This window comes from Odocoileus virginianus, chromosome 29, assembly GCF_023699985.2.
Source record: "Odocoileus virginianus isolate 20LAN1187 ecotype Illinois chromosome 29, Ovbor_1.2, whole genome shotgun sequence".
NCBI classification, from domain to species: Eukaryota; Metazoa; Chordata; class Mammalia; order Artiodactyla; family Cervidae; genus Odocoileus; species Odocoileus virginianus.
In genome coordinates, this window is record NC_069702.1 from 31,324,122 (window position 1) to 31,451,216 (window position 127,095).

Consider the following 127,095-nt stretch of genomic DNA (forward strand, 5'->3'; position numbering starts at 1 on the left):
GAGTTTCTGGGGACTGTTGGATATTGTAGACTGTGGATCATGGGGTTTGCAGAGAAGGCTCGGCCGTTATATGAAGGGAGCAGAGAGACTCCAAACTGGACCTGGACTGAGCCCATGAAACAGGCTTTCCAAACACTCAGACGAGCCCTACTAGAAGCCCCAGCTCTTGCCCTGCCTAACCCAGACAAGCCATTCCAACTGTTTATAGACGAGAAGCAAGGAATAGGAAAGGGGGTCTTGACGCAGCAATGGGGACCATGGAAACGGCCAGTAGCATACCTGTCGAAGCGATTAGATCCAGTGGCCGCTGGGTGGCCCCCTTGCCTTCGTATCATTGCAGCCACTGCCCTCCTCGTCCGCGACGCCGACAAGTTGACGTATGGGCAGCAACTCTCGGTCTTCACCCCCCACGCCATCGAAGGGGTTTTGAAGCAGCCGCCGGAAGGATGAGAAAGATGGATGGTACCGGGACCAAGACAGCAACCTGATATTGCCTGCCACCCTGGGTCGTCATTTGTGTGAACACCTACACGCAACCACACATTTGGGAGAGAAAAAGACTTTGACACTTCTCCAGACGGCCCGCCTGAGGTTCCCCCGACAAAAGGCAACTGTACGAGAGATAATTCAAGCCTGTAAAGCGTGCCAGTTAATGAGAACAGAGAAGAAGCAACACTCAGGAGTGAGGTACCGGGGGGAGGGGCCCGGGCAACACTGGGAGATAGACTTTACTGAGGTAAGGCCAGGGAAGTATGGGTATCGCTATCTGTTGGTTCTGGTAGATACCTTCTCGGGGTGGGTGGAAGCTTTCCCCACTAAGGGAGAGACAGCCATAGTGGTTGCTAAGAAGATCTTAGAGGAAATAGTGCCTAGGTACGGGCTGCCAGTGACTATGGGCTCTGATAACGGACCTGCCTTTGTGAGCCAGATTGTACAAGGGCTGGCCCGAGCTCTGGGGACGAAATGGAAGTTACATTGCGAATATAATCCCCAGAGCTCAGGACAAGTTGAGAGAATGAATCGGACCCTAAAAGAAACACTGACAAAATTGGCAATAGAGACTGGCGGGGACTGGGTGACCCTCCTTCCCTTCGCACTCTTCCGGGCGCGTAACACCCCATATAAGCTGAACCTTACCCCCTTTGAAATTTTGTATGGAAGACCCCCTCCTGTGTATCCTATTTTTGAAGGAAAGTGCCTGCCACCCCCTGCTCTGGGACAATTCCGGCAAACAATAATGGCATTAAGCAAGGTGCATAACCGTGTTTGGAAGTTGATCCGGGAGGTATACGAGGACCAAAATAAGAAGGCCCTCCCCACACATAATATTAGCCCGGGTGATTGGGTTTGGGTAAAACGACACCAATCTAGAGTATTAGAACCTAGATGGAAAGGTCCTTATGTTGTTCTCCTAACCACCCCTACCGCTGTTAAGGTTGACGGGATTGGACCCTGGGTTCACTGCAACCACGTGCGGCAAGCCACGCCAGAGGAACGAAATAAGGCACAGACAGAATGGAAGGCGAATGTTCATCCGTCGGATCCTTTGAAATTGAAGCTCACCCGCCGGGAAGCCTCCTAGTCCTCTTGCTGATGGCAGCCATCGTCAATCCAGGGATGACTTCTCATGGCCACATGGACGATCCCCATCATCCTGTCAATATGACTTGGGTGGTCTACAATCCAGAAACCGGAAAACTGATCAACTCAAGCTCGAATGTGGCCCCTCGGGGAACGTGGTGGCCCGTTTTGACTTTCGACTTATGCGTCCTGGCAGCTGACAGCAATGGCTTTGGTCCCCACCAGCTAAGTGACTTCTTTGCCCATGGCACTTTTGGCTTGTTCACTCATGGATGGAATAAGGTACCTGTGTATGTTTGCCCGGGGGATGGTAGAGATCGGAGCCAAATTAATAAATGTGGGGGAGTTGATTCTTTTTATTGCGCCGCCTGGGGATGTGAAACCACCGGGACCGTAGACTGGCTCCGAGGGGATTCTAATAGGGACCTTATTAGCGTAAAGTCAGATCCCAACCACCGTAACTGGCAGACAATGCCCAAACCAGGACAATGTTTCCCATTACAGATTGAGTTCACAGATGAAGGAAAAAGATTTACCAGATGGGATTTTGGCCGTGGCTGGGGCCTCCGTCTTTACAAGAACGGATATGACACTGGAGTTCGGTTTGAGCTTAAATTAAAACTAGGACCACTCTATTTGGCCCCCAAAGTAGCTCTGGGACCAAACCAGGTGATAGCTCCAAAACCTCCGTCCTCGCGCAGGCCCAGCCCAGAGGCCAGAAGGACCTCAGAGCCTGGCCCCTCTAAACCTGGTTCGCAGGGAACACCCACAACTGTTAGTCCGCCCCCCCCAGATCCTCTATGGGCTTTAGTAAATGCAGCCTTTGCAACTTTAAATAATACTGACCCTAATGCAACCCAATCCTGCTGGCTGTGTTATGATCCTCGCCCCCCTTACTATGAGGCCATAGGCCTCAACGTCTCCTATGACTTATCTTCAGGCCAGAACCCACCCCAATGTCGATGGGAGGAACGTAATGTTGGTCTCACGATGAAGGAGGTATGGGGACAAGGACTTTGCCTAGGCACAGTACCACGGGACAAGACTTCCCTTTGTGCTCAGACTGAAGGTAATCTAAGCCTTCAAGGAAAGGACTGGATTGTGCCAGGGGTCGGGGGATGGTGGATTTGTTCACATACGGGGTTGACCCCATGTTTGAATGTGAAGGTTTTTAACCAGAGTCAAGAATTTTGTGTCCTGGTTGCTATAATGCCAAAGATTCTATACCATTCTGAAGAGGTTATGTACTCACATTGGGACCGAGGAGTACGTAGAAAAAAGAGAGAGCCACTTAGTGTAATCACCATGGCTGCTTTATTCAGCCTCGGGTTGACAGGAGCAGGAACAGGAATAGCTTCACTGTCTCTACAAACCAAGGAGCTGTCCTCTCTCCGAACAGCCATAGATGAGGACCTGACTCGCATAGAAGAATCAATCAGCCACCTAGAAAAGTCTCTAACCTCCTTGTCTGAAGTAGTATTGCAAAATAGGAGGGGATTAGACTTAGTCTTTCTCCAGCAAGGTGGGGTCTGCGCAGCTCTTGGAGAAGAATGCTGTTTCTATGCAGACCATACAGGTGTGGTGAGGGATTCAATGGCGAAAGTGAGAGAGGGACTAGCGCAACGCAAAAGGGAACGGGAAGCCCAACGGGGATGGTGGGAATGGTTTGGATCCTGGTCACCCTGGCTAACCACTCTGGTCTCAACCCTCCTGGGCCCACTTTTACTGTTAATACTAATACTTACAATTGGGCCTTGCATTTTAAATAGACTAATCACCTTTATCAGGACACAGCTAAATACTATCCAGATTATGGTGCTAAGACAACAATACCGGCCGATAGGTCGAAATAAAGAAGAGGAAGATTCCTCCCCATAATCAAAAGACAGGGGGGAATGTAGGGAGAACAAACGGAATGTAGAAAGAGTAAACATAACGCCATGATAGGAGGCAGAAGCAGGAAGACCAGGCCCTCACCCTGGCAACTAAGGCGACTATCAGGTCACCAAGACACAACCAGTCAGAGACTATCAGGCCACCCAGATACAGCCAATCGGAACTTGTTACGGAAAGATCCCGCGCGCGCGAATGTCTGACCAATGAAAAGACCCCCGCGAACATGTAACCAATCCGCTTCGCTAAATGACCCCTGCTTATGTTTGAAATTGGATGTTCTATAAATATGGGTAGAAAACCGGGCTCGGGGCTCTCAGCCTGTGCTCCACTGCGTTGGACACAGCGGGGGCCCTAGCTCGAGCTAGCAATAAACTTCCTTCTTGCGTTTTGCATTGTCTCTTGGTAGCTTTCTCTCTTCCCGCTCGGGGATTCGGACATCGGGCATAACAGGAATATATCAGGAAAGAAACAGACACAGATATAGAGAAAAAACTAGTGGTTACCAGTGAGGAGAAGGGAGAGGCGAGGGGCAGGATAGGAGTTTGAGAGGTACATGTCACTATGTAGAAAATAAATGAACTACAAAGACATATTGTAAACCACAGGGAATATAGCTAACATTTTATAAAAACTATAAATCGAGCATAACCTTTAAAAGCTGTTAAAAATAAATAAATAAAAGTTGTGAATCACTATGTTGTACACCTGAAACTTAAAGAACATTGTAAATCAACTGTATCTCAAGAAAAATAAAAGGGAGAAAATAGCAACTACACCGTGGGAAATGTGAGGCCTTTTGGGGTAATGAAAAGTACACTGAAATAAGAAAAGCCTGATTCCAGTCCCAATTCTATTACTCATATTGTGGATTAAGCAGCTTCCTCAGCTTCCCAGATCTCAGCTTGGTTTCCTGCTTTGTTCTTACACTTCACAGCAATGTGACGGTTAAAGAAAACAAAAGAAAAAAAAAAACGCTCATTACAGCAACAGGAAATCCTCAAATCTTGTTTAAATCGGAAACTCTTCCTGAACTTTATTTCATCACATTTTTTCCTCTCCAATATTTCATTTTACATGCAAATATACTTACCAGTATCTCTCACCATCTGTGTAACACCAATTTGTTGGATCTAAAAGTGATTTTGCATTGAATTAGTTAAAATCCAACTGAGGTGTTGCAAACATTGTCTGAAGAATGATTGTTCTCGTGTATTAACATCTGGGCACTGAAGACAACTCCTCAATAACTATACTTAACTGTTTATCGAGCACTTCTTATGTAGCAGGTGGTACCTAAGTGCTTAACATAAATAATCTCATTTAACTTCCTAGTAGTCCTGTGATATAGAAATTATGTAAATCAGCTATATAATCTGTAGGGCCTAGTGAAATGCAATGGAGAAGGAACTGGCAACCCACTTCAGTGTTCTTGCCTGGAGAATCCCAGGGAGGGCAGAGCCTGGTGGGCTGCCGTCTATGGGTCGCACAGACTCGGACACGACTGAAGCGACTTAGCAGCAGCAGCAGCAACAGTGAAATGCGAAAATTTGAGGCACTTTAAGCTTTTCCCTCTAAAAAGATTTTATTATTTATTGATGGTGCATGAGTAACATTAAAAACTAATAAATTATAAAAATACAATTATTGCTGTCACAATAAATAGCAACACTATATATCATATCTTAGTTTATCATAAAACTTTGGGGCTTTTATGGAAATTTATTTGTTAACTTAAGAAAATTTATACTTTTATCAACCTTGCTTTCAATTGGCATTTTAAAATTTTATATCAATAACTCTTGGCAAGACCACATTATTTTTTCTTTTTTTAAATGTAAACATTTTAGTTAAAACTTTATTTTAAATAAACATAGTTTTAGATAGTTTTAGGTTTACAGAAAAGTGCAGTGTTCATATGTCCCCAGAAAGTTCTCTTTATTGTTAGTATCTAACATTAATATGGTACATTTGTTATTATTGAACCAATATTATTAAAATAAAACCCATTCTTTACTCATATTTCTTCAGTTTTTTTCCTAATGTCCTTTTCTGTTCTTGGAGCCCTTCCCAGCTATCATATTATATCAATATTTAGTTATTATGTCTCCTTATGATCATTTTGTCTGTGACGGTTTCTCAAACTTATTTTGATGACCTTGATAATTTTGAAGAGGATTGGTCAGGTATTTTGTAGACTGTCCCTTAAATAGGGATATTTCTCGTGAGAAATATGATAAAACCATGGTATTTCTCATGCTTCTCATGATTAGACTGGGGTCACAGGTTTGAGGGAGGAAGACCACAGAGGTAAAATGTCCCTGTCATTGCATCATTATGTTCTGTTAACATGATTTATTGCTGTCGATGTTGACCTCGTTCATCTGACTGAGGCAATGTTCCTGTGGTTTCTCCACTGTAAAGTTACTCTTCCTCCTCCCCTTCCTGCACGGTGCTCCCTGGAAGGAAGCCACTATTTGCAGACCACCCTTAGGGAGTGGAGAGTTGTATTCCACTTCCTTGAGAATGGAGTAACTGCATAAATTATTTGGAATTCTTCAACCTAAGAGATTGGTCTCTTCTCCCTCACTTATTTTTTTCAAGCATTTACTTATATTGATATATACTCAAGGATATATATTTTGCACTTGAGTTACAATCAAACACTTCGTTGCTCAAATTGGTCCAAAGTTAACCTTCAGAGCTCTTTTACTTGCCTCCTATGTCCAACCAGTTGCTATATCACTGTCATTTGGTTTGTTTGTTTGTTTTTTACCACTTTCTTTCTGGAGGTAAAAGGTACTATGGGCTCATCTTATGTATTTCCTGTCCACTTCTTCATGGAGTCCTAATGTCTTTTATTGAAGAATAGTATTAGAACTCAAGATCTGGGAGCTAAGTTTGTTTGTAGCTACTGGGTTTCCTTGCTTCTAAATCCTCTCGGCTGAAAGAGGGAGGAAATATGCCTACTTATATACACACATAGTTAATATATGTATGTATTCATATATTTGTTATACACTATATGTACGTATGTACAAGAATAGCAATACACAGTCCATATATGTATATACATATATATATGTATGTATGTCCAGTGTATATATACATATCTATAAATATTTCCCTGTGTAACAATTTGTATCTATTTTAAACTAAATATCTCTAAATTTAATTCATTACCTCATGGATAATTTGGGTCTTAAAAATTTTGAGAATTTTTAATTTTGAGAAACTTCTTTTCACTGGTGTAACTGCAACTGGACCTCTTAAAAGTATTTTATTTTGTTTTATTTATTGCTTTTGGTTGCACCACGTGGCTTGTGGGATCCTAGTTTCCTGACCAGGGATTGAAACCAGCCTCTCTGCAGTAGAAACATAGAGTCCTAACCACTGAACTACCAGGGAATTTCCTTAAGAGTATTCTATAGGAACTGACATTTGGGTAAATTTCTAATAAATTATTTAAAAATATAAGTTTCAGGACTTCTAGAGCTGATGATTCTCGCATAACTCTTTTTCTAAAAATACTTAACTATTCATAGAAATCAGTTCTGAATAAGTCTGAAATCCATTTTAAATTCAAATTTACATAATGGAATTTTAATGTTTCATCAGACATTTTGAATGCTTGCACTCCTTCTAACAAAGCTCAGGAGAGAGAGCTAATATTTGTGCAGACTTTGCAGGGAAAGCTCTAGAATAGAAGGATGGGCTAGAAGGGTCTTCTACCATCTGTCTCATCCCTGTGTCCATGTGGGGACCTTTCCTGGACCATGGTCACTGCCAACACTACAGCTACCTCTATTTCTGCTGCCACAATTTCCACTACCAATCTGAACCTATTGCCAGGTCCTATTCTGGCAGCCTGCTCAGGTATGCACATACATTCCAGAGAATATGACCCAATTGTCACCTACACTGCCCTTCGTGCTTTGGGACTTGAGTCTACAGTTGTGGCACTATGTTTGATCATGATCATAATCATAATCATATTTGCTCACTGTTACCCAGTGTGTTGCCTCCCTCACGCATATGTCCACAGGTAAAGTTACTAAGAATTCTCAGATGGCTTAATAGAACATTAAACCAAGTGGAAGCCTTTCTGGTGGGAGATGTCCTTCAAGACTATAAAAATTGTGCTCTCGTGAAGCAATTAGTAGGATAGGGATTCTTAGTAGCTTTACTAAAAAATTAGAAAACTAAGGTTTGAAAAGTCACCTGCCCAAATTTATACAGCTAGAAAACTACAGAAATAGAGATTAAACCAAAATATATCTAATCCAAAAGTTAAATTCTTGGTTGTAATGTTGTGACATATAGAAAAACTCAATCCTTTTTCAACTAGTTGATCATAGAAACTGCTGATGGCTTATTCTGTTAGAGCAGTAGCACTCTTTCTATATGGTAATGTCTTATTACACAACAATACACCCCCAGAGAAGTATATTCACAGATCAGTCACCCTCTGTTCAATTTGAATTTCAGTAAACAACATTTAGTATAAATATATTTTCAAATATTGCTTATCCTTGCAAATAAATGGCTTAGCTGGGTTTCAGACCTGGGCAGTGCAGTTGTGAAATGTGGGAAGATGTTAAATATTGCATAAAATATACTTACACTAAAAAGTTATTTATTGTTTATGTGAATTTCAAATTTAACCAGGCACCCTGTATTTTATCTGGCAATTTAACTTCTTAGGCCCCATTGATAGATTAATGCTGATTCCCCTCCACCTTTTTCTAACCAGATCTAAATATAACCAATGGGGTGATTTTTTTTTTTTTTCAAATCTTTTGATCAGAGTTGGTAGCTCTTTATTACTCACAAAAACAAAACAAAATGCTTCAGGATTCAAACATATAATTTTTGCTCCTCTTCCAGCCCTGAGTTCTTGTTCTACCATACACACAAACACACACAAAGCCACACACTCAGGAACATTTCTCTCCTTCTCTACCACCTCGCCATCTCCTCCTCTCTTCATCATAATGACCTACCATCTCCATTCTTGTAGTCTTTAGTATTTTTTTAAGGGAGTGAAGGAAACAGCATGAAAATGTCACATTAAGGAAGTAAAGTAGTTTGAATCAGAGTAACAGAGCCTGTTTTTCTTGTCCCCTGAATCTGTGAGGTGTTTTTCATTACGTTGTGAGTCATGGTCTTTCCCATGCTTTGTTGAATCACAGAGCCCTTGGGCATATATGCTCTGGTATCAGTTGTTTTATACTGACCAAAAACTAAAGACAAAACAACAACTTTTCTTTCAGAGCTTAATGAGCTCTGAGCTGAATTCTCTATTCCTTTGCTGCTTTCTTCTTCACTTATCATTTTCATCTTTTTTTTTTTTTCCAAGCCTTCAGCTGAAGGCTCAGACAATTGGTTAATTAAGATTGTGATTTGTGACTTACCCCCACTCTCCGAACTATTTGTCTTGATTGTATTTCCTTTTAAACTGGTCAACAGATCTTTGCCATTTGGATTTCTTCACTTTCTTCTTCTCAATCCCATCTTTCTGTGGCGTTCCCTCTTCTTAGACAAAAGAGTCATTTGGATTTTCAAGAACTGTCCTTCAAAAAATATCTGGCATGAGTCAACCATTTCCATTAGGAAGTCACCAGATAGAACTTGTAAGTCGCCCTAATTACTGTCTGGGATTTGACAGTTCTTACATCTGTGGAAGCAGAGGCAGGGGTGGGAGAGATTAGCAGTTTGTGAAAACCACCTCTTTGCAGCCCTTGCTTAAATTTTGGAAAGGGAGCCTATAGAAAACTTTAGTACAGATGAGACCAACAGCTATCTTTGAAGATGTCTCTTCAAAGTAATAGCTGACATAGCACAATGGAAAAAGCAATCATTTATATGTTAAAATCTTGATTCTGCCACTTACTATCTGTGTGGCTTTGAGTTTATTAGCCTCTCTGAGCATTGATTTCTTCACCTTTTACTAATAAGATAGTAACACACTTCAAAGTGTTCTTGTATAGATTAGAAATGATATAACAAAGCCCATGACACATGATAGAAACTTAATAAATAAATTTTATCTTTATTGTTATAGTTTCCTAATCAGAAATTTAAGGTTAAAAGTTGTTAATATATTTTTATGTAAATGGAGCTACCATTGCATCTGTGAATTTTAACTGTTCTAGTGATTTGAATTTATTCAATATAATTGGTGTATGAGAAAAGGAGAGAAACAATGATGTGTCCTTTAACTATTCCAAATGGCTATAGGCCATATGTAGTTTCATTGCAAAAGAAGAATCTTCCAGTGTTATGTACAATACAATTAGGAAAAAAAATCAAAGGTATTATAAGTGTCAGTCTTGTTTTGTTTTCTCATCCAGCTATTTGCTGTAGCCTAAGGTGTAAATCAAATAGATTCATTTTGTGACAGCTGTCTCATACAATAATTATTTAATGACAGTCTATGTGTACAATTTTTGAGTGTAGACATATTTTATGAATCTAATAATGTACATTAGTGCTTTTAAGACATAAAAGCAAATGAAATTTTATGATTCAAGAAAAAATCCTGAGTGTTTCAGAAGCAAGCTCTTTATACAAGAGCACTCTACTTCCAGTAAATTTCTTGATTGTAATTCCCTATGACTACAATGTTGTGTCAAAGGGTAAATAATTACACTTAAACGTGGAAGCCTAGACTCAAGGAGGTAAAAAAAAAAAAAAATCCAGCTGAGGGTCTACATGGGATGTGGCCAGCAAAAACAATGAAAACAAAACAAGTGGCTAGAAAATTTAGTGGTTTCCATGCTTTATGGAAAGTAGAAAATAGTATTATTCTTTAGAAAATTCAATTCAGCTACTATAAAAAACACAGTATTGTGGGATGTGAAGGATAATAAACTACATATAATAAGTCAATATTTAATAAATTATGTTACAGTACTTTTTTGTTTGGCACATTTTTGTAGAAGAACAACTCTCTATCTTTGGAGTTGGTATTTTTACAATGAAAATTTTGTAAGAGAAAGATGCACTTTTTAAAATCCAAAGTGGGGTTTGTCTTTAGTTGAGAGAAAACAATAATTTTGAAAGCCAAGCTTTTCAAGGAATAAAAATATTTTTCAAATCTTTTAGTTCCAATTACTTTTAGATCCAGTCCTGGGTAAGATCATTAAATTCCTTCCACATCATATAGAGAATATTTCTTTCTTCTTTAAACCAAACTTTGAGGATTATTTCCTCGGGAAAGGAAGTTATGAAGCAAGGTGAGTCTACATTGGTGCAAAGGAGGAAGTGGTCACTCCATTCTTTCTACCTGGGTAAACTGTGTGTGGGGGTGAGGGTGGGGGATGTGTATGGAGAAACAGCACTGGGAAGAGTGGTTAGATACACATGTTCTCCTGTTTCCTCTTGACATAGAACTCCAAGATGAGTGGAGAAGCAAGTAAAAATAGAAATGGGTAAGTCCAGAAATGCTGGAACTGTGATAGCTAGGGAAAGCTATGAAGTTCTAGGAAAAGTCCTGTGTGTGGTCTTACTGAGCTTGATAAAGGAGAGATGTTGCACATTTGAGAGAGAAATGTAAGTATATAGATAAACCTGAGGCTTATTCTTCAAGGCCTACTCTGCATACAAGGAAAAAGGCTATTCCCATGTACTTCAGTGATGAAGTGTGAAGGTGCGGAGACCTGGACCCAAACTTGTCACAGAAGGAAGGGAGTTGGAGACTAGGAGCAATCGGCCAGGATCAGACTACATTGCTGGGTGCTGTCATGCTATCCCGAAGAGGAGCTGGGCAAGAAAGCCTCAGTATTAACTATGGACGGGATCAGAAAGGAGCAAGGATCAAGAGAATACCCCATGAATTCCGAGGTCTCCACTGCTCAGCTGCCTTAGTCACAAGCACTATCTATTCATATATCAATATACTTGGAGAGGACCAGAGGAGGAGTAAGAAACCAAGAGAAAAATACAGTAAAAATGGACATTTACCTGAAGAACAATCTTTAAACCAACCTAATAGAAAGTGTAATTTTGAATTCAAGAAACTAATCTATTCCAGTTAGGGAGTAAAAAGTTGAAAGAATTTAAATGCAAAACATAGGTATCTCAGTCCTGCTGCACACTTCCCAGAGTAAAGAAGTGCCAGGAGAAAGATGGCATCTTTGACAGAAAAAGAAAATTAACCATATTTCTTTGCATATCTGAGTGTAGTGAGTAAATGTTGATCTCAATACATCTCCTAAAATAGAAAAAAGGAGAATGGAGAAATTACCCAGAGCTGAATCTCTCCTCCCACCTGCCATCTCTGTTCAATCATACTTATAACATATCTCCCAGTTATGGAGACCACACACCATATTAAAAGAAATCAAGGGCAATGATGAACAAATCCACATAAACTTAACATTTCACAAGCATCATTTCTCCAGGAGAGGACTTCCTTGGTAGCTCAGCTGGTAAAGAATCCATTTGCAATTCAGGAGATCCTGGTCCGATTCCTGGGTCAGGAAGATCTGCCAGAGAAGGGATAGGCTACCCACTTCAGTATTCTTGGGCTTACCTGGTGGCTCAGCTGGTGAAAAATCTGCCTGCAGTGCAGGAGATCTAAGTTTGATCCCTTGATTGGGAATATACCCTGAAGAAGAGAAAAGCTGCCCACTCCAGTATTCTGGTCTGGAGAATTCCTTGGACTGTATAGTCCATTGGGTTGCAAAGAGTCAGACAAGACTGAGAGACTCACTTTTTCTCAATTAGAAATTCATCCAAATCATTTAATCATGAATGCAGAAAAAGCAAACAGCAGAAAAGATCAGATCCAACAAAGCAAGCATTGAAAATATGAATTAATAAAGAGGAAACAGTGAACATTTGACCAATTCCTGACTTCTAATTAATTTTGATTTTACATGAATATAAAATAATGATAATAATTATATCACTTGATTGTCAGTCGTTTTCTTCATTAACTCAAAAGTCTTGAGACAGCCATTTTTACAAAAAAACTGTTTCTTAAACAGGATATTTATATAATTTAAAAAAACAAAATTAATCTGATTTAGACAAATTATCAAACATTTTAGAATCTATTTTATAGGCTATAGAATCTAAATTACTAAACTATGGAAAATTCAATATTTAAGAACATAAGCAAAAATGAAACAAGATTTTCAAACTTGCAGGTACAAGTTCTAGGAATTTAATATAGTTATATAACTCAAATGTGGAATAGATATTTATCTGTTGGTATGGGAATAACCAGAATTATCCAAGAATATTGCATTTAATAGACACAAAATTGTACCAACTGCTGTTTAAAGTTAACTTAAAAAGATACAATTTTAACAAACTCAGCCACGTGGATTTCTTTCCCTGAACTTTAAATGATTATCTTTCCTTCTTTTCTGTTACAAAAAATAATGTGAAGCCTGTGGCTTTATTTCTGGTGCAATCTTCATTGGGATTTTCTTTTTCTTTTCTATTTCTAAAAAAAATTTTCAAAATTACAGAAAGTTGCAAAAATATCACAAGAAATTTATTTTCTCTGTGCCATTTGTAACATGCAATCATCATGTCTAATCACTCCAACATAGGTGCTACATTGTGTATTTCCTATAAACAAGGGCATTGTTCTAGTACAGTAAAATCTTCCCAGGTGGCGTTAGTGGTAAAGAACTCACCTAGCAATGCAGGAGATGTAGGAGACATGGTAGGGAAGTTCCTTTGGAGTAACCCAAAGGAGTAACCTACTGGAGTAACCCACTCCAGTATTCATGCCTGGAGAATCTGACAGAGGGGCCAGGCAGGCTATGGTTCATACTGTCTCAAAGAGCTGGACATGACCAAAGTGACTTAGCAAAATCATCAAAATTAGGACGCTAACATAAATACATTACTACATCCCAATCCAAATACTCTATTCAAGTATCATTAATTATCCCAACCATACTCATTATATCCAAGGGACCCAGAATCACACACTATATTTTGTGGTTTAGATCCATTCAATCTAAAAGAGTTCCTAAGTCTTCCTTTGATTTTCATTACTCTGATATTTTTGAAGACTATCAGCTCAGTTTAGTTGCTGAGTTGTGTCTGCCTCTTTGTGATCCCATGAACTGCAGCACTCCAGGCCTCCCTGTCCATCACCAACTCCCGGAGCCTACCCAAACTCCTGTCCATCGAGTCAATGATGCCATCCAATCATTTCATCTTGTCATCACCTTCTCCTCCTGCCTTCAATCTTTCCCAGCATCAGGGTCTTTTCTAATGAGTCAGTTCTTTGCATCAGGTGGCCAAAGTTTTGAAGCTTCAGCTTCAGCATCAGTCCTTCCAGTGAATATTCAGGACTGATTTCCTTAGGATTGACTGGTTTGATCTCCTTGTAGTTCAAGGGACTCTCAAGAGTCTTCTCCAACACCACAGTTCAAAAGCATCAATTCTTCAGTGCTCAGCTTTCGTTATAGTCCAACTCTCACATCCATACATGACAACTGGAAAAACCGTATCTTTGACTAGATGGACCTTTGCCGGCAAAGTAATGTCTCTGCTTTTCAGTTTGCTGTCTATGTTGATCATTGCTTTCTTCCAAGAAACAAGTGTCTTTTAATGTCATGGCTGCAGTTACCATCTGCAGTGATTTTGGAGCCCAAGAAAATAAAATCTGTCACTGATTTCATTGTTTCCCCATCTATTTGCCAGGAAGTGATGGGACCAGATGCCATGATCTTAGCCTTTTGAAAGCTGAGTTTTAAGCCAGCTTTTTCACTCTTCTCTTTCACCATCATCAGGAGGCTCTTTAGTTCCTCTTTGCTTTCTGCCATAAGGGTGGTGTCATCTGCATTTCTGAGGTTATTCATATTTCTCCCAGCAATCTTGATTCCAGTTTGTGCTTCATCCAGCCCAAAATTTTGCGTGATGTACTCTGCATACAAGTTAAATAAGCAGAGTGACAATCTACAACCTTGCTGTACTCCTTTCCCAATTTGGAACCAGTTTGTTGTTCTATGTCTGGTTCTAACTGTTGCTTCTTAACCTGCATGCAGATTTCTCAGCAGGCAGGTAAGGTGGTCTGGTATTCCCATCTCTTGAAGAATTTTCCACAGTTTGTTGTGATCCACTTAGTCAAAGGTTCTAGCATAGTCAGTGAAGCAGAAGTAGATGTTTTTCTGGAACTCTCTTGCTTTTTCTATGATCCAAAGGATGTTGGCAATTTGATTTCTGATTCCTCTTCCTTTTCCAAATCCAGCTTGAACATCTGGAAGTTCTTGGTTCATGTACTGTTGAAGTCTCACTTGGAGCAATCTGAGCATTACTTTGCTAGCATTGAGATGAGTGCAATTGTGTGGTAGTTTGAACATTCTTTGGCATTGCCTTTCTTTGGGATTGGAGTGAAAACTGACCTTTTCCAGTCCTGTGACCACTGCTGAGTTTTCCAAATTTGCTGGCATATTGAGGGCAGCACTTTAACAGCATCATCTTTTAGGATTTGAAATAGCTCAGCTGAAATTCCATCACTTTCTCTAACTTTGTTTGTTATCTTTTCTACAAACTCTCTTCAGGTGAGTTTTTGCCTTTTTAGCAGAAATGTCACAGAAATGATGTTGTTGTGTATTTTTTATATCCTGTCAAATGGACCACAATTTTGATTTGCCCCATTGCTGGTCTCATTAATTTTCATCAATTAACTAAGAAGGTGTCTTTAAGGCTTTTTCACTGTGATAATTTTTTAAATTGTAGGTAATTTGTGGGAAATATGCCAAGTCTATGCAAATATTCTATTCTTCATCAACTTTCACTTACTGGATTTCTCATCCAATTTTTTTCTGCCTGAATCATTCATTACTAACTTGATTGCCGAGAGATGATTTTTATATAATCCCATCATTCATTTCACATTCATTGTGGATATCCCACTGTAAGTCAAAACTATTTCTAATAAAGAAACATGAATGTAACATTTAGTTATTTATAAGTGTTGCTTTGTAGCTTCCTATTTTAGTTAATGAATTATAATCTGTTACTATATCATTTATTTGGATGCAACAATTATCATAGATTTGAACAGTGGGATCCCCTTTACTCTGGCTTTAGTGTCTTTTTGACAAGTTCCCATAATTGAGTACTTCCATAATTTCTATCAGGACAAAATGTTCCAAGCTCATCCTGTGCTTTTTGTGATCCAGTTGTTCCTCTAAAATCTCTGGTTACCATAGTGGAGAATGGTATTTAGAAACTAAGATTTGAATGCTATATGTGACCATTGCTATTGGGTTATTGTTTCTACCAAGCTCTCTTAGTGGACAGAGCTAAAGAAGATATGTTTATCAGTAACTACCTAGGTATATGTATATACATGTTTACATCTATATTTCTTTGTCATTGTAGTGAAAACTAAATTCATCACAATATCTCTAATTTCAATCCAAAGTTACAAGGTTCACTCAAGCTTTCTTTCTTTTAATATTGTAATTTCTTTCTCATTCTGTGAAAAAACTAGCTCCTCCTTTAGTCCTTGGTATATTTACTTGTTTCAGTTCAGTTCAGTCACTCAGTCCTGTCTGACTCTTTGCGACCCCATGAACCGCAGCACGCCAGGCCTCCCTATCCGTCACTAACTCCCGGAGTTCACCTAAACACATGTCCATTGAGTTGGTGATGCCATCCAACCATCTCATCCTCTGTTGTCCCATTCTCCTCCTGCTCTCAACCTTTCCCAGCATCAGGGTCTTTTCAAATGAGTCAGCTCTTCGCATCAGGTGGCCAAAGTATTGGAGTTTCAACTTCAGCATCATTCCTTCCAATGAATATTCAGGACTGATTTCCTTTAGGACAGACTGGTTGGATCTCCTTGCAGTCCAAGGGATTCTCAAGAGTCTTCCCAACACCACAGTTCAAAAGCATCAATTTTTCAGTGCTCAGCTTTCTTCACAGTCCAACTCTCACATCCATACATGACCACTGGAAAAACCATAGCCTTGACTAGACAGACCTTTGTTGACAAAGTAATGTCTCTGCTTTTCAATATGCTATCTAGGTGGTCATAACTTTCCTTCCAAGGAGTAAGCATCTTTTAATTTCATGGCTGCAATCACCATCTGCAGTGATTTTGGAGCCCAGAAAAATAAAGTCAGTCAAGCTATTACTGAGTAATCAATTACCTGACTCCTGCTCATTCTGCTACTTCTACCTACTACTTCCCGCTCCTGAGCTCCTATGTGAACATACTCTGCACGACTCCAGAGTTAAGCCAGCCTGCTCCCACTGGCACTTCCCTGTATGGATGCCCTCATCCTAGGTGAGCTTTTTGTAACCTCCACATATAGACACCTACAGGCTTCCCTGGTGATTCAGCAGTAAATAATCCATCTGCAATTCAGGAGACTGCCTGCAATGCAGGAGAGGCAGATTTGATCCCTGGGTTGGAAACATCCCCTGGAGAAGGGAATGACTACCCACTCCATTATTCTTGCTTGGGAAATCCTATGGTTAGAGAAGGCTTTTGGGTTACTGTCCAAGGGGTCTCAAGAGTGCGATACCACTTGGCAACTAAACCACTACCACCATAGACACCTACCTCCCCCAGACCCACTTAAGTAATTTGGGACTGAATTATTAAAGGAAAAATGGAGAAAACAACCAAGGAAGGAAAGAGGAAAGCAAATAAGTAAGGAAGGAAGGGAGAAGCACTTGCTTGATAGATTTTTAAATAAACATCATGTTAACATTTAGAAAGACTTAAGGAAAGAATTTGTACTTCCCCCAGCAGCATATGAGAGGACCTTCTCTCCATATCTGTGCTGAGATCTGATATTAAAGAGATTTTTAAATGCTCATTTAATGGATGCCCATGATATGTCTCTAAATCTAGAGTTCCCTGATCTCTACTGAGATTAAAAATTTTTCCATGTTTATTGGTCACTTTTGTTCCTTTTTTGAGATATTTTTAATTTACTAAAAAGTAACAATTCTTTATAGAAATTTTTCTCTAAAGCAAAGTGAAAAAAAATGAGGCAGTGTCTTAACTGGGGTAGGGGGTCTTTCAAGGATTTTCTTTCTTTCTTAAAAATAGGCTTATCCAACATGGTTGTATGCTAACAACAACAATCCAGTACAAAGTAGAAAAACTGCTTGCAAGTGAGCAAGGTCATTAATTTGTATAGTGACATCCTTTGATATATTAGTGGAGATCAGTGTTAGGACCCAAGAACAAGAGCCTCAGATAAGAACACTTGATCCAAGATCAACAGAAAGAGGAAGAGGTCAGAATGGGTGGATTCAGATGGAGAGTCTGTTACTTGTAGATATTTATTAATAGCAATACCTAGAGGTATCTCCAGGTATTCCCTTTTTGAGTATAAAAAAATACTAAATGAGATAATGTTAAAATATTATCATTATAAAATATTTTAAAAGTGTATAGTAAATTTTATTTAGCTTATTAAAAGTCACCTAGTTAGAGGTTCAAAATACAAATAGGCAATGTCCAGATCATATATAAAGATGCAACCCTTATCGTTTGCCTTTGACAACCAGCCCACAAAGATAAACTACTATCTGCAACAACCAGTCCAGAAGGCCAAACAACATGCAATCAGCCACAAATGACTTGCTTTTGATTAATAACTGATAACTTTCCTAATATTTTCCCCCTCTTCCAACTTAGGACCAACCAGAGAAAGTTAAATATGCATGTTTTATCCAATCAAATACAATGCTTCATTTCTAATTAACTTTCTTAGAGTTTTCCTATGCTAGCGGTCCCCAATCAGGGTATATTTGAAATCTTCTTTTATAATACTATGAAGCTTCGCCCACTGTGCCTACCTCTGAGTCTCTGCCAAACACAAATGATGGTGGCTGACTCCCTGGCTGTATATAGCATGCTCTGAATAAATAGTCATTACTTGTTTTCACTTAGTTAGTTTTTGGTTCTCTACTAAAGCTATATATATATATGTGTAGTTTTTTCAATTGAGAAAATATTATATAGTATATATAGTTCCAGCAGTAAGTTTCAGTGCTTTATTATCAAAGAATTGTTTAAGCATTGGCTACTAGGTAAAGCTAGAGCAAATGACTCAAAAATTATTTATTATAGATAGTGTTTATGTACAAGTCCATATGAATGAATAATTAATCTATTACTCAAGAGACAACCCATATTTTCATTCTATGAATAAATTGATAAATTAATATATATATACATGAATATAATATACGTATGTATAGTATATACAAAAAGAGAGTAGAGATAACAAGCTATAAATGCTAAGAAAAAGAAGTAAGCAGAGGTTGTGGATAGAAAGCGATGGGTAACTAGTTTAGACAACATGGTCAGAAAAGTTTTTTTGATAAGGTACATCAGAGCAGAGATGTAAAAGAAGTGAAAGAGCAAGACTTGGAAGTATTTGCAGCAAGAGTTTCAAAAAGAGAGAATAGAAATTACAAAGACTAAAGGCAACATGTCTGGAACTGTGTGAAGATGACGTTGGAAATGCCGGAGAACAAGAAGAGCAAGACTATACATGATCCTGCCTGCTAAGATAAGACTTAATTTTGTTCTGACTGTGCCAAAAAAAGGCATCTGAGGGTTTTATTCAAGACAGCAACATAACTTGACTGATATTTCAATAATGTTACTCTGATCATTGTATACAGAATAGACTGAGCAAGGCTAATTATGGAAGCAGTGATGCCAGTTAGGAGGCAATGCAGTAATTCAGATGACTAGTCATTAGATCACAGATTATGGTGGTATTAGTGAAGATGATGACTAGTGGTCAGATTCGAATATACATTTTGAAGGTAGAAATGCTAGGGTTTTCTAATGGATTGGATGTGGAGAAGAGTCTAACATGACTTTAAGGTTTTTGTCACGGCCAACTGGGTGAAGAATGGTGTAGTTTGTTGTGATTCGAAAGTGCTGAGAGAAGCAGTTATAGGGCTAGGGAGAATTAATTGTTAAATTTGGTACATATTAAGCATAAGATGCTTATGTAAAATACAAGTGAGTATGTTGAGTGGAGATTTAGATATGCAAATATGGAGTTCAGAGAAGAGATAACGACTGGAAATGTAAGTTTAGGACTCCTGGACATAAAGAGTGCATTTGAAACAAAGGAATTAGATGAGTCAGGCAAGTGTGATAGAGAAAATATCTGAAGGCCGAGCCCTGAGAACTTGCAAAATTTAGTAGCTGAGAAGAGGTAGAGGATTCAGCAAAAATTTTGAAGAATGAACATTTGTTAAGGAGTCCTTTTAGGCATCCCCGGTGGCTCAATAATGAAGAATCCACTTGCAGTGTAGGAGACTGCCTGCAATGTAGGAGACACAGGTTCAATCCCTGGGTTGGGAGGATCCCCTGGAGAAGGAAGTGGCAACCCACTCCAGTATTCTTGCCTGGGAAATCCCTAGGACAGAGGAGCCTGGAGGCCTAGTGTCCATAGGGCTGAAAAAGTTGGACTCCATCACCACCCTCATATAACTCTTTGTTGACTTGTATTTCAAGTATTAGATACAATCTACTGCCAAGGGTGCACTAACGTAGTATATAGTAATGTAGTAGATAGTAGTTTAAACATATCTCCTTTGTTAATTAGCAATAATTTAAAGCCAAAATGTAGCTGCAAAACTATTTCCTTGGGGTATTAACTCAATAACCTTTTGAATTAGATGTTTTTATCAGACACTTAAAGTACTGTGAATAATTGATGTCATGATAATATCTGCTGAATCCTTCAATTGTTTAGTGACTAAAAGTGTGTCTTGCAGTAGTAGGGACTGAATAAATATTAGTTTTATGCTGCAGTGTTTCATCAGCAGAAATTTAATGTACTAGCAAAGGATACTCTAAAATTATTACTGTAAATTATATTTTCCATTCATTTTCTTCAAGAGCATAAAGCAATATGAGTAAAAAAGGTATTTCTTGAAATAAGGATTCTATACCCAAGTTCTTTCATCAAATTTTCACTCCTCAATTTACTATGAGACTTTAGGCAAGCTGCATCATCCTTGTAGAGAAGAGAGTGAGCATAATGTTTTCTTGCTACATGTTGGGAGCTGTAGGACTAGATGGGATCTGTGCTGTCCTCAGAGTTCCCTGGAAGACAGCCAGGAATAATGACAGTGGTGATTATAGGTGTGTTAGAAAATGCCTCAGTTGACCTGTTGTTGTTTTTAACATCACCCTATGATTGGCTGAAGAAAGATGGCATGTGACTGACTTCAGATTATCATTTTGAAATCATGGTGCATGCCTGACTCAGGTTTAAAGACCCAAGTCCTGGTCAAGAAGGAGATGGTATTGTCTTTCATATATTTCAGATTTCAAAGGAAAGTTTCAAGAGTTTCATTCTAGGGCCATTTACAACAGCTGCCAGGCAAAGGAGAAGATGCAATCTAATGTCAGAACCACTTCGAGATCATAAATTACAAGGTATGGAAAACAATATTTATGAGATTAATGCATATTTTAAAATCTATTTTCTTCCTTATACCATGCTTTAGTTTCCTATGGCATGATCTTCCCTAAATGTACGTCTATGTTTACATTTTCTATCTCCCTTGTTCAAATTTTATTTTCTCTACTTGAACCTTAAATGAATGATAAGGCATTTTCAATGTGCTGCTTAGAAGTAGATTTTCAGTCAATTAAAAGATATTTTGGAAGGTTTAAAATGGTATTTGTTTGGTTTGAAAAGTCTAATTCAGTGTATCTTAAAGTGAGTACTGTCGACTCTCAGATATCCCTGAGTCTTTCATTGGCTGGTGACATCAAAACTAAAGTACCATTTGTGGTTGCTCTGTGCTAACACTGGTACTGATAAAATCCAAGCAGTGATGTTTAAAATTGTTAGCACCTTAGTGTTAATCTTTTTCCTTTTAAGGGCTCTAAAAAAAAAAAATTCTTGTTTCATTTAAGAATGTTCTTGATGAAGCAATAAAAATTAATTTTATTAAATCTTGCCCACTGAGTACAGATTTTCTTTAATATGCTAGGCAACAAAATGAAAACATGCATAAACACCTTTGCTGCATACTGAAGGATGGTGGTTGTCTTGAGGAAAGTTCTTGGACATTTGAGTCAAAAGCTGAAGTAGCTGCTATTTATCACATAGTGCCATTTTTATTTTTACTTGAAACTGACAGACAATACCAGGTAATTTAGACTTAGTTCTTTTATAGAAAGTTTATTGAAAACTAATAAAGTGAGTCAATCACTTCAGGAAAAATAACTAGTAATGTTTTGTTTGTGATAAAATTTAAACTCTGAAGTGAAAATGAGAATTTTATAAAATGTACCCAATCCTTATAAATGGAGAGTTTTATAATGAGGTTGGTGTGATACTGCATAATGAAATATGTCAGCATTTGAGACATCTGTATGACTGTGTGAACTAAGTAAACCTATACTTCATAAATAGCTAATGCATAATATTTTACAAAATCAGGCACATCAAAACATTCCCTCACAAAGTGACATAGATTGAGAGATTTTAGCATAATTAAATGCAACAGTTTCATTGATATGGCTTCATAATGCAACAACTAACCTCTAAGAATCTACTGCTTTTCAAGATTTTGTGTAGAATTAAAGAATATCCATAATAATTTGAAAAGGCTACCAAGATATTCTTTCTTTTCAACTACATCTCTGTGGGGACAGAATTTGCCTAAAATACTTCAATCAAAACAACCCATTGCAATGAAATGAGTTCAAAAGCAGATAGATATAAAATTAGAGTCACAATTTTTAAAATAGTTTAAAAAATAATGATGTTATTTTTAAATGGCTGATTATCTTCAATTTTAAATTAATAAATGTTTGGAATTTATTTGTTTTAATTCTAATACAGTAAATATTGATAGCCTATATAAACCATAGTTGTTTTGTGTTCTCAATAATTTTTAAGGATATGTAGGCTTCAGGAGAATAAAATATCTAAGTACCTTTCATTTAATTCTTTGCAAGGGTGAAGTCAATCAGAACATAACTTTGTTATGATAGGGTGTTAATTTAATAGCCTTGAAGCTAGATTTTAAAAACATATAATCTCATAAAATGTCATCTGTTATTGTCTTATTTAGTGACTTAGTCCATCACATATTTAACACAGTGATTATACATTTGCTGATTGCATATCAGAAGCTTTAAAATGTTTAGCACTACTGTTCCAGGTGGTGTTTTTTGTTTGTTTTAATGTTTATCTCCTGGTCCCAGCAATTTAACACAATCATGCCCATAACCACACTGCTGCTGCCGCTGCTGCTGCTAAGTTGCTTCAGTTGTGTCCAACTCTGTGATACACCATAGACGGCAGCCCACCAGGCTCCCCCATCCCTGGGATTCTCCAGGCAAGAACTCTGGAGTGGGTTGCATTTCCTTCTCCAATGCTTGAAAGCGAAAAGTAAAAATGAGTCGCTAGGTCATGTCCTACTCTTTGCCACCCCATGGACTGCAGCCCACCAGGCTCCTCCATCCATGGGATTTTCCAGGCGAGAGTACTGGAGTGGGGTGCCATAACCACACTGGGGATCTCTCTCTATATATATATACATTTTGATGATCAGAACTTTGTGAGGCCCTACTACAAGTTATGTTAGGTTTGTCATAGATTACATGATTAAAATCATGGAAGTATGATCATCCCGGAAGAGAAAAAGACATCGGAGATTATGTAGCACAAACTCTTTTGGCAGAGATGGAAGCAGAGGCAGAGAGAAGGATAGGTAACAAACAGGGTGGTGTGTGCTCAGCTGCTCAGTCGTGTCCAACTCTTTGAGATCCCCTAGACTGTAGCCCACCAGGCTCCCCCGTCCATGGGATTCTCCAGGCAAGGACACTGGAGTGGGTTGCCAATGCCCTCCTCCAGGGGAACTTCCCAAACCAGGGATCAAACCCAGGTATCCCTCATTGCAGGTGGATTTTTCCCATCTGAGCCACCAGGGGAGCACAGGCTACTAAGTGACTAATTCTAAAACTGGAATCTGGTTTCCTAGTAAAATATTCTTTTAACTATATTGCTAATTATTTTCTCCAGTTCTCCACCTTCTGATGTGCGAGATCTTTGATCTTGAGTGAAAAATATTCAATTACAATGACACAGCAATTCCACAGACCTAAATGGTGCGCTTTGAAGCTTTAACCCACAACTTCAGTCCACTAGAAGGGCCTATATTTATTTATTTATTTTTTAATTGAAGGATAATTGCTTTCTAGAATTTTGTTGTTTTCTGTCAAACCTCAATGTGAATCAGCCTTAGGTATACGTATACCCCTCCCTTTTGAACCTCCCTTCCTCTCCATCCCACCCCTCTAGGTTGATACAGAACCTCTGTTTGAGTTTCCTGAGCCATACAGCAAATATCCGTTGGCTATCTATTTTACATATGGTAATGTAAGTTTCCATGGTACTCTTTCCATACCTCTCACCCTCTCCTCTCCTCTCCCCCGTCCATAAGTCTATTCTCTATGTCTCTTTCTCCATTTCTGCCCTGCAAATAAATTCTTCAGTGACACTTTTCTAGATTCTGTATATATACATTAGAATATAATATTTATCTTTCCCTTTCTTACTCACTTCACTCTGTATAATAGGTTCTAGGTTCATCCACCTCATTAGAACTGACTCAAATGCATTCCTTTTTATGGCTAAGTAATATTCCATTGTGTATATGACCACAACTTCTTTATCCATTCATCTATCAATAGACATCTAGGTTGCTTCCATGTTCTACTGCTGCTGCTAAGTCTCTTCAGTCGTGTCCGACTCTGTGCGACCCCTATAGACGGCAGCCCACCAGGCTCCCCCGTCCCTGGGATGTTCTAGCTACTGCAAATGGCGTTGCAATGGACAATGGGATACATGTGTCTTTTTCAATTTTGGTTTCCTCAGGGTATATGCCTAGGAGTGGGATTGCTGTGTCATATGGTGGTTTTATTCCTAGTTTTTAAGGAATTTTCATATTGTCTTCCATAGTGGCTCTATCAATTTTCTATGTTCCTTCTCTCATTTTCTTTCATCTTTTAATTGTTTCCTGCCCATTTTTAATCTTCTCTGCAGCTCCCCTTTCCCATCCTCAAACCTAAAATGAATTCACAATTTTAAAGTATTACATCTATTCAATAATTGTATGTTTCCAGTTTTCACATATAAAAATCATCTTATCCTTATATAAATGTCTTTATCTTTTGTAACATTTTTGCACATATCTTTGCAGTATTTTTTATTCCTTTTAAAATGTGTATATAGCTTTCTCTACATGAGTCTTGTAATTTCTTAAGGATATTGCTAGCTATATTGTATAATTTTTTTGTTTTCTGAAAGAAATGACTTTATTATAATTTATAATTGACTAAGATTGTAAAGTTACTAAGTTTGGTATGTTTATGTCTTGAATCAAGCAACTTTGAAATCTTTTTTTAGTTTAATAGTTTTTCATTTACTTAGCTTGCATTTTTTATGTAGGAATATTATTTTTACCTAACAGATTTTCAATAGTTACATGTCCTTTTATGATTTCATGCCACATCATATTATATCATGAACATACAGAAAACTGTTAATATTTATAGCCTTCATATAAACAATGAGAAAAACAAACTCAGAGGAAATAATAACCTATGTGAATACTACTTTGTAAAAAAAATATGTATGCATGTTAATCTGTAATCAATCCCTACAGCCTCTATTGAAATAGATTTAAGGTCATCTTATCACTTGAAATAAAACAACTGAAGGTTTACTCATATAGAATTAAGAATAAATCATCCTCTTTTAAACTTTTATCAATATATTTGACAAAATTTTAGCTAGTTTTAATGAACTTCTGAAAATTGTGAACTAATGATTACAACCAGTCTCTATCTTAAATGAAACTGTGGACAAGAGAGAATAATTTGTAATATTTAAGATGCGTCATTAAGCATAAATTTCTAATCTTGCAGTTAATGGGCCATCTAACTATAGCTTTCATGAGGACATCCTGACCAGTCAACATCACATAATGACTGCATTCATGTATTGCAGGCATAAAGAAATTCTTACAGTAAGAAGTACTTGACTCATGCATAGATTGAGATATAACTAAGAGATTAGTACACTCATTAGAGAGGAATGAACACATGCTTTAGAAAGAGATGGATGTTAATGAGCTTCAGTATTATGTGAATTTGGAATGGAATAAGAAACTGGCCAGAGTTGAATGAGAATAATTAGCATATTATTAGATGAGGAGTAAGTGGTGGCACAGATGGTAAAGAATTTTTCTGTAATGCAGGAGACCAGGGTTGATCCCTGGGTCAGAAAGATCCCCTGGAGAAGGGAATGGCTATCCACTCCAGTATTCTTGCCTGGAGAATTTCATGTACAAAGGAGCCTGGTGGGCTGTAGTCCATGGGGTCACAAAGAGTCTGACACAACTGAGTGACTAGCTCACACTTTCTTTTTTCAAAGTTGGGGGAGAAATTGTGAGATGATACTCTCAGATCAGACTTGAGACTTCAAAGAGGAAAGTCAAGGAGCCTTTGGGTGATAACCACCCCTCAGCCTGGATACTAGCTTTAACATACTATTATTTATGTTCAGTTCAGTTCAGTCACTCAGTCGTGTCTGATTTTTTGCAACCCCATGGACTGCAGCATGCCAAGCCTCCCTGTCCATCACCAGCTCCCAGAGCTTGCTCAAATTCATGTCCATTGAGTCAATGACACCATCCAACCATCTCATCCTCTCTCATCTCTTTCTCCTCCTGCCTTCAATCTTTCCCAGCACCAGGGTCTTTTCCAATGAGTCAGTTCTTTGCATCAGCTGACCAAAGTATTGGAGTTTCAGCTTCAGCATCAGTCCTTATTATGAATATTCAGGACTGATCTCCTTTAGGATGGACTGGTTGGATCTCCTTACAGTCCAAGGGACTCTCAAGAGTCTTCTCCAACACCACAGTTCAAAAGCATCAATTCTTTGGCACTCAGCTTTCTTTATAGTCTAACTCTCACATCCATACATGACTACTGGAAAAACCATATCTTTGACTAGATGGACCTTTGTTAGCAAAGTAATGTCTCTGCTTTTTAATATGCTGTCTATGTTGGTCATAGCTTTTCTTCCAAGGAGCAAATGTCTTTTAATTTCTTGGCTGCAGTCACCATCTGCAGTGATTTTGGAGCCCAAGAAAAATAAAAAATCTGTCACTGTTTCCATTGTTTCCCCATCTATTTGCCATGAAGTGATGGGACCAGATGCCATGATCTTAGCCTTTTGAAAGCTGAGTTTTAAGCCAGCTTTTTCCACTCTCCTCTTTCACTTTCATCAGGAGGCTCTTTAGTTTCTCTTTGCTTTCTGCCATAAGGGTGGTGCCATCTGCATATCTGAGGTTATTCTTATTTCTCCTGACAACCTTGATTCTAACTTGTGCTTCATCAAACCTGGCATTTTACATGATGTACTCTGCATATAAGTTAAATAGGCAATGTGACAATATACATCCTTGACATACTCTTTTCCCAATTGGAACAATCTGTTGTTCCGTGTCCAGTTCTCACTGTTGCTTCTTGACCTGCATGCAGATTTCTCAGCAGGCAGATAAGGTGGTCTGATATTTCCATCTCTTTAAGAATTTTCCATGGTTTGTTGTGATTCACACAGTCAAAGACTTTGGCATAGTCAATAAGGCAGAAGTAGATATTTTTCTGGAGTTCTCTTGTTTTTGCTATGATCCAAAGGATGTTGGCAATTTGATCTTTGGTTCCTCTTCCTTTTCCAAGTCCAGCTTGAATATCTGAAAGTTCTTGGTTTATGTACTGTTGAAGGCTCACTTGGAGTATTTTGAGCATTACTTTGCTAGATTGTGAGATAAGTGCAATTGTGCAGTAGTTTGAACATTCTTTGGCATTGCCTTTATTTGGGATTGGAATGAAAACTGACCTTTTCCAGTCCTGTGACCACTGCTGAGTTTTCCAAATTTGCTGGTGTATCGAGGGCAGCACTTTAACAGTATCATCTTTTAGGATTTGAAATAGCTCAATTGGAATTCCATCACCTCCACTAGCTTTGTTCTTAGTGATGTTTCCTAAGGCACACTTGACTTTGCATTCCAGGATGTCTGGCTCTATGTGAGTGATCACACCATCATGGTTATCTGGGTCATTAAGATCTTTTTTGTGTAATTCTTCTGTGTATTCTTGCCACCTCTTCTCAATATCTTCTGCTTCTGTTAGGTCCATACATTTCTGTCCTTTATTGTGCCCATCTTTTCATGAAATGCTCCCTTGGTATCTCTAATTTTCTTAAAGAGATCTCTAGTCTTTCCAATTCTATTGTTTTCCTCTACTTCTTTGCATTGACCACTGAGGAAGGCTTTCTTATCTCTCCTTGCTCTTCTTTGGAGCTCTGCATTCAGATAGGTATATCTCTGCTTTTCTCTTTTGCCTTTGGCTTCTCATCTTTTCTCAGCTATTTGTAAGGCCTCCCCAGACAACCATTTTGCCTCTTTATTTCTTTGATACTTGCTTTGATATATTATTTTTTCTGTAGTATAACCCTGCTAGACAAAGAAAGTAAATCAGTTTCTTAAATTCTATTTTTACCCCTAAATAGCAGCAGTCTAGTTTATTTCCAATTTTGTGCTGTATCTAGTTCACAGAACCTCTGGAGACTATTTAATTCATTCTAGAACAGTTTCTTGGAGGTTCTAATTTGGATAGCTGAGGATCAAATTAAAGAGATAGTTTTCAAAATCAGTGCCATTCTCTGTTAGTAGTAAAGATGTCCATTTAGTGAAACATATATGTGTATCTATGTGGGAACTTTGCTGTTATATGAAATGTATTGTTGCTCTGAAACATAGTAAAATTATGCATAAGAAGGTGCACTAAGATGTATCAGGATCCTCATTACTGACCAGGAGAAATTTAATGCTCAGAGGATAACTTTGGAACATGATGTAGAAGATAAGTGAGGCTAGGGGCATTAGTTGGCATTTTCAACCTTCAGCAGGGGGGAACATTTTATATTAATTATGTTTGGAAATTCTGGTGCATGGTGACAATAATAACAACACTGACTTTAATCTGTTTTCTTTTGTTTTATTAATAGAACTATTTACAAGAAACATATCCCCTTTATTTTCTATATGCAAAATAGACAGCTTCCACAAGCCTTGATTTCAACCTTGGTACACCACTGTTTCAGAACAGCAAAGAATTTTTCCAAGTTATTTTGTACCCGAGTCAGATTTTTATCAAGTTATCAATAAAGATTATAAGCCACTTATGAATAAGATATAAGCCACTGCAAAACCTAAATCCCAACTTTCCAGAAGCAATATTGTTGTTGTTTAGTCAATCAGCCATGTCTGGCTCTTCTGTGACCCCGTGGACTGTAGCCCACCAGGCTCCTTTGTCCATGAGATTTCTCAGGTAAGAATACTGGAGTGGGTTGCCATTTCCTTCTCCAAGGAATCTTCCTGATCCAGAGCTGCAACCCGCGTGTACTGATTCTCCTGCTTGGTAGGCAAATTGTTTACTATTGAGCCACCAGGGAAACCCAGAAACAATGTAGAAGGTAAAAATGAATTGTGATTTGGAAAGTGATATGACAAATCACCCAGTAAGTGTTAATTGGTCACCTACTATGGGTCTACCTAAGACACTAGAAGACATCACAGAAGCAAACGATCCAGTTGTTGGTCTTTAGAGGTTAATATCCAAAACATATAAACAGCTCACAAAACTCCATATAAAAAACAAGCAACCCAATTCAAAAATGGGCAGAAGATCTCAATAGACCTTTTCTCAAAGAAGACATATGGATGGCCAACAGGCACATGAAAAAACGTTCAACATCACTGTCGTCAGAGAAATGTAAATCAAAAGCACAGTGAGCTATCATCTCATACCTGTCACAATGGATATCATCAAAAAGAACACAAATAACAAATGTTGGTGAGGGAAAGAGGGAGGGACAAAATAGAGGTAGGGGATTGAGAGGTACAATCTACTATGTATAAAATAAATAAGCTACAAAGAGATACTGTATAGTACAGGGAATATAGTCACTGTTTTATATCTTTAAAAAGAATATGACCTATAAAAATATTGAATCATTCTATTGTATACTTGAAACTAATATAAATTTTATAACAACTATACTAGAATAAAAATAATATAAAAGTTATATGTTATTTTTATTTTATATGATGAAGAAATTGAGGCCCAGAGAGATTAAGTGACTTAACCAAGGTCACAAAACAAGAGTTTGAATCAAAGCATGGATGCCCAGAAGCTGCATGTTAAACTGTCTTAAACAGTTAGAGATTTGATTAAGGAGATGGTAATTGCTCTGGGCTTTTACTAAATGCTATCTTTAGTGAGTGAAAGAATAAGGAGAACACCCCAATGGGAAGGAGGCTGTGAAAATAGAAGAGAAATCACAAAGTCATGATGTGATGCATTATGGGGGAAAAGGTTGGGTAAATTTGATTCTTAGAGGATTTTGAACTTAATGAACAAATTCTTGATGAGGTGAAAAATAGGGAGCTAGGGCTTCACTCGTGGCTCAGCAGTAAAGAATCTGCCTGCAGTCAGGAGATGCATGTTCGATCTCTGGGTTGGGAAGATCCTCTGGAGAAGGAAATGGCAACACAGTTCAGTATTCTTGCCTGGGAAACCCCATGGACAGAGGAACCTGGTGGGCTATAGTCCATGGGGTCGCAAAAGAGTCATACATGACTTAGTGACTAAACCATCACTATGACCACCAAAAGGTTTTTAGGCAAGATGTGATCCTCCACTAAACCTCCTTTACTTTCTTTCAATGGCAGAGTGATACACTGATTGCCTTAATAAGTGCAAGGTGACTTAAGGTCAGCACTCAAACCTTAGGCTACTAGAAAGTATGAGGTTAACTTATTTCTTTTTGATGACACTACTTACTATGTTCATAAATTTAATTAATTTACCATAAAATCTGAAATTACAGGGAAAGGTACTTTTAGAATCTACTCTAAAAGATGTATTTTTCTGTTCCTTTCTTTAATTTTGGGCACTGATGAAACATGAGCAATTCAGGAGTATCTCAACTTTCCCCTTGATGTCCTGTCATCAGAATGTAAGATGTAATCGTCTTATTGTAAACTTTTTCCCATTGAGGCTTTGCATCATACACTCATTATCTTTGACTGATAATAAATCAATCAGCAGCACAGCAATAGAACCAGCATGGTGCCTGCCCATATGTGGTTGCATGTGATGAGATCAATGAAGTCAAATTCACATGTAGTGAATTTTACTACTATAGTTACTATTACCTGCTAACTTTAAGAATTAACTGATAGAGTTGTCAATTCTAAGGAACATTCATTAAAAAACCTTCATATGATACATTAGGTAGATCCTAATACGTCAATGTCTTTATTTATTACAATTAAAGCAAAGAACCAGGGCCTACAGCAGAGAAACTGCTGAGTTTTAATCACAGGACTACCAGGGAAGTTCCTAGATAACGTATTCTGCATGAACAATGAAGATGCACGTTTAAAGCTTATTTTCCTTTAATATCTCCTAGCTCTGAGCCTTTAAAAGCATCACTTAATATTATAATATTCATCCTGCAACTTCACTGATCTTAAGAAGTTCATGTAGTCAGACTAAAATTTCTGTGGATGAATGCAATTATCTAAAGTGACTAAATACTGAGAAACTTACACACACTAAAATGGACTAATGTATTCCTAATAAGAAAGGAGAAAAATAGTTCAGTTTATATATATATATATATATATATATATATATATATATATATATATTTTACCTTTGGGGATTATTAAATTATTTCAATAAATTTGTTATCTTTAGAGTTACAATGGACAGTATTATCAAAAGCTATTAGAGTCCTAATATTTATTTATGAAAAAAACAAACCCCAACAAGATAGATACTATCATGCCAGCAAGACAGACAGCAAAGCAAGCATCCTGGTCCATAACCCAGGTCTTCTCCACATCACAACACTTCATGGCTCTCTGCAAACGGAGAAGAAATAATGATTCTAATGAAAAAGTATGGAGCACCATCAAAGTTTTGTGTGTTAATTTTTTTGAAAACAAATTAAGGCCACACCTCGTGCTGATCATACTTCTCCAACCAAGAAAGCGTGGCTCTCTGACTCATCAACAGCTGATGTTGCCCCCCCTGTACTGCATGAGGCTTCTCTACGAAGGTATTGACAATTACCTTCTTGTGTGGAACCAGCTGGTGCAAATTGATCAGGTTCTTATCAGGCTATTTTCAGGCTGCAGACCTGTCACTGAACCAGTCAGACTTGTTTCCTTTCTTGTTGTCAATGACTCTCATTGTTTTCCAGGCTCCCAACCTTGACCTGGCTGATCAAGATCACATAGTGACTGAATAGAAGCTGTCCCAGCCCTGGTTCCATGATGTACCAGTAAGTACTCAGCTTTTCTCAGTCCGGGTTATCAATGGGTACAAAGGTTTATGACTTACTCCTGAGATGGTCAGGACAGATGTTGGCTGGTGGAGAGTGCTTTAAAAATAAGAGTTTTTCATGTGTGTTATTGTATTTTGTGTTAAAGTTTTATTTTCTTTTTTTTTAAATTTTATTGGAGTATAGCTGCTTTATGATGTTGTGTTAGTTTCTGCTGTATCCAAATCAGCTATATGTATACATTTATCCCCTCCTTATCTATCTTTCCTTACCATTAAGTCACCACAGAGCATTGAGTAGAGAGTTCCCTGTGCTCAAAAGGAGACAATGTGATCCTTTCTAAATGGTAGAAGTAGAAATGACCCACAGTAGTAAATTGTATTATACCTAAACATTTAGAAAAATCTATGCTTTAAAGAATAAAGTATTTAATATAGTTCACTTAATTTCTTCAGTATGATCAATAGCTTGGTATAGATTTTTGTCTTATGTTGCTAATTGAAGTATATACTGGGAAAATTTGAAATATAAAAGTAAGAGCATAGTCTCTATACATAATAGAAAGTATGTAGCAATAGGATTGTTTCTACTATATGAATGAAATGAATTAAAATATTTTTATCTAAAGACTTATTGCATTAACAAAATCTAGACTCTATGTGACGCTTGTTGTAACTGAATTCCAAACTGATAGATTAACTGATGAATTTAAGGTAAATAAGTTTGTACTTATATTTAGGTAACTTCAGGCTATTGTTTCACAGACTCGGAAATGAATAACTGATATTTGATGAGTAATTTTGTTCAAACACCTGCTTAGTCTAACCTTGCTTCTCAAACATTCTTAACCTCTATAGAGACACCAATTTCCCACATGTTCAGCACTGACTCTTTCAAACTTAAAATCATGATTTTGTGATCATTGTAATTGTACAATCATTTGATTTTGTCTTCAATTAAATGTAATGCTTTAAGCCATTAGGCTATGACACTTAATGAGTGTTCCTGCCCTCCTTAATTTACTCTCAAACAACAGCACATCCTGAAGAAGACTGTCCATTTCATGCATGAAACTTCCCCCATAGACCCTTTCATGATAGCGTTGTATAGCAGTATTATCTGTACTTTTTATTAAAATGTATTTTAAGAAAATGTATTTCTTGTTTACCAAGATAAGGTTAGAGGAAGACAAAATGTGCACTAGAAGAAAATGTACTTTTATATTTAACAAACTTCATATAAACATATGTCAGCAATCTCAATTTTAAAAAAGTAGCAAAGGACTTGAAATACTCTCATTCTCCTTTTTTTTTTTTTTTTTCTTTTCAGAATTTTGTGGTATGAATTCTCTATCAGCCTGGTTCTCCTCTTCCCAATTTATGGCATTATCTCTATTCATTCACTTTTCCACTCTGAAAGAATTGTTAGAGATGTATGAAATTTCTGAACTTAAGCCTCATCAGCATTGATTCACAGCTTATAGTTCTGAGGATTTTAAAGTATCTTTCTAATTGGATTCCAGATTAGTACTATTTTTAACACAGATATTTTGTCTAAAAATTCAGATTGTGCCATAGACATAAGATAAGATGATTAGGCAGTGGTTCATTTAATTCATTTGTAAAGGTATCTGGGCCAAAGGATCCAGTCCCTCACAGTGAATGAGTTAGATATGTGATGGCTTCTTAGCAGAAGTTCTTTCTCACTGATGTAGTAGAAAGAATACTAGCCTGAGCTTTAGATGTGTTCTAGATCCAGTCTTCAACAAGATGCCTACCTCTCAAGACTTCACTTTTATTGGTATTATAGGGAAAGTTTGCAGTAAAATAAATGGGGGCTGGGGGTTGTTATAAGCATTAAGGGCACTTGAAATATTTTTTTGTGGATAAGCTATTTTTAGTTTATTGGGTTATAATTTGGGTATTTTTGCATCATTCATTTTGTCTTTTCTTTACTGTATTGTAAGTGGTAAGTGTATTATGTTGTGGAACTGTTGTTTTAAATATATGATTGTGTGTGTACACCACACTGTGATGCAGAACATTTTTTATGGTGGGTCATGGTCAAAAATATTTTTAAAAACATTCCATTAGATAACCTTAAAGTCTTTTTAAATACTTAAATTCTATGATTTCTAAAGTCCTAACAGGTAGTTAATATGGAGAACATTATCTTGTTTAAGGCCTTAGAGAACCTCTTAAATTACTCTATATTATAGATTGCTTTTTCTTAGTCCCTATATCTGATGCTGTCTACTAGTGAGGCATATATAAGAGATATAGTTATCAGCAAATAGTGACCTTAGAAGCAAGAGGCAAGTCAAAAATCCACATGCTGATTGTATGAACTGATCAGCGTTTAAAGAAAGTGTAAACAAAGTGCTCTAGAGATGCCTACTCAATCTCATAAAAACTTCTCTGAATGTATAATTATTGAATTTAGTTTTTAAAGGCAGGTAGAGATTAGCTGGAAGAGAAAGATGGTATTCTTGAGCTGAAAGAACATAGCCCTTGCAAAAGTCAAGAGACTTGAGATTCACTCACCAATAGATGCTGGAAATTATCAAATGAAACTGAAATGATCAGTAAGGCTAAGAAGAACCTTTTGTACGCAGTTTAAATCTTTGAACTTTGAGAGTTGAGCAAAAAATTAAACAAGAGGAAGAAGTGACGAAATTTGCAATTTAGAAATGCTAGGGTAGACTACAGGAGCAGTATCATGGTTCTACTTATCTTTTGTGTACAGTTGCAAAACTAAATGAAGGGAGTAGCAAGGAGACCATCCTTGAACACGTTATTTCTTCTGTCTACAATGAATTTCCTTCTCACCTTAGATGAGACCCGATGGTCTTCCTACCCTCATATCTTTAATCTTAATTATTCCTGAGGCTTAGTCATCCTATTCACACTTGCATAACAGATGGTATATGCTTCTGTTGGCACCTCTCGGCATGATTAATTATTTGCTTACAATTATGTCTCTCTAGTTAAACAGAGGGCTTCCTGGTGGCTCAGAGGTTAAAGGGTCTGCCTGCAATGCGGGAGACCTGAGTTCGATCCCTGGGTCAGGAAGACCCCATGGAGAAGGAAATGACAACCCACTCCAGTATTCTTGCCTGGAGAATCCCATGGACCGTGGAGCCTGGTGGGCTATAGTCCACGGGGTCGCAAAGAGTCGGACACGATTCAGTGACTTCACTAGAGAGCTGTCTGTATCTCCAGTGATAAACACATTGCTTAGCCCATTATAAGTATTCAAGATTTGTATGCTGACTTAGGGTAACATATGACAAAAGTCAAAGAACAAATGATAAGAAAAGACAACAGATCAGGAATAAATGTAAATTTCAAATTTGTTTTTCATTACATAATTGTTTAAAAAGACCTATGGATTGTTTGAGATATAGTGATTCACAAGGTGAAGAACTGAACAGAGGAAAGAATTCATTCCAAGTAAACTTGTGGTACTGATAAGGATTTATTGTGGACGATGTAAAAGTATCAGATGCTTATACACTAGATTTTATACTTTTTTTATTTGTTAATTCAACAAAAGTTTATTATTTTTGCTTGTAGTGTAGTAGCACATTACACACATACTGTATGTGCATATCTATGTACATATATATATATATATATACACACATAATATATTGTTGTGCATATATGCGTGTAGGAAGACAGCATAGAAACCAGTACTTTGACCAAGATGATAAGTCTATGTTGGTTTGAGCAGTTATTCACAGTAGTCTTTGAAAAGATATTGTGTCTTTGGAATACTGTGGGGCTGGATGTGTTAGGATAATGAAGATGTAGAACAAGAAAGCTTTCACACTCCTGAATCATATAACCATTATATAGTTTCATATAATGATTATGAGGCACTTGAAACCTTAGCATTTCAGGAAGCCTAATACTCAAAATCCAGGTTCAAAAGCCCATTCAAAGATACTCAGTGATGTTTGTATTTGTTGTTTTCAATTCTGTACAACATATTTTCTTTTAATAGTGTATATGGCTAAACTGTGAATCTTAACTGATTCCCTATAGTTGCCAGTATTTAAAATGTATAGACTTGCTTTTAAATTATTTTGCATAGTTCTTAAGATTTTATTATTAATTGCTTATTATGGCTTAGAATTTGAAATCAGGCTACTTTGAGGCATCAACAATTTATATAACATTATCATTGGGTTAAGAGAGCAGGCCCTATTTTAAGTCTTTTATATAAAATAAAAATGAATTACTCTAAAATATAACTATAGAAAATATACAGTAGTATGATCTGCAAATGGGAGCCATATGAAATAGACCTTTGTGTAGGGTAAAAACATATGAATACTAGAAACTTCACATGGTTCAAATTTATCAAGTCTCTTCCATGCCCTGTTTTATTTATTCTGGAATATTGTATATGGAATGAGCAATGCAACTTAAAGCATAAATGATTTTAAAACCTATCAAAGCATCCTTTGAAAAACCCTTTATACTACCTAAAAAATACAGGCTTAGATACTAGAATGTCAAAATATCTTGAACACACATCTCAATCTAGTGAGATAAAATAGAGCAAATTGGCAAGAATGAAGTCCTAAAAACAGAAAAAAATAGATTACAGTACAAAACAAAGTGTCACTTAGTCGTGTCTCTTTGCAACCCCATGGACTGTAGCCCACCAGGATCCTCCATCCATGGGATTCTCCAGGCAAGAATACTGGAGTGGATTGCCATTTCCTTCTCCAGAGGATCTTCCTGACCCAGGAATCAAACCCAGGTCATCCACATTGCAGGCAGATGCTTTAAATGCTGAGCCACCAGGGAAATGCAAAACAAAGTGTAAGGTATGTTTCAGTTCAGTTCAGTCACTCAGTCGTGTCTGACTCTTTGCGACCCTATGAATTGCAGCATGCGAGGCCTCCCTGTCCATCACCAACTCCCAGAGTTTACTCAAACTCATGTCCATCGAGTCAGTGATGCCATCCAGCCATCTCATCCTCTGCCGTCCCTTCTCCTCCTGCCCCCAATCTCTCCCAGCATCAGGGTCTTTTCCAATGAGTCAAGACTTCACATCAAGTGGCCAATGTATTCGAGTTTCAGCTTCAGCATCAGACCTTCCAATAAACACCCAGGACTGATCTCCTTTAGGATGGACTGGTTGGATCTCCTTGCAGTCCAAGGGACTCTCAAGAGTCTTCTCCAACACCACAGTTCAAAAACATCAATTCTTTGGTGCTCAGCTTTCTTTATAGTCCAACTCTCACATCCATACATGACCACTGGAAAAACCATAGCCTTGACTAGATGGACCTTTGTAGGCAAAGTAATGTCTCTGCTTTTTAATATGCAGTCTAGGTTGGTCATAACTTTCCTTCCAAGGAGTAAGCGTCTTTTAATTTCATGCTGTAATCACCATCTGCAGTGATTTTGCAGCCCCAAAAAATAAAGTCTGACACTGCTTCCATTGTTTCCCCATCTATTTGCCATGAAGTGATGGGACCAGATGCCATGATCTTAGTTTTATGAATGGTGAGCTTTAAGCCAACTTTTTCACTCTCCTCTTTCACTTTTATCAAGAGGCTCTTTAGTTCCTCTTCACTTTCTGCCATAAGGGTGGTGTTATCTGCATATCTGAGGTTATTGATATTTCTCCTGGCAATTTTGATTCCAGCTTTTGCTTCTTCCAGCCCAGCATTTCTCATGATGTACTCTGCATATAAGTTAAATAAACAGGGTGACGATATACAGCCTTGACATACTCCTTTTCCTGTTTGGAACCAGTCTGTTGTTCCATTTCCAGTTCTAACTGTAGCTTCCTGACCTGCATATAGGTTTCCCAAGAGGCAAGTCAGGTGGTAGGGTATTCCTGTCTCTTTCAGAATTTTCCACAGTTTATTGTGATCCACACAGTGAAAGGCTTTGGCATAGTCAATAAAGCAGAAATAGATGTTTTTCTGAAACTCTCTTGCTTTTTCGATGATCCAGCGGATGTTGGCAATTTGATCTCTGGTTCCTCTGCCTTTTCTAAAACCAGCTTGAACATCTGGAAGTTCTTGGTTCACGTATTGCTAAAGCCTGGCTTGGAGAATTCTGAGGATTACTTTACTAGCGTGTGAGATGAGTGCAATTGTGTGGTAGTTTGAGCATTCTTTGGCATTGCCTTTCTTTGGGATTGGAATGAAAACTGACCTTTTCCAGCCTGGTGGCCACTGCTCAGTCTTCCAAATTTGCTGACATACTGAGTTCAGCACTTTCACAGCATCACCTTTCAGGATTTGAAATAGCTCAACTGGAATTCCATAACCTCCACTAGCTTTGTTTGTAGTGATGCTTCCTAAAGCCCACTTGACTTCACATTCCAGGATGTCTGGCTCTAGGTGAGTGATCACAGCATTGTGATTATCTGGGTCATGAAGATCTTTTTTGTACAGTTCTTCTGTGTATTCTTGCCACATCTTCTTAATATCTTCTGCTTCTGTTAGGTTCATACCATTTCTGTCCTTTATCGAACCCATCTTTGCCTGAAATGTTCCCTTGGTATCTCTAATTTTCTTGAAGAGATCTCTAGTCTTTTCCTCTATTTCTTTGCACTGATCACTGAGGAAGGCTTTCTTATCTCTCCTTGCTATTCTTTGGAACTCTGAATTCAAATGGGTATCTCTTCCCTTTTCTCTTCTGCTTTTCACTTCTCTTCTTTTCACAGCTATTTGTAAGGCCTCCTCAGACAGCCATTTTGCCTTTTTGTGTGTTTCTTTTCCATGGGGATGGTCTTGATCCCTGTCTCCTGTACAATGTCATGAACCTCCGTCCATAGTTCATCAGGCACTCTGTCTATCAGATCTAGTTCCTTAAATCTATTTCTCACTTCCACTGTATAGTCATAAGGGATTTGATTTAGGTCATACCTGAATGGTCTAGTGGTTTTCTCTACTTTCATCAATTTAAGTCTGAATTTGGCAATAAGGAGTTCATGATCTGAGCAACAGTCAGCTCCCGGTCTTGTTTTTGCTGACTGTATAGAGCTTCTCCATCTTTGGCTACAAAGAATATAATCAATCTGATTTCGGTGTTGACCATCTGATGATGTCCATGTGTAGTCTTCTCTTGTGTTGTTGGAAGAGGGTGTTTGTTGTGACCAGTGTGCTCTCTTGGAAAAACTCTTTTAGCCTTTGCCCTGCTTCATTCCATACTCCAAGGCCAGATTTCCCTGTTACTCCAGGTGTTTCTTGACTTCCTACTTTTGCATTCCAGTCCCCTATAATGAAAAAGACATCTTTTTTGGGTGTTCATTCTAAAAGGTTTTGTAGGTCTTCATAGAACCGTTCGACTTCAGCTTCTTCAGTGTTACTGGTTGGGGCATAGGCTTGGATTACTGTGATATTGAATGGTTTGCCTTGGAAATGAACAGAGACCATTCTTTCATTTTTGAGATTGCATCCAAGTACTGCATTTTGGACTCTTTTGTTGACCATGATGCCTACTCCATTTCTTCTAAGGGATTCCTGCCCACAGTAGTAGATATAATGGTCATCTGAGTTAAATTCACCCATTCCAGTCCATTTCCTAGAATGTCGACATTCACTCTTCCCATCTCTTGTTTGACCACTTCCAGTTTGTCTTCTTTCATGGACCTAACATTCCAGGTTTCTATGCAACATTGCTCTTTATAGCATTGGACCTTGCTTCTATCACCAGTCACATCCACAACTGGGTATTGTTTTTGCTTTGGCTCCATTCCTTCATTCTTTCTGGAGTTATTTCTCCACTCATCTCCAGTAGCATATTGGGCACCTATCGACCTGGGGAGTTCTTCTTCCAGTATCCTATCTTTTTGCCTCTTCATAGTGTTCATGGGGTTCTCAAGGCAAGAACATTGAAGTGGTTTGCCATTCCCTTCTCCAGTGGACCACATTCTGTCTGACCTCTCCACAATGACCCGTCCGTCTTGGGTGGCCCCACACAGCATGGCTTAGTTTCACTGAGTTAGACAAGGCTGTGGTCCTGTGATCAGATTGGCTAGTTTTCTGTGATTATGGTTTTAGTGTGTCTGCCCTCTGATGCCCTCTCGCAACACCTACCGTCTCACTTGGGTTTCTCTTACCTTGGACGTGGGGTATCTCTTCATGGCTGCTCCAGCAAAGCGCAGCCGCTGCTCCTTACCTTGGATGAGGAATATCTCCTCACGACTGCTCCTCCTGACCTTGAACTTGGGGTAGCTCCTCTCAGCCGCGCCCCCCCCAACCTCAGACTTGGGGTAGCTCCTCTCGGCTGCTCCTGTGCCGTCACAGTCTGGTGCTCTCAGTTCTTCACCCTAAATATTTTTGTTAGCTTAATTTTTTTTTTTTTTTGTTACGTTAGCTTAATTGTAAGATTCTGATTCTAGACCAGTGTCAGAAAATGACAGCCCGTGGGCACATCAGCCTGCTGCCTGTTTATGGGTCCAGAGAACACTATACAAGTCAAAAAGGAAAATAGTCTAGATAATCATTTGATTTACAAGTGCCTGACGGCTGCTGCAAGTTTTATATTTCACCTCTCTCACCTAGTGACAGATTCTTGTATATGCTCTGCACTGCTTCTTTTTCATAATCAGCCAAATAAACTTGAATAGGTAGAAAGACCTAATATGAATAAAGCCTTTGGACCATATTTCAGTGTCAAATCATAAGTGAAGCTATACACAGTAAGAATTGATAGTTTCATCTTTATAAAAGTTTTAAAAAACAGACTAAAAATCAGGTCACTTATGTCACTTCCCTACTGAAATCACTGATATTTTCATACATATTGGATTGGCCAAAAAGTTCATTCAGGGTTTTATATCATTGTCCAGAAAAACCAGGACGAACTTTTTGGCCACCTCATCTACATACGTGCTGAAATCAATCATGATTTTAGTTATATGCATAGACCTGAATAACTTGTAGAGACCTGTCTAGAACTGAGTTTGACATAGTAAGTAGCATAGACATCACCTCAAAGCTATGTCAATGGTATCATTAGCTCCCCTCTCTATTAAGTCAGTGAGGCATTTCCTGCCCCAGTATGACCCTACTACCTACCTTCCTCTTGTTATCATCCATCCTTGCATAATCATTTTTTTTTCCTTGGTGATTACTACTCTTTGATTATATCTCTAATTCTGATCTCAAACTTCAGTTGCTTTGCTTTAGGTGGTGTGTGCCTGCATGCTATGTCATTTCAGTTGTGTTCAACCCTTTGCAAGCCTATGGACTATAGGCCATCATTTCTGTTACAGTTAAGGCAGAGGAAAGATCAATCCATTGTTTTCATTACTTATATATCATAACACTTTTAAGAACATATTAACTCATGGGGTATTGTAAATCAACACATGGGCTATTATCAGATAAAATGCTTGAAACAAGTGCCTTAATCTTTTCTCCTTTCCACCAAAGTTAACTCAAGAAAGATGTCCTCTTCAGAGGAAAACAAAAACTTAGATCCTTTGTCTTTCCTGATTCATCTTTTTGGGGGCAAATACTCTTTGCTTTTTTCCTTTGTAGCTCAGTCAGTAAAGAATCAGCCTGCAATGCAGGAGACTCAGGTTTGATTCCTGGGTCAGGAAGATTCCCCTGGAGAAGGAAATGGCAAACCTCTCGAGTATTATCAACTGGAGAATCCCATGAACAGAGGAGCCTGGCAGGCTATAGTCGGTAGAGTCGCAAAAGTCAGACATGACTTAGCAACTAAACCACCACCACCACTTCTTGTTTAGGATTGTTCTTTCTTCATCTAACAAGAACAGCAAGAATTAAGTAGTATTTTAAATGCCTTTAAAATTGGTAAAAAAAAAAAAAAAAAAACACTCATTTCTCCTTGTTTTAATTTAATTAGCTAGTCAACTGCCATCTACCTCTTCCTGACTGCATTTTTTCCTTTATTTGGTTTTTACTTTTTACAATAGGTTCTCATTGGATCTATTTTAAATGTAGCAGAGTGTACATGTCAATCTCAAATTCCCAATCTATCCCTGCCCTCCACACTTCCCCTTGGTAATCATAAATTTATTCTCTAAGTCTGTGAGTCAGTTTCTATTTTGTAAATGAGTTCATTTGTATCCTTTTTTTCCCTTAGATTCCACATGTGAGTGATACCATATGATATTTGTCTTCCTTTGTCTGACTTACTTCTCTTCTCTAAGTATGATAATCTCCACCCATCCTTGTTGCTACAAATGGCATTATTTCATTCTTTTTAATGGCTAAGTATTACATTGTATATCTGTACCACATCTTTTTTTTTATCCATTCATCTGCTGATGGATATTTAGGTTGCTTCCATGTCTTGGCTATTGTAAATAGTGTGAATGAACTTTGGGTCCCTGTATCCTTTTGAATCAAGGTTTTCTCTGGATATATGCCCAGAAGTGAGATTGCTGGATCATACAGTAGCTTTATTTTTTTGTTTTTAAAGGAATCTCCATATTCTCCATAGTGGCTGTACCAATTTATAGTCCCACCAACAGTGTAGGAAGGTTCCCGTTACTCCACACTCCCTCCAGCACTTATTGTTTGTAGATTTTTTGATGATGGTCATTCTGACCAATATGAGGTGATATCTCATTGTAGCTTTGATTTGCATTTCTCTAATAATTAGTGGTGTTGAGCTTCTTTTTTTGTGCATCTTGGCCATCTATACATCTTCTTTAAAGAAATTTCTCTTTAAGTCTTCTGCCCAATTTTTTTATTGTTTTGATAATATTAAGCTTCATGAGCTGTTTGTAAATTTTGGAAATTAATATCTTGTTGGTTGCTTAAATATTACTTATAAATGATCTGTAACAATGTGGAAGATATGGCTTATTAGCCAAGAATTTATTCATTTACAAATTTATAGTTTTTGAATAGGTTTTTTGATGGTGTTATATACACCTTATTTATATTATGGGGCTCTATTTGGGTTGATTATCTCAGAAACCTCCACTGGTTGGACATGCGCATGATTGAAGCAAAGTTGCAGTTTATTATCAAAGAATATAGTAAAGCTAATTGTTGCTGTATACTTGCCTTATTAACCAACTCAAATAAGCTGAACTAGATACTATTGCTGATATTTGAAAGCCAGAGTTCATATTTAAGCATCAATCTACATTTCTTCAAATTGAAAAAAATCTTTCTAATTCCTCCCAATTTTTTAAGTGGATCAGGAATTCAAGGACACTAATGTGCATATCTTATGATCACCTTTCCAAAAGTAGTTTAATAAATTTTAAATAAGATATCTTTCTAGGCTGTGTGGTAAGATTTGTTCTAAATTCCTGGAACTGGATTATCTACTTTAATTATGTGTTTTCCATCCATTAAAATAAATGAAATAAACATTATTTAGAATCAAATCAATTAGAATTGCATTTTCTATGATTTATATTGCATTTGCTATTGCTAATGTTTCATTTATAATGCTTAACTCCATCAGGAAAACTATATAAAAACTAGATTCCAAATGCTACTGTATATTTAATGAAATATGATTTATTATACATACAGCCATGAAATAAGCTTTTTTTCTGGATGTAATTCCTTTTCAGAATTTTATCTATAGGAAAATGTAATATTATAACAAATTGATTAATAGATTTTCTTGCAAATATAGAAGGAAATTTCTGTTGATCTATTTATAGAAATAAAAGTCGGATCTCTCAGAAAATGAAATTCAATAATAGAACCTTAGTCATTCTTATAAAGGGAGAATGGATAGTGGCTCAGATGGTAAAGAATCTGCCTGCACTGCAGGATCCCTGGGTCAGGAATATCTCCTGGAGAAGGGAATGACTACCCGCTCCAGGATTTTTGCCTGGGAGATTCCATGAACAGAGGAGCCTGGAGGGCTACAGTCCATGGGATCTCAAAGAGTAGGACACAACTGAGCAAATAACACTTTCACACTTTCATTCTTACAAAGACAAAATTTAGTACTTACATTTTTTAAGCTATACACACATTTTGTCAGTTTTCTTTAAAAGCTCAGGAAATACAGTTTAATTATTCAATGTAATTTCATAGCTATCAGGTATGTCTTTTTAAGTTCCTAAGAATTACATGATTTTACTATAGCAAATAGCTATCAAGTAACCACTTAATGTATATTTAGCCCTTCAAAAAATAAAAAATGACTTTTTATAAAAACTATCAATCTAATGAAATTGCATTTGGACTGTATGATATTGGGTTGGCCAAAATGCTTGTTCAAGTTTTTTCATAAGAGCTTATGGAAAAACTCAAATGAACCTTTTGGTCATCATAATAATTTAGTTCATTGGTCAATGGTATGGCAGCTCAACTTTTGAGGGGAAAATTCCACAAATGAGAAACTCTTACATTTCTTCTTCATATACAGCACTCTAACATACTCATTAGCTCTTTCACACCTGGCCCTTTTGAAATGTGACAGAAAGATTCTGAAGCATGTTAATTTTGTTTATTTAATATGCAGATTATAATAATTGTTGATATCTCTTATCTAGGACATTTAAATCTTAATCATAGCTCCTCCTTCTGAACTGGATTGCAAAATACCACTGAAATGCAAATGTTTATTCCAGTCAACCAAACAGGAAGCTAAGGAAAGAAAACTGGTTGCTTATTGAAAGCAACTGTGTTTTAAAAATAAATATTTATGCATTTAATTATTTTACCAGAGACAAAATAGCAACACCACATTTTCTTTGGCAATATGTGTGTATGGGAAAGTGAAAGTCGCTCAGTCATGTCTGACTCTTTGCAACCCCATGGATTCTACAGTTCATGGAATTTTCCGAGCCAGAACACTGGAGTCGGTAAACTTTCCCTTCTACAGGAGATCTTTCCAACCCAGGGATCGAACCCAGGTCTCCTACATTGCAAGCAGATTCTTTACCAGCTTTGCCACAAGGGAAGCCCAAGAATACTGGAGTGGGTAGCCTATCCTTTCTCCAGGGGATCTTCCCCACCCAGGAATCAAACCAGGGTCTCCTGCATTGCAGGTGGATTCTTTACCAAGTGAGCTTCTGGGGAAGCCCACAATATGTGTGTATACAAGTGTGTATATAAAGTATATATTTATTGCAAGTTCAATTTATTTTAAGATTGCACTTTATATAAACTATTTGGTTTCTGATTAAGAGACAGAATTCTGAAGATTTTTTTTTAAGGATGGATGCCAAAAATACTGAGCATCAATAAACTTCTAAATATTTGTCAGAAGAGTGAGTGCCTAACAGTTTACAAATTCTTTTTAGTCATTAAAACTGTTTTAACTCTGCTTTTGTCCCTTAAGATGCTCTAACAAACTCAGTTTCAAGTAACAGAATTTGATTTCTCAAGAAGCATTTTATGTTGTGTTGGGTAAGAATGGTTGAAATTACTTTAGTTCAAAGAAATGGGACTAGAGTTTTGTTTTTTTTTTTAAGAATTTATTGAGAGTCTATTGAGGTTTCTTATAAATTTTTTAAAAAAGCTAACATGGGAGGTATGGATCCAGTCAGCTGAGAGTGTTACATATAAAGGAAGGTAAAATTTGTATGCAATTTCTTGTAATTTAGCATTTTTCTTTTCAATTTCTCTTTTGCCAGTATTTGAAAAGAGAACTCCTGGGTTATTTTTGAAGACAAAACATGCCTTGCCTGTCACCTAATCTGAAGTTCAAAAACGTAATGGAAAAAAAGTCTTGTTTCTCCCTTGTTAGGTGATGTATTTGTCCACAGTTTCAGGGGACAAAGTAGAACCTCAGAGCAGGGATTCTTTTTTTTTTAACTGGAGGATAATTGCTTTACGACACTGTGTTGGTTTCTGCTGTGTATCAGCATGAATCAGCCATAGGCATACATATGTTCCCTCCCTCCTGACCTCCTTTCCACCTCCCACCCCACCCCACCAGTGTCACAGCGCCCTGAACCCCTTGCATCACACAGCAAATTCTCACTGGCTCTCTATTTTACATATAGTAGTGTATATGTTTCCATGCTACTCTCTCAAGTCGTTCCACCCTCTCCTTCCTCCACTGCGTCCACCAGTCTGTTTTTTATGTCTGCATCTCCTTTGCTGCCCTCAGACAAGGGATTCTTAATTTGACTCTGGGAAGTTACACTATGGTTGCTATTAACTGATCTTAATTAGGTGTCAGATGTTGATTTATGCCCTCCTTGTCTTCCTGAAATGCTGGCAAGTTGTGAATATGAGGTTCATTGTGATTCGTATTCATAGTTGAGATTTCCAAGTGAATAAGTTTCTGATTAATGCTAAGCAAGGGCCTTTTGGAAATAAAAAAGAAGCAGAAAACCTCTACCTTTTAGGATTTTACAGTCTTGGAGAAGTAAATTTTAATCACACAAGGAATAATAAATTAGCATTCAATTAAGCAGTGAACACTGTAATAGCCTATTAAATACTGGTGGAAAAGATGGAAGAATATTAATAATATGCCAGGATGCTTATATATAATCATCACAGGAAGCATTTCTAGAATGTATATACCTTTTATCTACATAGTATTCCTATTATTGCTGTTTTTTCAGCATTGTCACAATTATTACACTTAGAAAATATTCAGCATAATGTGTTATAAATCTATATATACACTATTACTCCTTAATGAGCTTCAGTGGAGTAGGAAATGACAACCCACTTCAGTATTCTTGCCTGGAGAATCCCATAGACAGAGGAGCATGGTGGGCTATAGTCCACAGAGTCACAAAAACTCAAACACGACTGAAGTGACTTAGCATGCACGCATGCGTGCATTACCTACATATACTATAAAATTGGCCAGATTTAAGAAGCCAATTTGGAACACTCATATACAAAAATTTGTGTGGAATGATTTTGCATTTCTCTTTGCAATAATTATAGGCTGTTTTCTTTCGTGCTCACCATGCTTCATACACACTTGTCATATCAGGAGCATGAACTAGCCGAGTTCCTGCTCATCTAACAACACTGCTTCCTCTGCTTGGGCAGCTCTTCCTTGTAAGCTTCACCTAACCAGAGGATCCTTTAGGTTTTGGTTCAAATGTCCTCAGGGAACTCTTCCCTGATCCCTTGCTCTATTTTTTTTAATTTAATTTTTTTAAATTGAAGTAAAGTTGATTAACAATATGGTACTAGTTTCGGGAGTACAGCATAGTGATTCAGTATTTTTACAAATGATATTCCATTAAAAGTTAGTATAAGATAATATCTACAATTTCCTTGGCTTTTAATGCTATTGGAGGCAATACAGGCATACCTCATTTCATTTCACTTAATTTTACTGCACTTCACAGATACTGTGTTTTTCCACAAATTGAAGATTTGTGGCAACCTAATATTTAGCAAGTCTACTGACACCATTCTTCCAATAGCATTTGCTCACTTCGTGTCTCTGTGTCACATTGTGATAATTTTCACAATATTTCAGACTTTTTTATTATTATATTTGCTATGGTGGCCTGTGGTCAGTATCTTCGATGTTACTATTGTAAATATTTTAGACACCACAAATTGTGCCCATGTAAGATAGAGAACTTAATTGATAAATGTGTGTGTTCTGATTGTTCCATCCACTGGCTGTTTCCCCTTTTCTCTTCCTCTCCTCAGGCCTCCCTATTCCGTAAAATAAAACAACATTGAAATTAGGCCACTTTCTAACCCTACAATATTCTCAAAGTGTTCAAGTAAAAGGACAAGTCATGTATCTCTCACTTTAAGTCAAAGCTAGAAATTATTAAGCTTAGTGAGGAAGGCATGTTGAAAGTCTGTGCACAGGCCAAAAGCTAAGATCTCTTGCATCAGTTAGCCAAGCTGTGAATGCAAAGGAAAAGATCTTGGAGTGCTACTCCGGTGAATATACGAATGAAAAGAAATAGCCTTATTGCTCACATGGAGAAAGTTTTAGTGTCTGAATAGAAGATCAAACCAGTTGCAATATTCCTTTAGTCCAAAGCCTAGGTCCTAACTCTTTTTAATTCTCTGAAGTCTAAGAGAAGTAAAGAAGCTACAGAAGAAAATTTTGAAGCTAGCAGAGGTGGGTTCACGAGTTTTAAGGAAAGAAGCCATCTTCAGAACTTGAAGGTGCAAAGTTAAGCAACAAGTGCTGATGCATTATACAAGCTTCAGTAAATTCTCTTGAAGATCTAGCTAAGATAATTTGTGAAGGTGGCTACACTGAACAACAGACTTTCAATGTAAATGAAACAGCCTTATATTAGAAGAAGATGGCATCTAGGACTTTCAGAGCTAGAGATAAGTCAATGCCTGGCTTCAAAGTTTCAAAAGACAGGTGAGTTCTCTTGTTAGGGGCTAATGCAGCTGGTAACTCTAAATTAAGGCCAATGCTAATTTATCATCCCAAAAAAATCCTGGCATCCTTAAGATGATGCTATATATCTCTGCCTGTAATTTATAAATGGAACAACAAAGCCTTGATGATGGCACATCTATATTTATAATATTATTTACTGAATATTTTAAGCCCACTGCTGAGATCTACTGTTCAGAAAAAAAGATTGCTTTCAAAATATTACTGCTAATGAACAAGGTACCTGGTCACTGAAGAGCACTGATAAATAAAATTTTTTATTATTGTCAGGTTTTATTTTACTATCATTATTATTATTATTTATTAACATAGCCATTCTTCAATCCATGGATCAAGGAGTAATTTTAACTTTCAACCTTATTATTTAATAAATACATTTTATAAAACTATAGTTGTCAGTGGCTTCCCCAGTGGCTCAGCAGTAAAGAATCAACCTGAAATGCAGGAGACGTGGATTAGATCCCTGGGTCAGGAAGATCCCCTGGAGGATGAAATGGTAGCCAACTCCAGTATCCTTGCCTGGGAAATCTCATGGACAGAGGAACCCAGTGGGCTACAGTCCATAGGGCTGCAAAGAGTCAGACATGACTGAGCACACACACGTACAGAGTTGCACAGATAATGATTCCTCTAATGGATTTAGGCAAACTAAGTTAAAAACCTTCTGGGAAGGATTCACCAGTCTAGATATCATTAAGAATATTTGTGATTCATAAGAACACGTCAAGTTGTCAACATTAACAGGAGCTCTGAAGAAGTAAATTTCAACCCACCTGGATAACTTTGAGGGGTTCAAGACATCAGTGGAGGAAGGAACTGCAGATATGACAGAAATAGCAAGAGAACTAGAATTTGAAGTAGAACCTGAAGATGTGACTAATTTGCAACAATCTCATGATAAAACAGATGAGGAGTTGCTCCTTATGGATGAGCAAAGAAATTGGTTTCTGGAGATGGAATATACTCCCAGTGAAGATGCTATGAAGATTGTTGAAATAACAAGGATTTAGAATATTACATACATTTAGTTGATAAAGTAGTGGTAGGGTTCTAGAGAACTGACTCCAATTTTGAAACAAGTTCTACTATGGATGTATGCTATCAAATTACATTGCATGCCACAGAGAAATCGTTTGTCATAGTAAGAGTCAATTAATGTGGCAAATTATATTGTCATTTTATTTTAAGAAATGTTTACATCCATTCCAACCATCAGCAACCACTACTGTCAGCAAGGCATCAACATCAAGGCAAGAGCCTCCATCAGATAAAAGATTACAACTCACTGAAGGCTAATATAATGATTAGCATTTTTTAGCAATAAAGTATTTTTAAATTAAGCTATGAACATTGCTTTTTTAGTCATAATGTCATTGCATACTTAACGGGCTACAGTATAGTATCAGCATAACTTTTACACACGCTGAAAAACAAAAAACTTGTGTGACTTGCTTTGTTGTGATATCTGATTTTATTGCAGTTATCTGGAACTGAACCTGTATCTCTGAGGTATAACTGTACTGCTTTTATAATTTCAATATTCCTTCATCCAGTGATAATATATGAAAAGACTATTTGATGTTTATATGTAATTTGCTATCCTGTAGCCTTTGTAAGCTTACATACTAGTCCCTTTCTGATCAATACTTAGATATTTTCTATATAATATGCTAATAAAGGCAGTTTATTCTTTTTCATTCTGTAGGTTCTAGATTTCTTTTTCTTGCTTCTCTGAACTGGTTAGGGCCTCCAGTATGAATAGGAGTGATCCCTGCTGCGATCCCAGTCTTAGGGGAAAACATTCAGGTCAATATTCAAGTGCATGTGCATTTTGTTTAATGTTTCATTTTCAAGTACACAGACTTCTTTTAAATGTCAAACATCACTATCACATTGCTATGACTCTGTTTTTCATAATGAAATGGAAGTGTTCCTAAAAAAGACTAAAATGACATCATTTACTTGCTCAGTCGTGTCTGACTCTTTGCGATCCCATGACGATCACCCACCAGGGTCCTCTGGCCTTGGAACTTCCCAGGCAAGAGTAGTGAAGTGGATTGCCATTTCCTTCTCCAGGGGATCTTCCCCAGCCAGGGACTGAACCTGTTTTTCTTTCATCTCCAGTCCTGGCAGATGGATTCTTTATCACTGTGCCACCTGAGAAGCCCTTTACACTAGATTTTTTAATTTAAGTGCAAATTAATGAAGACAAAAGCTAGAATGGAAAGGTTTCCCTGTGAAGAGGAGCTTTTCATGAGACATGACCATCACTCTTGAGATTGTTCTATGACCAACTAAGGGTTGCAACGTGGGTACTTCACAAACTACTTCCAATAAATTTTTAGAGTTAAAAATATATGGGTAACTTAGAAGGGTAGTTATTTCCCTTGGATGCTGACTTACTGTGTTGAATAGAAAAAAAAATAAAAGTGGAAAATCAACATGAGAAGAAACTTCTTCCCTTGAGAAGCTTATGTTATGTGGTTATGTGTCTCCTGTTTAGCTGTATAAACATTTGAAAAACGATTACAAAAAACTGAGTATATTTTTGACACAAACTTGGAGTTCAACCTGATAAAGAGGTTTATACTATAAAATACTAACAGCAATGAATACTTCTGATGAGTTCTGAAGGTGACTGATGAGTTAAATGTTAAGTTCATTTACTCATCAAGTAGCTACTTGATATCTATCATGTGTCTGTTATTAAGGTAACATTTTTAATTGAGGCAGAAAATAAGTAAATACATATATCATAATTTGGACGATGATAAGTACAACAAAGAAAAATGAAGAAGAATAAAAGGATAGGGAATGAGTTGGGCTATCAGCATAAGACAGGTTGTTAGGATAACCAGAGTGTCTTTATAAAGTAAGACATGTAGATATCTGGGGAGGGAGTATTTCAAGCAAAAGGAGAACCCTAATGCAAAGATGCAGGCAACATTTTTTTTAATGATTCAAAGTAAAATATTACCAGACTAACTAGGAGATAAGACATCTTGAATTATGAAATATTTGAAAGTATAATGATACACATGTTATGTGTAGAACTGGGCCACCAAAATAGTTACCACACTTAGTAATTTAATTTTCTTAACTGTTTATGAAAACAAACTTCTTAAATTAAAAAAAAACAACAACAACAACCATTTGTTTATTCAAAGCAAAACTTTGGCAAGATTAAAAGACTCTGACTGAGGCTTTCTATTGAGTTGGTTTTTATATGAATCAACATGCTTCTTCGGTCAACTTCAAACCTTTATCCCACTATGGTCAAAGTCTTGAGATTATTTATTATTCCTACTGGCACTGGTGAGTTAGTTCCAAAGAGTATTTGATAAAATATTAACTAGTGAAACCCCAGTTTATTATCTAGAAGCAGCCATTTAGGATATTTTTATTTGAAGTATAAGAATATAGCTGTATAATATTTAATTTAGTGCACAAAATTATAAATGTAAATATTCTTAAATCTTATTTCTTATAGAACAAGTTTGAATAGGAAATATTTATTAATATATTTAACCCACATTTGTTAACTCAGTGAATGATATAAAGAAGACAGTCACAGATTCCACCCTTTAGGAAATTATAACCTAGAAGAAGATATAAGAGATTATTAGTATAACAGATTATTAAATGAAGTAGAAGGTACTATCTATGTACTCACTCAAAAGTGTTTATTGAGCAACTCCTGTATACCAGGCACTCTGCTAGACAATAAACAAGACTGGTACTATCTATGCTGTTTGCCACCTAGAAGTGGGGGGTGGGAGGAAGACCTTAACATAAGTAAAAATAATATTTGATTATTTATTATAAATTTAAATTTGGAAAGGTAGAGGGCACTATGGGAGCATACATGCAGTAGTATGAGAACACAACATATAAGAATATTAACCCTGAAGATGTTTGTAATTATGAAGAGAACGATCATTTTTAGCCAGGGATTCAGAAAGCCTTCACAGAAACATAGTAATTGAGTTGGATCTCGAAGGATGGGTGGGATTTGGTCTGGGGTAGAGGTGGCAAAGAGCCATGCAAATGGAGGCCACGGCTTGGACAGAAACATTCAAGTGTGAGCAGGTCTGGAGGATCAAAGATCATGCAGTAGGCAGGCTACTGGGAACTTTACTGAAAATAGCAACCAACTTGATAGAAAGATGGGTTTAGAGCTATGAGTGAATGTCTCGGCTTGATTCAGGAAACAGAAAGCAGCTGAAGAGACATTTAAGCAGAAGAAACACCACAGAAAATGAGATTTCCAAAATATCTCTATTCGCAAGGTGCTGAATAGACTGATGGGAAGAAAAAGTGAAAACAAAGTGGCTAAAATTCCATTATGATAGTTCAGTAAGGACATAATGAGGCAGAGATTGCCCAGATCTTTGGGTTTACTTATTAAAAGAAAATATGTAGAACATAGAAGTGCCTTGAGATTTAGAGTCATAGTCTTGATTTTAAATTCTTGTCCCAATTCTTGCCAATCTCACCTTGCCCAAATTAATCTAAATCTTAGTTAATTTATCATTAACTGAGGCTACTAATGATTGCATACCAGAATTGGTGGATGAATTTGAGATAAAACGTATCAATGCTCAGCACCAGTGTGATAGAGGGGATATGTTCCAAAGGGGAAGTCACACAAATCAGCTTTCCCCAAGGTGGCATTTGGATTTATTGTTGTTCAATCACTAAGACATGTCTTATTCCTTGCAACTCCATGGACTGCAGCCCATCAGGATTCCCTATCCTTCACTATCTCCCAAAGTTTGCTCAAATTCATGTCCATTGAGTCAGTGATGCTATCTAACCATCTCATCCTCTATTGCCCCCTTTTCCTCATTCCCTCAATATTTCCCAGCATCAGGGTCTTTTCCAGAGTTGGCTCTTCACATCAGGTGGCCAAAATACTGGAGCTTCAGCATCAGTTCTTCCAATAATATTCAGGGTTGATTTCCTTTAGGACTGACTGGTTTGATCTCTGCTGTCCAAAGGAGTCTCAAGAGTCTTCTCCAGCACCACAATTCAAAGACATCAATTCTTCAGCACTCAGCCTTATTTATAGTCCAAGTTTCACATCTATACATGATTACTGGAAAAACCATAGCTTTGACTATACAGACCTTTGTCAGCAAAGTGATGTCTCTGCTTTTTAATATGCTTTAGGTTTGTCATAGCTTTTCTTCCAAGGAGCTACTTTTAATTTCAGGGCTGCAGTCACCATCCACAGTGATTTTGGAGCCCAAGAAAATAAAATCTGTCACTGCTTCCACTTTTCCCCTTCTATTTGCCATGAAATGATGGGACCAGATGCCATGATCTTAGTTTCTTGAATGTTCAGTTTTAAGCCAGCTTTTTAGCTCTCCTCTTTCACCCTCATCAAGAGGCTCTTTAGTTCCTCACTTTCTGCTACTAGAGTGGTATTATCATCTGCATGTGTGAGGTTGTTGATATTTTTGCCAACATTTGGGGAGTACCATTATAAGAATTATAGTTTCAAGCTGATGAACTGTAATTATAACACTTTCCTTTCATTGGCTGCCTATTATTTGTCAGGCACTATGCTCAGAATTCCGTTTCCATTATTTCTTAATATAGTAGAGGAAATGTGAGCCGTTGTCCCTACTTTTTAACAGAGAACTGAAATCTATCAAGAAGGTATAAAGTTATTAATAAGTAGTAGAACCTACTGTCATCCGCAAGTATTGGGCAATCTATTTCGTGGTATCTTAATACAACAGGTAAGAATGAGCTGTCACAACAGTAGTCATAAAATTTTTGTAAAGAGAATGTGTTTATTAAGAGATTCAGTGTCAGAGAAGGAATAATTTCATAAATACTAAACTGATATGAGCGAAAATTGTATTAGTAGACATATAAGCTTCAAATATAGACTAAGCCAACAAGGTAAAGGCAGGGAAAACAACCTCCTTCTGGGGTTTTAGTGTTGAGGTCAATATGTTACAGCATCGTGCTTAATGCAATACAGAAATTATATAGAAACTACCCATTATTGGTGAGCGTCACCTAAAAAAGGCAATAAAAATGGGATTAAAATGCATGATGGCCTTGATAATTTTGAGGTTACTTAGTACCATGTCTGACAAAAGATTGAAGAGGTGTTACTCTCCATTTCCATCCTTGGACTCCTACTGGAGCCATTTTTCAAGACAAGAAAGTCAGATAAGAATGCAGAAATATATTCCATTTGAGTGAGAATCAAAATAAAATGACATATTGAAAAAGAAGAAAGTTATTTGGATTCATTAACCATTGTTTTGCCTGGGAAAACAATGGATTTTTTTTTTCATAAAGCTCAGCAAATTAGTGGCATTTTAATAACAGCAAAAATATTCATGTGCTTATGGAACTTTACATACAAAGTTTCATTTTATTTTAGTAAGAAATTTGTGAAGTAGATAGTGTTATGGACTTCCTTGGTGACTCAGTGGTAAGGAATCCACTTGCAAAGTAGGAGAACTGGGTTCAATCCCTGGGTCAGGAAGATTCCCTGGAGAAAGAAATGGAAACCCACTCCAGTACTCTTGCCTGGAAAATCCCATGGACAGAGGAGCCTGGAAGGCTGCAGTCCATGGGGTCACAAAGAGTAGTGACTAAACAAGACAAAAACAATTATACATGTTTTCTGATTAAGAATAAACAAACAAACATACTGAAGTACAGAGGGATTAAACATCTTGTCTGAAGTCATACAGTTAGTTAGGCATTAAGTGAAAGTCGCTCAGTCATGTCCGACTCTTTGTAACTCCATGGACTATACAGTCCATGGAATTCTCCAGGCCAGAATACTGGAGTGATTAGCCTTTCCCTTCTCCAGTGGATCTTCCCAACCCAGGGATCAAACCCAGGTCTCCCGCATTGCGGGCAAATTAAAATGGGGATTTAAAGGAAACAACTGGACTCCTGATGGTGCTTTTAGTTACTATAATACACTGTATCTCAACTCAGAACAAACTTTATGCCTTTCAACTGACTATACAGTAGATCATAATAAAAGTCCACTGTTAGTGATTTACTTCCACTGTGTCATATCCAGGGCTAAACACTGGGGGAAAAGACTGAGTCTGCAGATATTGCTGAGGTGCAGAGCTTCCTTTGTGCATTCAAAATTGCATTTAAAGTGCATATTGTGTTAGTTTCCTGTTGCTGCTTCTCTCCATTAACCTGTGTGTGGCACTATGTGTATGTGTCACTCGATGTGTGTGTGTGTGTTTTAAGGAAGGTTGTTGACCTCAGTTAACCCTTGTCATTACAGAGGTATTACTAACCATGGGCATTCCCAGAAATACATGTTGTTTGGCAAGAAGCAGAGAGGACTGTGCCCAAACAGAATATCTAATATGTATCTATGCTTCAGGTTGAATATAAATATGTTAAGACATGTGTAAGATATAATAAGAATTCCCCTTAGGGCTGCTGTCAGAACATCTTATTAGCACATAGATATTTATGCTGCCCATGGAGGAGTGTACCTTATTTAACTTAAGCTTGGATATTTACATGTCTTTAATATCAAGAATAGTCAGATATTTAAATTCTCATGTGAATATCAATAGTTATCTGATGGATTCACTTCAGCTACTTCAAAGTAATTAAACAGGGTTTCCTAGTAATATTTTAATAATATTGCCCAAATATTTAATAATACCCAAATATTTAATAATATTGCTCAAAGAGAAAGTCATCTAAGACTGATCTTAAAGGTTTGAAAAATAATGGTCACACTTTATATAAATAAACGGAGAAGGCAATGGCAACCCACTCCAGTACTCTTGCCTGGAAAATCCCATGGATGGAGGAGCCTGGTAGGATGCGGTCCATGGGGTCGCTAAGAGTCAGACACGACTGAGCGACTTCACTTTCACTTTTCACTTTCACACATTGGAGAAGGAAATGGCAACCCACTCCAGTGTTCTTGCCTGGAGAATCCCAGGGACGGGGGAGCCTGGTGGGCTGCAGTCTATGGGGTCACACAGAGGTGGACATGACTGAAGTGACTTGGCAACATATAAATAAAGATGGTCATAGAGTCTTCACAAAATAACTTGTCTTTGGTATTTCTAAAGACCCTTAGCCAACTCATCCTCCTTTCCATTGTGTTACTGAGTCAAATTAATATATGACTTTATTCAAACGTAAACTCTTGGTTCTCTGTTTCTAACTTTGAGAAGCATCACTTTGTTCATTTTTAAAACAAAGACAAAAAGATACTGTATGAAAAAAGTGTACTTACAAAATTCTCAGGGAGCTCTGCTTTCATCATTTCTATTCACCTGCTATATAATTCCTAATAACATTTCTCAGGTACTGAGAGATGACGAGAAATACTTTCTTAACATGTCTCTTATTGTTTTCCCAAAGCAGTAAAGAGATTTGGCCCACTGGTAGAAAGAACTGGAAAAGTTCACCTGATTTCATGTCACAACAGGGACCTAAATTTATTCATCAGCAAATACCCCAGTGTCTGTAACTATGCTAGGCACACAGTAGGTGCTCAATAAGAACTTGGTGAATGAATCACATGTGACAGAATGATTAGATCCATTTTGTGTGATCCTAAGGAAATATAACCAGCGTAATGGATATAAAGTTTAGGAATGCATTTTAAAAATCACCATCAGTTTATTCAAAGGTGAAAGAAATTTCCCCAGAAAATTAGGGAGGAAGTGTTTCAAGAATATGCTGGTCAACTTTACAGTATAGTAGTGATATAATACAGGACATTGTAGCATTGTTGACTGAGTGGATTCATTATAAGTTATGCTTAACTATGAATTTCAAGCTTTCAAATGGATTCCTGGGGAAAATCAAGAAAGGTGTCTTCATATCCCTACTTCCAGACTTAAAAATATATTTGTATCTGCAACCAGTCTCAGGAAGCAGGTCCCTCTATTAAAGGTGATTTCTCTAGATCCCAGCCTTTCCTTCCTCTTCCGAGGCCCTGGGACACGGAGGGAATATGCGGCTTATATCTACTGCTCACTTTGCTGGTTCCTTTCTTACAGGTCGAAGCCTGCCCAGGATTTTCATACATTGGAAAGATGGTAGAGAGGGACACTTTGAAAGTGATAAAGTGTTCTCTAGGTTTATGGCGGGTAAAGCCTGGAGACTTAGATGCTAGAAATGAGAAGGGGCTGTGTGACAGATCAGGCTGCCAAGGACTCCATCATGTGGGACCTTCAGGGTTACATTAAAAAACTTGTGTGTCATCATGAAAGTCAGCAGTTAATTCCTACACCTGTGCCTCAGTGGGGAAATTATGAACTGGTAGAGTTCTGTATGCCCTCTGTACCCCCAGAAACAGCTCTGTTTTAACCGGTGTTACACATCAGAGTTCTAAATAAGCATTACTTTGAGAAAGAGGTCTCATGGCCTGCAAAATGTTTTGTTCCCCAGGCAGAAATGTGTTTCAATCTTCCTAACCTCTTTCTTTCACATTCTATGACCAGTTCATTAGCAGTCTTCATCAGCTCTCCTTTCAAAATACCTTCTGAATCTAATTATAAATTCTGATCTCCTCACTGCTAATGTCTCAGTCCAAGCCACAACATCTCTCCTGTGAACCACTGCGTGAAAGAACTAACCAGTTAGAGAAATTAACCAGTTTCCCTGCTTCTACCCTTCATGCTACCCCCATCCCCAATCAGTGTATTCTTCACACAGTGATTCTTTGAAACAATCATGGCATTCCACTGATCAATATTCTATAATGACTTTCTTTCTTATTCAGAATAACGTAAAGAGTTCCTTATGGCCTGAGAGATTATAAACTGGCACAAGACCCTCTTCAACCTCATCTTCCCCCCGTTTCTCCTTTTTCTTTGCCCAGTGGCCTTATTGACACTGTGGCTCTTCTGCAAACACCCCAAGTCCCCCTCACTTGACGACACTTGTACTTAACCATTTCCTTTGCTTGCAGTGCTTTCCCCCCTGATATCTGAATGATTCATCCTGCACTTTGTTCATATCTCCACTTAGATGTCACTTCTGCTGAGATGTCTCCCCTAACCTGTTTAATCCTGCTGCATCCCTGTTCATTCACTATCCTCTTATCTGGCACTTTCCATTTATGAGTAGATTTATTTATTGCTCACTGTCTGTCCTTCGCACCTGGAGGCATGAAGGCAGAGAAGATATCCTCAGTCCTACTATATCCCTACTATCTAAAATAGTGTCTGAAATAAGTCCATACTCAATGAAAATGTGATGAGTTAATGAATAAAATCAAAAGTGTCTTATTAGCAGCGTGCTTGATAGTCATAGTAGCCATAAGTCTTCTTGAGGTGAAGAATGTGACCATTCTAAGGCAATTTTTGCAGTAACCATTTCCAACTCCTGGCAGAGGGCTTGAGAGCGCAGATGCACTCCTGTAGTCACGTTCTCAGACTTCTAACAGTTGTCTCTCAGTTATCTCCGCCCCTCCAGACGGCTCAGCACCTGGCCTCCCATTTCTGCCCATTTCCAAGCAGGAAAAAAGCACTCTGGGCTCCCACCTTCATCCCTGGCAGGAGCAGGACTGAATTCCCCCCTTCAGTCTATGTATTCTCTGGCATATCTTTGAAGGACACAGGGGAACCATGGAAATGTTGCTCATATTTGTAGGATGAGCAATTAAATTAAATTACTAAATATTGTTGTTTAGGTAGCTGCTTTCAGAGGTAGGACTGAACTTGCTGATATTATAGCATGAGAGGAAGTTGCTTCTGGGTGCTTATAAGATGGCAATCATGATTTTGAAGGTCAGGTATAAAGGGGAATAGATCTTAGGCTGGCTCTAGAACTTACAGGTCTTAAACATTAATTTTAAGGAATTTTTGTAAAACATATGACATTGTCATGATATCCTGACATAACTCACATGCTTTTATATTGTATTGTACTATATAAATAGGATTTAATAAGACTAGCATCCTGCCCCCTCCTCCCTTCCCCCATATACAGAGCACACATTGCAGCAAAGGGTTACGATGCTATGCAATTTCTGCCCACACTCTGCAACTTTGCCTTCCTCCATTGCCTGCCAAGCCAGTCATATCTGGCTGGTAGGGAAGTTAATTTTGATGACTAACTCATACTTGAAATCCTCCCAGTTTCTCTCCACTCCGCCAGCTCCTCGTGCTTCTGCAGTCACTTATCACCGTGGCATTTACAGAATATGACATGTGTCTTTGGGACAAAACCAAGGACATTTCTTTCCCTCTCCCTTTGATTTGTGACTTTTGTCTTTGGAATTCTTATGAAGTTTGAGACAGATTTTCATGTCATGAAAATACCAGTGTCATCACTACCTAGATAGCTGGATCTTTTAAGTGATGCAATAATCCAATCAGCTCCTGTTTTTAACTACACATCATTTTGCCACTGTTTCTGACATGTTTTCCAGTGTCATTAACAGTCCTCCCATAGAAAGAAATCTCCCGAAGAGAACTGCACTGCCATAGCTGAAGTAAATTAGACTGTTTAAACTATCAAAATGGTTCTCCAGATTTTCTTAAACTCTTTCCACTTCTCATCTTCTGGGGGTTGTTCTCTTTTGTCAATTTCATCAATTTTTCTTTTCAGTGGTAGTGGAAAATGCTATTAATCACGTAGTTTTATTTGACTTCCAAATAAATTCTATGGTCATATAAAAAAATAATGAGAATATGATAATGAGAATTTGTTCTGCTTGTAAGCAAGGAATAAAAAGGGAAAGATATGTTTAACCTGTATCACATTCTGGAGAACTCCCTGTACCCCTCAAAGGTTGGCCCAACTGTCATATCTGAGAAGTCTTACCTGTATCTCTTTCTATTCTTTTCCCAAACAACTTTTATTAGTCAATTCTCTGTTTCCTTATTACAATACTTGGTAAATCTATTATTTTCCTATGACACTCTGTTGATTTTATTATGTCTTTCTACTCTACCATAAGCCCCTTGTATACCAAGTCTGTCCTTGTTGTTTTGTTTTTAAATTTTTGTATCCCCACCCAGTGTTTGGAATATATTAGGCACATAATAAAAGGTTCTTAAATAGAATTGAAATAGTATAACGAAAGGGCATGTAACAACCTTACTGACCAGATCATGTGTCATGTGGCTCTGCGTATGTTCCAAGCTCAGTACTACCAGAGTTCTGCCTGGGAGCACATGACATATTTAACATGAATAGACCAATTATCTTATTATTAACAAATAGTTTTAGGACCTTTACCATGAACTCAATACTTGTAGCAAGACTGTGAGAGAGAAAAGTACTGGGAAAACTTCTAATCTAATTGGAGTTTAGAGAAAGTAGATATTGATAATACCCAAGTTTACAAAGCTTCTGAGAAGCTTTGCATCTGAATCTATAAAGTACTATAGTACATAGATATGAAGTATGCCTATTATAAAAAAATTAAACATGATTTATGTGTGATATATATATTATGTATGTATAATGTCTCATATACATATCATTTTTAATATAAGTATATATATATATGTGTGTATATATATATATATATATGTCTCACATATATATTGCCCTGAAAAGCAATATGTACAATGAGCTCAGAGAAGCTGAGAAGTAGTCAATCAATGCTAAACCAACACACAATTATTCAACAATATATTAATGCCTCTGGTGAAATAACCTTAGAAAATCAAACGCATGTGTGTGCACATGAGCACATACATACCAACTATATTGTGAAGTCTAGAAATGGGAAAAGTAGTGCCAATACTTATATTTCAGTAACAAGCTGGTTCAAATAATGAATTCACTCAAATTTCAATTTAATACTGAATAAACTAAAGCACTAAGGGATTAAGTTTAAAAAGGGGCAGAGAGTACTGTGCCAAACCACAGGCTATGAAGTGTCTCAAATTAGTGACTGAAGTTGTATCAAGGAAAAAAGGCAGAAAAGAAATCCTGAACATAAATTTTAAAGTAATCCTTTGTCATCTGATTCTTTAATTATGTCACCCAGAGAATATCTGATAGTGATGTTTGGTGGTTAAGGATATTTTACTCTTGCTTGGGGCAACCTCTCTTATCATGAGTGTTCTCTTGTGACTTGTAATCCACTAATAGGTTATTTTACACATCTTCTTTAGCATGACTTATTTGTAGCTCATTGCTCTTCAGTCTGGTCAAAAATACTACGACTTTTAGATGGTAACAATAACCCTATATGCAAAACAGAAAAAGAGACACAGATGTACAGAACAGACTTTTGGACTCTGTGGGAGAAGGCGAGGGTGGGATGTTTTGAGAGAACAGCATCAAAACATGTATATTATCAAGGGTAAAACAGATCATCGGCCCAGGTTGGATGCACGAGTCAAGTGCTCAGGGCTGGTGCACTGGGAAGACCCAGAGGGATCGGGTGGGGAGGGGGGTGGGAGGGGGGATCGGGATGGGGAACACATGTAAATCCATGGCTGATTCATGTCAATATATGGCAAAAACCACTACAATATTGTAAAGTAATTAGCCTCCAACTAATAAAAATAAATGGAAAAAAAAATACTATGACTTTTAAATGTAGTTTCATATTTCACTGATTTTTTAATAACTTATTCTATGGTAGCTCAGTGGTAAAGAATCCGCCTGCCAGTTTAGGAGACGTGGGTTGGTTGGATCCCTGGGTCCGGAAGATCCCCCGGAGAAGGAGATGACAACTCACTCCAATATTCTTGCCTGGAAAATTCCATGGACAGAGGAGCCTGGCAGGATATAGTTATGGGATCGCAGAGAGTCAGACACAACTTCGTGACTGAGCACAGCATAGCACCTTGAGGCTTGAGAAACTGGGGATATGTCTTACTCATACAACAATTGCCCCTGTGTGCCTAACATAAAAAAACCCTATCTGTTTATTTGCTTTGATAAAAAAGAAAAAAATCTTGGCTACCAAAGGGGAGAAGGAAGGAGTGACAGGTTAGGAGTATATTATTATTAAAAGATATAAACTACTATACATAAAATAGATAAGCAATGAGGATCAACTGCAAGGCATGAGATCCATGTTATTTAATGTAATATATAATGAAAGTGGGCTACTTCTGCACAGTGCTATTTAAACTAGTTAGAATCCCAATCAAATTTTTCTTAAAAGTCTCCATTTTAAGAAAAGTTCTGTAAAGGAAACTGTGGAAAAGCATTTGTTTCCATTGCTTAACCAGACTTAAAATTTCAAGACTGAACTAGCTGTAGGCTTCTCAATAAGCATTTGTCATATATCCAATTATCAGCTATTTTTGATATACTGATTACAGAGCTCATTGCAAGTAGTGATTGGGAAGGGGCTTTTCTCACCTGTTTATTTAAGTATGATTATAGCACTTATCATCAAAGAACCTGTCTCTAAAAAAGGATATAACTCTCAGGCTTAATTTCTAATCTACACAGGTGCATTTTGGAGGGGCAGTCATAGGTTTTATATTTGCTCTCTTGATCAAAACATTTGTGAGACTGTTTAGAGAGAAAGGTGCAAGACTGACTTTTTTTTAACATACCTCTCTGGTCTGTAAGTCATAGGAATGAAACAGCAGCATATGCTTAGACAAAGGAGAAATACAAATAGGAGCTATCTCTGTAGTAATATAGAAGAAATTTCTTATGCTAAAGAAACCAAAATGTTTCTACTAATAACAATATTTTAAGCCAAGCAATGTTCATTGGTTTATAACTTCTTATTCATAATAGTTTTTAATCACCAATTCCAAACGCCCAAATTATTTTCTAATGCAAGCTCTTCACACACATTCTATCTGCCTGAAGACTTGCAACAATTCTACACATTCTCCTCACACTTCATCCCAGCATTAATATAACTTTCACACAGAGGGCTCCATTACTTTTTTCAAGGACTCCCTCTCTCCCAACCTAATCTATAAAATGTTATTTTCAACCACAGATATCTTATTCAACTTCTTCTAAGCTCTTATCCCAACTTTTCAGGATCTCTATGCTTACTAGTTTTATCTTTCCTCTCTTCTAGACTACAAACACTGTGACAGCAAGGATAATGTGTTTTCATTTTATTTACTGTGTATCCAATAATGATTAGTGCCTAAAACATAGTGTTTGTGATATAATTGTTTGGTAAGTATTGATAATAACACATTTTAGAATTGTTTAGCTTTTATATGCAAGTGATTTTTCTGGATGTAGGACCTAGACTGCAGTTCTTTCACTCATCATTCATTCATTTGTCCAAGAGCAGCAACATTTATTTCAGGAATTATGCTACGTATTATTAGCATTAGATGCAGAGTATTAGAATAATCTATTATTTTTCTCAGAAAAGCTTCTGGTTTCTGACAATTTCTATTCATACAGAAGTTCTTCAGAATTAGGAAATGTCTCAAATATACTTTCTTAAAATACAACCACATTGAAATGGGGTGGGGGTGATATCATCACTCTAATTTGATAGACAAGGGATTCTTAGAGCATCAAGACAAAAGGATCAATATATGACCAAAGACTTGAACCTTAGATTTCTGATGCTGAATGTCATACTTTTTCTAATGCTGTTTCCATACATACTTCATTTGTGTAACCACTCGAGTTTTATTTCTATTTAAGTTACCAAAAGACTTTAGTTCCTGTATTTTGTTCATTTTAATGCATTTTTTAAAGGACAAATTTAGGCTTAATTCTCTTTTAAACAGATCAAATACTAGGCACTATTAAAGACAGTAAAAAGTTCCCTTTGTCATCTGAATCATATTTGATGAATAAATAATTGCAATCTACAAATCAGAATAAACATATGGGAATAATGTAAAGGGAATTTAAATGTAACTAAAATAAAGCATCTTTTTTCAAAGTTTGAACCAGTTATACAATTTGAAAAAATCCAATTTATCATAGCCAAGTTCTCAAAGTTCTTTGCACACTTAAAACTGCCTTGAATGCATTTGTATATTATGCTCATACAAACATTTTACAACAGTCTAGCTAATAAACTTCTTTAAATTTCCTGAATGCTTTGTTTGGTTTTTACCACCTTATTTTTCTCCATTAGGGTAAAACCGCTTCCTTTATAATTATCTGGTGTCTGCATAATGCTCTCTCCAGCTCTACTTTATAGAAATGAGTATTTCGTAAAACTTATTTAGGCTCCCACATGAGACAGAAGGTCTATATTCCAGCTGTAACAGACTGAGAATGGCTGATTACCAAACAAAACTCATTTTAAAATTAAATATGGCCATGATAAAAATTCTCTTTTGTAAGATAGAATTATCATGATGTAATATCATGATTAATAACATCATCCCCATAAATTTGATTTTTATCATTTCTTGCTTTCTGAAGGGCTGAGTACTAAAACCAAACTGACAAAACTTACAGGAAAAGGAAGTGATAATTTTTTAAAGTTGCAGCAAACAAAATATCTATAACTAAACAATCAGAATATTTAATGTCATAGATTTGGGAGCTGGAGATTTCAGTTATGAATGAGAAGGAATATATTACCTATGTGGAGACAGAAGTAACTTTTTTTTATTATTTCTGGGCTGTGTGATATCAACTTTAATAGTTACTTTTATTACAGCCATACAAACAGGTGTTAGTGACAAAATTAAAATAAAATGAGTCAAAGAGATGATGTAAAATGGATACTTCCCACTTGAGACCAAATATGAGGAACATACACTGCTCATTATTAACAACATTTATGTCTACATTGGAAACACTTTCTCTTCATTTAATTTTCATCATCTTGCCTGGAGGCACAATCATGGAAACAAGGGAGCCATTAATTTTCTCCTTGTCTCACAACTAAGAAATCAACAAAGCTCAAGGACCAGAGCAAAATCCATTTTCTCCTCTTCACCCTACTTACTCTCTCAGCCTTAGTACAAGCCATCACCCTTTCTCCTGGACCTTCAAAATGACATCTAAACTGGTCTTTGCATCTGCACTCTAGCTGAAAATTTCATTCATACCTCTGTGATTATTCTAAATTCTCAGCCTAACTAAAACTTATTGGTTCCTCACCTCACCTTCGACAGAATCAATTTCAAGCTCTTTACTTTGGGTTATAAGACTCCTCATGAGCTGGTCCAACCCTCCAGCCTTACCATGTCCTCTTTTGAGTACAATAATGCTGTGAAAGACTTGCCATCATGGATATCCTTTGGAAGAAATAATTGTTTAAGGGCAGAATTCATACTTTATGTTTGTATTTTCCCAGTATAACTATTATTGCAAAATATTGTGTCACCTCCCTAGTGTATTTTGTTTTTATTTTTTGTACATACTATTTTTTCCTCTGTTCCTTTCTTCTCTTTTATTCCTGGGCAACTTTGATCAAAGTTTTAATCATGTTTCTTTCTTGATAAAACTCCCTGACACAGCCCCCTAAGAGGTTGCTTTCTCTTCTTGTACTAAATTTTCTTTTGGCATAGTTCATAGTGTTCACTTGTTTCCATGTCTGTGTCCTCATTTATAATATGAGCATCCTAGATACATATTTTAAAATCTTTGTATCTCTTGGGCTCTAGAATAATTTCAAGAATGTTCTCAAGATCATCTCATTTAAAGGATTTAAGTTTAAATAAATATTTGTAAGATAAAATTAAAAACATAAAAACTGCTCAAAAATATCTCACTTGTAAAATATTAAATATTGAATCTTATTTGGGGATTCAGAACATAAAGCAAGTAAATACCAGTTCTCAAGTTGGAGAAAGATAATTTAAATTACTTAAGGTATTTTGGGTGGACAGGTAATACATGAGTTGGGATAGGCAAGAGACAAAATGAGACAGGGCAAAAGCTAACAGAGTTTTGTCAAGAGAATACATTGGGTGTTGGTCCTTTATTGGACCAGAACCTGGTGGTCTGGAGTAGATGATAAGAAAGTGAAAGAAGGAAAGAGGCTAATATTCTCTGGGTTACACAGCAAGCTTTCACACTCCAGGGAATCAGCCAGAAATGGATATATATATATATATATATATATATATATATAGAGAGAGAGAGAGAGAGAGAGAGAGAGAGAGAGAGAAACGCATGGGGACCCAAGCTCTGATGGAGCAAAGGTGTTTTAATCAACATGGTGTGGGCATATATACTGTCTTACAAGGTAGTTATTCTCAGCAAAGATACAGATTAAAATTCCAGATTTACAAAACATAAGGTGATCCCTATTAAAGAGAGAGAGTTGTAAACAATCACTTTTTACTGTATGGTTCATAAGAAGGAAGAGGGTACTTATCACCATATTGAAAAACTAATGAAGGAAATGCCTGGATTCCTCAGCCCCAGGAAAGGCTTGCCTCTCCTCTTAATTCCTGAATATTCAGGAATTAAGCACACAGGAAGCTCCAGTTAAATGCTTCCTGACAATTGGGCATAGCAAACAGCCTTTTCCAACCACCCAAGAAACGGCTCTACACATGGACATCTCCAGATGGTAAATACTGAAATCAGACTGATTATGTTCTTTGCAACCAAAGAGATTGAAGCTCCATATACTCAGCAAAATACAAGACTGGAGCTAACTGTGGCTCAGATCATGAACTCCTTATTGCAAAATTCAGACTTAAATTGAAGAAAGTAGGGGAAATCACTAGGCCCTTCAGGTATGACCTAAATCAAGTCCCTTATGATTATACAGTGGAGGTGAGGAATAGATTCAAGGGATTAGGTCTGGTAGACAGAGTACCTGAAGAACTCTCGATGGAGGTTTTTAGCACTGCACAGGAAGTGGTGTCCAAAAACATCTCAAAGAAAAAGAAATGTAAGAAGGCAAAGAGATTTTCTGAGAAGGCTTTACAAATACTCAGAGAGGAGGAAAAGTGAAAGGCAAGGGAGAAAGGAAAAGATACACCCAACTGAATGTAGAGTACCAGAGAACAGCAAAGAGAGATAAAAAAAACCTTCTTAAGTGAACAATGCAAAGAATTATATGGAAAAAATAGAATGAAAGACTAGAAATCTATTCAAGAAAATTTGAGATAAAAAAGAGAACATTCCATGCAAGGATGGGCATGATGAAGGATAGAACCAGTAAGGACCTAAGAGAAGCAGGAGATATTAAGAAGATATGGCAAGAATACACAGAAGAACTATACAAAGAAAAAGATCTTAATGTCTCATATAGCCATGATGGTGTGATGACTCACCTAGAGTCAGACATCCTGTAGTGTGAAGCCAAGCGGATCTTAAGAAACATTACTATGAACAAAGCTAGTGGAGGTGATGGAATTCTAGCTGAGCTATTTCAAATCCTAAAAGATGATGCAGTTAAACTGCTGCACTCAATGTGTCAGCAAATTTGGAAAACAGCAGTGGCCATAGGACTGGAAAATGTCAGTTTTCATTCCAATCCCAGAGAAGGGAAATGCCAAAGAGTGTTTAAGCTACCGCGCAGTTGTGCTCACTTCAGATGTCAACAAGATGATGCTCAAAATCCTTCAATCTAAGCTCCAGAAGTACATCAACTAGGAACTTCCAAATGTGCAAGCTGGATTTAGAATAGGCAGAGGAACCAGAGATCAAAATGTCAACATTCATTGGATCATAGAGAAAGCAAGAGAATTCCAGAAAAACATCTACTTCTGCTTCATTGACTATGGGAAAGTCCTTGACTGTGTGGATCACAACAAACTGTGGAAAATTCTTAAAGAGATGGGAATACCAGACCACCTTGTCTGTCTCCTGAGAAACCTGTATGCAGCTCAAGTAGCAATAATTAAAACTTGATGAGGATGAAAGAGGAGAGTGAAATCTGGCTTAAAACTCCACATTCAAAATACTAAGATCATGGCATCTGGCCCATCACTTCATAGCAAATAGAAGGGGGAAATGTGGAAGCAGTGACAGATTTTATTTTCTTGGGCTCCAAAATAACTTCAGAGGTTGACAGCAGCCACAAAATTAAAAGACGCTTGCTCCTTGGAAGGAAATCTATGACAAACTTAGACAGTGTATTAAAAAGCAGAGACATCACTTTGCTGACAAAAGTCCATATAGTCAAAGCTATGGGTTTGCCAATAGTGATCTACAGATGTGAGAGTTGGACCGTAAAGAAGGCTGAGGGCCAAAGAATTGATGCTTTTTTTTTTTTTATTAGTTGGAGGCTAATTACTTTACAATATTGTAGTGGTTTTTGTCATACATTGACATGAATCAGCCATGGATAATTGATGCTTTTGAATTGTGGTGCTGAAGACTCACAAGAGTTCCTTGGACAGTAAGGAGATCAAACCTGTCAATTCTAAAGAAAATCAACCCTGGATTTTCATTGGAGGACTGATATTGAAGCTGAAACTCCAATACTTTGGCCACCTGATGTAAAGAGCTGACTCACTGGAAAAGACCCAGATGCTGGGAAAGACTGAGGGCAGGAGAAGGGAGCAACAGAGGATGAGACTGTTGGATGGCATCACCATCTCAAGAGTCATGAGTTTGAGCAAATTCTGGGAAATATTGAAGGAAAGCAAGGCCTGGCATGCTGTGGTCCATGGGGTTACAAAGAGTCAGACACAACTTAGCATCTGAGCAACAACAAGTGTAAAATGGAAAGGAAGAGTTTTCGTACGGACTGAAATCTTATTAAGTATAACTTGCAATTTGTGGTTTCACCAATAAAAATAGGAAGAACTGTAGTCAGGACTTCAAGAGCAATGTTGTTACTAAAAAAAAACACTTTATTTTAATTGGAGGATAATTGCTTTGCAAGGTTTTGGTGGTTTCTGCCGTATATCAACATGAATCAACCATGGGGATACCTATGTCTTCCCCCCTTCAACCTCCCTCCCACCTCCCACCCCATCACATCCCTCTAGGTTGTCGTAGAGCATGGGATTGAACTCCCTGAACCATAGAGCAAATTCCCACTGGCTATTTTACATATGGTAATGTATATGTTTCAATGCTACTCTCTCAATTCATCCCACCCATTCCTTCCCCCACTGTGTCCACAAGTCTGTTTACGTCAGCGTTTCTGTTGCTGCCCTACAAATAAGTTCATCTGTAGCATTTTTCTAGATTCCATATACATGCATTAATATATGATATTTGTTTTTCTCTTTCTGACTTTCTTCACTCTGTATAACAGGCTCTTGGTTCACCCACCTTACTAAAACTGACTCAATCTCTTTCCTTTTAATATTCTATTGTATATATGCACCACATTTTCTCATCCATTCATCTGTTGATGAATATCTGGGGCTTCCTCCATGTCCTGACTATTGTCAATAGTGCTGCATTGAACACTGGGGTACATGTATCTTTTTAAATTTTGGTTTCCTCAGGGTATATGCCTAGTAGTGGGATTGCTAGATCATATGGTAGTTTTATTCCAGGTTTTCTTTTAAGGGATCTTCATACTACTCTCAAGAGTGGCTATATAAATTTATATTCCCACCAACAGTGCAAGAGGGTTTCCTTTTATCCATACTCTTTCCAGCATTTATTGTTTGTAATACTTGATGATGGCCATTCCTACCAGTGTGAGGTGGTACCTAATTATAATTTTGATTTGCATTTCTCTAATAATTAGTGATGTTATGCATCTTTTCATCTGTTTATTAGCTATCTGGATGAGTTCTTTGGAGAAATGTCTGTTTAAGTCTTCTTCCCATGTTTTGATTGGGCTGCCTTTTTTTTTTTTTTTCTGATATTGAGTTGTATGTACTGCTTGTATGTTTTGCCAATTGCTTCATTTACAATTATTTTCTCCCATTCTGAATGCTTTATTTTCATCTTATTTATGCTTTCCTTTACTGTGCAAAAGGTTTTAAGTTTAATTTGTCCTGTTTGTTTATTTTTGTTTTTATTTTCATTACTCTAGGAGGTGGGTCATAGAAGATCTTGCCCTGATTTAAGTCAAAGGGTGTCCTGCCTATATTTTCCTCTAAGAGTTTTATAGTTTCTAGTCTTTATTTAGGTCTTCAATCCATTTCAAGTTTATCTTTGTGTATGGTGTTAGGAAGTATTCTAATTTCATTCTTTTATACATGGTTGTCCAGTTTTCCCAGCACCACTTATTGAAGAGACTATCTTTTCTCTATTGTGTTGTTACTTTTAAAATAAGCAATAAAAAGTTCAAGGTCATTGAAAAGTATACAAATTAAAACCTTATTTTTAATCAAGAGATACCAGTGATATTATTATACAACTTTATTGCTAAAAGTTTTTTTTTTTAATATTAAAATGTTATCTGTAAATTACCTTTTTATTACATGAGCCTTTGTACTTCACCACCCAAATTTCAAATTGCCAATATGTTTGACAAAATGTAGAGGGGAGATGGCCTCCCTTCAATGTCAACATCGGTAGAGCTTTAATTAAAACATACTGGGATTGAGGTGCTTGGGGAGGGTAAACAAAACCTTGTGTTCCTATCAAAATCTAAGTATCTTATTGTGAATTAGCAGTAGAAACTATTTTCACACTTATATCACACGTGGACTTGGAATAAAACTGTACTACAATTTTTTTTACCTTACTGTTTTTCTTTCCATTATCACAGACCACTTGAATGTTCACAAGCTGATTACCCACAAGTTGAACATCAAAGAAGACAGCAATGCAGGGGCCCTATAAGCCTATCTCTTTTCACACTGGCAATCATAGCGATCATAGGAATTGCCATTGGTATTGTTACTCATTTTGTTGTTGAGGGTAAGTATACAGGTCACATTTCTATTGCCTCAGTGCTTCATGGCTTAGTATCTTGAAATTCTCAGTCATATAAAAATTCCATTTGCATGCTATTAGCATTTTAATTACTATTCTTTTACTGATGTTAAATTATAGTTTGCCCCAATATTGAGTCCTCTGTTTCATATTTCCAGCCAGTGATGCTTGCAATATATTCACATTATTACACAGACAAAAACAAATACATATTTTTTTAAAAAAGAATGAAAACATTATCTTTAGAATAAAGACAAATCACATCATGGGTGTTGAGTTTAACATACATATTTTTCAAAATCAATATGTTATGAGGTGCTCTAAGAAAAACTAATAATATGAGAAAATTGCATGAAAAATATCTTTAAGGGGCTAAAGATTAAACATTATTTTTGAAAGAAAAAAGACATTGTTTTATGACTGAAGGAAGAAGAAAAGCTCAGATTTATTCTACCTTAGGTGAAAAAAATAGAGTCAGTGCCACATTTAAAAATGATAATCAACCAAAGTCATTTACCTTTGTCTTTATAATCATATATGACTGAGACTTTGCCAAAAATTTTACAGAATTGTATGACCCATAACAATAAAACCATATTTGAAAGAATTCCCAAGTAGGGATGAAGTATTGTCCAATGTGCTCAGCTTACCAGCTTACCTACTTTATTGGGGGATTGATAATATTCATTTCTTAACTCATATAATAAAAAAATAAACTACATTAACCTCCATGTCTTTCTTGTTAATATCTTTTGTGCTTAAAATGCAGTTCATCTTCAATATTTCATGTGTTCAAGAAATAAAAAAGTAAAGGAATAATACAAATAATGGGGAAAAAATATTTTTAAAATATCATAGAAGTTGTGTTAGGCTGAATAATATCCCCACACCCCAATACATCTGCTTCTTAAACTTTGTGACTGATGTGTGTTACCTCATACGGCAAAAGGGACTTTCCAGATACGATTGCTTCAAGGATTTTGAAGAGCCATTACTCTGGATTTTCTGGATGGGCTCTAAATATAATCCTAGTATCTTTATAAAGGACAGGCAAAAAGCCCAAAGAAGGAAGGCTATGTGACAATAGAAGCAGGGAGAGAGGAAAACAATGTGATGTATAACCACAGGCCAAGGAATGAGGATCCCTCTAGGAGCCAAAGAAAGCAAGGAAAAAGATTCACTCCTTAGTTCCCCCCAAAAAACAAACAGAGATACAAACAGGTCTTAATTTGAGCCCTGTAAAACTCATTTCAGACTTCTGACCTAAACTGGTGGTCACTGGTCACAGCAGCAATAGGAAATTAATACAAAGGTAAGTCCTTGGGCTGCACCTGACTATTCATTGGAAAAATTGATGCTGAAGCTGAAGCTCCTACACTTCAGTGAAGTGGTCAATAAAAAGGTGAAAAGGATAATGTAAGAAAAATTTTAAGAAGACCGTGTGATGAATGCAGACAAATATAAGCAGTCTGCTATAGTTTCAACAGAAATTATTAAGGGAATGTGGCAAAAAAATATGCTCAAGAGGTAGGCAGGGCCTACATCAAGGAAAACCTTTGTGGATCATAGTAAAGTGCTATGACTCCTTCCCAATTGGCAATGGGGAAAAATGAAGGTGTTTTAATTGGAGAAGTGATATTGTCAAATCTGCAATTTAAAAAGATTTTTCTGCTGCTATGTGGGAAATAGAACTGAGGAAAACAGAACATGAGGCAGGGTACTAGTTATAAAGTTGTTACATTTTCCAGGCAATAAATGATGAGGGAATGGACCAGAGCATTAATGACAATAGAATTTGTGAAAAGATGATGAAGTTTTAAAATTTAGGAGATAAAATTTTCAGAATCAGTTGATTAATAGGAAGAGATCAAAGTTAACTTTAAAATTTCCAGTCTGGGTCGTGAAGTAGCTTGTAATGACAGAATTTAAGATAGAGAATCTAGACAGAGTACTTTTTTTAATAAAAAGTTCATTTTGTTTTGGATAGACATTAGCTGGGTGCTTGATGAGGAAGTGAATTAAGGATATAACTCTTCTGGGTGGGATAAGGGATTCAAAAGATATTAATAAGTTGCATTCATAGATCTTAAGACTGAAAAATGGTATATTGCAAATGAGAATTAAATCATGCTTTGTATGACTGTATGGACAAGTAAGCTGTTCAGAAGAAAGAAAACAGAGGATATGAAGCAAGGTTTGAATCTAAAAAGAGGTAAATGATCCTGGTTAAGGATAGAAGTAGGCTTCCCTGGTGGCTCAGTGGTAAAGAATCTTCCTGCCAATGCAAGAGACATGGGTTCAATCCCCAGGTCAGGAAGATTCCTTGAAGAAGGAAATGGTAACAATCCCTGGATCAGGATGATCCCTTGAAGAAGGAAATGGTACCCACTCCAGTATTCTTGCCTGGATAACCCCATGGACAGAGGAGCCTGGAGGGCTACAGTCTGCTGGGTTGCCCAAGAGTCAAACATGACTTGGCCACTACACAACAACAGTAAAGGACAGAACTAGAGAGTTCTCCAAAGTAACTGGTGCAAGGCCAAGAGCAATGGCTTCATAAAGCCAAAGACAAGCTTTTAAGGAATATGATTAAGTCTGCTAAGAAATCAAGATAATTTTTGAAAAAGACCAAAAGAATATGATGTTAGATATGACAACTGTTTTGCCCTTGACAACGGCAGCTACAGTGGTTTGTTAGGAGTCCAATACAGAGAATTGATGCCTGCATGGGCAAAAAGAAAATGCAAATTTAAAATATTGTTGTTTTTTTTTCCATTTATTTTTATTAGTTGGAGGCTAATTACTTTACAATATTGTAGTGGTTTTTGCCATACATTGACATGAATCAGCCATGGATTTACATGTGTTCCCCATCCTGAACCCTCCTCCCACTTCCCTCCCCATCCCATCCCTCTGAGTCATCCCAGTGCACCAGCCCCAAGCACTTATGTCATGCATCCAACCTGGACTGGCAATCTGTTTCACACTTGATAATATACGTGTTTCAATGCTGTTCTCACAGATCATCCCACCCTCACCTTCTCCCATAGAGTCCAAGAGTCTGCTCTATACATCTGTGTCTCTTTTTCTGTCTTGCATATAGCATTATCATTAAAAATATTGGTTTGTATTTAAGTAAGCTTGTCAGTAGTGTAGAAAACAGTGATCGCTCATTCAATATAGCTTCATAATACAGCTTAGTTATAATATACCTATATTACAATTCTTTAAGGAAAATGGTAATTTTTATTATATGACTGTCAGCAATTGTTTTTGGTGTTTGAATCTTCATTGTATGTTGCATATCTAATTGTGTGAAAAATTTTATACACAAAGACACTACAAATGTGTGTTCTGAAAGTACACTCTATTTTAGCTGGATACAATGATAAAAGTTACACAATATTTTTTAAAATGACTACGACTAATTGTATAATGCTGAGAAGAAATAAGCTGTGTTATTATAAATCTATTTCCTGGGGGAAGGGGACAAGCAATTGATCGTGTCTAAGTGTGGATCTTCTGTTTATTTTTACCCTTCAGGTGATAAGTCATTCTACTATCTTGCCTCTTTTAAAGCTACAAATATAAAATACAGAGAATGTTATGGAATGAGAACCTCAAAACAGTTTACAGAAAGGAGTCATCAGATTGAGAGAATGGTAAGCCCAATAGAAATTTTGAAGGTTTATGAATGTTTCTCTGCCTGACGTTGAATGTGATTATTACAGGAACATGATTGCTCCATGCTCAATTTCTTCTTCTATAAAATGAGGATAATATAGTAGGTCATATGGTTGTGAGGATTAAATAACTTAATGTATGTAAAATATTTAGAGTAATGTCATATGCCATTAAACACATGTAGATTAGAGTAGGCAACTAACATCTGAGGAAATTGTTGGTTGAAGCAGGTATTCTCAGTTTAGGTTATATTTAAATTTAAATTTCTCTGTTAAAAACAGATCAATTTTTAAACTTTTTTATTTTATTTCTTGGTTCATTTCCCTTAAACTTTTCTTTCAACATAAGAATATCAGATTGTGATGCTTTGCCTCATCATTTTGTGATTTTGCTTTTGAAACACATAAAGGGTCACATACAAGACTGTGTGCCTATGATTCTTATGAATCTCAAATTTAGTTATGTCCCTCAATTATTTTGGTTTTCCTTGAAAACCTAGGCATTTCTAATTTTTTAAGGTATATTAGGCAAGCAAAATCCTTGCCTGTGATAGCAGAAAATCAAATAAAAAAGTCTATTTTTGTTTAATAAAGAACATGTCTTTGGAGACTATAGATTTCTTTAGCAAAACCCACAGCATTAGACTAGAGTATAATTTAAGGTCATGAGAGTTATTCTAACAAGGAAGTAAGGGGTCTAGAGAAAGGGGACTTAATTATTATGGTTTTTATGATTAGCTATAGACACTTATTTCCTTATGCATTTAAATTAGAAGATAATTACATTACAATATTGTGATGGCTTCTGCCACATATCAACTTGAATCAACCATTGGCATACATGTGACCCTCCATCCTGAATTCCCCTCAAAACTCCCCACCTACCCCATCCCTCTGGCAGATTAATGGATAAGGAAGTTGTAGTACATATACACAATGGAATATTACTCAGCTATAAAAAAGAACACATTTGAGTCAGTTCTAATGTAGTGGATGAAACTAGAGCCTATTATACTTAGTGAAGTAAGTCAGAAATAGAAAGACAAATATCATATATTAACTCATATATATGGAATCTGGAAAGATAGTACCAACGATCTTATGTGTGGGGCAGCAAAGGAGACACAGACATAAAGAACAGACTTTTGGACACAGTGGGAGAAGGACAGGTTGGGATGATTTGAGAGAATAGCATTGAAACACATACATTACCATATGTAAGATAGACATTATCTCTTAATTAAAGGAGGAGGACTTTAGCACTCTCACTCTTAATTGCACTCTCCTTTCTCTTCATTGTTAACATAGGAAAGTATTTGTATTCTATTTGGCTATTTATTCTTATATAGCTCGATTATATGTAGATCCATTCTAAATGTTGAAAACCAACACTGGTTTATTTTTTGTACCTATTTAAATAGGGTTTTGCATTTAAGTAGGACAATGTTTTGACAATTTTGTTGCCACAGTTCTTTTTAAATTTTATTGGTAGGTGGCTTTATTTATATTTTTTATTTTTAATTGAAATATAATTGATGTATAACATTATGTTAGTTTCAGATGTGCAACATAATGGTTGATATTTGTATAAATTGAGAAGGACCACCACCATAAGTGTAGTTAACATGCAACACCACAGGTAGTAATAATTTTTCTTCTTATGATGAGGACTTTTAAGATTTACTCTCTTAGCAACTTTCAAATATACAATGAAGTCTTAGTATATATAGTCACCATGTTATACATTATATCCCAAAGAACTTATTTATTTTATAACTGGAAGTTTGCACCTTTTGACCACCTCAGACCATTTTGTATAACTTTCATCTCTCACTTCTGGTAACCACCAATCTGTTCTCTAGATATGAACTTGTATTTTTTGCTTGTCTGTTTAGATTCTATATCAGTGAGATCATATGGTATTTATCTTTCTCTGTCTGACCTACTTCATTTAGCATAAAGCCTTCAAGGTCCATCAGTAAATTGTCAAAAATGGCAAGATTTCATTCTTGTTTATGGCTGAATAATATACCATTGCCTGTATATGCTACATCTTCTTTATCCATTTATTCATCAACGAACACCTAGTTTGCTTCCCTGTCTCAGCTATTGCATGGCTAGTAGCAGTTGTAGTATGGTTGATTTAGGGATTTAATGTTCTTCTTTCCCCCATGTGAATAAACAGTTGTTTTAGCACCACTGATTGAATAGTCAGTCCTTTTCTGGTTGATCTGCCTTGTCATTTCCACCACAATTCAGATTTCCACATATGATGTGGAATGTTGCTGGGATCTCTAATCTGTTCCATCCATCAGCTTGTTTTTCATTTGGTCAATACCATGATACTTTAACCTCTACAGTTTGCCAATGTGTTGATACATGTTGTATTAATTTTCTAGGGCTGCTGTAGCAAATTACAAAAAAACTAGTGACTTGAAACAACAGAAATTTATTCCCTCACAGTTATGGAGACCAGAAATCTTAAAATTAGAATGTCAGCAGCCTTGGAAGTCTCTCAAGAAGAGTTCCTCTTTGCCTCTTCCAACTTCTGGTAGCCTCAGGCATTCCTTGTCACGTGACTACATGAACTTGATCTCTGTCTCCATCTTCACCTGGCCTTCTCCGGGTTTCTTTGTTTGTCTACTCTGATAAGGATACTTATCATTGGATTCAAAGTGTTCCTGGATGATGTCTACACAATGGTCTCATCTTGATATCCTTAATTACATCTGCAAAGACTCTTTGCCAAGTAAGGGCACATTTACATGTTCCCAGAGTCAAATGTATTTTTAAGGGGCCAACATTCAACCCATATACTTGGATTTATCATCATCTCTTTCAGGTATATTGCAGTTTTTCTTGTCCTTTCTATTTCCCATACCAAGTGAACACACACACACACTCTCACATCCCCTCATACTGGGATTTTGATTTAGTGTGCTTCAAATCTAGAAATCTAGAGATATAATTGACACCATTTATTTATACTTATTTGCTGTATTTCAGTAGAGCTTTAAAATAATTTTCTTAAATGTCTGGTATATCTTAGTTAAATTTAATCCCAGATGATTGTTTTGTTGTTGTTTGGTTTTATGTGTATATGGGGTTTGTTTGTTTTCAGTCATTGTTAATGGATATCTTTTCAAAATGAATTCTTTGAAACTGGTTTTTACCAGTGTATAGAAATGTGATGAGCTTTTATAACCTCTTTTCACTCTGTCTCCTTTTTCGCATGTGGTATTTCCAAGTGCTGAGTCTCTCCTGGAGCTTTTAGAGCAGAGAGACTCCTTTTGTGGTTGAGTTGCCTTGATCCACAGCCTGATCTGGTGATTTCCAATTATGGGCACTTTTGTTTCCCTAGAGATATTTTGCAATTCCTGGGAGACATTATTTTGTTGTCACACTGGGAGGAGGAGAGTTGCTGGCATCTAGTTCTCAGAGGCTCTGACTATTCTTCCAACTTTTATGTTCTCCTCCTTGCTCACTATTCTCTGACCATAATGGTCTTCTTTGAGATTCAGTTCAGTTCAGTCACTCAGTCATGTCCGACTCTTTGTGACCCCATGGACTGCAATATGCCAGGATTCCGTGTTCATCACCAACTCCCGGAGCTTACTCAAACTCATGTCCATTGAGTCAGTGATGCCATCCAACCATCTCATTCTCTGTCATGCCCTTTACCTCCTGCCTTCAATCATTCCCAGCATCAAGGTCTTTTCAAATGAGTCAGTTCTTTCTATCAGGTGGCCCAAGTATTGGAGTTTCACCTTCAGCATCAGTCCTTCCAGTGAATATTCAGGACTGATTTCCTCTAGGATATACTGGTTGGATCTCCTTGCTGTCCAAGGGACTCTCAAAAGTCTTCTCCAACACGACAGTTCAAAAGCATCAATTCTTTGAGATTACCTACACATATTTTTCCTTCTATCTGGAACTGCCCCCTCAGCCTATTCTTTCTGTTGCTTACTACTTCTGATCCTTCTGATCCTTCATGTATCCTCCATGTATCACGTTGCCTTTCAGGAGGTAATTATAGATCCTCAGCCATTTGCTGTATTACCTTACTGTTTTAGTTACCTTTTTGGGGGGCCTCTCCAAAGCTTGTGGCATTTTAATTCTCTGATGAGGATTGAACATAGGCCCTCAGCAGTGAGAGTGTGGAGTTCTAACCTCTGGACCACCAGCACATTCCTGCCTTTGTATTTAACTATTTATTTATTACTGACTATCTCTCTATTCTATGAGCCCAGGGACCACAGCTCTTTGTTCCTACTTTTTATCCAGTATTGTCACAGTACCTGAAATATATGATACTCTGGCCAGTTGTTCTGAATGAACAAATAAATGAGAAAAAAAAAAGGAAACAATGGGATATAATGAAAGAGTCTTGAAGCACTGCAAAAGCCAGCATTTTTTTTTTCTTCATACCATTGATTAAGATTAACCATAGCTGGAGAATCAATGAATTCATGAAAATGTTACTGTGTACCTCCTTTGTGCAAGCCTATGAAAAATGCCAAGGTCTACATAGTACAGTTCTTTCCTTATTTGGAGTGTATAATATTGTTTCTATGTGGAAGTTTAGACATGGACAACAATAGAAAATTTACATAGCAAAGATATGACATATAAGAGCCTACAAGATTGAAATGGCAATACTAGAGCTGCCACATTGCACAATATAATAGTCAAATATATGACTCAAACAATCAGTATTTTAGGGGTTCAGAGGAAGTAAAAATCTCTTTGAGCTATCTGAAAGCTCCCTTGCAGAGGAAAGCAGTCTGGTGTGGATTGGGAGGGGAGTGCTTTTTTGTTTGGTTGTTTTGTGTGTGTGTGTTTGTCTTCTGCAGGTAGCTTTTCCCCTGAAAGGAGCAGGGTATCTGCAGAACTTGTCTGATTACTTTCATGGGTGGACCCAGAAAGGGATTTCTAGTTCTCACCAATAACTACTAATCTTCCATAAGGACCTAATCTGCATGCAGTTCCCAGCCAGAGGGAAGGCACAAGCTCAAGCTTGCCAAAGACAGAAACTTTTAGTTACTGGGTGTACTTTTAGTCAGAGCCACACATATTTTTTCAATTATGCTATTTTCACTTTGATCCTGGAGTTCACACTAAGGACTACAGTTTGTGTCTGATTTTAAGGAAAATGTTTTGTTTTCATTTTACCACATTAAGGGCAGGAGGAGAAGGGGACAACAGAAGATGAGATGGTTGGATAACATCATCAACTCAATGGACATGAATTTGAGCAACCTGCTGGAGACAGTAAAGGACAGGGAAGCCTGGCCTACTGTACTCCATAGGGTAGCAAAGAGTCAGATATGGCTTAGCGACTGAACCACAACAAATGGGCTTAGTCATTATCTTGTTTAAAATCGAGTTCAGTTCAGTTCAGTTCAGTCGCTCAGTTGTGTCCGACTCTTTGCGACCCCATGAACTGCAGCAAGCCAGGCCTCCCTGTCCATCACCAACTCCCTGTCCATCATCAACAACTTACTCAAACTCATGCCCATCGAGTCGGTGATGCCATCCAGCCATCTCATCCTTTGTCACCCCCCTCTACTCCTGCCCCCAACCCCTCCCAGCATCAGGGTCTTTTCCAATGAGTCAACACTTCGCATGGAGTGGCCAAAGTACTGGAGTTTCAGCTTCAGCATCAGTCTTTCCGATGAACACCCAGGACTGATATCCTTTAGGATGGACTGGTTGGATCTTCTTGCAGTCCAAGGGACTCTCAAGAGTCTTCTCCAACACCACAGTTCAAAAGCATCAAGTTTTTGGTGCTCAGCTTTCTTTATAGTCCAACTCTCACACCCATACATGACCATTGGAAAAACCAGAGCCTTAACCAGATGGAACTTTGTTGGCAAAGTAATGTCTCTGCTTTTTAATATGCTATCTAGGTTGGTCATAACTTTCCTTCCAAGGAGTAAGTGTCTTTTAATTTCATGGCTGCAGTCACCATCCACAGTGATTTTGGAGCCCCAAAAAATAAAGTCTGACACTCTTTCCACTGTCTCCCCATCTATTTCACATGAAGTGATGGGACCAGATGCCATGATCTTAGTTTTCTGAATGTTAAGCTTAAGCCAACTTTTTCACTCTCCTCCTTCACTTTCATCAAGAGGCTTTTTAGTTCCTCTTCACTCTCTGCCATAAGGGTGGTGTCATCTGCATATCTGTAGCCTCTAGTAATCTATTCTTAGGTTTCAGTTCAGTTCAGTTCAGTTCAGTCGCTCAGTAGTGTCCGACTCTTTGCGACCTCATGGACTGCAGCTCAACAGGCCTCCATGTCCATCATCAACTCCCAGAGTTTACCCAAACTAATGCCCACTGAGTCAGTGATGCCATCCAACCATCTCATGCTCTGTCACACCCTTCTCCTCCTGCCTTCAATCTTTCCCAGCACCAGCGTCTTTTCCAGTGAGTCAGCTCTTCAAATCAGGTGGCCAAAGTATTGGAGTTTCAGCTTCAACATCAGCCCTTCCAATGAACACTCAGGACTGATCTCTTTTAGGATGGACTGGTTGGATCTCCTTGCAGTCCAGAGGACTCTCAAGAGTCTTCTCCAACACTATAGTTCAAAAGAATCAACTCCTCAGTGCTCAGCTTTCTTTATAGTCCAACTCTCACATCCATACATGACCACTGGAAAAAGTGTAGCCTTGACTAGGTGGACCTTTGTTGACAAAGTAATATCTCTGCTTTTTAATATGCAGTCTAGGTTGGTCATAACTTTCTTTCCAAGGAGAAAGCGTCTTTTAATTTCATGGCTGCAGTCACCATCTGCAGTGATTTTGGAGCCCAAAAAAATAAAATCTGCCACTGTTTCCACTGTTTCCCTGTCTATTTGTCATGAAGTGATGGGACCAGAGGCCATGATCTTAGTTTTCTAAATGTTGAACTTTAAGCCAACTTTTTCACTCTCTTCTTTCACTTTCATAAAGCGGCTCTTTAGTTCTTCTTTGCTTTCTGTCCTAAGGGTGGTGTCATCTGCATATCTGAGGTTATTGATATTTCTCCCAGCAATCTTGATTCCAGCTTGTGCTTCCTCCAGCCCAGCATTTCTCATGATGTACTCTGCATATAAGTTAAATAAGCAGGGTGACAATAAACAGGCTTGAGGTACTCCTTTTCCTATTTGTAACCAGTCTATTGTTCCATGTCCTGTTCTAACTATTGCCTCCTGACCTGCGTACAGATTTCTCAAGAGGCAGGTCAGGTGGCAAGGTATTCCCATCTCTTTCAGAATTTTCCACAGCTCGTGGTAATCCACACAGTCAAAGGCTTTGGTATAGTCAATAAAGCAGAATTAGAGATTTTTCTGGAACTCCCTTGCTTTTTTGATGATCCAGCAGATGCTGGCAATTTGATCTCTGGTTCCTCTACCTTTTCTAAAACCAGCTTGAACATCTGAAGTTCACAGTTCACATATTGTTGACGCCTGGCTTGGAGAATTTTGAGTATTACTTTACCAGCGTGTGAGATGAGTACAATTGTGCAGTAGTTTGAGCATTCTTTGGCATTGCCTTTCTTTGGGATTGGAATGAAAACTGACCTTTTCCAGTCCTGTGGCCACTGCTGAGTTTTCCAAATTTGCTGGTATATTGAGTGCAGCACTTTCACTGCATCATCTTTTAGGATTTGAAATAGCTCAACAGGAAGTCCATCGCTTCTGCTAGCTTTGTTCGTAGTGATGCTTCCTTTGATGTTGACTTCACATCCAAGGATATCTGGCTCTCGGTGAGTGATCACACCATTGTGATTATTTGGGCCATGAAGATCTTTTTTGTATAGTTCTTCTGTGTATTCTTGCCACCTCTTCTTAATATCTTCCGGTTCTGTTAGGTCCATACCATTTCTGTCCTTTATTTTGCCCATCTTTACATGAAACATTCCCTTGGTATCTCTGATTTTCTTGAAGATATCTCTAGTCTTTCCCATTCTGCTGTTTTCCTCTATTTCTTTGCACTGATCACTGAGGAAGGCTTTCTGATCTCTCTTTGCTATTCTTTGGAACTCTGCATCCACATGGGAATATATTTCCTTTTCTCCTTTGATTTTTGCTTCTCTTCTTTTCACAGCTTTTTGTAAGGCCTCCTCAGACAGCCATTTTGCTTTTTTTAATTTCTTTTTCTTGGGGATGTTCTTGATCCCTGTCTCCTGTACAATGTCATGAACCTCCATCCATAGTTCATCAGGCACTCTATCTATCAGATCTAGTCCCTTAAATCTATTTCTCACTTCCACTGTATAGTCATAAGGGATATGATTTAGGTCATACCTGAATGGTCTAGTGGTTTTCCCTACTTTCTTCAATTTAAGTCTGAATTTGGAAATAAGGAGTTCATGATCTGAGCCACAGTCAGCTCCCAGTCTTGTTTTTGCTGACTGTATAGAGTTTCTACATCTTTGACTGCAAAGAATATAATCAATTTGATTTTGGTGTCGACCATCTGGTGATGTCCATGTGTAGAGTCTTCTCTTGTGTTGTAGGAAGAAGGTGTTTGCTATGACCAGTGTGTTCTCTTGGCAAAACTCTGTTAGCCTTTGATCTGTTTCATTTTGTACTCCAAGGCCAGATTTCCCTGTTACTCCAGGTGTTTCTTGACTTCCTACTTTGCATTCCAGTCCCCTATAATGAAAAGGATATCTTCTTTGGGGTATTAGTTCTAAAAGGTCTTGTAGGTCTTCATAGAACCATTCAGCTTCAGCTTCTGCAGCATTACTTGTCTGGGCATAGACTTGTGTTACCCTGATATTGAATGATTTGCCCTGAAAACAAACAGAGATCATTTACTTGTGGATGTGACTGGTGATGGACACAAGGTCCAATGCTATAAAGAGCAATCTTGCACAGGAACCTGGAATGTTAGGTCCATGAATTAAAGCAAATTGTAAGTGGTCAAACAGGAGATGGCCAGAGTGAACACTGACATTTTAGAAATCAGGGAACTCAAATGGACTGGACTGGGTGAATTTAACTCAGATGACCATCATATATACTACTGTGGGCAAGAATCCCTTAGAAGAAATGGAGTAGTCATCAGAGTCAACAGAAGAGGCCAAAATGCAGTGCTTGGATGCAATCTCAAAAACGACAGAATGATCTCTTAGTTTCCAAGCCAAACCATTCTTAGGCTTAGACCATTAAAAAAAAGAAGGATACAATTAATTTTTTGTAATTTGGACTAAATATATAATTTACTTATATATACTAAGCTCCCAGTAGATAAATATAAACATAGATTGAACTTCCCCAGAAATTGGTAACAACAATGATTAAGTGTCCAAAAAGAAGTGCTTCCCTTAGCCCTGTTAAACTAGAAGCAGAAAAGAAGCTAATTCCTAGGAGATTATCTTTTATTAGGTTTAGATTCAGAAAATAAAAGATGCTTTGAGGACTTCTTTAAGGGATTCCTGCCCCCAAACCTCTCCCCCCACCAACCTGAAAGTCTGTCATCAGGCATATAAGTAACTTGGGGTTGTCAATGTCACCTAATGCTTAAGAATACAAGATCTTGAGCCAGATATCCTGGGTTCACACAGCAGAACAACCACTTCCAATGCCACCTTTGACAATTAAGTGTCTTGAGCTTTAGTTTTTTGTCCTATAAAATGAGACTGATGAGAATAAAGAAAATACTCTCCTCATAAGGCTGTATGAAGTTGACTAAGGAGTTGGTCCAATGCCTACCATGTAGTATGGACTTAATACATGTAAGTTATTATTAGTGGTTACACCAATAGTGTACTATCCCAGAATCTACTCATTTTTAAAATAGAGATTGACTCCTCAAGGGACCATGATCTTATTAACATCACATTTTAGTTCAAATAGATTCTTAGTAATTTCTTACACTCTGATATGACAGAATCCTGATCTGTTCCTACAGTGCCAGTTTGTACACAGTTCAGAATTTCAGAGGCCATTTATATTAAAGTGCTAAAGATCTTAAGGGCTTCCCAGGTAACTCAGTGGTAAAGAATCTGCCTGCCAAAGCAGTATGCAGGAGATGTGGGTTTGATCCCTAGGTCGGGAAGATCCCCTGAAGAAAGAAATGGCTACTCACTCCAGGATTATTGCTTGGGGAAGTCCATGGACAGATGAGCATAGGCTATGATCCATAAGGTCACAAAAGAATCACACATGACTGAGCATGCACGCATGCTTGCAGAGATCGTAACATCACATTTCTCCTTGTTCCTCGAGAAATGAAAATGAAATGTGTTCTGAAAAGCTTAGTGAATCATAAGTGACATAAGTCAGAACTGTTCCAAACCCCTGGAATGACCACTTATGAAGGGGGTGGGGGTCACTACTGGGGTCTCCTGGCTCCTTGCTTTAGATTCCCATAGAGTTCTACTTACCCTTGGCAACATGATTTGCAGATAAAGAAAAACAACCATGTTATTATCTTCTCTCCTTTATGGTATTCTTAATCTTTCATTCATTTTCTCATTTATTCATTCATTTATTTAATCCATCAAACATACATTGAGCATTTACTGTGGACCAGGCATTGTGTCAAATACTGAACATACAGTCCAGAGTGGGAAAGACAATTGTAAACCAGTGTGATAGTTGCTACAATAGACTCATGTGCAAGATGCTGGGGTGGCTTCAGTTCAGTTCAGTTCAGTCACTCAGTCATGTCCAACTCTTTGCAAGCCCATGGACTGCAGCACACCAGGCCTTCCTGTCCATCACCAACTCCTAGAGTTTACACAAACTCATGCCCATTGAGTCGGTGATGCCATCCAACCATCTCATCCTCTGTCGCCCCCTTCTCCTCCTCAATCTTTACCAGCATCAGCGTCTTTTCAAATGAGTCAGCTCTTCACATCAGGTGGCCAAAGCATTGGCGTTTCAGCTTCAGCATCAGTCCTTCCAATGAACACTCAGGACTGATCTCCATTAGGATGGACTGGTTGGATCTTCTTGCAGTCCAAGGGACTCTCAAGAGTCTTCTCCAACACCACAGGTCAAAAGCATCAATTCTTCGACACTCAGCTTTCTTTATAGGCCATCTCTCACATCCGTGTACGACTACTGGAAAAACCATAGCCTGGACTAGATGGACTTTTGTTGGCAAAGTAATGTCTCTGCTTTTTAATATGCTGTTTAGGTTGGTCATAAATTTCCTTCCAAGGAGTAAGTGTCTTTTAATTTCATGGCTGCAGTCACCATCTGCAGTGATTTTGGAGCCCCAAAAAATAAAGTCTGCCACTGTTTCCACTGTTTCCCCATCTATTTGCCATGAAAAGGAAAATTTAATTTTGTTTGAGGAAGGCAAGTCAAAGACAAGTTAGTTGTCACTGGAGAATACCATAATTGTCATTGAAGAAACTTACCTGAAAAAAAAAAAAAGTGTACTGAAGGAAGAGGGAAATGAATGTGCAAAATTGTAAAGGTGTGAACCAGGCCAGTGAGATTAGGGAAGAACAGGTAATAGATAAGATGATAGGGGTAGGATTAAAAAAGGCCCATGATATGCAGATGATACCACTCTAATGACAGAATGGAAAGAAGAACTAAAGAATTTCTTAATGAGGATAAAAGAGGGTAACGAGAAAGCTGGCTTAAAATTCAACATTCAAAAAAAGTAAGATCATGGCATGCAGTCCCATAACCTTCTGGCAATCAGATGGAGAAAAGAATGGAAACAGTAACAGTCTTTATTTTCTTGGGCCCCAAAAATCACTGTGGATGGTGACTGCATCCATAAAACTAGAATTTGCTTGCTTCTTGGAAGAAAAGCTATGACAAACCTAGACACTGTATTAAAAAGCAGAGACATCACTTTGCTCACAAAAGCCCGTATAATCAAAGCTATGGTTTTTCCAGTAGTTATATACAGATGTAAGAGTTGGACCATAAAGAATGGCTGAGTGCCAAAGAATTGATGCTTTTGAACTGTAGGGCTAGAGAAGACTCTTGAGAGTCCTTTGGATTGCAAGGAGATCAAATCAGTCAACCCTAAAGAAAATTAACCCTGAATATTCATTGGAAGGACTGATGCTGAAACTGAAGCTCCAATAATTTGGCCAACTGATGCGAAGAACTGACTCATTAGAGAAGACCCTGATGCTAGGAAAGATTGAAGGCAGAAGGTGAAGGGGACAACAGAGGATGAGATGGTTGGATGGTATCACCGACTCAAGGGACATGAGTCTGAGTAAACTCTGGGAGATAGTGAAGAACAGAGAAGCCTGGCATGCTGCAGTCCATGGGGTCTCAAAGGATCAGATACAATTGAGTGACTAAACAGCAACAACAAGGCCCATAAAGGTTTAAGATTGTGGAGCTCATGCTAAGAGACACTGGGTTTCCAGCAGGAGTGTAATATACTCAGACTTGTGCTTTAGAGACATCATCCTGGCTGCTGGCATGTTGGGTAACAAGTAGGGGAGGAAAGACAGAGCTGAACCACGTAAAGGTGTCAGTGAGAGGACCGCTGCAAAAGCCTGGACACAAGTTTCGAAGGAGCTGATTTTAGACCACAGCAGTGGGGTGGAAGGAAGAGAGGGAGATTCACTGTTTAACAAGGTAAAATCTACTGAGCACTGTTATTAATTTAGAGGAATCAAGGAGAAGGAAGAATCCACTGGGCGAGGGAGCCAATATTCCCTCTGCCCAAACGGGGCAAGATTTACCATGGAACTGGGTCTTACATAAACTTACATTGTCTTGCAATTTCTGAATTTTGACTTTCACACTGGTGTTATTTTTAATCTTTTCAGGCAGTACCTCAATACTCTTTTGGGAATCAGGTATCTTTAGGAGATAATTTCATGGAAAATCCAAAATCCTTCAATGTTTCAGACTCGAAAATCCAAGTAACAAAATGCTGACAGTATGAAGTGTGATGAAACATAGACCTGCCAAAGAGATGATTAACAAGTGAGAGTGTCAGAGTCACATGACAGATGTTGATATATATTATGTCAAATGTTCTCATAAGGGACATTCATGTGAGAAATGAGCAAATTGATATCAATAGTAGACTAGAATGCCATATTGGAGAATGAGGCAAATATACGGTAGGTTTTCTTAAAAGTAAGGAACGCTGCCTTGAAAAATAGCACCAGTAGTTTAAATTATTTGACCATCAAAATGAACATTATGAATAGTGTTTAGTATATCAGACAATGTATGATATGTGGTATACATTGTTTCCTTTAATCCTCAAAATGACTGTACAATGTACATAATTCTGTTACATCATTTTACAGCAGAATCACACTATTATGATAAGATTGTTCAGTTTTACAAGGACTAGAACTTGGTTGAAGTCTTACCACTGCAGATAGCCAGTTCACAAGTCTGGGAATAAACTGGCATCCTTAACTTTTCCATAAGTCTCTAGATAAGATGAGGAATACCACTTTTCTTAGGATTAACACTTTAAATTTTTTTTCTATTCAGATGTCTAGGATATTCCAACATTCTGGAGAGGGTCGGTTTATCAAATCTCATGTTATCAAATTAAGGTATGTAAACTTGGCTTGGGGCTTCCCAGGTGGCGGCACTGGTAAAGAATCTGCCTGCCAATGAAGGAGATGCAGGAGACATGGTTTCGATCCCTGGGTTGGAAAGATCCCCTGAAGGAGGGCATGGCAACTTACTCTGATATTCTTGCCTGGAGAATCCCATGGACAGAGGAGCCTGGTGGGCTATAGTCCTAGGCTCTCAAAAAGTTGGACCCCACTGAAGTGACTTAGCAGTTAAAGGCCAGCCCTTTTTGATTATCCTCACTTTAAGCCTACCCAGAAATCAGACTATGATTTTCTCTTCAATGAGGTTTCTCCTTGAATCCTCCTGCATTATTTTATTTATAATGCCTTTTCACTCTTTGTTCTGATAAAAGGCAATATATATAAATTGAAGATATGTATTATCAGAGACTAAAATAAGTTACTGGAATTTATCCTGAATATATTTTAATAGAATGTCCAAAAAGCTTGGCATTTACTGGAATAATATATCTTGTTTTCTATCAATTTTAATAAAAATTGATGAAATTTTTAAAATTTTATTGTGTATATCAATCAGTATACACACATACATATTTATACACATAAGCTTCAGAGGTGGTGCAATGATAAAGAATCCACCTGCAAGGCAGGACACTCAGATTTGATCCCCGAGTCAGGAAGATCCCCTGAAGAAGGAAATGGCAACCTACTCCTGTATTCTTGCCTGGAAAATCCCATGAACAAAGGAGCCTGGCAGGCTATAGACCATGGGATTGCAAAGAGTCAGACACAACTTAGTAGCTAAACAACATATAAATCTACATATTAATATATAGATATACACATATGATAACATGCATATACATATATATATATGTATGTACATATATATATTTGTAATACTTATTTACTTCACTTCTTGGTGGTAATTATACACATGGTCAGGAGCCCATGTCTTTTCTATCCCTTTTTCCCTTTCTACTCTCCCTTCTTCCTTCATTTTTTATATATTTCAAATTAAATTTGTTCTCAGAATGTAACTAGAGGGTTTCTAGACCTCTACACATTATTGTAAATTTTTATATTTGAACTTATCAAATGATCTCCTTTTATAATTGCTTTTTTTAACCATCCATCTTTCAAACTCACATTAACTGACTACTAAGCCCCAAAATACCAATGGCTTAACACAATAAAGATATATTTAATTTCCATGGTACAATCCAAACAGAAGTGGCAGAAGTGGATGTAGGGATGATTGGGACTGTGGAATGGACTTTCCCGCTGAATATCTGGTTGGCAAATAAGCGAAGAGTGAAAGCGTGGAGGATGGCACAGGAGGTCTTCCAGGGCCAGGTCTGGGAGCAGGGCACATCATTTCTCCCCACATTTCACTGTCTAGGATTCACTAGAGAGTTTCAATAAACTGCAAGGAAGGCTAGGAAATGAAATCTAGCTCTTGCTTAGAAGGCAAAGCTTAGAAGAAGGGTTTGGTGAATACAAAGCATTGTCTTTGCCACACCGCAACTGAGGAATAATGACCTTGGTTACAACTTGGTTCAGAATCCCTTCAAAAGCAAATCATTTAAGTGCATGTGTAAAGCATGATTTCATGAACCTCTCCTCCTCCCACAACCTCCTCTTTTTGAAGTTCAAAAAGGTTATGAAACTAAAATTATCTCACAGCTAGATGAGTTTTTTTCCCGGCTATTTATCTTAGCCGGTATTCCTAGAGATAATTTAAAAATCTGATATGCACACATGCCATTCACTATGTTTCTTTAAATCTAGTGTGAATCGTAACATGTAAAAATAGTTCCTGGTTAGAGAACTGACTTTATTATGATTACCTCTATCTGCTTTTTTCTCTTTAGTCCAGATCAAAATGGTATGAACATTCTTATGGTGCTTGTGTTTCGATTTCCATCTACTGATAGTGCTGAGCAAGTCAGGAAAAAAATTGAAAGGATTCTATATCAAAGTCTGAAGAGAGAACCAATGCCTTTGACTATACACAAACCATCATTTACACTCACATGTAAGTCCTTTTACCATCTTTCTGGTTTCCTCCCTTCACAATCCTCTTTTTATTTTTCATAAGAATTCAGGTCAATGTATTCTCTCATTTCAAGAATTCACCCTTGATGAATGTATGTCAGAGTGGATTAAAACTAAAATAAAAATTCGCTATGAGGTTAAGTCTAGTTTTATGATTTTTTTTCATATTTAACTTGGGCATCCCTATGGGTTTTTAATTCACCCTGTATATGAATTTTCATGTTGGATATTTTCAAAAGCATGAAAGGGTAGGCATTAATTGCACCGTTTTAAGGAAGCTAGACTCAGGGAAGGTGTCAGACATGGGACCTGCAAGCATTAGCGGGGGAATTTGGGGGGTATTAAAGCATAGGTATCGTGACTGCCAGAGGCCAGTTCTGGGATTCGCTTCCATTGTATCAAAGAAACAGAATCTTTACGAAGGCTGAAGCCTGTTGGAACAAACATTAACATGAACTATAAAGAGGTTCTCCCTAGCTTATTTCCAATTTAAAACAATTTCTTGGTCATCTCCTCACAGATTCCTCACAATATAAACTCAGGAAAGTTGCCATTTCATTTTCCTCCAAAAGTAGAAAAAAATGGAGCTCAAAAAGGTTATGGAAGTAAAACTAAAACTGCCTCACAGCCAGTTGGAATCCAAACTGAGAGACATTTCTGTTTTTCTGTACCAGCACAAAATTAGAGAAAGTAAAATAATGTATTTCAAATTAGACTACAAGTGCCGAGATCAGGGACTGTGTCTTTTTATTTTCTTATTCTTCCCCCTGAACTCTAGCATATGTCTCACAGGCATTAGGTATTCCAACTCTGTTCATTGTTTCTAATTAAGTATTTCCAAGTGCGGTTGCTTCTGATTTAATACCAAAAAATAAGGCTTGTCCTTTAGATCTTGACTCTTTTCCCCTCCCAACAACTATGAATTTAAAAAACAGATTGTCTAAAGTTAATTTCTCTCTTGTTAGAAAATAAGGAAAATCCTTTAAATACATTTTGATAGAATCTCCATGCACACTAGTGATAGCTTCTTCATAGAGTAATTAGAAATGATGAAGAATATGGTATCCACCTTTATTTTTAAATCAATTATATTCCAAAAAAAAAAAAACACATGACATTTTCCAGCACTCTGTAAATGGCAATCTCAAACTAAATCTCAACTCCTGGTAATATAATTGTGCCTAACACATGATTATACAAGCTAAAGTAAAATATCCACCATAAATTAAAATTGTAGAGTTTCTTATTTTACTACTTTAAAAATCATTTTTCAGCCTTCCTGGTCATGTATACTGACTTTTTATTATAAAGATTGTTTTAATATTAAATGATATTCTATGACCATCCTCGATAACCAAAATTCTACCACATACATTTTCTTCTGCTACCTACAAAGCTCACATTAAATAAAGAGAAGTACAATGTCCAGGAGACTTCCAATAGGATTTGGGGCTCACGTTCCTCTTATGGGAAAGTCAGTATTCCAGAGGAAAATATGATATATTTTCCTACTTTCTAACAAATAAAACAAATACCAAATCACCCCAATCAAATGAAACTGACTATAAAGGAACACTAAGATAAGTTTGTATGGAGAAGGCAGTGGCACCCCACTCCAGCACTCTTGCCTGGAAAATCCCATGGACGGAGGAGCCTGGTGGGCTGCGGTCCATGGGATCGCTAAGAGTGGGACACGACTGAGCGACTTCACTTTCACTTTTCACCTTCATGCATTGGAGAAGGAAATGGCAACCCACTCCAGTGTTCTTGCCTGGAGAATCCCAGGGACGGAGGAGCCTGGTGGGCTGCCGTCTATGGGGTTGCACAGAGTCGGACACCACTGACGTGACTTAGCAGTAGCAGCAAGATAAGTTTGAAGGGGAAAAGGTGTCACAGAAGTGAGACATAAAGTGGAGGGAGAGCTAGGGGGCTGGCTGTATACAAGAGACCTTCCTGCCTCAGGACCTGCTGACTTCCACTGTATTCTATGCGAGAGTCGCCCTCAGTGAGAGAAGCCACAACCTGTAGTGACCGAGTTCCCACCATTTGTAGACAAAGGCCTGGGAATTTGGTCTGTGAGGGACCTGGGATGCCTATCAACCTGACTTCCAGGCATATGCCTAACACACAGAGGCTAGTCCAAATGCTACAGTGAACACCAGTTGTGATGGGAATAGAGGTTGTTTCCCTTAGTTTTACTGGAGCTCCCAAAGAAAGCACTCAAGGACATTTATCCTAATCATTCTTTCCTAATTTCCTAAGTTCTGTTTTTTGGTTTCTCAGCAAAAATCAGAAAACAAAATGCTACCTTTTTAGAGTAAAATTATACATTTTGAACCAAATCAGAGTAGAGGGTTATTTATATATTTCTTGGTTACAAAAAATATCTTATATGGTTTCTTTGGGCAATAAGCATTTTATAGTAACCATCTGAACAAAATCACATGAAAATAGGAACATACACTTCCACCAACTAATTCATGTTTTGTTTATTCCAGCTATCGACAACAAAAAGATGAGGAATCTTCTCAACAGTCGTAAGTACCAAAGCCCATGATTAACTATTTCATAGCAAAGATAATTAATAGAAGCCCAGAAAGTTACAAGTAGACTTTACCACATTCTTTTATGAGGTATAATTGATATAACATTGTATTAGTTTTGAACATACAATGTATAATTATTTGATATCTGTATGTATTTCAAAATGATCATAACAGTAATACCAAGCTCTTTTTTCTGTTTGTAAACCACTTAATCTTTTTATTATGTTTTATTATTGTTGACATTTTAAGACATTTGAATTTATGCCAAATAAAATTTTTAGTATTTTGACTTATAGAATGTGGTAAAAAATTACATAGTATTCTTGATATACATAACATATGTAGCTATATTTCTAACATCTTGCATGCATGTGTGCTAAGTTCCATTAGTCATGTCCAACTCTTTGTGACCCTATGGCCCATACCTGCCAGGTTCCTCTGTCCATGTGATTCTCCAGACAAGAATACTGAAGTGAGTTACCATGCCCTTCCCCAGGAGATCTTCCTGACCCAGGGATGAAACCTGCATCTCTTATGTCTCCTGCATTGGCAGGTGGATTCTTTACCACTAGCGCCACCTGGGAAGACCAACTTCACATTTTACTTATCACTAATCTTTACATGGACTTCTCAGGTGACTCAAAGATAAAGAATCCACCTGCTAATTCAGGAGATACAGGAGATACAGGGTCGATCCCTGGTTCGGGAAGATCGCCTTGAGGAGGAAATGGCAAACCATTGGTATTCTTGCCTGGATAATCCCTTGGACAGAGGAGCTGGCGAGCTACAGTTCATGAGGTTGCAAAGAGTCAGACATGACTGAGCACCGGTACAAACTACATACTCTATTAATAATCTCTTTCAAAACAATATGTTCCATTTTATCCCAACAGTCACAGTCATTTACCCATCACTAAGTCTCTTGCTTGGTTGTTGTTCAGTCACTAAACCATGTCTGATTCTTTGTGACCCAAAGGACAGAAGCATGCCAGGCTTCTTTGTCCTTCATCATCGCCTGGACTTTGCTCAGATTCGTGTCTATTGAGTCAGAGATGCTATCTAACCATCTCATCCTCTGATTCTTCTTTTGCCTTCAATCTTTCCCAGCATCAGGGTCTTTTCCAGTGAGTCAGCTCTTCATGTCAGATGCCCAAAGTATCAGAACTTCAGCTTCAAGATCAAAGTCTCTTGTTATACTTTTACTATTTCCTTTTCTTGAGTCTTGATTTAGATTCACCTTTTTGCTTGCTAAACTGTATCTTTAAGTTATTTTTCAATAAGACAACTACATAGATGGTGTATTTTTGAGAAGTTGCATATATCAGAATCTCTCCATTGCCTTTATCTTAATGTTTTATAGGATTCTTGGATCATAAATTTTCTCAAATAACTGTACACATATCATTCCCCCTTCTTCTAGTGTTTTGTTATAGAGCAGAAAGGTAGGAAATCACAATATCAGTGGCTTTGTCAGAATTGTTGGGTTTCTCCACACAGTTCTGATTCAAAGAAATAGGTTGGGCAGTCCAAGAAGTTGTTTTTTAAATCAACCCACTGAATACTGAAGTTACTGAAAATTACCTCCAGAATGTATATATTTTTTCTTATCTTTCCTTAATTTTTGGTGATTTTGTTCCTTTTGCCTTTGAGTAATACCATAGAATCAAATTTTTCATCTTCAGTCTGAGGATAATAACATGTAATAACATAGAGAGATAACAGAGTTGTTAAAATTAGGGCAAGTGTATGTAATACTATGTACAGGGCCTGGATCATAACTAGTAGATATTATTTTTATTATTATTACCTTCACATTTACTTTTAGGGGAAATCGGGAGAGGAAGCATTAGACTCTACTGATGTGGCACCATATTAATGGAGAAACTCTATATGTTCAATTTTATGGTCACCTTAAGCTTAAGCTATTTAACCCTGAGGGAATTATGATAAATTTATAAATATGATTTCAGGCAGCTATTTTTTTAATCTGTTTCTGAATTAAACTTCTTTTTAAAAAAGTGTATTGTTAATAAAAATATAAACAATAATTAACAGGCACATTAATAAAGTATACTAATACACTTTCAGGTATTATTTAGGGTTGAAGTCTAATCAACTGAGAATTTGTCAGGGAATCAAATGTGTTTAAAAAAAAAACTAGTCTTTTTAAATTTTAGAAAAGCACGATAGTCATTAATAGTTAAGACAGTTAAAATTCAGGGCTTTTCAAAGACAATGTACAGATTTATGTCAAGGCAGAATCATGGCTGACATTCAGTGTTGCACTCTCTCAGTAGTAAGAATACAAATTTCGACATAGATCCTTCTAATCCTTCCAATATCCAACTCTGTCTCTTGCCAGCTGTGTTACCTCCAGTAATTTATGTTCTTTTTCCCGAGCTGTGTTTTCTCATTTGAAAAGTGTTTTGCTACACATGTATTGAAAACTCTCAGCAGAGGATCCACACATTTCTATGCTCTTAAATTATCTATTGACTTATCTATTTATATGCTCCGTATAGAGGCAGAAGTTAATTCTGGTTTGGATGCCTTGAAATGTTGGTAAATATTTCTTTTGAACCTCTCTGGGAATAGTAGCACCCCTAGGGAATAACCCCAGAGACTGAGTGCTAGAAATGGGTTAAAGAGCAGCAGGTTCAATGGAACACTAAGCATCTGCACCCAATGCAAATCAGGATATGCTTTCTCCCCCTTGTTTTAAGGTAACACTTCTTTCTGTGACAGGCTGTGGAATAAGGATGACACCTTCATTCATGCCATTACCAGCATTTGCGTCTGCTGAAAGAATTATCCAAGGAAGTGAAGCAGCTCTGGAAGGGGAGTGGCCATGGCAGGCCAGCCTCCAGCTCATAGGGGCTGGCCATCAGTGTGGGGCCAGTCTCATCAGTAACACGTGGCTGCTCACGGCCGCTCACTGCTTCCGCAGGTAAGTTCATTCGAGCTCTTGTGAGTCTTGCTTACTCAGTTATTAATTACCATCAATTTAGTGCCTGGGAAGAGTCCAAGCTCACCAACTTATCCTCTATTCCACTCTGCATGGACGCTATCCCCTAAATGCATTATGGCTGCTCCATGCCCCAATCGAACTCATCCCCTCACCCTTCTCTCAATGCATATCATGTTTGGTTTGGTAACCAAAACCAAAAAAACCAAAACCAAAAAAGAGCCATTCCTGTGGCTCATACCATCTGTTTCCTTGTATGTAGCATTGTGAAAGTATGTGATCTTTTTCTATTACATCATAAATTATTTTAAAGACTATTATACTTGTACAAATTTAAACTCTTCTTCATATTTAAGGAAAATTCACTTTCCTTAAAGTGTATTCAGCCACTTTCACTTTTAAAACATTATTTCATTTATCCTCCAACTATCAGCATCCACCACCACTTATAGGAAAAAAAAATCAAAGGTATCATTTTTGAAGCTCTTCTTTCCAATTATCCAAGAACCATGTGGGCTGGTAAAGAATCCATCTGCAATGCAGGAGACCTGGGTTTGATCCCTGAATTGAGAAGATCCCCTGGAGAACAGAAAGGCTACCCACTCCAGTATTCTGGCCTGGAAAATTCCATGGACTGTATAATCCGTGGGGTCACAAAGAGTCAGACATGACTTAGCAACTTTCACTTCATTTCATGTGGGCTTTTCTGGACTAGAGGGGTGTGTGGATGATGGGAGAGATCTGCCAACCTATATCACTGCCCTCCCAGTGTGGAAGATGGGTCATATAAAACCTGAAAAGAGCTCTCTGCTTGGGCTTTCAGTTGTAACTCTTAACACTCAGCTATGTCACTTCACACACACAGACATGCATAGGCACACTATTGCCCAAGATCAGGGACACACTGTCTTTCTTCCCTGAGGTTTCAACATCAGGGTTCAGAGAGTTTTTCCTTTTAAATCCTCAAAAAACAAAAGTTCTGAATAAAGTCCTGGCCAACGACACTGTTCACACCCCCTTTCAGAAGAAACTACTCTTGGTGAGTCTAGGTGGTGCTTGGTCATCCTTCTAAGGGTAGCACCCAAATTGTTCTAAGATGCCCACACCTTTATTTATGGAGCAGATTTGTAATGAGAATGACCTAATGAATTTAAGGTGATTGTCACTGTCTCATGAAAAAAGAGAAAAGGGACTCACATGTACATATTTACAACCTCAGTAATATCATCATGCTTAGGTAAACTTGAGTCTCACTAACTTTTCAAGGCTTTCTGATTTTTTCATGCTCATATAGTCCTCCATTCCGCATACATTTTTTAAATTTATAACTGATATTTGCTTACATAAATTAAAAAGAAATAAGCTCAGAATGTAAAGTCTTTAACTATTTAGTGAAGAATACAAGCTATATAGACTGAGATACAGGTTCTAGCAGGTCCAGTTTCATTTCTATGTATGGACAGACATATAGAGGGACTGGCCATTGAGTTTGATAAAACAGAGATAACTGGTGATTTTGATAAAAGAAAGTGTGATGATGTGATAGAGGTGAGAATGAATTCAAGAGAGAAAATAAAGATAAGGATTGGATGTAGTGAGTTTAGACCCCACTTTCAAGGAGTTTTTAAATGAATGCAAGCAGAGAAATTTGATAGTCAGGGTGGCTGTGGATTCTAAAGAGGAATTTTTTTCAATATGAGAAATGTGATAACATATTTTTTGCCAATAATAATAAAGAGCTTGAAATGGTGATGATCCTGGAGAGGAAGGGATCAATTTTGCATGTGATATAATTTCATATTATTGCATAATGAAGTGTACTATTGTGAAGGAAAAAGATGGGTACTTTGAAGACAATATCACAATTATCCAAATACTTTTAAAATTTTTATGTTTTTTTTTTCCTACAGAAATTCTTTATTTTTAAAATCATGTTCAAGACAAATGTTAGTACCTTTATGCCCATGAAAAATGATCCCAGTCTTTGTGAAACAAGTGTATATAGGGAAAAGTTCTTGACAGGATATCATGAGACCTGGTCTCTGACACTAACCAGCTGAATACATCATGTACCTGGCCAAGTCATTTAATTTCTGAATCTCAGTGTTCTTATCTGCAAAGCATGCTGAACTGTGCCTATTACTTGAGCCTCCCTTTCTGGTTTTTTATGCATGGGGAGATAGGTATTTCTGTTTTGTCTACTCAATTGGTTTACAAGATCCTTAAGGACTGAAGTAACATAAGTCTTTGTAGCTTCCAGAATTCTAGTTTTCAAATGAATGCTTCATCCTTAAGATTTCTGCTTTGAATTAAACCTTCCTTTTAAAGTGCAAATAAGTAGAGCAACTGAGAGAGGAGCCCTCCCCAGACCCCAATGCCTTGGCCCCTAGGCTCCGCCCGCTCATCCCTGGGGCAGTGCAGAGTACTTTGAAAACCACTGATCTTTCAGGTTTTCATTACACTTAAAACTTTATGATTCACCAATGCAGTAATCCTGCATGAACAGGGAAAGTCCCTTTTTGAATTCTCTTATGTGTAATTTCCTTTTACATAATTTTCCTTTACATAGAGAATTCAAGTTTCTATATATTTCAGTCATTCTTGAAAGGGCTGATTAGACAAAGAGGCAACTGAGCTTTAGGGTAGAACAGGGAGCAAAGAGATGATAGAAGGATGCAGAATTTGCTTGTAGTGTAATCTCATGGTAGAGAAAAGCATCTGTGTTAAGGGAGAGCCTCAAAAATAGTAAGAGGGACTGACCAGGGCAGATGAAAGGGTAATGGGAGCTAACAACACAGCAATGAGTTTAGGCTGCTTTTAGCCCTTGAGTATTGGGGCAGGGTATGGGCGGGCACTGGGTGGAGAAATAATCCTGTATACACATGAGAGTTTGTGAAGAAGACAAATTACACTTTGTCTCAAAGATCAAGATAAGACCCAGTAAACAAGAGTCAAAAGGTTAAATCATAAAATAAGAATGGAGAGAATGTCTCATACAGAAAGAAATGCCTCTTAGGGTGATAATGTCCAAAACAGATCAAAATTAATTTCTATACACTTCACTGAAATTATAGAAAAAATCAAATTTGAAGAGTTTCTAATGAACAGGGAATTAAAATGTGAGAAACTAATTGTATAGTACCCATTATAATTATTCCAACTGCAGCATGCAATTCCATTTAGCTATTGTATTCTTTTAAATTTTAGAGCTTATGAAATACTTTAAGAGCTTTCCTACTCTCACTTGTATCATCAGTATTTTAACCTGTTTTTTACATACTGCCATCAATTGCAAATTCTCTCGCTATAGGAATTTTTCAGGGACATAATTCCAATAGTTGGGGAGAATACTGTCTTAACTGTTTTTAAAGGATACAGTTAAGGATCACTAATCTTATTCTTTAATTTTTTTGCAGAAATAAAGACCCAAATAGATGGATTGTCACTTTTGGTGTAACTATAACACCACCCACAGTGCAACGAAGTTTGAAGAAAATTATCATTCATGAAAATTACCGTAGAGAAACAAATGAAAATGACATTGCTTTGGTTCAGCTTGCAACCCGAGTTGACTTTTCAAATGTAGTTCAGAGAGTTTGCCTCCCAGATTCATCCATAAAGTTGCCACCTAAAACAGGTGTATTTGTCACAGGATTTGGATCCATTGTAGATGATGGTGAGTTGTTCAGTGTAATTTACTTAGTACAAATTTATCTTGGGATCTAATGTGCCATCTAGGAAATACCTCTTTAGACTTTTCATTAAAATGTTCATGCTTCTAATGTGTATGGGCTTCTCTGGTGGGTCAGATGGTAAAGAATCTGCCTGCAGTTCAGGAGACTTGGATTTGACCCCTGGGTCAGGAAGATTCCCTGGAGAAGGAAAGTATGGCTCTGAGAAGAACAAGGTGCTGTGTGTTAAAGTAAAAAAAGTAAAAGGAATCATATACCTGTCCTTGAGGAGTTCACAATTATGTGGAGCAGTCGTGGGGAAGAGGAGAATTCAATAACATAGATAAGATGAACAGACTGTTTTGGGTACTCTAAGGAACAAAATGCTATGGGAGTACAGGAAAATAAATTACTACAAATGGTATATTTGCCAGATGTAAACACCCCTGGCTAGCATATACTTCATAAGCTTTTTTTTGGTTTAAATTCTTCCTAATTTTAATGAGGGCATACATGGTCATAAACATGGAAGTGGTTTGTGAATGTTTTGAGACTAACTTATGCAGTATTTTTTTCTCCTAACCACTGACCTTCTTCTCTGCTGGTGTCATATTGTTGGTATATCTTCAGCAATTGTTTTGTTTCTCATGGTTTGATACATTCTGAAATAACACTGTATAGCACAGAGCAGGGCAAACAGACCTGTGCAGTTTGTATCCTGGTTTATACTTGAGTGGATTTTGGAAAATCAATGAACTTCTCTGAGCCTCAGCTTCCTTATGTAGAAAAATGTGAAGTTGGACAAATTCAGTGTGATAAACTCTCTCCTCATGAAAAAGAGTCATATACACACAATATTGTGTGTAGTTTTGAAGATTCCAAGAACTTTTGAAGGTCCACAAATACGTGAGAGTCAGACACGACTTAGCAACTAAACCACCATGACCACATATATATGTATTGTTTCCTTGCATGTAGACATTTATGCCACAGAAAATAAAATTAGGCAATCATTAATAATAAAAAATCTAATGCTTTTACCCCTAAGAATATATAATTCTTGTGCCTTCTGAGTCTTAGATATAGCTGTGTTCAAAGAACATGTTTTTTGTTTTTTCACTTGTTTGTGTAATAGGGCCAACACAAAATAAACTACGGCAAGCCAGGGTAGAAACCATAAGCTCTGAGGTGTGTAACAGAAAGGATGTGTATGACGGCATGGTAACTTCAGGAATGTTATGTGCTGGATTCATGGAAGGAAAAGTAGATGCCTGTAAGGTAAGTCCAAAGTCAAGGTCAACACTTTAAAGGGAAAGTGTCCACTAATGATTTCTAATTTGGGCCTACGTGTTTACTTGAGAGAAAAAAATGACATGAATTTTATCAAAGAATCAGTTTACCTAAATAACCAAAGATAATAAAAATTATTATACTGAGTGCTTATTATCCAAAAACAATGCTAAACAGTTTCTATACATCATTTCATTTAATATAATAAGATTGACATAGTTCAGTTCAGTTCACTCACTCAGTCATGTCCAACTCTTTACAACCCCATGGACTGCAGCATGCCAGGTCTCCCTGTCCATCACCAACTCCCAGAGCTTGCTCAAAGTCATGTCCATTGAGTCAGTAATGCCATCCAACCATCTCATCCTCTCTCGTCCCCTTCTCCTCCTGCCTTCCATCTTTCCAATATCTCTTTTCCAATGAGTCAGTTCTTCGTGTCAGGTGTCCAAAGTATTGGAGGTTCAGCTTCAGTCAGTCCTTCTAATGAATATTCAGGACTAATTTCTTTTAGGATGGACTGGTTGGATCTCCTTGCAGTCAAAGAGACTCTCAAGAGTCTTCTCCAATACCACAGTTCAAAAGTATCAATTCTTTGGTGCTCAGCTTTCTTTATAGTCCAACTCTCTCATCTATACATGACTACTGGAAAAACCATAGCCTTGACTAGACTGACATTTGTTGGCAAAGCAATGTCTCTGCTTTTTAATATGCTGTCTAGATTAGTCATAACTTTCCTTCCAAGGAGCAAGTGTCTTTTAATTTCATGGCTGCAGTCACCATCTGCAGTGATTCTGGAGCCCCCAAAAATAAAGTCTGTCAATGTTTCCACTGTTTCCCCATCTATTTGCCATGAAGTGATGGGACCAGATGCCATGATTTTAGTTTTCTGACTGTTGAGTTTTAAGCCAACTTTTGCACTCTCCTCTTTCACTTTCATCAAGAGGCTCTTTCGTTCTTCACTTTCTGCCATAAGGGTGGTGTCATCTGCATATCTGAGGTTATTGATATATCTCCCGGCAATCTTGATTCCAGCTTGTGCTTCATTCAGCCCAGCATTTTTCATGATGTTACTCTGCATATAAGTTAAATAAGCAAGGTGACAATATACAGCCTTGACATACTCCTTTCCCTATTTGAGGAACCAGTCTGTTATTCCATGTCCAGTTCTAACTATTGCTTCCTCACCTGCATACAGATTTCTCAAGAGGCAGATCAGGTGGTCTGCTATTCCCATCTCTTCAAGAATTTTCCACAGTTTCTTGTGATCCCCACAGTCAAAGGTTTTGGCATAGTCAATAAAACAGAAGTAGATGTTTTTCTGGAACTCTCTTGCTTTTTCTGTGATCCAACTGATGTTGGCAATTTGATCTTTGGTTCCTCTACCTTTTCTAAAACCAGCTTGAACATCTGGAAGTTCACAGTTCACGTACTGTTGAAGCCTGGCTTGGAGAATTTTGAGCATTATGTTACCAGCTTGTGAGATGAGTGCAATTGTATGGTAGTTTGAACATTCTTTGGCACTGCATTTCTTAAGAATTGGAATGAAAACTGACCTTTTCCAGTCCTGTGGCCATGGCTGAGTTTTCCAAATTTGCTGACATATTGAGTGCAGCACTTTTACAGCATCATCTCCTAAGATTTGAAATAGCTCAACTGAAATTCCATCATCTCCACTAGCTTTTTTCATAGAGAAGCTTCCTAAGGCCCACTTGACTTCACATTCCAGGATGTCTGGCTCTACGTGAGTGATCACACCATCGTGAGTATCTGGGTCATGAAGATCTTTTTTGTACAGTTCTTCTGTGTATTCTTACCACCTCTTCTTAATATCTTCTGCTTCTGTTAGGTCCACACCATTTCTGTCCTTTATTGTGTCCATCTTGCATGGTACTATTGACAAAGTACTATGATGTAGTACTATTTACAAATTAGAAATTTAGTCTCTTGCTCCAGTTTCTGATTCAGACAACCTCTTACGCTCTATTGTTAGTTTCTTAAGCAAATTTGTAATCAAAAGACAGAGGAACCTCTCCTCTGAAGAGCTCTTTATTCAGCTGTATCATCATCTCTCATGTATCTCGTTTTTATCCCCCTAACTCCTAATCTCTCTACTTTGTTCCACTCATTCTTTCATGATATTGATGCCTAAAATAGATTTCACCTTCATCCTAACTTCGGCAATATTGTCATCAACTCATTTAAATGCTGGATCCTTAGTTCTTAGATCTCAACCTCCAGGGACCTCCACTCCTCTTCAGTCCCCTATTCCTAGGGCCACACCTTGAACCTTGTTATCAAAAACTGTTCCATCTCCAATGACACCAAATTCCCAAATCTTCCTATTTAACAACTATCCTCAGTCTTTCTGCCTGATTTTCAACTACTTCTGTTTCTTTGGTCACACTGTTATAATCCAACCTACCAATCCTCAGTGCCCAACATACACAACTTACACACATATTCTTTGTGTCCCTTCTCTGTTTTATTTTCATCTCTAGCTCCTACACCATTCAATGCACAATATATTTTATTTAACTGTTTCACTAGCCTAGAAAGTGAACTCTGTGAAGGCACTCATTTTAGAGCATCTATTTTATTTACCTCTGTTCTATGAATACCTCAACCAGTCTTGGCACAAGTATTTGTTGGCTGAATACCACCCTTCTTCAATTTCAGAGTCTTGTAGAGCACAGCTTCTCTGCTCTTTCACAGTCCATTAATTCTTCCTTTCTTCCATTGCTCACTTGTCCAATTTAGATTTCACTGTGATCATTTTTAAACATTTTTGCTTATACCCCAAACCCACTTGATGTTCTGTCTTCCCAGTGTTTATGTCTGACAAGTTCCAAACCTGGAAGAACTCAGTTATTCACACCCTCTGTCTGCCTGCATCTGGGAAGTCATGTGCTCCTAAAAAAAATACAACAGAATACATGTTTCAGTGTGTGTTCCACATAACAAAGCTGATGACCTTACTATGTTTGTTGCTTTTTCCTAAATCTACCTTTCTCTGAATTCTCCCACCATTCTCCACTTTGCTTAACTTCCAGTTTTTTCTACCCATTTATTCTTGACTGATGATTCTGTTCTGAATTAAAAAAAAAAATTAAATAAAAGTCATAGTAGGGAATTTCCCCATCTTCCTAGCATCAAACATTGCAGATCTGCCTTCATCTGGACCCTTTTCATCCACTTTCAGCTTAGGTCACTACAGAGAAGTTGCCCCTTCGCTAAGGATAGCCCCTTCCTCACTGTTCAGATTCCTCTTCTTGTTGACCTTTTGGGGAAGTTTACACTAGCAATTGGCCTTCCCAGGTGGCGCTAGTGGTAAAGAACCCACCTGCCAATGCAGGAGCCATAAGAGACGAGGGTTCAATCCCTGGAAAGATCCCCTGGAAAAGGAAATGACAACCCAGTCCAGTATTCTTACCTGGAGAATTCCATGGACAGAGGAGCCTAGCAGGCTATAGTCCATAGGGTCACAAACAGTTGGACACAACTGAAGTGACTTAGCATGCATACATTAGCAATTACAGTCTCTCTCCTTCCAGAGTCAACATTTCTCTTGTAACTAAATTCTCTATTCAGATGTCTCAAGTCATGGAAAGAAAAGAAAAGCAAATTCTTTTTTGACCCATAATGCCTCCAGCTAGCCTCTCATTTTATCTCTTTACCATCAAATATTTGAGAAAATGTTTATTGTCTCAATTTTCTCATCTCTCACTAACTCCTCAAACTGTTTCAACATGGTTCCTGCCCTATCACTTCATCAAAATCTCTCTTCCTAATGTTTTCAATGAATCACTAATGACCATCAACAATTTGAGGGGGTCTTTTTTCCCCCTGGAGAAGGAAATGGCAACCCACTCCAGTATTCTTGCCTGGAGAATCCCATGGATGGAGGAGCCTGGTGGGCTACAGTCCATGGGGTCACAAAGAGTCAGACACAACTGAGCGACTTCACTTCACTTCACTTCACTTTTTTCCTCTTAGCAGTATTTAATAGTGCTTACCGCGCCCTCTTTATTGAAATACTGTCTTGTCTTGTAATAATTTTCACATTTTGCATCTCTGTCTGCTCCTTCTCTATCCTCTTTCCAGTGCCCTTCTCTTAACCCCACCCATTACATGTTAATTTATGCCTGTTTATCTTTTCACTTGATACTTTCTCCCCAGAGAATCTAATTCTCTTTCATAGCTTCAATTATCATCTTTTTTGCAGATGCTATATAAAATTTTACTTTTAGCCCCATCCTCTCTTTTGATCTCCAGATTTATCTATTCCATTCCTACTTGGCAGCTCCAGTTGGATATTTCAAAGGCACTTCGAATTCAAATGTTGTACCTGATTTTGCTGATTCTTCTCCCCAACTAATCTTTCTCTGTTTTGTATTTCTGTAAATGACATTCCCTTTCAATCTGTTAGATATGCCAAAGGCTAGAAACCATTCTAATTTCTCTTTTTCCCATATTCAAATAACCACCTAATCCCGTGGATTTTACTTCCATAAATCTCTCTCCACCATCTTTTACCTTTCTATCCTCTCTCAACCTCTCCTCCCCTTCCTGTCCCCTGACCCCCTCCCACATACATTAACTGTCTAGTTTATCTCTTTGTATTCATTCTTATGATCCTGTAGTGCATTAGTCGAATGAATTCCAGGATGGTTTCTAACAGGATGCAATCTGATCATGTTAACCTCCTCCTTAAAACACTTAAATCTTCAGTGCTTTATCTTTATTTTTATCTTATGATAAAAACTTCTTAAAAAGATCCATAGGACTTTATACAGAATAGTCTCTCCTTCCTACTATGGCCTCATTATGTACCACTTGCCCACTTGCTGTCTTCTCTCCAGTCTCCTATTTCTACAAGCTTTTGCATATGCTATGCTGCTTCATGCCACAGAGCATTTGTCATGCTTCCCTCTATCTAAAACACATTTCATTCACACCTTGTTTTTAATGATTTATTCCTCTTCCTTCAGCTATTAGATTGATCACATTTCATCAAGGGAAATATCCCTAACCTTCCTGACTAGTCAAATCCCTCTATTGTATGTCTCCATAGCACTCATAACAGTTGTCATTTGCATTTTTGTAGGCTTATTTCATATTGTTTTTTCTTATCTTAAGTGTCAAGCTCTATGAGCTTAGGGACAGTTCATTTTTGGTCATTGTAAGTGAAGGAGAAGAGTGAAAAAGTGGGCATAAAGCTCAACATTCAGAAAACTAAGATCATGGCATCCAGTCCCATCACTTCATGGGAAATAGATGGGGAGACAGTGGAAACAGTGTCAGACTTTATTTTGGGGGACTCCAAAATCACTGCAGATGGTGACTGCAGCCATGAAATTAAAAGACACCTGCTCCTTGGAAGGAAAGTTATGACCAACCTAGATAGCATACTTAAAAGCAGAGACATTAATTTGCCAGCAAAGGTCCATCTAGTCAAGGCTCTGGTTTTTCCAGTGGTCATGTATGGATGTGAGAGTTGGACAGTGAAGAAAGCTGAGCACCGAAGAATTGATGCTTTTGAACTGTGATGTTGGAGAAGACTCTTGAGAGTCCCTTGGACTGCAAGAAGATCCAACCAGTCCATCCTAAAGGATATCAGTCCTGGGTGTTCATTGGAAGGACTGATGCTGAAGCTGAAACTCCAACTTGGCTACTTCATGCCAAGAGTTGACTCATTGGAAAAGACCCTGATGCTGGGAGGGATTGGGGGCAGGAGGAGAAGGGGACGACAGAGGATGAGATGGCTGGATGGCATCACTGACTCGATGGACATGGGTTTGGGTAGACTCCAGGAGTTGGTGATGGACAGGGAGGTCTGGCGTGCTGCGATTCATGGGGTTGGAAAGAGTCAGACACGACTGAGCGACTGAACTGAACTGAATCCTCAATACCCATCAAAATGCCTGAGACACATAGCGAAGTGTTAGGTAGCTCAATTGTGTCCAACTCTTTGCAACCCCATGGACTGTAGGCCCCAGGCTCCTCTGTCCATGGAGTTCTCTGGGCAAGAACACTGGAGTGGGGAGCCAGTCCCTTCTCCAGGGGATACTCCTAACCCAGGGATCCTCACAACCCAGGGGTCTTCCGCATTGCAGGCAGATTTTTTACCATCTGAGCCACCAGGGAAGCCCTGTGACACATAGTAGGAACTCAATAAATAGTTGATAAAAGAAAAACCAAATGAAGCAGGTGGGAGAGGCACAGAGAATTTACCCTGTGTATCTTACCTGAGATCACACAACAAGTAATTAATAGAACTGGATCTGAAACTTGGGCAGTTCAACTACTGAGATCACAATTTTAACCTTGATACTTGCATCTATTTATTTGCATAATCTTCTTTCATCCAAAAGAGATTTAAGAAGTTTTATATAAAATTCAGAAAGCAAACATAAGGTAGAAATAGGTAAGTGAAAGAAAAGAAAGCCAGAGTAGGTTCATAAAATACAGTCAAGAGCTAACATACTCAGAAGAGATCACAAAAAATTGCTGCTGCTGCTGCTGCTAAGTCACTTCAGTCGTGTCCAACTCTGTGCGACCCCATAGATGGCAGCCCATCAGGCTCCCCTGAACCTGGGATTCTCCAGGCAAGAATACTGGAGTGGGTTGCCATTTCCTTCTCCAATGCATGCATGCATGCTAAGTCGCTTCAGTTGTGCGACGCTATGGACAGCAGCCCACCAGGGTCCTCCATCCACAGGATTCTCTAGGCAAGAATACTGGAGTGGGTTGCCATTTTTTTCAATGTACAAATATCAACCTCATATTAAATATTTCAGATAAGTGCTTACTAAATCATGCTTAAAGTGTCTAATAAAACTAGCAAAAAATATATGTATGCTGAAGCATAAATAATGTAGCCATTCCATATAAATTAGTATTGGTCTTTCTGGGAAATAATTTAGTTAATAATTTAGCACAAAATTTTAACTAAATTGAGAGAACCATCATATAATCTGTCTCTAATCTGGTTGCATGTTCTATGTAACTGTTTCCATTTTACCTCTGGAAGAGAGATGATTGTAGTGATTGTCCTACTGAATTAAATTAGTGTTAACAATCTCAATTGTTTTTTTCTCTAGGGAGATTCTGGTGGACCTCTGGTTTATGATAATCATGAAATCTGGTACCTAGTTGGTATAGTAAGTTGGGGACAATCATGTGCTCTTCCCAAAAAACCTGGGGTCTACACAAGAGTGTCTCAGTATCGAGACTGGATTGCCTCCAAGACTGGTATCTAGTGTGAACTGACCCTGAATTTTATCCATCACACATTGAGCTAAAACTCCTGCATATTATGTGTTATTTGTATTCTTGTGATTTGGATCAGCTCTTTTGTTGAATGTCAAGAGGTCCTTCAGAGGCAGAGCAATCTACTATCATGAGGCGGACTTTGTGTACATCGGACAGAAATCTTTCTCTGCCCTAAGAGAAAAAGACACAGCAAATGACAGGTAGCACCAACTCCTCACTCACATGGGAAATTGTGATCCTATTAATCAGATGAATATTTATATATAGTTTCCTTCCATTGAAGATGGGAATATTATTTTCAACAGGATATGAAGAGCTGCCAGGGCTCTCAAAATCTTCCCTCATATAGTACCTAGAGCACTTGGGATTCATCTAGCAAAAAATCAAACAGCAACCATCCTTAAGGATTCAGGGCTCCAGCATTCTAGGACTGATTACTGGACCTTCAGTGGCTTGAATGGAGCAGTGTGAGATTTGCAATATAACTTGAATTCTAACCTGGGTTTACAAAATACAGAGCACTATCATTAACCATGAGAACTGCTATTTAAAAGGTCTTTAAATATATATGAACTTGCTATTAACATTGGGTTATATACATCAGTACTAGCTTCAGGTTGCATGTTGTATTGTTAATAAGCATTTCTGGTTTATTCTTTAACAGTATCTTGCCATTCACACATCATTTGAAGCTAGATTGAAAAGGAGACAACTTTTGGGAGCACTTTTTCATGGACATAAGGATAAAAAGAACCAGTGGAACCTAGGCTATCAGAGATGCTTCCAATGATTACTAACAAAACAAGCACTCTTTAGATTTTCGGTGAAATGAGACATTCAATCATCATTTAGATATACCTCTATCATATACAGTGCTTTTATAAGTCTTCAATTCTCTGACAAGTCAGATGTCTATTAGAATGTCAGGTTAGGAAATCTGATTTGTGCAAAGTACTTGGCACATTGTTTGGCATATATTATACACTGTATAAAAGTTTGTTATAATGAGAAGGAATGCCTGAGAGTTTTAAAGTAAATGAACTTAATTTGTTTAATGAGTGAATGGCCTGGGGCTTAAACCAGCCCCAGGTCTAGTGGGAGAGAGCACAGGCTTAGAACCAGACTGCTTGAGCTTGAATGTTGACTCTGCCATGTACAAACTATGGGTCCTTAGCATCTCTGCATTAGCACTTTCATCTCTACAGTGAGAATAAAAATGGTACCCACCTCATATCATTATGAGGATTAAATGCATTCATATAGGTAAATTACTTGGAACAGTGTCTGTACCCAGCAGGCTCTCAATACAGACTATGTGTGTGCATGCTCAGTTGTGTCTATCTCTGACCCCATGGACCCGCCAGGCATCTGTCCATGGAATTTTCCAGGCAAGAATACTGGAATGGGTTGCTGCTTCGTATTCCAGGGGGATCTTCCTGACCCAGGGATCGAACCTACATCTCCTGCACTGACAGGTTTATTCTTTACCACTGAGCAACCTGGGAAGCCCATATATGGATTAGCTACTATGAATTATTATTAATGTGCTTTGGACTCAATGAAACAATATACTATTTAAAAATTGTACTTTGCTTCTTTAAAATCATGTCATTGATTTCAGAATAGTTTAAATTACATTGTAAAAAAATAGGTGAATTGCTAGGTTTTCAAAATCAGTTTTGTATGCCTCAGTAATGTATGTATAACCACGTCTGCTTATACCCAAGTAGTCATAGGATGCTTGGTCATCTGTCATCAGGGTTGTGGCCACAGAGATGCAGCTGGATTCACACTCAGGTACCAAACATGAGGCCTCAAATTCTAGACTTGTTGCTCTGACTTATCTAAGAAAAATCTAGTCTTTTAGTTTCTTTAATGACTGAAACTTTAAATTTGCATGTATGTGTGTTATATGTAATATATATGTAAACAAGATAAATGTAACTAAAAAACTCCTAGTCATTTAAGATAAATGTTAAGATATAATAAACACAAAATGGTTATCCATACATACTTCCCTTTTGAAAACAAAAGATCACCAAATTTCTGAGCTGATGACTCCTAGCAACTAAATATCAACAGAAAAAGCAGAATAAAAATTTAAATCCTGATGCTTCCTTTTATATGTAGAGATACAGCCAAAGCTTTTTGGAAAATACTTAGCACATTCAAAATGTGTTTGATTGATGATGTACCTTCTTTATATTAAAGCCTAACACAACCTTTGGTAGACATAAGAAAACAAATCTGTCTAGATTGGATGGATATGTGCTTTTGTGTACCTATATTTTTATTTCAGAAGACTGTGACAACTCTTTGCATATAAATATCTGTGAAACTACATATATGTATTTAAATTATAATACAGTTAATTACTTCAGCCCAATGGCATTTTGACACATATGAGAGAAATAAATGTAATAGACTGTATAAATCTAAGGGATGGAAAAGCAGATTTTTAAAATAGATTTATATATATTTTTAGTTGGATTCTGATCTGTTGTGTGGTGATATGGGGATCATGCAATAGCTTTTCCTCATGTTTTCCATCTACCACATGGGACATTGGGTGATCTAACTCATGGCATTGTTGTAAAGCTTTCTTGTAAAATAATAAAGTTGAAAAATCAAAGAATGTTTAAAACTTGGTCAAAAAAGTAAAGTATATTACTACAAAATGATATTAGTACAGATGATGCTGCAAATGCATTAAAATTATAAAGAAGTGGGTTTTTTACAGTGTTATTTTTATTTATCAATAGTATTGCTTTGTGAATTTTGCAAATATTTTGTGGTTAAAAAAAAAGGCTGGGCTTTGTCTTGCATGCTGTGAATACTATAATAACACACACATCTTTTCATAGGAAAAAAAAATAACAACTCAATAATTCGTCTGACTCATTGTTTTTAAAAAGACAGGTCAAAGTCATTTCAGCTGACAGTAAATGATGTAGCATATAATTCCTGTGGAATTTTGATAGAATTTGGGGTGCCATGTGGATGAAAGGGTTAATGTTTAATGCTAGAACAAGATTGAAACAAAAAATTTTGCAATGCCTAACCACCTCTCAGGAAAATCTTCTTGATTCAATAACACTAACAGCAAAAATACATTAATAGCAATCATCCAGTGAACTTGATACTTTGCTCATATATTTATTTGACAGTGATGGAATGTGTGCAAAGCATTCATTCATATCATCATGGAAGTGAAAAGTGAACTTGTTACAAATTATTGAAATTAATGCTAGAGTTATAGCTGTTAGAACTGGACGGGACCTAAGAGATTATCTATATGAAACTTCTTTTTCAAGAATACAAAGCCAAGAGAAATTCCCCAGGAAATACTTTAGATGATAATCAGTAGAGGAAGAGAATACAAGAACTCTTTCATCCAGTTCAGTCATGTGTTATGCATGTTCACTAGACGGGATACTGTGGTTCTAGAAGTCACTGGAATGAAACGATTATTGCTAGACCAGTGTTTCTCCTAGGAAAAAAGTTCAACTCACATCGTGTTTGGCAAAGTATGTCATTTAACCAAACCAGCTTTATGGTTAATATAAACAATACCACTTAAAACTATATCCAACTGTATCTAAGGAAATGAAGGATAATTTTCATAATGTAGGTGAAGCTGTCGAGCTCGTTAAATTGGCAGGTCAGAATAATCCATGGAAAGTTTCCCCTGCAAATCTACACAATATCCATTGTCTTTCTCATCCCCCTACGCCAAACTTTCTAATTGAAGCCTTTATGTGATGTGAATTAAGAATTTATACCATATTTTAAAATGAGGAGCAGCAAAAGATTTCAGATCTTGCTAAAGCAAAATGTGTTTGCTTTGAACTTTGCTCTTTTTAATGCCTCAACTAGGAGATCTGTTTTATAAACAAAACTACAGGAAGTGCACTAAAATGCAGCAAACTAGAAGTTTTGATTAAGATGATTTTGTGAACGCTTACAATGAACATTCTTTTACATGTTTCAGTATTTTTCTTGCCTGAAAGTTTTAACTCTGGCTGATAAGAAATGAGAGAAATGTAATCATGTCAGACAATTAAGAGAAATATATCATTGCTCCTAACTGCCTTTAACTTTTTAAATGGAACGTTAACCTATCTACCTCACAGTGCTATGAGGTTTTCTTCTTGAATGAGAGAGTTCAAATTCAGAGAATGTTTCAAACTGCTTGAAAAGTGCCAAGTATATTATTATAAACTGGTAACAGCACAGCTGATGCTGCACACGCACTAAGATTTCATTAAGATTTTATACAGTCTTAGCATTTGTGTTTGTCATTAGTATTTCTTTATGTATTTTGCAACCACTGTTCTGATGAAATTATAGTTATCATTTTCTTGAAGAGAAATAATATATAATATATCTTGTACTGGTTGTTCAGTCACTCAGGTGTGTCCGACTCTTTGTGACCCCATGAACTGCAGCATGCCAAGCTTGCCTGTCCACCATCTCCTGGCTGCTGCTGCTAAGTTGCTTCAGTTGTGCTCAACTCTTTGCGGCCCCACAGACAGCAGCAGACCAGTCTCCTCCATCCCTGGGATTCTCCAGGCAAGAACACTGGAGTGGGTTGCCATTTCAGTTTGCTCAAATTCATGTCCATCGAGTCAGTGATGCCATCCAACCATCTCATCCCCTGTCATCCCCTTCTCCTGCCCTCACTCTTTCCCAGATCAGGGTCTTTTCCAGTGAGTGGGCTCTTCCCATCAGATGGCCAAAGGACTGGAGCTTCAGCATCAGTCCTTATTATGAATATTCAGGTTTGATTTCCTTTAGGATTGACTGGTTTGATCTTCTTACTACCCAAGGGACTCTCAAGAATCTTCTCCAGCACACAGTTCAAAGGCATCAGTTCTCTGGGGCTTGCTCTTTTTTATTGTCCAGCTCTCACATCTGTGCATGACTACTGGAAAAAGCATAGCTTTGATTATATGGTCCTTTGTCAGCAAAGTAATGTCTCTGCTTTTTAATACACTGTCTAGGTTTGTCATAGCTTTTCTTCCAAGGAGTAAGCGTCTTTTAACTTCATGACTAGAGTCACCGTCGACAGTGATTTTGGAGCCCAAGAAAATCAAGACTATCACTGTTTCCACTGTTTCCCCAACTACTTGCCATGAAGTGATGGGACGAGATGCCATGATCTTTGTATTTTGAATGTTGAGTTTTAAGCCAGCTTTTTCACTTTTCTCTTTCACCTTTATCAAGAGGCTTTTTTTAACTCCATAGCTCATAATGAGTAATATTAATTTATCTTGAAAAGTACCAGGCAAGTCAAATTGTTGTTCACTTGATAGCTTTAAGAATGAATACAGTCCCAATTCATTTTATTTACAGCATATTTTGTCCTTCCCTGGTGGCTCAATAGTAAAGAATCTGCCTGCTAATGCAGGAGACACAGGTTTAATCCCTGGGTCAGGAAGAAACCCCTGGAAAAGGAAATGACAACCCACTCCAGTATTCTTGCCTGGGAAATCCCATGGACAGAGAAGCCTAGTGAGCTATAGTCCACACGGTCACAAAAGAGTTAGACATGATTTAGCAACTAAACAACAACAATATATTTTACCATAGCATGTTGGAGAACTCTATAATCAATCAACTGGGAACATTGTTAAAGCTACTTTATAGCTGAAAGTAGAAAATATCAAAATCACTCCAAAGTCATAATTTAACAAAGTTTATTTCAAGTACTCTGCTTAGTTCTGCATTCTGAACCATTTAAGATTCTTTAACTTAAAGTCACAGAGCTATGTAATTGTGAGTATGCTAACCAGATGTCAAAGGTTTCCCAAGAAGTTCTATTTGAATACATTTTGTTCCATTGTCAGAATCTACGTCCCAACTTTTACTTAAAATTTAGTTTTGGAGATGACAAGGGCATTGTTAGAACTTTCTTCCCTTTTTACTACCAAACGTCAATACTCTCCACAAAAGTTATTCAAATATCCCCCCTATTAAGTATTTTCAGGAGGACAAATTTCAGAAACACATAGGATTACCTCCTAATGGTTTCAGCTACGCTTCATCTGTATTTAAAAGAAGTGCCTTCTTATGAAACTCAAACTCATACCTTCCTGCTTAGATCTAGGTGGAGATTAGTGAATTCTTGGGAAATTTTTAATAATCCTCTAGTATTGTCCTACAAGTAGTAATCCTTAGGGAAAGAGGGTTAGGAGGTTAATGCTTGGTTGAAACCCACAATGAAGAAAAGAAGGATTTAAAAGTGGAAAGGAGAAATAAATAGAACCTGAAAGTGAAAAGGAAACCATTGGAAAGACAAATACATTAAGCCAAAGCCTCTTTATAGAATCGTCATATAAAAAAAAAGTAGGCTACAGAATAAAAGCTTTTTTTTTTATTACAGGAAATGAATGATTTATTTATTCCACTTTAGAAAAACCTGCAGGAGCATTATAACTAATACTTTTCGAGAGGATGAGGGCACACAATTGTATCGACTTACAACTATTTTTATCTTCCTATTTTTGTATATATGCATACATGTACTTAATGAAATTGACAAAATAGCATTTTAAAAATTATGTATTTCTCCATCTAAGACTATATATTTTTTAGTGACCACATGTTAATGTACTCATCATTTTTAATGGCTACCTTTGAGTTGATACATAGATCTTTATACCACATAGACCTTGCCCAGAACATCAGGCTAGCCTGCTATCAGATAAATTTTATACCAGGGTCATAAGTCATAAAGCATGGCATCCTCTACTTCCTCACTCCATGAACCCTCTTGTACTGCATGAATGAAAATTCCTAATACTCACCTATCTTTCCGTCTACATTGCTTCTTTCTCATAAGACCTGTGGTTTCTTCTCCTCATAAGGTTCTTTGTCTTCCCCATGGGCTTAACACCTCACTACTACTCCTTTTCTCAATTTATTCTATTTAATCTTTCTTGTTTTGTTTTTTAATCAAAAATATTGCTATACCTTCAACGTTTCACAGAATGTTTTCTCATCCTCTTACATGAGTCTAGATGTCTCTATCTAACGCATGCCTTCACTGTAACCCTCTCAAGTGATTGCTTTTTCTCTCTGGTTCTCATACTAAGTCAGGATTCTTCCAACTCCCAATTAAAAGCTTCCAAATATTTGTGTTCATCCAACAATTACTGTTGCACAATAGCATAAACATATAAACTAATATTTTTAGTACTTAGGCTCATACCTCTAATTATACCATATATTGCCCCTCTTAATAACTGCTAGGCTCTGGACACCCCCCACATTAGCTGAGGTAGTAGGCATCCACTCAAAATAGACCTATCTGACTCTTAATTTCACTCTGGTCAATTTCAACATCCAAATGGATAATCCACACCTAGCTTCAATTCTCTGAACTCATAAATCCAAGTGACTTGAATTTCTTTTCCACTTCCATCACTTCTGAACTATTGGAAGAGCTTCAAAATTATCTTTTTACAGACTTGCAGTCCTCTATTTCATACTCCTGCACCTCTAATTTCAAATACCTCTAGTTTCTCCAACTCCTATAAGAAGTACTTAATCTAGAGCACAAAAACTTAGAAAGGAAAAATAAAATCATCTCTTTTTTTACTTTTTTAATTTATTTTTTATCGAAGGATAATTGATTTACAGAATTTTGTTGTTTTCTGTCAAACCTCAGCATGAATCAACCATAGGTATACATATATCCCCTCCTATCTCCCTCCCCATCCCACTCATCTAGGTTCATACAGAGCCCCTGTGTGAGTTACCTGAACCATACAGCAAATTCCCATTGGCTATGTATTTTACATAAGGTAATGTAAGTTTCCACGTTACTCTTTCCATACATCTCACCCTCTCCTCCCCTCTCCCTGTGTCCATAAGTCTACTCTCTATGCCTGTTTCTCCATTGTTGCACTGTAAAGATTCTTCACTACCATTTTTCTAGATTTTGTATGTATGGGTTAGTATTCAATATTTATCCTTCTTTTTCTGTCTTACTTCATTCTGTATAATATAGGTCGTAAGTTCATCCACCTCATCAGAACTGACTCAAATGCGTTCCTTTTTATGACAGGGTAATATATCATCATGTATATGTAACACAACTTCTTTATCCATTCATCTGTCGATGGACATGTAGGTTGCTTCCATATTCCAGCCATTGTAAATAGTGCTGCAATGAACAATGGGATACATGGGTCTTTTTCAATTTGGGTTTCCTCAAGGTATATGCCTAGGAGTGGGATTGCTGGGTCATCAGTTCAGTTCAGTTCAGTCCAGTCACTCAGTCGTGTCTGACTCTTTGAAACCCCATGAATCGCAGCTTGCCGGGCCTCCCTGTCCATCACCAATGCCCGGAGTTTACCCAAACTCATGTCCATTGGGTCGGTGATGCCATCCAGCCATTTCATCCTCTGTCATCCCCTTCTCCTCCTGCCCCCAATCCCTCCCAGCATCAGGGTCTTTTCCAGTGGGTCAACTCATATGGTCGTTTTATTCCTAGTCTTTTAAAGTATGGCCATACCGCCTTCCGTAGTGTCTGTATCAACTGACATTACCACCAGTAGTGCAAAAGTGTTCCCTTTTCTTCACGCCCTCTCCAACATTTATTTTTTGTACTTTTTGATGATGGCCATTCTGATCAATGTAAGATGATATATCATTGTAGTTTTGATTTGCATTTCTCTAATAATGAGTGATGTTGAGCATCTTTTCATGTGTTTGTTAGCCATCTGTTTGTTTTCTTTAGAGAAATGTCTGTTTAGGTATTTTTTCCACTTTTTGACTGGGTTGTTTGTTTTTCTGGTATTGAGTTGTATGAGATGCTTATATATTTTGGAAATTAATCCTGTGTCAGTTGTTTCATTTGCTATTATTTTCTTCCATTCTGAGGGCTGTCTTTTCACCTTGCTTACATTCTCCTTTGCTTTGCAAAAGCTTTTAAGTTTAATCAGCTCCCACTTGTTTACTTTTTTCCCCATTACTCTAGGAGGTTAGTCATAGAAGATCTTGCTTTGCTTTATGTCATTGGTGTTCTGCATATGTTTTCCTCTAAGAGTTTTATAGTTTCTGGTCTTACATTGAGGTCTTTAATCCATTCTGAGTTTATCTCTGTGTATGGTGTTAGGAAGTATTCTAATTTCATTCTTTTACATGGAGCTGTCCAGTTTTCCCAGCACCAATTATTGAAGAGGCTATCTTTGCCCCATTGTATATTCTTGCCTCCTTTGTCAAAAATTAGGTACCCATAGGTGTATGGGTTTATTTATGGGCTTTTTATCTTGTTCCATTGGTCTATATTTCTGTTTTTGTGCCTGTACCATACTGTCTGGATGACCGTAGTTTTGTAGTATAATCTGAAGCCAGGAAGGTTTATTCCTCCAGCTCCATTCTTCTTTCTCAAGACTGCTTTGTCTATCCAATGTCTTTTGTGTTTCCATATGAATTGTGAAATTTTTTGTTCTAGTTCTGTGAAAAATGCCATTGGTAAATTTGATAGGGATTACATTGAATCTGTAGATTGCATTTGGTAGTATAGTCATTTTCACAATTTGATTCTTCCTACCCAGGAACATGGAATATCTCTCCATCTGTTTATGTAGCCTGTGATTTCTTTCATTAGGTCTTATCATTTTCTGTTCTTTTGTCTCCTTAGGTAAGTTTATTCCTAGATATTTAATTATTTTTGTTGCAGTGGTGAATGGGATTGATACTTTAATTTCTCTTTCTGATTTTTCAGTTAGTATATAGAAATGCAAGTGATTTCTGTGTATTGATTTTGTATCCTGCAACTTTGCTAGAGTCACTGATTAGTTCTAGTTATTTTCTGATACTATCTTTAGGGTTTTCTATGTACAGTATCATGTCATCTGCAAACAGTGAGAGTTTTATTTCTTCTTTTCTGATATGGATTACTTTTATTTCTTTTTCTTCTCTGATTGCTATACCTAGGATTCCAGAATTATGTTGAATAATAGTGGCGAAAGTGGATACCCTTGTCTTGTTCCTGATCTTAGGCAGAATGCTTTCAGTTTTTCACCATTGGGAATAATGTTTGCTGTAGACTTATCATATATGGCCTGTACAATGTTGAGGTAGGTTCTTTCTATGTCCATTTTTTGAAGAGTTTTAATCATAAATGGGTGCTGAATTTTGTCAAAGGCTTTTTCTGCATCTATTGAGATGATCATATGGTTTTTATCTTTCAATTTGTAAATATGGTGTATCACATTGATTGATTTGCATATATTGAAGAGTCCTTGCATTCCTGAAATAAACCCAACTTGATCATGGTGTATGAGCTTTTTTGATGTATTGCTGAATTGTTTGCTAAAATTTTGTTGAGGATTTTTGCATCTATGTTTATCAGTGATATTGGCCTGTGGTTTTCTTTTTCTGTGTTGTCTTTGTCTGGTTCTGGTATCAGGGTGATGGCGGCCTCGTAGAATGAGTTTGGAAGTGTTCCATCCTCTGCAATTTTTAGAAGAGTTTTAAAAGGATAGGCATTAGCTTTTCTCTAAATGTTTGACAGAATGCTCCTGTGAAGCCATCTGGTCCTGGGCTTTTGTTTTTTGAGAGATTTTTGATCACAGCTTCAATTTCAGGGCTTGTAATTGGCTTGTTCATAATTTCTGTTTCTTCCTGGTTCAGTCTTGGAAGATTGAACTTTTCTAAGAATCTGTCCATTTCTTTTAGGTTATCCATTTTATTGCCATATAGTTGTTCATAATAGTCTCTTATAATCCTTTGTATTTCTGCATTGTCTGTTGTAACCTCTCCTTTTTCATTTCTAATTTTGTTGATTTGATTCTTCTCTTTTTTTTCTTGATTAGTCTGGCTAAAGATTTGTCAGTTTCACTTATCTTCTCAAAGAACTAGCTTTCAGTCTTATTAATCTTTACTATTGTGTCTTTTATTTCTTTTTCATTTATTTCTGCTTGGATCTTTATGATTTCTTTCCTTCTACTAATTTTTGGGGTTTTGTTGTTCTTTTTCCAGTTGCTTTAGGTGTAAAATTAGGTTGTCTATTTGATACTTTTCTTTTTCTTGTGGTAGGATTGTACTGCCATAAACTTCCCTCTAAGAACTGCTTTTGCTGAATCCCATAGGTGTTGAGTTGTTGTGTTCTTATTGTCATTTGTTTCTAGAATTTTTTTTAATTTTCCTTTTGATTTCTTCAGTAACCTATTGGATATTTAGAAATGTGTTGTTTAATCTCCATGTGTTTGTGTTTCTTAGTTTGTTTTTCTTTCCTTGTAATTGATATCTAGTCTCACAGCATTGTGGTTGGAGAAGATTCTTGATATGATTTCAATTTTCTTAAATTTACTGAGGTTTGATCTGTGACTCAAGATGTGGTCTATCCTGGAGAATGTTCCATGTGCACTTGAGAAGAAGGTGTATTCTGCATCTGAATGGAATTTCCTGAAGATATCAATGAGATCCATCTCATCTAATCTGTCATTTAAATCTTCTGTTTTCTTATTAATTTTCTGTTTTGAAGATCTGTCCATTGATGTGAGTGGGGTGTTAAAGTCTCCTACTATTATTGTGTTATTGTCAGTTTCTCCATTTTTGTCTATTAGTGTTTGTCTTATATATTGAGGTGCTCCTATGTTTGGTGCATAGATATTTAAAATTGTTATGTCTTCCTCTTGGATTGATCCCTTGATCACTATGTAGTGTCTTTCCTTATCTCTTGTTATATTCTTTATTTTAAAGTCTACTTTTTGTGATATTAGGATTGCTACTCCAGCTTTCTTTTGCTTCCCATTTGCATGGAATATAGTTTTCCATCCTCTCACTTTCAGTCTATATGTGTCTTTGGTTCTGAAGTGGGTTTCTTGTAGACAGCATATATATGGGTCTTGCTTTTGTATCCCTTCAGCCAGTCTGTATCTTTTGGTTGGAGCATTTAATCCACTCACATTTAAAGTAATTATTGATGTATATGTTCCTATTGCCATTTTCTTAATTGTTTGGGGTTGATTTTGTCTATCTTTTTCTTCTCATATTTCTTGCCTATATAAATCCCTTTAACATTTGCTGTACAACTGGTTTGTTGGTACTGAATTCTCTTAACTTTCGCTTCTCTGAAAAGCTTTTATTTCTCCATCAGTTTTGAATGAGATCCTTGCCGGGTACAGTCATCTTGGTTGTAGGTTTTTCCCTTTCAATACTTTAAATATATCCTATCATTCCCTTCTGGTCTGCAGAGTTTCTGCTGAAAGATCAGCTGTGAAGAATATGGTGTTTCCCTTGTACGTTACTTGTTGCTTTTCTCTTGCTGCTTTTAATATTCTTTCTTTGTGTTTAGTCTTTGTTAGTTTGATTAGCATGTGTCTTGGCATGTTTCTCCTTAAGTTTATCCTGTGCCTCTTGGACTTAATTGACAATTTCCTTTTCATGTTGGGGAATTTTCAACTATAGCCTCTTCAAAAATTTTCTCATACTCTTTCTTTTTCTCTTCTTCTAGGACCCCTATAATTTGAATGTTGGTGCATTTGATATTGTCCCCGAGGTCTCTGAGACTACCCTCAGTTCTTTTCATACTTTTTACTCTATTCTCCTCTTCAAAAGTTATTTCCATCTTTTTATCTTCCAGCTCACTGATTCATTCTTCTGCTTCAGATGTTCTGCTATTGATTCCTTCTAGATTGTTTTTAATTTCATAATTGTGTTGTTTGTCTCTGTATGTTTATTCTTTAATTCTTCTAGGTCTTTGTTAATTGATTCTTGCATTTTCTCCATTTTGTTTCCAAGGTTTTTGATCATCTTTATTATTATTCTGAATTATTATTTTTTATCATTAAAAGGAATCATTCTGATTCACTTTTCAGGTAGTTTGCCTATTTCCTCTTCATTTATTTGGACTTCTGTGTTTCTAGTTTGTTCCTTCATTTGTGTAGTATTTCTCTGCTGTTTCATTATTTTTTTTTTAACTTATTGTGTTTGTGGTCTTCTTTTCCCAGGCTTCAAGGAAAGTCGAATTCTTTCCTTGAAGAAGGTTGAATTCTTTCTTCCTTTTGGTTTCTGCCCTCCTAAAGTTAGTCCAGTGGTTTATGTAAGCTTCGTATTGGGTGAGATTTGTGCTGAGTTTTTGTTTGTTTGTTTGTTTGTTTGTTTTTCCTCTGATGGGCAAGGGTGAGTGAAGTGTTAATCCTGTCTGTTGATGATTGGGTTTGAATTTTTATTTTGCTTGTTGTTTAGATGAGACATCCTGCACAGGGTGCTACTGGTGGTTGGGTGATGTTGGGCCTTGTATTCAAGTGGTTTGCTTTGTGTGAGTTCTCACTATTTGATACTCTCGAAATGGCAGCCCACTCCAGTACTCTTGCCAGGAGAACCCCATGGATGCAGGAGCCTGGTGGGCTACAGTCCATGGGGTCGCGAAGAGTCAGACACGACTGAGCGACTTCACTTCTTCACTTCATGGTTAGTTCTCTGGTAGTCTATGGTCTTGGAGTCAGTGCTCCCACCCCAAAGGCTCAGGACTTGATCTTCGGTCAAGAATGAAGATTCCACTTGTGGTTTGTTATGGCATTAAGTGAGATTAAAACAAATGTCCAAAAATGAGAAGCCAAAGATGAACCCCAGACAAATGGCAGCTACAAAATCAGGCAAGTAATAATTAAAATAATGGAATTTACACTTATACAAATACACCCATGTGCAAAGTCAAAACAGTCAAACAAAAATAAAGTACAGTAAATTGACCTGGAGAATAAAGGAAATCAAAAATTATATTTACCAGTTAAAAGCAAAACTAACTAAAGCTCAAACTAGAAAACAAAACTAAAGCAAGGTGTCAAGTGGGGAATAGAGCAATAAAAGCAAAACTAACAAATATGTTGAGACGAAAGGAAAGAAAGAACGAATAGATATGCAATGTTAAAAGAGGTAGATGAAGAAAATTTATATACTTAAAGATTAACCACATGGGGAAAAGAACAGCAGGAAATACAAACAAAGGAATAAATGTAGAAAAAATATAATAGGTTTAAAAAAATTAAAATTATAAAAAAGAGAAAAGAAAAAAAAAAGAAGAAAGAAAAAAACATAAAGGAAAACATCTCAGAGCTGCAAAAGCCCAATGGAGAGGAAGAGGTTTATAACAACAATAAAAAGTGTGACTGAATATACACACATACATACACACCCATAAGTGAAATCAAAACAGTCTAACAAATATAAAGTACAATAGATTGACCCAACGAACAAAGGAAACCAAAAATTATATCTACCAGAATAAACTTAACTAAAGCACAAACTAGAAAACAAAACTAAAACAAGGTGCCAATTGGGGAATAAAGCAATGAAAATAAAGCTAACAAATATATTGAGAGGAAAGAAAAGAAAGAAAAGAAAGGATAGATATTCAAAGTTAAACAGAGGTAGATAAAGAAGATTCAAATATATTAAAGATTAACTACAAGGGGAAAAGAAGAGTAGGAAAAGCAAACAAAGGAATAAATGTAGAGAAAATAATGATAGGTTTAAAAAATTAAAAAATTAAATTAAAAAAAGAGAAAAGAGATGGGGGGGTGGGGAGGGGGAGGAAAACTCCACAGAGCTGCAAAAACTTAACGTAGAGGCAGAGGTTTATAACAACAATAAAAAATTTGACTGAGAAAAAAAAAAGCTCAAAAGTTTAATTGGACTTCATAGTGCCAATAAAATCGACAACTACAACAAAGGTGGGGAACAAAAGGGGGGGATTCCAAAAGAATCTACAGAACAAGTCAAAACATAAGAATAAGAAATGTCTTTCTTGAGTCACTGCTGTCAGAGTCCTTTCCCTCGCTGGGAGTCACAGGCCACCTCACCTCTCTAGGATGCCCTCCAACACTGTGCTGATCTCTGGCCCTGCTGTGGGGGCAGCTCAGATTCTAATCTGGCCCTGCTCCTGTATGTTCTTGCCTCCAATGTCCACAGCTATCAGAGCTAGCCCACTTTCTCTTGTGGGAGCTCTCAATGGCCTTTTATATATTCCATAAACACAGAGTCTGCCTAGTTGATCATGTGGATTTAATCCGCAGCTTGTACAGATGGTGGGAAGGTTTTGGGTCTTCTTCCTTAGCCACACTGCCCCTGGGTTTCAGTTGTGGTTTTATTTCCACCTCTACACGTGGGTTGCCCACTCAGGTTTGCTCCTGAGGTTGCCCTGGAGGACTTGGGTTTGCCCCTGTGAGGGCCAGGTGTGGAGGTGGTACAACTGCTTGGGTCACAGGGGTTCTGGAAGCACCAGGTATTCAGGGGAGTTGATGGCTAGGGCCACAGGAAATATAGTTGTCTAGAAGGGTATGGCAACCAGTATGGGCCAATAGGCTCTACTATTCTTTCCTGGAGAACTCCCCTCCCTGACAGAGAAGCCCAGCAGGCCACAGTGTAAAAGGTCACAAAGAGTCGACATGACCGAAGTGACCCTTCATTCATAGATGCGAGACTTTTTCTGCCTGTGGCAGCTCTGCCCCAGTGAGAGTTGAGCATGAAGGTGGCACAGCCGCTTGGCTTTCAGGGACCCTGGCAGCACCAAGTGTGCAGGGACACAGACTGTCTATGCCTCAGGAGTTATGGCTCTATCAGAGTCTTTTTTCGAGCTTCCTGCAGCTGGCGATCAGAAGGCCCCTTTGGTTAGTCTTTCTCCATAGCTCTGCCCATTCAGGCTCTTAGAGGGCTCCCTCGCCTGTCGTCCTTCTCTGTAGTTCCATGTGTCAGGCGTTTGATGGGCCAGACTTTTTATTGTTCAGCTGCCGATGCTGGCGGGTGGGGAGAGAGAGGCTATGGTGATGACTCCACCCCCTACGTGTGACTCAGCAGTATCGCCTTGCTTCCATGGCTGCCTGGCTTTCTTCCACCAGCATTTCCCACCATGATCTGCTCTCTCATATCCCCTCAATCCATCTTTCTGCAGTCAACAGCAGCCCTCACCCTGGGATTGCTCCACAATCCCTCAACTCCAGCCCCTGACCGCTGCACTTTCCAGGGGACCAGCATTCCTGTCTGGGGTATGTATGGCTGTGGTAAGGACGGTCTGATTCTCATTCCATTTAGACTGCCACAGACCAGCTGTTTCACTCTCAGCCTTAAATGTTTCTGCTCTAACCCAGATAATTGCCCCAATGTGGGGATTGAACCCCTCCTTCAGTTTCCTCATGCACTGAGGGCAGGTCCTGTCCTACTAACACTCCTGTTTTTCCCCCTAATTCCTTTGTCCTACCAACAAAGTTCTGTCTAGTCAAGGCTATGGTTTTTCCAGTGGTCATGTATGGATGTGAGAGTTGGACTGTGAAGAAAGCTGAGCACCAAAAAAATTGATGCTTTTGAACTGTGGTGTTGGGGAAAACTCTTGAGAGTCCCTTGGACTGCAAGGAGATCCAACCAGTCCATCCTAAAAGAGATCAGTCCTGGGTGTTCATTGGAAGGACTGATGCTGAGGCTGAAACTCCAATACTTTGGCCACCTCATGTGAAGAGTTGACTCATTGGAAAAGACCCTGATGCTGGGAGGGATTGGGGGCAGGAGGAGAAGGGGATGACAGAGGATGAGATGGCTGGATGGCATCACCGACTCGATGGACATGAGTTTGAGTAAACTCCGGGATTTGGTGATGGACAGGGAGGCCTGGCATGCTGTGATTCATGCGGTCGCAAAGAGTTGGACACAACTGATCGACCGAACTGAACTGAACCGAGTTTTGCATGGTTCTGTATATTCTTTTCCAGTGGTCAGGTATTCTTGTCCATTCTTGTCCACTCTCAGCTGGTGTTCTGCATGGACCTCTGCGTCTGAAAGTGTATTCCTTGTGTATCCATGGAGAGAGGTGTACTCCATGTCTACCTACTCCTTCTCCATCTTGTTACTCCTAAAATCATCTTTATCTTCATTAACTTTCAAGAGAAACTTACTATTTCTTTCCATGACAAAATAGGCAAAAAAAAAAAAAAAAAACACCCTCAACAACCCTGTAACATAAGCTGTATCAGTGACTTTTTCACCAAGAGAAATCATAGATATTTTCATTTCATTTAATAGTTGTTAGATATGCATTAAAATATATTTATAATCATTACAGCTTTGAAATTATGTTATTAGACTCATTGCTATATCCCGTTATTTAACATTTTAAAAGAGAGGCATATTTACTTCTATTCAAAATTTTAATGGATACATATAAATGTATGGCACATTTATATGCAGAGAGTCCCTTCTCTGTTCACCTGAAACTATCACAACATTGTTAATTGACTATACCCCAATACAAAGTGTTTTTGGTGTTAAAAAAAAATTAAGATAAAAATTAAAATAAAGCCAAAAAACCCAAAATAAAAAAATATTTTGATAACTATATTTCCACATACTGTTTTTTGTATAATCCTATGTATTTTATCTTGTGCATCTAAAAACAGTATTATGAGAAGGGGTCCATAGTCTTAACCAGAGAGCAAAAGATGACAATGGATATGGCACAAAAAAGAAGTTAAGAGCCATTAACCTATAGGTTAAAGACAAAATATGGTTTCGAGACATACAAAATTTAATGATTATCCTCTTCCTATTTTCCATTTTAATCTCTCATCTTGGCTCTTTAATTTTGCTCTTATTCTTAATTTTCATTTTTTTAAAGGTATTCTAGTGCTGTAAACACACTATAATGTCACATGCACATATGATTCCCTTTGCATAGAATTTCTTTCTTCCTCATCACTTTAGCAAGTTTGCATTCTTGAAAGGGATATACTAACTGACCATATCCTTAGAGTATATGAATGTTAAATTTTTATGAAATATCTAATATTATTAAACATATAGTTTAAAAGATAGAAAACAATGCTTTTTTATATTATTGCACTGGACAGGATTCTAAAATAGTCCTCCAAGATCTTCTGCCCTAATCTTACTGCAAATATCATAGACATGCTTATGTTACATCACTTGGCAAAAGGAATTTTGTAGATATGATTCATATGACTAATCTCTTGACTTTAAGTTAATAAAAGAAGGAGATTTTTCCAGATGGGTCAAAGTCTAATCCTTTAGAAGTAGAGAGTGTTCTCTTCTTAACCGCAGAAAAACCAAACAGATTCCAAGTGTGAGAAGATGCACCACTGCTGGCTTGAAGACAGAGGGGACCATTTATCAAAGTATGCAGATAGCCTCTAGAAACTGAGGGCAGCCCAAGCTGACAGGCAGCAAAGAAACCAGGACCTTAGTCCTTCTGCAATGAACTTAATTCTACCATCAGACTAAATGAGCCAGCAAGTGATTCTTTACCACAACCTCCAGATAGGAGCCCAGCTGAGCTGTCACCATGCTTTTAGTCTTTAAACACTAAGCAGAGAACAACACTGGACTCACCTGGACCTCTGTCCAACAGAGTGAAAAACAGGTAATAAACAGTTGTTGTTTTAAGTGGTTAAGTTTGTAGCAATTTGTTATACATGAACAAAAAGTGGACAAAGACATAGAATTTTTTACTAGCCAATATGTTCATTTATTCATTGTAATTATATGTGCCTGCTTTGCCAAAAACTTCTTTTCAAAGCAAAAGGGAACTTGATATATGAATTCAAATGTTGATTTTCAAATCGACTAAAAGAAAGATTGAGTAAATATTGAATGTCAAAGTGTTTGCCGAAGTGCTGAAAATTCCATTCATTCATAAACATCACAATTTCTGGCCTCAAATCTTTCATTATCTAACAGAAGAAATATTTTTAAAATAAGAAAAACTAAAACTAGATGCCTGCTTGAGGGGAAAACATGGGTCAAGGGCTATTTGGACAGTGGGGAAATTAGGAGAAAACATCCTGGGGGGAACATAGGCTCTCACAGTCTAGGGACCCTGTGTAGTCAGATTCTAACTAAATGTCTTGAATCTTACAGTGAGGTGGGATTTTAGTTGAGAACTATACTGCAAAGAGGGGAAACAATATTTTAGGTATATGGGCAAAGACACAATGGGGAAAAAAAGGACCTGATCTACACAAAAGAAAACTCTAAGTCAATGAAAGTAGGTGCTGATGTTGTTTAGCCGTGACTGACCCTGTTGCAACACCACGGACTGTAGTCCACCAGGCTCCTCTGTCCATGAGATTTTCCAGACAAGAATACTGGAGTGGGTAGCCATTCCCTTCTTAGAAGTTCTTCCTGACCAAAGGATCAAACCCACATCTCCTGCACGCATCTCCTGCATTTCAGGCAGTTTCTTTACCACTGAGCTATCTAGGAAGCCCAGGTGCTATTTTAGCTACAAAGAAAATCACAGGATGAGTTGGGA

At 37.5% G+C, this 127,095-nt stretch overlaps 1 protein-coding gene across 1 annotated transcript; it reads left to right on the forward strand.

The window, feature by feature from the left end:
* The first annotated feature begins 7,250 nt into the window (after window positions 1-7,250).
* LOC110150926 (transmembrane serine protease 11F) lies at window positions 7,251-107,850 on the forward strand. The gene is made up of 11 exons (XM_070458016.1): window positions 7,251-7,350; window positions 10,598-10,712; window positions 70,683-70,834; window positions 74,393-74,511; window positions 87,968-88,032; window positions 89,892-90,055; window positions 92,574-92,612; window positions 95,367-95,568; window positions 99,003-99,262; window positions 100,393-100,535; window positions 107,648-107,850. Exons 1-11 carry the CDS (start codon window positions 7,251-7,253, stop codon window positions 107,804-107,806), a joined length of 1,518 nt encoding a protein of 505 aa, XP_070314117.1. The 3' UTR covers window positions 107,807-107,850.
* Window positions 107,851-127,095: the final 19,245 nt, after the last annotated feature.

Bases quoted from the DNA above. Each gene is read 5' to 3' on its own strand.
- LOC110150926 (XM_070458016.1), top strand. From the start codon at position 7,251: ATGGTCACTGCCAACACTACAGCTACCTCTATTTCTGCTGCCACAATT. The intron at 92,613-95,366 runs GTAAGTACCAAA...TTTCTGTGACAG, and splicing joins GAGGAATCTTCTCAACAGTC to GCTGTGGAATAAGGATGACA. The intron at 95,569-99,002 runs GTAAGTTCATTC...ATTTTTTTGCAG, and splicing joins GCCGCTCACTGCTTCCGCAG to AAATAAAGACCCAAATAGAT.